Here is a 108,058-nt window from a genome sequence, read left to right as displayed (position 1 = left end):
GCTTTGAGTCTAGGAGGCCGGTGATTTATACATATCGGTAACTTTTCAAGAAGCCTCATGGTATTTTCAGGGATCGACATGCGTTCGGACCGCTGGTAGTGGGTAAAATGCATTCCAACAACTTAAAACACATTCCATATGTCCCAAGCTGGCGTTTTTTTTTTTTTTTTGTTTTTTAAAAATAATCTTTTCTTTTCCCTGAAAATAGAGGTTACATTACCTCCTGTGAATACACAAAACTTTGCTCATTCTTTTGCTTCCCATAGGCCCGGATTGGCTGCAATTTCAAGTGAGGTTTACCTGCACCTCAGGATACCCCCACCTCAGTTTGCTGTAATGTTGTGCACACATTGATACAATTACGACAACCACATCTGTATCTGCTGTTCTGACCATGATCTTTTGATGCGCATGATGTGCCGCATCTATCTGATGCAGTGGTGAGTGTGTGTCACGTTCCTCGGTTCAATGTAACCACTTTGGGCGGTTCAATGACATGGTGTTCTCTGTTTCATGAACATACCATGGTTTCTCGTGGTTAATTTCATGAAAAAAAAAAAAAAGTGCATTCAGAAAGTATTCAGACCCTTTCACTTTTTCACATTTTGTTATGTTGCAGCCTTATGCTGAAATCGTTTAAATTCATTTTTTCCCTCATCAATCTACACTCAATGCCCCATAATGACAAAGAGAAAACAGGATTTTAGAAAGTTTTGCAAATTTATTAAAAAGAAAAAACTGAAATATCACATTGACATAAGTATTCATACCCTTTGCTATGACACTTGAAATTTAGCTCAGGTGCCTCCCATTTCTCTTGATCATCTTTGAGATGTTTCTACACCTTGATTGGAGTCCACCTGTGGTAAATTCAATTGATTGGACATGATTTGGGAAGGCACGTAGGATGTGGCAAGGGTGCCTGGAGGGTGTGAATGGTGTTGGTGTCCTGTTTTCTGAGGAGTTTGTAGACAGTGTGGTGAGTGTGACTAGAGTGAGTGATAGGTTGATGATGGTGAAAATGATGATTGGAAAGCTCTTGGTGAACGTCATCTCGGGATATGCTCCGCAGGTTGGTCGAAGCGATGAAGAGAAGGACAAGTTCTGGTGTGCGATAGAGAAGCTGATGGAAAACGTGAAAGATGAGGAAGTTGTTGTGGTAGGAGGAGACCTAAATGGACATGTGGGAAGGAGTATGGATGGTTTTGACGGAGTTCATGGGGGTTATGGATATGGTGTGAGAAATGGAGAAGGTGAAAGGATTTTGGAGTTTGCTGATGGAGCTGATTTGTTGATTTGTAATACTCAGTTCCAGAAAGAGGATAATAAGCTTGTTACATACACGTCAGGTGGGTCGACGACAACCGTTGACTACCTGATGGTGCGTAGGCGAGATAGGGGGCACCTCCGGGACACAAAGGTGATCCCGGGGGAGGAGGCTGTTTCACAGCACCACTTGGTTGTCTGCGACGTAAGGGTGAAAGGTGCGAGGAGAGCTCGGCGGGTGAAGGACCAACCGAGAATGAAGGTGTGGAGGTTGAAAGAGGTGACAGTAAGGGAGGCATTAAAAGAGAGGCTGAGTAGGGTCGAGGATGATGTGGTTGAGCTTGAAAGTGGTTGGATGTCAATGAAAGCTAGTCTGTTGGGAGCCGTTAGTGAGGTATGTGGATGGACAAAAGGACCACCGAGGCACTCGGAAACATGGTGGTGGGATGATGAAGTTTGAAAGAGGATTGAAGAGAAGAGGAAGAAGTTCAAGGAGTGGCAGAAGGCGAAGGGTACGGGAGCAGAAACAGCAGAGCATGAAAGTTATAAGGCAGCCAGGAAGGCTGCAAAGAAAGAGGTAGCAAAGGCGCAGGAGGCATGGAGGAAAATGTTCGGAGAACGCTTGGATTCGGAAGAGGGTCAGAAAGCAGTATTCAGGATTGCAAAGCAGATAGCGAAAGAGAGGTGTGATGTGATGGGGGTGAGTTGCTTGAAGGATGAAGTGGGATAAATCGTTGTCGACCCAGATGGAATTAAAGGAAGATGGAAAAGATATATGGAAATGCTGTTGAATACAGAGAATGAATGGGATGGCAACATAGAGAGTAACCCAGTTTTAGGACTGGCAGAGAAGATAACTGAGAAGGAAGTTGAGGAAGCGATAAAAGCAATGAAGGGTAAAAAAGCGGGAGGGCCGACGGGAGTTGTGGGAGATATGTTGAAGGCAGCAGGAAGTTAGGGTGTGAAGAGAATGACAGAGATCTGTAATCTGGTGGTGAAAGAAGGCCGCATTCTAGTGGATTGGGAACTGAGTACCCTCATCCCTCTATACAAGGGGAAAGGTGACCCTCTGGAGTGTGGCTCGTACCGAGCAATAAAGTTATTGGAGCATGGAATGAAGGTATTGGAAAGGGTGTTGGAGAGGAGGATAAGGAAGAAAGTGAAGATCGACGAAATGCAGTTTGGATTCATGCCAGGAAGAAGAACGACAGACGCGCTTTTCATTGTGAGGCAGTTGCAGGAGAAGTACATGGAGAAGAGGAAGAAGTTGTTTCTTGGGTTTGTTGATCTGGAGAAAGCATTCGATCGGGTTCCACGCAAAGTATTGACATGGGCATTGAGGAAGTTAGGAGTGGAGGAATGGTTGATCAGAGTCGTGATGGCAATGTACAAAAGAGCGCGCACAGCTTGAAGGACGGGAACAGTGGTGAGTTTGAGGTGAAGGTGGGAGTGCATCAGGGGTCGGTACTAAGTCCACTACGATTTGTAGCTGTGATGGAGGTGCTGGCTCAGAACGTAAAGGAGGGTTTACCGTGGGAGTTGTATGCAGATGATCTGGTGTTGATTGCAGAAAGTATGGATGGACTGAAGGAAAAGATGAACACGTGGAAGGAATGTATGGAGACAAAAGGTCTGAAGGTGAATATCGGAAAGACAAAGGTGATGGCAAGTGGTAAAGCATGTGGTGAGGTGGAAAGAACTGGGAAGTGGCCCTGTGCTGTGTGTAGGAAGGGTGTCGGAGTGAACTCCATTCAGTGTACAATGTGCGCCGAGTGGGTTCATCAAAAATGTAGTGGTCTGAGAGGGTCATTAACCAGTGTGGCAGCTACATTCAAATGTAAGGTGTGCACAGAGGGAGCTGCAGATGGAGGAAATGTTGAGTTGAATCTTGGAGACGGCGTGAAGCTGGAAGGTGTGAAAACATTTTGCTACCTCGGAGACATGCTGAATGGAGAAGGTGGATCAGACTCGGCAACGGTTGCTCGAGTGAGATGTGCATGGAAGAAGTTTCGGGAATTGAGTGGCGTGCTGATGAGAGGAGTGTCGTTGAAGCTGAAGGGAAAGGTGTATGCCGCATGTGTGATAAGTGTTATGATTTATGGGAGCGAGACGTGGGTAATGAACGTAGAGCAGCAACGAAGGTTGGAAAGGGTGGGAATGCGAATGGTTCGACGGATGTGCGGAGTATCGTTGAGAGAGAGGAAGACAAATGATGAATTGCGAAAGATGATGGGAATAGAGCCTGTGATTGATGCTGTGAAGAGGAATAGGTTGAGATGGTTTGGTCAAGTGTTGAGGAAGGATGAAAGTGACTGGTTGAGAAGAGTGATGGAAATGAATGTAGAAGGAAGTAGAAGACAGGGAAGACCGAGAAAGACTTGGCTAAAGATGGTGGAAGAAGAAAGGCGGGCAAGGGGGTTAACAAGGAGAGATGCAGAAAATAGGGCAAAATGGAGAAGATTGTCATGGGGACTGCAAGGCTAACCCCCGCTCTAGCAGAGAAAATGGCCTTTAAAATGCATGTTGTTGTGTTGTTGTATTATCGGGTATGGAGTGTAGATTGATGAGGGAAAAAATGAATTTAAACGATTTCAGCATAAGGCTGCAACATCATAAAATGTGAAAAAGTGGAGGGGTCTGAATACTTTCTGAATCCACTGTAATACTTGGTTCCCCATTGGCGTTGTACACTTGTTTGTCTTTTAATTTCATTGAAGTAACTTGTTCTGCCAAAATATGAAAGAACTCGGTTTTGATTTAATTGACGTGAAAAAAATCCCTGCCAGTTACTGGGCATTTTGACAGTTACTTTGCCAGCTGATGTCTTGCTGTAGCTGTAGCTGTCGCTTGGCTGGTCTTAAATTTCACACCATTGAAGGCAAGAAGCTGACATGGCTGAAGATGCAGGAGATTGAGACTGTTCTGCAGCAGATTGCTTTTTGATATCTGCTGCACCTGGGATCTTGTTTGTCAATCAATGTGTGGCTCTCGATGGAATTCTCTCGTCACTTCCGGTCTAAGCTGGACTTCCACAAGGCAGTGTTCTTGGCCCTGTGCCTTTTCTAATCTTCATCGACGATCTCCCTGAATCTCTGGAAAATCCTCTATCTTTTTGCTGATGACTGCAGCCTCTGCCGTATCCTCTCTCATCCCCCTCCGATCGGTACGCAGCAGCCTCTTCACTCTCGACAGATCTGGAAAACATCACAAGCTGGTCCAACACTTGGAACATGTCTTTCAATCCCAAAACGTCTCTGAAAAGACCGTCTGGAAAACCCTCCCATCTACTTTCTCAACAATCCTCTCGAAGAAGTGCTGTCGCTCGAGCTTTTGTGCCTCACTATCTGCAATGATCTTTCTTGGGAAAACCACATTTCCAAGCTGGCCTCCAAAGCCAGTCGCTGACTGGGCATCCTACATCATGCAAAGCCCTTCACTGGCACGACTGAGCTCACCACAAAGCTTTCGTCCACACCTTGATGGAGTACTGCTCTCCCGTCTGGGCTGGTGCTCCTGCCTCACACTGAGCTCGGCTTCATGCTGTGGAAAAGCCTTGGTTTCTAGTCATTGGTATCTCCTGCAATGAAGCTGATTCTGAAGGCCTTTCATTCGCCCACTGCAGATAGGTTGGGGGTCTTTCTGTCTTCTACGGCCTCCTCTCTGGCTTTGCTCCTCCTGCTCTGTGCTCTGTCCCCCAAATATTCCTGCAGGATGCACAAGATCTGCCAGAAGCTCTCTTCTGGTGAATGAATGAATGAATGATCGTTTTAAGGCCATTTTCCCCGCTGGAGCGGGGGTTAGCCTTGCGGGCCCCATGACAATCATGGTTCCCTGTTTGAGGCAATGTTTTTATGGCCGGATGCCCTTCCTGACGCCAACCCTTGGTCACGCTCCGATGCGCAGGGATACGGTGTACCTATTCTAAATCGGGGTACACACCGTGATCATTCATCCCAGCAAGCTGGTACTCAATTTGCCGACCTCGGAAGGATGACAGGCTGAGTCAACCCCCCTGGCGTTAATTCAGCGATCGACCGGGATTCAAACCCAGGATCCTAGGATCCCAAGCCAGCACCCTATCCGCTAAGCCAACACCAGGGAAACTACCAAAATCAAATCTCTGCTCACCTTCACTGTTTCATTCCTCTTTTTTTCCCCACACTCTTCAATCCCACTACTCCCTCCAGCTGTTCACTACCATCTCATTTCTTCCCCCACCCAAAACCTTTATCTTTTCTACCCCCATAAATCCACCTCCTTCAAATTCCGTTTTCTTTCCTGAAAGTCCTTGTAGGGTCCATCTTGTTTATCCCATGTATCCTGCCCCAGCCCTCTCTTCCTCAGATCTCCCAATGTCCCTGTTCTCTACTGTTGTGCTTCCCTCTTGTCTCCTGCTGCCTTTATTGTATGTTATATGTGTTCGCTCTTCCATGAGCCTCGACTTGGTATCCAAAAAAAAAAAAAAAAACCTCACTTGTAGATATAATGCAGACAGGCACAGACTGCTCTTGCCAGTCTGCAGGAAATGTGCGTTGTAAGTCTGTGATTCTGAAGACATCTCTGTGGATGATTTTGATTTGCGTTAAGGCCTCAGAATCAAATTCCTGATAACATACTTGTTTAGGTTTTGCTCCATTGTGTTTGTCAAACGCCAGAAGGATCTCACTGTCTTCATTGTGAGTTCTCACGTGGAATGGCTGAAATATTCCATTATTTAATCTTGGAGTAGTGTGCACCTGTGCTGTACTCGTACCAAGGCAAGTTGAGGGTCTGTAGATCTGTCATACTGACCACTGGTTTGACTTCATCTGTATCCCGAAATCTTTGTTTTTGAGACCAACTCAGTAAAGGCTATATGACCATGTAAAGAGCCTTGCCAAGTGATGTGTACAGATTCCCCCTCTAATGGCTGTCCACATTTACAAAACTTTTCTCATCGTTTATACAACTTTGTGTGGTACGACGATTGAACATCTCTCGCCACAATATCTCTTCCTGTGGGTTTTGGCAACAATTTTGTGTCATGGATTGCTGTTGTATACTTTCACACGTTGGACTCGAGGTCAAATATACTTGTGAAGTCAAGCAGGCCCAGCATCATCACAGATACAGCCTTGTTTCCAGAAAATGATGCTACCAGCAGCCCCAGGCTGCACATGCGAAACAACAACATGGAACTGGGGAAGATTATCAGCAGAATATTTGTACCCAGCTCCAACATTCTTTCTCTTGGAATTAGCAGGAAATTGTGGAGGTTCTTTTGTCTTTCAGTCTGGACCCAAATCCTGATTAAGTTTTTTTTTTTTTTTTAATGTTGGAGGCAAATTGAGGTCATGCCCCATCAAGCCCATCATGCAAGTGTTTTAGCCTAATTTTAGAATGCTGACTCTGAATAAATTGTATGCTGGGGTCTATTTTCACACTTTCAGCCTCGAAACTGAAAAACAAAATGGTTGTCATTTGAAAATGATATTTGGCACAATTTTGATCCTTGGTTTATGGATTCCAACAACAGTTTGCCAACAGCATTCCATCGAAGATGATACCAGGAAGAAATGAACCATGGGGCTTCCGACCAATATGTGTCGTGACAGATTCCTCCATTCTGTTACCCAGTATCTGCTGAAGGTTTATCTCGTTAGGTGAGAAGAAACATGACCTATCAGAGCTACTAACCAAACAGCTAATGCTACAATCTCCTGAGAACAAGATTGTTGTTGTGTTGTTGTTGTATGACCCGGTTCTCTCGAATAAGCCCATGGAACAGAGAAAGCCAGTCGGTCTCAGTCTATTGGGACCGATCGGCACTCTGACCTTGACTGCGCTGCTCTGACTAATCCTGTCAGCGGGGAAGCATGGGGACTATTTGGCCCCCGACTTGTGTTGGTGGGTACAACCACCGCGAAGAGGCGTCCCCGGTAGTTGTAGAACTACATAGTTGTAGTTGCTGGAGGTCTCCAAGATATTATTGCTGTCAAGTCATCTTATCCAGAATTAGATGTGCCTGCACTAAGCAGATACGTGTTTGGTGCTTCAATATATAAACATTGATGCAGAAGCTACTGTCGTGTCGTCTCACGATACGGATGTTCTGGTGTTGCTAATAGCACACGGCAGCAAAATGACTTGTACTTCAAAATCGCGTCGGCCCAACGTTGTATTAGCTGGGCAGAGTCATTCATGTGTTCTTCGATTGAGGACATTCATTCACTGCTTCCAAAACTAGAACGACACTCGGTAGAGCGCATACCTCCGCCAGGTTGAACAGTTTACCTTTTGTATCCCACAGATAGGCCGGATTTGGATTCGGACCTGACCCAAAATCTAATCAACTTGTTCTTGTCACTTCACCAAGTTGTCCACCAAGTTTTGTCATAATCCATCCACCATATTTTTGAGATATTGTGCTATACTGTATATCGTTTCCGCCGCCATCTCTCAATGGTGAAGAATCGCTAAAAATATTATAGAATCCGAATCGGCACCTTCGTCAGGTTCACTATGTCAATAAATTATATGTCGTTCAAAATCATGGTAGATTAGCAAACCTATACATTTTTGGAAAGGTTATAGCATAAGGAAACTAAAAATCAATGTTTACATTTGGAGAGATACCTGTATGGCGGCCATTTTGGATTTTCAAAATGGCCACTGTAAAATACATATTTTGTTCTATTTCTGCCTCTAATTACCCTAAAAACTTTTTAAAATATACTAAACCTATATTTTCAGGGACAAGGAATCCAATGAAAGTATCAAATTAGTGCTATGGGGAATGGTAAGACACGAATCAAAGGTTTTGAATTGCAAAATACTGTCTTTATATTCGCGATAAGTTGCATAATCAAATACATGTTATCATTTTGTACAGGCAGTTAATAACATCAAAATGTGTCACAATAATTCATATCACCAAACATACACAGGCAGTCAGCAAAATCATATATACACATGCAGTCAGTATAACTTCACATCTACACAGGCAGTCAATGACAAAATATACACAGGCAGTCAATGGCATCAAACATACACGATTACAGAATATGCCATTTAGAGTTCGTCATCACTGTCCTGTGTGTCGTATCCGACAATATAGTCCGCATCGTTTTCACAGTCCGTTCCACACAAGCAAAGGTCGGTCAAATTGATTGGCAAATCGAATTGGTCGAATGGTCGATCGAATCGAATTGGTCGAATGGTCGATCGAAGCGATTGGTCGAATTGGTCGAATCGAATTGGTCGAATCGAATTGGTCGGAATTGGCAAATGTAAACATTGATTTTCATATTTTCCATGTAATAATGTTTCCAAAAATGTGTAGGTTTGCTAATCTACCATGATTTTGAACGAAAAAACATCGTGAACCTGACTACCTGAACAAAAGTTAAAACAATCGGCTTCTAGCATTTAATAAGTGAGCAAATTCAGTGTCCCAATGTGCAAATTCTTTAAATTTCAGGTAAGTTGGGTGAAACGGCGATTTCATGTAACTTTGACCTTTTGATCTAAAAAGAAACGGCTTCTAGCTTTTAATTAGTGAACAAATTCAGTGTCTCAATGAGCAGATTCTATAAATTTCAGGTCAATCGGGTGAAAATTGGCGATTTCATGGAACTTTGACCTTTTGATCTAAAAAGAAACGGCTTCTAGCTTTTAATTAGTGAACAAATTCAGTGTCTCAATGTGCAAATTCTATAAATTTAAGGTCAATCGGGTGAAAATTGTCGATTTTATGCAACCTTGACCTTTAGATCTATTTTTTTTTAAATTATCTATTATAAAAAACGATCGGCTTCCAGCTTTTAATGAGTGAACAAATTCAGTCTCAATGTGAAAATTCTATAAATTTCAGGTCAATCGGGTGAAAATTGGCGATTTTATGCAACCTTGACCTTTAGATCTATTTTTTTTTAAATTATCTATTATAAAAAACGATCGGCTTCCAGCTTTTAATGAGTGAACAAATTCAGTCTCAATGTGAAAATTCTATAAATTTCAGGTCAATCGGGTGAAAATTGGCGATTTTATGCAACCTTGACCTTTGGATCTATTTTTAAAAACTATCGGCTTCTAGCTTTTAATTAGTGAACAAATTCAGTCTCAATGTGCAAATTCTATAAATTGCAAGTCAATCAGGTGAAAATTGGCGGTTTTATGCAACCTTGACCTTCAGATCTATTTTTTTTTAATTATCTATTTTTTTAAACTATCGGCTTCCAGCTTTTAATTAGTGAACAAATTCAGTGTGTCAATGTGCAAATTCTATAAATTTCAGGTCAATTGGGTGAAAATTGTCTTTTATGCAACCTTGACCTTTCGATCTAGTTTTTTAATTATCTATTTTTTTAAACTATCGGCTTCCAGCTTTTAATTAGTGAACAAATTCAGTGTGTCAATGTGCAAATTCTATAAATTTCAGGTCAATTGGGTGAAAATTGTCTTTTATGCAACCTTGACCTTTCGATCTAGTTTTTTAAAATAGATAATTTAAAAAAAATATCGGCTTCTAGCTTTTAATTAGTGAACAAATTCAGTCTCAATGTGCAAATTCTATAAATTTCAGGTCAATCGGGTGAAAATTTTCTTTTATGCAACCTTGACCTTTCGATCTATTTTTTTTAAATTATCTATTTTTAAAAACTATCGGCTTCCAGCTTTTAATTAGTGAACAAATTCAGTCTCGATGTGCAAATTCTATAAATTGCAGGTCAATCAGGTGAAAATTGGCGATTTTATGCAACCTTGACCTTTCGATCTATTTTTTTTAAATTATCTATTTTAAAAAACTATCAGCTTCCAGCTTTTAATTAGTGAACAAATTCAGTGTCAATGTGCAAATTCTATAAATTTCAGGTCAATCGGGTGCAAATTGTCTTTTATGCAACCTTGACCTTCAGATCTATTTTTTTAAATTATCTATTTTTAAAAACTATCGGCTTCTAGCTTTTAATTAGTGAACAAATTCAGTGTCTCAATGTGCAAATTCTATAAATTTCAGGTCATTTGGGTGAAAATTGGCGATTTTATGCAACCTTGACCTTTAGATCTATTTTTTTTTAATTATCTATTTTTAAAAACTATCGGCTTCTAGCTTTTAATTAGTAAACAAATTCAGTCTCAATGTGCAAATTCTATAAATTGCAGGTCAATCGGGTGAAAATTGGCGATTTTATGCAACCTTAACCTTTTAGATCTATTTTTTTTAAATTATCTATCTTAAAAAACTATCTGCTTCCAGCTTTTAATTGGTGAACAAATTCAGTGTCTCAATGTGCAAATTCTATAAATTTCAGGTCAATCGGGTGAAAATTGTCTTTTATGCAACCTTGACCTTTCGGTCTTTTTAAAAATTATCTATTTTAAAAAACTAGGCTTCTAGCTTTTAATTAGTGAACAAATTCAATGTCTCAATGTGCAACTTCTATAAATTGCAGGTCAATCGGGTGAAAATTGGCGATTTTATGCAACCTTAACCTTTTAGATCTATTTTTTTTTAATTATCTATCTTAAAAAACTATCGGCTTCCAGCTTTTAATTGGTGAACAAATTCAGTGTCTCAATGTGCAAATTCTATAAATTTCAGGTCAATCGGGTGAAAATTGTCTTTTATGCAACCTTGACCTTTCGGTCTTTTTAAAAATTATCTATTTTAAAAAACTAGGCTTCTAGCTTTTAATTAGTGAACAAATTCAATGTCTCAATGTGCAACTTCTATAAATTTCAGGTCATTTGGGTGAAAATTGTCTTATGCAACCTTGACCTTTCGATCTATTTTTTTAAAATTATCTATTTTTAAAAACTATCGGCTTCTAGCTTTTAATTAGTGAACAAATTCAGTCTCAATGTGCAAATTCTATAAAGTTCAGGTCAATCGGGTGAAAATTGTCTTTTATGCAACCTTGACCTTTAGATCTATTTTTTTAAATTATCTATTTTTAAAAACTATCGGCTTCTAGCTTTTAATTAGTGAACAAATTCAATGTCTCAATGTGCAAATTCTATAAATTCAGGTCAATTGGGTGAAAATTGGCGATTTTATGCAACCTTGACCTTTGGATCTTTTTTTAAAAATTATCTATTTTTAAAAGCTATCGGCTTCTAGCTTTTAATTAGTGAACAAATTCAATGTCTCAATGTGCAAATTTTATAAATTCAGGTCAATTGGGTGAAAATTGGCGATTTTATGCAACCTTGACCTTTGGATCTTTTTTTAAAAATTATCTATTTTTAAAAGCTATCGGCTTTTAGCTTTTAATTAGTGAACAAATTCAGTCTCAATGTGCAAATTCTATAAATTTCAGGTCAATTGGGTGAAAATTGGCGATTTTATGCGACCTTGACCTTTGACCTTTAGATCTATTTTTTAATCTCTTTTTTTAAAACTATCGGCTTCTAGCTTTTAATTAGTGAACAAATTCAGTGTCCCAATATACAAATGCTTTACATTTCAGGTCAATCAGATGAAAAATGGCAATTTTATGTGGCTTTGACCTTTGGACCAAATTATTAATTTGCCTTCATGTTTTTGCCTTCACCTCAGTGACTTTTCCAAAGCCATCTTCAGAAACAACATCAGAGTGCCATAATAAATGGGGAACTCGGGGGGAGATTTGTGCCAAGGGGACATTTTGTTTTTGGGTTTACCCATTTGCTGATCCCTTATCAAATTCACGAAACATTCCCGCAGAGATCAGATGATTCTTCCCAGATTGAGACTCGGATCCTCCTTTCGCCCATTAATGTATATCGTAGGTACCAAAAGCGGAGCTCTCTAACTTTTCAGAGGAATCCCGATTGCCTGCAAAAATCTGCAGCGTACCCATTGGCGATTTTATTCCTCGACTCCAACAGGTAACCTCGACTGCAAAATAAAAATTGGGGGGGGGGGGGGGGTGGGGGGTGAGGCCAGTTTGGCTTCCTTGATGCTGCGGTATATTATTTGTGGAGCGTAGCATATGTAGAGCCTGTTGACGGCTCTGAAGATGCCATTGGCTTCAAATATGTCGCGGTCACAGCAGATGGTGAGTACAAGGACCACAGGTGGCCACAAAATTATTTAATCAGACTTGTATTTTGGGCCCTGTATATCATGTCTGTTTGAAGGTTTTTGGAGTATACAGTACTTCCTCAGCTTTCATTTCTTCTTCCTCTTTTTCCTTGGATAATCTTCAACGGGCTCTTCTGGCCTTTCACGAAGATACTCTTGGGTTTTATTCTGGTGACATTTCTTGCGTTTTATATTTCGTTTGGAATGTCTTAATAGTCCTGACAATGTAATCTACACAAATTGAATGTATTGCACAAAATATATTTTGTTATTCTTTATAGATGGCTCTCGGAGTGCGTAGATCATACGAACAAATGCTATTGTGACGTAATTAGTGAAAACGTAGCAAGGTTCCGGTAACGGTTCGTTCAGCTGAGGTCACGTGACCATACGTCACACCCACATGGCATATTCCAGCGGGAAGTACCGGCTTCGTTACTGTTTTACTTCGTGGATAGGTATCGGCAGGAGGTAGATCACACGGTGTTGTTTCAAATCTTCCACCAGCTGCTGCCTCATCGGCATTTGAAGCGAGAAGCGGACGTCTGAGAAGATGCCCGGGGAGTGTGTGGTGCCGGCGTAGGAGACGAGGACCTCAGGCTGTCCTTCGATCCAAGACTTCCTTTGCCCACGAGAACCTACAAGACCCTCACTTGGAGAACCTTGAGTTCAGCTCGAGGCATGTCCGAACCGGTAACGTTAAACGTCGGTGGACAATTGTACACAACGTCAATGTCGACATTGACCCGCGATCCGGACTCGATGCTCGGCGCCATGTTCCGCGGAGACCTGCCCACGACCAAGGATTCTCAGGGAAACTACTTCATCGACCGGGACGGGTCCTTGTTCCGCTTCGTGCTTAACTTCCTGCGCACGTCCGTGCTGACTCTGCCTCACGACTTCAAGGAGATCGACTTGCTGCGCGAGGAGGCGGATTTCTACCAGATCGAAGCGCTCATCCGGTGTCTGAACGAGCCACGGCCCCCGTTTCCGGTGGACACGTTCGAGGAGACCGTGGAGCTCTCAAGCGTCCGCAAACTGTCCAAGTACTCGAACCCGGTCACGGTCATCATCACTCAGCTCGTGATCACCACCAAAATTTTCTCGCTGCTCGAGAGTATTCCCAGCAGCTTCAGCAAGTGGGACAAACACATGATGAATACGCGGGATTGCCAGCTGTCGTTCACGTTCGGTCCGTGCGACTATCAGCAGGAGGTCACCCTGCGGGCGCACCTCATGGAGCACATCGCACGCCAAGGGTTCACGTTACGGTGCGCGCGGGTGCACCACATGAGCGAGAGGGCGAACGAGAACACCGTGGAACACAACTGGACGTTCTGTCGGACGGCGAGGAAATTCGCAGAGTGACGTCCTCTTTTTTTTTTTCCCCTAAATCCCACTCCTGAATCCAGGTTGTTCAGGTTGCTCCTGTGAGTTTTGGCAGAGGAACTCCCAAAGAGAATCAGACATGGTCTAAAAATATGTTTTGTATCCCTTAAATTATGTACCTCGGGCCGAGGGTCCACCTATATAGTATATGCCACTCTCCCTGATGTGTGGACAAAGCCTGGGGTTGGCTTAGCGGTTAGGGTGCCGGCTTGGGATCCGAGGATCCTGGGTTCGTTGGCTTAGCGGTTAGGGTGCCGGCTTGGGATCCGAGGATCCTGGGTTCGTTGGCTTGGCGGTTAGGGTGCCGGCTTGGGATCCGAGGATCCTGGGTTCGTTGGCTTAGTGGTTAGGGTGTCGGCTTGGGATCCTGGGTTCGTTGACTTAGCGTTAGGGTGCCGGCTTGGGATCCTAGGATCCTGGGTTCGTTGGCTTAGCGGTTAGGGTGCCGGCTTGGGATCCTAGGATCCTGGGTTCGTTGGTTTAGCGGTTAGGGTGCCGGCTTGGGATCCTCAGATCCTGGGTTTGAATCCCGGTCGATCGCTGATTTAACACCAGGGGGGTTGACTCAGCCTGTCATCATTCTGAGGTCGGCAAATTGAGTACCAGTTCACTGGTAATTCCCTGTGTGTCGCAAGAGGTGACCAACAGGGTTGGCGGCAGGAAGAGCATCCAGCCATAAAACATTGCTTCAAAAAGGGGACCACGGTACCCGAAAAAGGTCAACCCTGCTCTGCAGGGAAAAATGGCCTCTGAACGTGGTTCCTGATGTGTTGACAATTCGGTCTCTTTGTGTAATACTTTTGATTCGTATTATTCACCAATGGACGTAAGTGAATGAGTTTGTGAGATGTTTTATTGACTTTTTATTTGCATCATTTGAAGTTCCATGAACTATAACAACTGGCTTGTGACGTCAATTAAAAGAAGACGAGGACACCATTTGAAGCTCTACTAACTACACCAAGTAGTTTGAGACTTGTGGAATTAGAGGGAGGACAGCAAGGAAACCACAATTCATGGAGCTTCCAGCAGGTAAAATATCATTTGAAAGTGGTGGCAAAATGGTACTGGTAGAACTTCCTTACCCCCATGAGCTAAGGATTAAATTGGTAGTTGGCTGTCTGTGCCATCCTACTTGGTGCAACATGTGCTCCTTTGTTACCTTTTATTCACATCCTAATGTTTTTGATTTTTATTTCTCTCTGTCGAAAGCTGTTTCTGTAAAATGTGCTCACATGCCGAGTAAGGTCGAACTGGACAGCAGCCGGATTGGGTGCATACCTGGCCGGATTGGATGCACACCTGTGATAATGTAAATTGCTTATTTGGTGCATACATGGGCTGGCAGGATGGCCCAGAGGTACGCACACTCACCTCCAAGCTGTCTAGCCTGAGTGTGTCATCCCGGTGTTTCAGAAGAAGGGTTATTCATCAATGTGTACCACTCATGAGTGTGTACCGCTGTTCCCAGTCCCTTGGATGGACGTTAAGCTGGGTGACCCATCTGCTATCATTCGTTGGTGGATGTTAAAGATCCCATGGTGCCCTTTGTGCAAAGTAGGTAAGCTATTGCCGGCACCAAGAACAAATTAGAAATTCCAGCCCTAACTTTGTCTCGGAGTGGTGACCACCACTCCATCCAGGATTACAACCCGAGGCAAGAAACTGCTGTGGGAGTGGTGACTCCCATTCCATCCAGGAGTGCAACCCTAGCCAATAACCTGCTTTAGGAGTGGTGACCCCCACTCCATCTAGGATTGTGACCCTAGCCAAGAAACTGCTTTGGGAGTGGTGACCCCTAGTCTGTCAAGAATTGTAACTCTAGCCATGAAACTGCTTTGGGAGTGGTGACCGCCCCGCCCCCCCTCCATCCAGGATTGCAACCCGAGCCAATAACCTGCTTTAGAAGTGGTGACCCCCACTCCATCTAGGATTGCAACCCGAGCTAAGTAACTGCTTTGGGAGTCGTGACCCCCACTCCTTCCAGGATTGCAACCCCAGCCAAGAAACTGCTTTGGGAGTGGTGACCCCCCCCCCCCCCCCCCCCCACTCCATCCAGGATTGCAACCCGAGTCAATAACCTGCTTTGGGAGTGGTGACCCCCACTCCGTCCAGGGGTGCAACCCTAGCCAAGAAACTGCTTTGGCAGCACCGACGATCCTTACACTACATTGTTCATGATCTGGTGCATACATATAGTGGAAAGATCATTGTTTGTCTTCTGATAGATATCTGGATGTTAATCTATTCAAACTATCAGTTTTGTTTTCAAAAAAAAAAACATGCCAACATGCAGATCACACATGAGATCACATCACAAAATCTTTGGTCATTGGCATCATGTGCATGAGATTAAGTGTTTTTTTTTCTTTTCTTTGGGGTGTGTGTTTGCGTCAAGCAGTCTGCCTGATGGACTTTAGCACTATTAACACACGACTGGGTACTTTCCATGGCGCCATGTCCTTGAGAAACTGGATAGGTGTGACATATTGGTGGGGTATGTTTACATCTTGTAAGCAATATAGTCCTTGAGCCAACCGGCCATTTTTTGAAGTGAATGCTCCGGGGGGGGGGGGGGGGGGGGGGGGGGGAGTAATTCTCATTATGATTTTCCATTAGACCAATGTCTCAAGTGTCAGAAAAGGTGTGATGGACATCTGAGAACGGTAGCTTAGTGCCCGGATGGACGCCATCTTTGAAACCACCCAGCTCGAAAATGCCCATTTGGTGGGGTACATTGTTGCACGTGTATCTGGACTTCTATACTAGCTATCGATGTGCGGTTGACGACTAAATATACGTCCGATGTGTACCGTCTAAATAAAAAATAATATGAAGCATTTTGTTTTTGATTAATTATTATAAAAATCAATTATCGAAAAAAAATCATATCTTTTTCAATATTTTATTATTAGACTTGTACTTTTTTTAGTGAAACAACACTGGTATGATTTTCCAAATTATGCATTGTGCTACACCGTTTATCTGTCTATAAAAATAACTCAAAAACTAAAACATATCATCCACCACGAGTGTACACAAAAAATATATGAAAAGGCATGCACTTTCCACAAACCGAAACTATGTCAGTTGGAATTTCCCGCCGATAATCAACCCACAGAACCCAGTGCCGAAAGTGACGTCAGTCTATTCTATATCTATATTCTATATTCTATATCTCAGTCTGAGATTTGTTGCGGTGACCTGATTAATTTCTGAGGGGGGGGTGGTGGGGGGTGGGTGGCTTAAGAACTAAAAGTGAACATGTTAGATGGCGCCACATACAACTCTATTATAGAGTTGTATTGTGGCGCCATCTAACATGTTCACTGACTTGGATGAGTATGTCTATGTAAGCTGGCGAGCTTTTCGGATATCGGAGTAATCTAACGTCAGTCTTTTTGTTCTTTCAGCTGAGATGGCCGGTGTCGAGGCGAAACGGGCGAAGATTGAACCTGAGTCCGGAACGTGCATCCTGTGCAGCAAGAAGTCGCCACTCTCTGAACTAAGCAAGGTAGCGGGCAACAGTTCTTGGAAGACATTGTGTGACGCAGCCGCAGTTAGAAACTTTTATCCAATTCTAAAGCTAGTCCAAGAAGGCGCAGTTGAACTTCCTAATATTCCAATATTATACCATAGGGCTTGTAGATCAGACTTCACTCACAAAAACCACCTAGCTACTTTGACCAATGCAGCTAGAAGTTCTTCAGTTGATACTGGCGATGCGGCGCGACGGCGATCATCACGGGAAGAGACAGGATCAACTTCAACGGTCTACGATGATAAATGCATTTTTTGCCAGCGTGCTTCAAAATTCATAAAAGGCAGTCGTACCCGTGAAACAGTTGTCTTGGCTGTTGAACTTCGAGCAGATAAGACAATAAGAGATGCTGCGACAGCTCGCAATGATGAGAGAGTTTTGGCATTGACTACATGAGATATGGTTGCAGCTGAGGCTCACTACCACTTCTCCTGCTATAGAAACTACACACGGCCCCAAAAACCTCAAGTAGAAACTGACATTGAAGATAATATCGAGAAAAAAGAAATGATACGATGTATATTCAATTTCATTCGCACTGACTTGTTCTTGAACCCGAGGATTGTTCCAATAGTTGATGTTGCAACAGATATCCTGTCTTCAGATACATTTTCAGTTGATGTTCGTGACTCCATCAAGAAGAATCTGCAGCGCACATTACAAAGAGAGTTTGGAGAATCGCTCATCTTCTTCAATGTGAAACACCGTGTATACTTGATGCCCGATAATCTGACAAAGCGAGAGATTGCTGCAGAGTGCGTAAACCTGAAAGCAGAAGTGAAAGCATTTGAACAAACGGACGGTGAAAGTAACATTGTGCGTGCAGCTACTTCACTGCGACACCAGATCAAAGATGCTCATTACAATGAACGTTGGCCGCCTCAGCCAGCAGAACTCACTTCAGATTACGTGAAGATACCAGATTCTCTTCGTGTATTTCTGCATACTTTGATTTGCGGGAGTGGGGGTAGCTCTGCGCGTGCCGACACACTGGTATGGTCGATGGCTCAAGATATCATCAATGCTGTACACCGGGGTACCATCAGAACATCGAAGCATGTCCTACTTCCGTGGGTCATGAAAACGCTCACCGGTAATACAGAGGTCATCAGAATATTGAATCGACTCGGGCACGGATGTTCGTACACAGTTCTGGAAGAAATCGAGACAGCGCTATGCATAGACAAATTAGCAAGTGTGGAGAAAGATACAGTACCACTTCCGTCACGTGCACCCTTCGGTCCCGACTGTATTAGCATTCGATAACATCGACAGGCTAGAGGAATCGCTGAGTGGTGGCGGAACATCGCATCGCGTCAACGGTATCATCGTCCAACCGAAGTCGCAGTCGTGTTTGCCGCCCCAACCTCCATCGGCAGTATCCAAAGCAGATAAGAAGCGATCTATCCCGTCATCCAGCGATTTAGTTCCAATATACAGCGGTGGGAAACGAGAGGGCCCACCTGCAATCAAGCCTGCAGATCTTTCTGACACTCTTGCAGGCGCAACATCCCTTGCGCAGCGCCAAAATCACGTATGGATTATGACTCGCATGCTGGAACCATGCGACCAGACAATCAGTTCGTGGACTGGTTTCAACATCATGACTAGAGATCGTGTTCAGGTGACGGAAGATGTAGTTGGCTACCTGCCGACTATAAACGCGCCTGCCACAGATATGGCAACAGTGCAAGAAATCCTCAGAGAAGCTCTGAACATCATGTCATCACTTCAGCTTGAGCGTATACCGGTGGTGCTAGACCAGGCACTATTTGCTAAGGCGACCGAAATAGCATGGAAAGATGTCGATCGATATGGAAGAATCGTGCTCATGATGGGGAACTTCCATACCATCTGTAACTTCATGTCGAGCATTGGGAAAATGTTTGGAGATGCAGGCCTTCGGGATGTAGCTGTTGAGTCAGGAGTAATCGCTGAAGGTTCCATCAACAGGGTTCTGGAAGGCAAGCAATACAACCGTGCTGTGCGACTCCACAAGTTGATGTACGAGGCACTAATGCGCATCATTTGGAAGGGCTTCCAGGTGTGGATAGAAAGCAATCATCCTGACAAGGAACCCCAGATTCGAAGCACTGACCTCAAAATTCGCAGCATCAAGGAGGATGTTTGCCACGAGACTCTCGCTGCTGCTCTCGATGATGATTCATGTGTACAGAGCTTTGACATGTTCGCGAAATACCTACATTTTCTGCGAACCAAACATGGAGACCTGGCTCGCTTCTGGATGATGTATATTGATATGGTAGAGACCCTGCTGGGGTTGATTCGTGCGGATAGAGAAGGCGACTGGATGCTTCACTTGGCTTGTGTCAGAAGAGTGATCCCTTGGTGTTTCGCAATGAACAAGGTGAACTATGCTAGATATCTACCAGTGTACTATGCACAGATGACGCAACTCCACGAAACATGCCCCGAGTTGTACAGGCATTTCAATCAAGGCTACTTCTCCGTACAGCTTAGACCAGGGAATCCATTTGCCAGAATCGCTGTTGATCAGACAACAGAAGAAACAGTAAACAAAGATACGCAAACAGCTGGAGGAACACGAGGTTTTAGTCTTCGACAAGGGGCTGTGTCACGATACTATCTAACTGCAGAAAATCGGGCTACTGCACTGAGGCAACTACAAGAAACTATCCTTGTGAATGGCAGCGACACATCTCACGCCAAGCACCCTGACTTGTCTACTTCTCGCATCAAACGTGATGAGTCTGGCGTCACAGCTATCTGTGATCTACTGGAAAATGACTGGACCAATCCATTCGCCGATGATCCGTCATGTCTTCTCAGTATATCTACCGGAGCGGCTGCGAGGGAGGACGTTTCTAATGACCTACTCAACACCCTGCAAAAGGGGGAAGCGGCGTATCAAAGCTTCCAGAAACGTCTTGAAGAGGGAACAGGCTTTCATGACACATTGAACAAGCTAAACTTGAAGACCTTTGGTAAGATCAAGCAGAAAGTTGTGAAGGGCACAAACAAGGAGATCGTCCTGAGAGCTGACAGACAACTGTTTGCCACCATGATACTCATCGCCAAGACAAGGAACCTCGACATGCAACTTGTCCTTTGTCACCCACTAGGGCCGTTACCATGGTCTTTGGCAAACGTTGATGGGTCAATGAAAAAAACGAACAAAGCTGCACTTGCGAAACACATGGAAGGTCTTGTAGGAACCAGCCGAGAACGTTGACAAGCGAAGTGCAACAATAATTGATGCGATGGCTCTCATACAAAAGATGCATGGCGAGAACGACACGTTCGAAGAACTATCTGACCGCATCCTTGCTGCAGCGCTTCACGCTGGTCAAGGCAGTGAGCGCATCGATGTTGTCTTTGACACATACACAGAAGAAACCATCAAAGCAGCTGAGCGTGTGAACCGCGGTTCAAATGAAGGCATCAGTTTCAGCGAGATCAGACCCGCACACAAAATCATGAACTGGCGGCGTCTCCTTGCTTGCAGCCAGACAAAGGAGAAACTGGTTGTGTTTCTGGCGGAGTCGTGGAAACATGAAACAAATCGCGAAAAGCTAGGCAACAGAACACTGTATGTCACCTGTGAAAAATGTCTGGTACTGACCCGCGAAAGGTGGAAGTTGGTGCAAGCACTCGAATGTAGCCACGAGGAAGCAGACACGCGTATGTTTCTCCACGCAAAGCACGCCGCTACCCACTACAAGACGATCATCTTAGTGGCAGATGACACCGACGTTCTGATCATCAGTCTTCATCTCAGCAGAACCATCGATAGTCAGCTCTTCATCAGACGAGGAACAAAGGTTCGAGTCAGAATGATCGACGTTGGAAAGTTGGCTGCGGTATTGGGGTCTGGAGTTTGCAGTGCATTGCCAGGGCTTCATGCATGGAGCGGGTGTGACACTGTGAGTGCTCTGGCTAGCCAAGGAAAGATAAAGGCTTTGAAGCTTGTGCAAGCGAATGAGCTGTATCTTCAAGCATTCACAGATCTGGGATATTCGTGGAATGTACCAACAGACGTCTTCAATAGCATTCAGGCCTTCACGTGTCAGCTGTACGCCAAGAACACGAAGATCGTCGGTGTTAATTCGCTCCATTATCACATGTTCTGTGCAAAGAAGGGCCAGATCGAATCTGGACAATTGCCGCCTTGTGAAGACTCCTTGATGCAGCATACGCTTAGGGCCAACTATCAGGCGGCTATCTGGCGACGCAGCCTTGAAAACCTACCAGACGTCCCAACACCATCAGCAGGACATGGTTGGGAACTCGATGATGGCGGTTCGCTCACAATCCGATGGATGGCGGGTCTACCAGCTCCAGATGTCGTCTTGAATCTCATCTCATGCACATGCAAAAGGACGTGTCGACCATCCGATTGCTCCTGCATACTGAATGGGTTGAAGTGCACTGTTGTGTGTAAGCTGCAGGGATGCTCCAACATGGTGCAGGATGATGCTATCGTGGCTCAGGATGCCAATGACTCTGATGGCGACTCTGATGATTAACTTTGTGTGCACTGTATATTGTATAGCATATGTTGTTCTCTATTATAATGCAGGCCAAATTGCCTGAAAATCTTTATAGACAGATAAACGGTTTAGCAAAATGTATAATTTGGAAGATCATACCGGTGTTATTTGACTAAAACATGACATGTTCAATGATACCTCCGCTTGCTTATTAGGAATATACATCGTATGGTGTTAAAATCAGCTCCATACGTCTTTCCAAACTCTAGTAATGAATAATTAATATAATTGGCGGCCATTTTGAAATCCAAGATGGCCACCAAAGTGCAGATTTCCTATGTAACAATTTCCGCCTGCTTATTAGATATCGTATGGTGTTAAAATCCTCTCCGTACGACATTCCTAACTTGCGTTATCGTCAGAATAGATAATGCCAGCGGCGGCCTAAGTCATTTTATGCCTCTTTACATTTATTTGTTGTAAACTCGTGGTGGATGATATGTTTTAGTTTTTGAGTTATTTTTATAGACAGATAAACGGTGTAGCACAATGCATAATTTGGAAAATCATACCAGTGTTGTTTCACTAAAAAAAGTACAAGTCTAATAATAAAATATTGAAAAATATATGATTTTTTTTCGATAATTGATTTTTATAATAATTAATCTAAAACAAAATGCTTCATATTATTTTTTTATTTAGACGGTACACATCGGACGTATATTTAGTCGTCAACCGCACATCGATAGCTAGTATAGAAGTCCAGATACACGTGCAACAATGTACCCCACCAAATGGGCATTTTCGAGCTGGGTGGTTTCAAAGATGGCGTCCATCCGGGCACTAAGCTACCGTTCTCAGATGTCCATCACACCTTTTCTGACACTTGAGACATTGGTCTAATGGAAAATCATAATGAGAATTACTCCCCCCGCCGGAGCATTACTTTTGGTCTGGCTCAAGGACTAATACGTGCATAGGTACATAATAAATACAATAGAACCCTAACCCTAACCCGAACCCGGCAATGCCGGAGAGGAGTCGGTAGAAGACAGAAAGACCACCTACCTGCCTGCAGTGAGTGAGTGAAAGGCCCTCGGAGTTAACTTCATCGCAGGCGATTCCAATGATTCTGAAAGCTTTGGTTTCAACAGCGTGAAGCCGAGCTGGGTGTGAGGCAGGAGCACCAGCCCAGAGGGGGGAACAGTATTCCATTGAGCTGCGGATTAAATTCTTGTATGTGGTGAGGAGCTCAGGTGTGCCAAGGAAGGACTTCGCACGACGGACGATGCCCAGTCGGCGACTGGCTTTGGAGGCCAGCTTGGAAATGTGGTTTTCCCAGGAAAGATCATGGCAGATAGTGAGACCCAAAAGCTTGAGTGACAGAACTTCTTGGAGAGGATTATTCAGAAAGTAGATGGGAGCGTTGTCCAGTCGGTCTTTTCGGAGAGACATCGTAAGAGTGTGAGATTTGTCAGGATTGAAAGACGTGTTCCACTTGTTTGCCCAGTCTGTGATTTTGTCCAGGTCTGTGGAGAGTGAGGAGGCTGCAGACTGCCGATCTGAGGGATGAGGAATGGAGCGGCAGAGAGTGGAGTCATCAGCAAAGAGATAGAGAGGATTTTCAAGAGAGTCAGAGAGATCATTGATGAAGACCAGAAAAAGCACAGGGCCCAGAACACTGCCTTGGGGAACTCCAGCCTGAACAGGAAGAGGAGATGAGAGAACCCCATTCAGGGCCACACGCTGACTACAACTAGAGAGGAAGTCCGCCAGCCATGCGTGGAGATTTCCATGGATACCAAAGGAGGAGAGTTTGGTGAGCAGAGCGGGGTGCCAGACCGTATCGAAGGCACGTGATATGTCGAGGGAGACAGCTCTAATTTCCTGTTTGGCATTGAGGACCTCCATCCATTGTTGAGACAGCAGAAGCAGCATGTCCAGAGTAGAGTGACCTGGTCTGAAACCAAATTGATGATCAGAGATCAAGCCATTGGAGAAGAGGAAAGATTTCATATCCGAAGCAATGATGGATTCCATGACTTTGCTGATAATTGGGAGAAGGCTGATTGGTCTGTAGTTTCTAGGATCTGTTTTTGCACCTTTTTTGTGCAAAGTGGTGATGTTGTCTGATTTCCAAGCAGATGGCAGTTGATCTTGAGCAAAAGAGAGGGTGAAGAGAACAGAGAGAGGGAGTGAAAGAGCGGAAGAACAGCATTTTAGGACCCGTGGGCTGATGCCGTCAGGTCCAGTTGCAGAATCAGAGTCGAGGGTTGACAGAAACTTTTCCACCTTGTCAGGAGGAAAGGACACAGAGTCCAGGAGCAGCTGGGTACGACTGGGTACGGTGGGTACAGAGAGGGATGGGTTTGGGACACAAGATTTAGAGGCAAACACGGTTGAGGCATTCAGATTTTTCACGTGCGGAGTCAGCTGTGTAGCCGTTTGAGGTAAGGGAGGGGATGGAGGGGGACCAAACACCAGAAACAGATTTTACCAGACGCCACCAGGATTTGGAAGAGGGAGACAGATAAGAGAGTTCGGTCTTGAGAACGGAGAGATATTGTTTCCTGGCTCTCCTGAGGGTGGACACACACTTGTTTCGGGCTTTGTGAAAGGAAATGAGATTTCCTTCCGTTGGATTTGCTTTCCAGGAGACGAAGGCAAGTTGTTTCTGGGCAACAGCCTCACCACAAGATTCCGTGTACCATGGACGGGAGGAAGGGTATGACAACTGAAGACGAGATGGGATAAATCTGTGCATGAGAGAGAGCAATTTACTTTGGAAGAATTCCCAGGATGAGTTGATGTCAGAGGTGGTAGAGATGGGAGACCAGTCCAGATGATTGATGGCTGCTTGAAGACCGTGCCAGTTGGCCTGAGTGAAATGCCAGACTCGTCGACGCTGAGCAGGCTCCCTGAGAATGGTCAGAGAGATGGCGACTTTAACAAGCACATGATCAGTTGAGCCGATTGGAGCAGAAAGCTTCTTCCTCTTCTTGCTGTCATTCGGCTTGTTAAGTGCTCCTCCCCAGACCCCGGTCACGGTGTACCTCCGAGCCCCGAGAGGAGTCAAGGCAGAAAGATGTGTTATTCTGTGTCAAAGATCAATGGTGAAACCACACCAATTGTTACCAACAAACAAATATTGTATTAAGGTCACACCAGAATAACAACACAAAAACAATAATAATCAATTGTACAGCCAATGATGATATTTCCTGTGATGGTACCATCAGGTTCGTACAATATAACTCACTGTGCTCCAAGTGAGCGAAAAGAAGAACATTCCCCAATGTCTCTTTCCCGGCTTCAAGCCAAAGTTGATTCCGGCTTCCAGCCAAAGCCGATCCACTCCAGTAATCGTCAGAACGATGTCGAATCGAGACCAGAATCCTGTTCGGATGACAGTCGCAGTCACGCGGCCAAAGCTGCGCAAAGGTGCCCTCCAGGCGACAGGGAAATCCAAAGGCGCCCTCCAGGCGACTGGGAAATCACACCCTCAGGTATGGACGTATCACGGCTCCAAACCGGCGAACCGCAGATTTACCTTCGAAAATCCACGTTACACACACGCACACACCAGATAAACGTCTGGAGGTGGTGAAAATGGTTGAAGCAAAGCGAAAAACCTTGCGCGATGCGCAAAGCGCGTGTGTCAAAATGGCTGACGGCCCGTTCTCGAGGCGTAACGGCATGACGATGATTCTCCTCGGAATCAACCGCCAAAACCTGACACACAGGTTGATCTGTCACGGCGATAACAACTCTGTCGCAAGAATCCCTTTCCTGGGAAACCCGAAGTTCGCTGGTGACCTCCGTTCGTCAACGTTTGCTCCAGACCTTGAAGCAGCTCGGCTTCTTCTCCGACTCACTCGCTCCGCCTTCTCCTCCTCCTCTTCCTCTTCGTCGTCGTCCGGTTCCGGTTTCATTTAAAACATTGACTTTTTTACCTTTTGAAAATAGTAACCTCTTATCTCCCTTAAACGACAACAATAATAGTACATGGAATCAAAAATGTTTACAGTGGATGAAAACCACAACAACGGAAGTGACGAATCCGTAACACTTGTGTGCGGCTTCTTGGATCGCACCAAGTTGACTGTGCAGGGTTAGTATTCTATGAATACCATATAGTTTTAACAATTGGTTTGTTTGTGTTTCACACTGATTTAAAAACGTTAAGGAGAGAGAGCATGGCGATTGTGATGTATGACAGGTTTTGACCTGAACGGCATATAAATCAAAATGGCGGTGTGTGGTCAGCCGTCGTACGCTGTAATGACATCACAGACATAATCACCCCACATCACCACAGTCATGTGACCAGATCCTCAGCTCTGATTGGTGTATGTTTGTGAGGGACATACATACATACAGACATACAAATATACATACACACGGACAGACAAACACTGTTCTAAACCGTAAAACAAATTCATCAAGTTATCAATAACAGTTATATGTTTTTATTATTGTAAATTAAGAGCCTTTATAAATGTGGGTGAAAAACTGCTCCAGTAAATAAGTAGAACGGCATTCAGTAGAGAGCATACCTCCGCCAGATGAACAGTTTAGGTTTTGTATCCCAGAGTAGACCAGAAAATTGCAATACAGAATCACATTTAATCAAAATCATCCGTTCACAACTTTTAGAGATGTCCTGCTGTGTATCGTTTTTGGCCCCATGTCCCAATGGTGAAGAATCACTTAGAAATTAAATAATTCCCATATTGAATCCATATTCAGATCTTCACCAAAATCGAATATAATCGTCCTTGTCAGACACCCAACCTGTCCACCAAGTTTCGTCCTAATCTGTCCACAACTTTTTGAGATGTCCTACTATGTATCGTTTTGGCCCGATCTCCCAATGGTGAACAATCACTTCAAAAAATTATAGTAGCCGGATTCTTCACCAAAATCTAATTTCTTCCTTGTCAGACACCCAACCTGTCCACCAAGTTTCGTCCTAATCTGTCCACAACTTTTTGAGATATCTTGTAAACAAACGGACAGACAAACAGGGGTGAAAACATAACCTCCATCCACCTTTGATGGCGGAGGGAACAAAAACGGTGTAATTTTATTGTATCAATTACTATACTTTCTGTGTCTGCCCTTTGCCTTCTCAAATGTCATCATTCCTTTACCCATGGTTCCTGTGTATGACTGAAGCACTCTTACAGAATTGTTGTGCCAAGTATTCTGTGGTACATTCAACAGTTCTGTTAGGTTAGTTGGGTTCCTCGTGTTCTTCTGTTTCCAGGAAAACCTATAAACCTCGATGGGACTAGTGTTCGGAATTTCGGGTGGCCATTCCAACACGTGGAGCACATCAGCTGTAACCTTGTTCTCCAAATACTGTTTTACTAAATTGGAAGTGTGTTCTGGATCATTATCTTGTTGGAGAATGAATCCTATTCCGATGAAACGATTTCCACTAGTTAGCATGGTGCTGCAGTATCTGCTTGTACTCCTCTTTGGTTTGTGTTACATTGATTCTAACAGGTTTTCCTATACCAAATGCAGAGACACAACCCCAAAGAGTCACACATGTTTAACAGTAAGCTGCAAATATTGTGTGTCGTAACGTTCTCCAGGTATTCGGCGTACGAACTGGCCTCTTGGATCCAAAAAGTTCAAACTTCGATTCATCAGACTAGAGTAGCTGATTCCGTTGTTCGGTCGCCCAATATTGATGTTGCCATATAAATTTCATCCTTTCGACCTTATCCTGTGGGCTCCCCAGTGGTTTCTTTGCTGCAACACCTGCTGTCACCATTAGCGTTCTGTTCACAGTGATGGACGATATGTTCATACTCAGTTCTACTCTCATTTTGTTTGCCATATGCTGACCTTATGTTCTTCAATCATGTAAGCTGAACAACTTCAAGTGCTTGTCTTGCCTTGCAGAGGTTGTTTGTTCTGGGTCTTCCTGCCCTTTTCTTGTCTCGTACCGAGGTGTTGCAGGTGTTGCAAGGTATACCTCATGCCATTGCAGGAGATCTTCAGCTTATCTGCTTCATCGTGTGCCCTTCTCGTAGAACTTGGATCTTCACACGCTGTTCTGTTGAAAGTTGCTTCCTTGGTGCCATTTTGAACCCACTCAGACTTTCCTGCAAGAGAACAAGCTGATTAAAACTAATTTCACATATTCACTAATTACCTCCGTCACCAAAGGTGGGTTCAGGTTACCTTTTCACCCTGTATGTTTGTCTGCCTGAGTAGGAGATCTCAAAAACCTCTGGATGGATTTTGACAAAACTAGGTGGACACGTTGGGTAAATGACAAGAACAAGCCGATTCGATTTTGGTTCAGGTCCGAATCCAGATCCGGCCTATCATTGGGATACAAAACATAAACTGTTCAGCCTGGTGAAGGTATGTGCTCTACCGAGTACCATTCTAGTTTCTGTTTGGAATTCTTTTCAATTTTGTTTGACTACAACGACAACAGCCATTTTAAGGCCATTTTCCCTGCTAGAGCGGGAGTGAGCCTTGCGGTCCCCGTGACAATCTTCTCCATTTTGCCCTATTTTCTGCATCTCCCCTTGTTAACCCCCTTGCCCGCATTTCTTCTTCGACCATCTTTAGCCAAGTCTTTCTCAGTCTTTGACTGACAGAGTAAAATAATTATCTCACTCCTCTCTACGTGCATGGACATGACATTTTGTAGTCAAACAAATTTCTTTAAATTTCGAGTATAAATTTCTCCTCTCTACGTGCATGGAATTCTGAGACAAAGTACTGCTAAACTACAGGTTTGTTTTCTGATTCATGTTCAAAATATAACATACAATTTAAGTGAAGTTGTTCTTCCATCACAAACTGATGTTTGGAGAAAGATAGAGCTTTTGCTTCATGTGCACTAGGTGAAAACTACGTTACAACCATAACCATGCCTGTCATTCTCTGCCTCATTCAGTCACCCCACCCCTGACAGAGGGAGAAAAGGTAAAGCCTAAGTCACACATAGGCGGATTTGTCGGCGACTACTGGCGACTGAAAAAATCGCCGCCACCCGCCGACAATCATAATGAAACCGTAATGGACGGTCGTCTGTAGTCGTGGTTATCCTCCCCAGGTCGGCTGCAGTCGGCAAGAGCCGCAAAGAGGCCAAATATTTTTTTAAATGTTTAAAAACGGCGCGCTCAGTCGCAATCGAAAAAAATACGCCATGCTGTCGTCGGTATCCGTAATAAGAGCGTAAGGCGGCCGCAACCCAGTCGCTCATAGTCTTCCGCAATCGCCCCACCAGCTAGCACGGCAGAGATGCGAATGCCATACGGCCTTCCTGCGGCATCTTCCTGACTACGGGCCGACACTGTTGCGGCTGCATATCGACTACAGAAGAACTGCCACGTTTCCCCTGTGGCTATGGGAGACTGACGACGACAGCAGTAGGACTAGTGGCGGCCGAGTTACGGCCATTGGCGACAGAGATACGACTGCCTGGCGACTGCATTACGACATACCACGATTCCATGGCAAGACAGGATGGTGTGAAGGTCTCCGTGGAGTGAGGTCCTGTGGTGCCGACAAGGATATGGCTTTATTGTTTGGACTTGGGACTTTTGGGAACTTTATTTTTGGGACTTTGGTCCTTTGGAAACTTTATTTATGGGACTTGGGACCAGTGGAAATAATTTGTTGGACTTTATTTCCATTCTCTCTCCCTGCAGAAAAGTTTGATTATTACATTACAATGATACATCTTTATTAACTTTCTTATTGTACATCAAACATCTTTATGCTTCATGTCATACATCATTGAAATGAATAAAGTTAAATGTAAAATAGAGAAATAAAGATTTAAAAAGTTGTGTGAATCGTCTCCAATCGCCGGCGGTCTTATTGCAGTCTTGCGGACGTCGGAGTAAACCGCCATCCGGCCCCAATGCAGTCGCCGCGATCCGCCATCGGTCGTAATCTAGCCGCCAGACTGTCGCCACGCTGCCGCCGTGCATCCGCAATGCAGTCGTCGTCGATCTTCAACAGTCGCCATCCCACTCGGGCGGCGTCGCAATGCAGTCGCGATGTGGCCGCCTGCAGTCGCCATACTGCCGCCTGACCATATTTGACCACCCGAAATCGCCAGTAGTCGCCGAAAAATCTTGATCGCCGGCAGTCGCCAGTAGTCACCAAAATATCTGCCTATGTGGGACCTAGGCTTAAAGAGTTCAATAGGTGATCCCCTTGGAGTATTATGCTCTACAGAGTTCCCTTGGCTCTTGTCTTGCTTTGCTCTCTGTGGAGTCTTCTTCTTCCCCTGGGAGTGCTGCAAGTTCTCCAAAGGGAACATTCAGATGACATTAGCTGGGACCCTGTGTCTGGTTCATCATAACCCTTGAGTATGTATGATGTCATAGCCGTGTTAACCAGCAGGTAGTGATACATCACCGTTCGCATGATTACTATGCTGAGGAGGGGTTGGACTTGTAACCAGGACACACCACACCACAAAATAAATCATAACGAAAAAAACAAGTGACTGGACCAGAGGCATGGTAGCTTATACAGGTAGAGATACAATGGTAGCATCATGATCTGAGCAGCAGACTTCCAGAACATCAACAAGGTGTTGGTGCTTGAGCTGTTGTCGGGCATCATGTGATCCAGCAGAGAACACGAGTCTGTGTCGGGGACTTTCACAAGCTGTGAGAATCATTTTGAGGACATTAACCTGAGAAATTTTGATTTGGTTGTGCCTGAAATTGGGTCATTCCTTGTGGAACGTTTTGCCATTTTTCAACTTTGCTTTCGGTGGGAAGCACGGGGATTGGCGATGGTGCGCCATCGACTTCGCTCTAGTTATTTTAACACCCTGGTGATATCCCTGAGCCTGGCACACTTTTTCATTGGATTATTTGCCTTTAACCACTGCAAGGCAGGAAGGATTTTAGCAGGTCATACATACTGGTACATTAATGGTGACCTTTTTAACTCTGCTTTCTCTTGAGCTTCGTTGGGACCATCCGAGCTTGTGATGGCAACCTAGGCCCTAGGGTGCACGCAGGTTTGAGATGTGTGGGTATGCTTACTGCAGACCCGTGAATTGTGTGTTGCTTGCCACAAGAGAGTGCCAACATCTTCATGAACGACACCCTCAGTGAGATCAACCAAATTTCCAAAGGATTTAGGTCCGACAACTCTGTTGGGACATCCACAAAATCCAAGTTGTTGGCTTTCACCTGAGCAGGTGTGGGGTCTGTCCACCTTGATCAAAATATGACAGACAACACTTGATAGACAAAAAGGATTATTTATTCGTATGTACGGAGAGAAGTGTTTGTCCGCAGGCAAGCAGATCTCTAAATTATATTCAAACTGCATCAATATATATGCTCATGTTATTTCGACAAAGAAAGGCAAAAGTGGAGACTGGAGCATGAGATCAGAACACAGACTTGAGATATTTTCCCTTGTTTTAGAGCACGATCATAAGTTTTGCAGATCCAGATTTTCCCCTTCATGCTGGAATGCATAAACAAGTAGAAAGACTTCCTTCGGTGCTTTGCAGTACCATTTTTCGGTACATTAGACGATGACAGCAAGTACATATACGTAGTCAGGACCTTGTTTGGTAGCAGCAATAAAAACCTGAGACCCACACGTTACATTATCTCTACTGGAGCGTCTCTTCTCCATTTATTGGTGGGAATCCGAGAGCCGCTAGGCTGCATGGGCCTGCGACTCTTGGCTAGTTTCTTGACATCTCGCCGTCACCTCTCCTCCTTTTCAAGTGTTGTCTTGTTTTTCCAAGTACGATCCATGTGCGTTTCATTCGGGAAGCTTGCATAACAGGGATAATGGTAGCCATACAAAGCCGATGGGTCAAACAGAAGTCCAGAGCTGACGATGCTCAGCTAAGATGCGGTTTTCGTCACCATTGGGGTTTATCCATGCATTTGTACAATTACAAAACATGCCAACTCCACTAGGGGGAAAAAAATGACTTTTGGAACAATCAGAAAAATATGCACGAATCAAACAGGGCTAGGTGCCGCCATATTGGTCAGAATCATGATGGCGTAAAACTTAAAATGCCGGAATATTTTGTCCAAGTACTGCTGAATGGAAGGGTTTTGAAAGTGGTAAAAAGGTGATTTGTGTTCTACAGTGTTCAAGCATATCATCCTCTTGAAATACAATAAAGAGTTTAAAGGTCATATAAAAATTGTGGAAGATTAGCACCGTTAATGCAGTCTTATACACCACCTTATTTTACGTGTCGAAGTACAGTACTGAAAAACGAGGTTGTTGGAAGCGGTAGGGAGGCGATTTGTGTTCCGCAATTTTCGAGTATAAAATTCAATTTTAAATAAGGTAAAGATTGTAAAGGTCGAATATAAAAAATTAATTGATGGTTTCTTTTTCACCACCTTGTCCAACACTTTACATTTGTTCTTCATCTCACTCTCTGCTCTTTCGCGATCGGGACGAATTCAGAGCCAAACTACTGCTAAACTGCAAGTTCGTTTTCTGATCGATGTTCCAATTTGTGTTGAAAATAAAACATGCAATTGAAATCAAGTTCTCCTTCAGTCATAAACTGACGTTTGTGGGGTAGCTAGAACATGTGTGGGGCAGCTAGAACATGTGCGGGGTAGCTAGAACATGTGCGGGGTAGCTAGAACATGTGCGGGGTAGCTAGAACATGTGCGGGGTAGCTAGAACATGTGCGGGGTAGCTAGAACATGTGCGGGGTAGCGAACATGTGCGGGGTAGCTAGAACATGTGCGGGGTAGCTAGAACATGTGCGGGGTAGCTAGAACGGAGCTCGGTAGGGTAGGTACAGGTTAAGTTTTGTGTCCCACTGATAAGTCGGATCTGATTGGCTGCCCGCTGCTCGTATCCAGGTGTCACCTAAAATCTAATTGGCTGCTCGTATCCAGGTGTGACCTAAAATCGAATTGGCTTGTTGTTTTCATCTACCCAACTCGTCCACCAAGTTTTGTCATAACCCGTCCACAACTTTTTGAAATGTCGTGCTATGTATCATTTGTGGCCCTGTCTCTCGATTGTGAAGAATCACTGATTGTTCGTATCCTGATCTTCACCAAAATCGAATGAATTCATCCTTGTCACACACCCAACGCGACCACCAAGTTTTGTCCGAATCCATCAACAGCTTTCTGAGATGTCCTGCTCACAATCAAACAGAGAAGCAGACAAACAGGGGTGAATACATAACTGAAGGTAAAAATATAATTATATATTTTCAGCTCAAAGGAAAAACTTTTTTTTTTTGTTTTTTGTATACAAGATCGAGGCTCGTGAAAGAGCGAACATTAATCACACAGAAAGACAAACCGACACATAAAACATATAACATCGGGAGCGGTAGACAAGATGGGGAGAGAGGGGGAAGGACACAAACACAACATTTGAGAGCAGGGACCGAGAGACATGGAGACATCGAGAGATCTGAGAGAGGGCGAGGGCTTTGGGGGGGGGGGGGCATAGGAAGGGGGCGGTGGGAGAGGTATAAAACATATGGACACTGCCAGGACTTCCAGGAAAGAAGTTGGAATTTCAAACAAGGTGGATCTGGGGTGAATTAGCGGGGGTAGAAAAGATCAAGGTTTTGGATGGGGGAAGATAAGAGATGGTGGTGAACAGCTGTTTTAAAGACCTGGAGGGAGGAGTGGGATTGAAGGGAGTGAGGGAGTTTGTTCCAGAGGTGGGAGAAAAGAGGAATGAAAGAGTGAAGGTGAGCAGAGAGCCGAGATTTCGGCAGTTTAACCATCAATGGGTTGCTGGCAGATCTTGTGCGACCTGTAGGAATATTTGGGGGACAGCACAGAGAGAGCTGGGGGTGCAAGGCCGGAGAGGAGTCGGTAGAAGACAGAAAGACCACCTACCTACCTGCCTGCGGTGAGTGAGTGAAAGGCCCTCAGAGATAGCTTCATCGCGGGAGATTCCAATAATTCTGAAAGCTTTGGTTTCAACAGCGTGAAGCCGAGCTAGGTGTGAGGCAGGAGCACCGGCCCATAGGGGAGAACAGTATTCCATTGAGCTGCGGATGAAAGCCTTGTATGTGGTGAGGAGCTCAGGTGTGCCGAGGAAGGACTTCGCACGACGGAGGATGCCCAGTCGGCGACTGGCTTTGGAGGCCAGCTTGGAAATGTGGTTTTCCCAAGAAAGATCATGGCAGATAGTGAGACCCAAAATCTTGAGCGACAGAACTTCTTGGAGAGGATTGTTGAGAAAGTAGATGGGAGGGTTGTCCAGTCGATCTTTTCGGAGAGACATAGTAAGAGTGTGAGATTTGTCAGGATTGAAAGACATGTTCCACTTGTTTGACCAGTCTGTGATTTTGTCCAGGTCTTCAGAGAGTGAGGAGGCAGCAGACTGCCGATCTGAGGGAAGAGGAATGGAGCGGCAGAGAGTGGAGTCATCAGCAAAGAGATAGAGAGGATTTTCGAGAGAGTCAGAGAGATCATTGATGAAGACCAGAAAAAGCACGGGGCCCAGAACACTGCCTTGGGGAACTCCAGCCTGAACAGGAAGAGGAGATGAGAGAAACCCATTCAGGGCCACACGTTGACGACGACTAGAGAGGAAGTCCGCCAGCCATGCGTGGAGATTTCCATGGATACCAAAGGAGGAGAGTTTGGTGAGCAGAGCGGGGTGCCAGACCGTGTCGAAGGCACGTGATATGTCGAGGGAGACAGCTCTAATTTCCTGTTTGGCATTGAGGACCTCTATCCATTGTTGAGACAGCAGAAGCAGCATGTCCAGAGTAGAGTGACCTGGTCTGAAACCAAATTGATGATCAGAGATCAAGCCATTGGAGAAGAGGAAAGATTTCATATCCGAAGCAATGATGGATTCCATGACTTTGCTGATAATTGGGAGAAGGCTGATTGGTCTGTAGTTGCTAGGATCTGTTTTTGCACCTTTTTTGTGCAAAGCGGTGATGTTGGCTGATTTCCAAGCAGATGGCAGTTGACCTTGAGCAAAAGAGAGGGTGAAGAGAACAGAGAGAGGGTGAGATAGAGCAGCAGAGCAGGATTTTAGGACCCGTGGGCTGATGCCGTCGGGTCCAGTTGCAGAATCAGAGTCGAGGGTTGACAGAAACTTTTCCACCTTGTCAGGAGGAAAGGACACGGAGTCCAGGAGCAGCAGGGTACGACTGGGTATGGTGGGTACAGAGAGGGATGGGTTTGGGACACAAGATTTAGAGGCAAACAGAGTTGAGGCATTCAGCTTTTTCACGTGCGGAGTCAGCTGTGTAGCCGTTTGAGGTAAGGGAGGGGATGGAGGGGGAACAAACACCAGAAACGGATTTGACCAGACGCCACCAGGATTTGGAAAAAAAAGACAGATAAGAGAGTTCGGTCTTGAGAATGGAGAGATATTGTTTCCTGGCTCTCCTGAGGGTGGACACACACTTGTTTCGGGCTTTGTGAAAGGAAATGAGATTTCCTTCCGTTGGATTTGCTTTCCAGGAGACGAAGGCAAGTTGTTTCTGGGCAACAGCCTCACCACAAGATTCCGTGTACCATGGACGGGAGGAAGGGTATGACAACTGAAGACGAGATGGGATAAATCTGTGCATGAGAGAGAGCAATTTACTTTGGAAGAATTCCCAGGATGAGTTGATGTCAGAGGTGGTAGAGATGGGAGACCAGTCCAGATGATTGATGGCTGCTTGAAGACCGTGCCAGTTGGCCTGAGTGAAATGCCAGACTCGTCGACGCTGAGCAGGCTCCCTGAGGATGGTCAGAGAGATGTCCACTTTAACAAGGACATGATCAGATGATCCGATCGGAGCAGAAGAAGAGCAGCAGACATTTTCAGGGAAGTTAGTCATAACCAAGTCCAGAAGAGAAGATGTTCCGTTGACTGAGATCCGGGTCGGGAAATTGACAGATTGTGTCAGTCCCAGTGAGTCGCAGAAGTCCTTTGCTGAAGAGCCATGGCTGGTGAGAGAGGTACCCACACCCAGCCAACTGGCATGGTGACAATTGAAATCACCACATATGAGGAAGAGAGAGTTGGGATGAGTAGATAGAAGTTGGTCCATATCATCAGACAGCGAGATGTAGATGGAGTCATCACTGTTTGGTGGACGGTACAACACACATATGAACAAGAGGTGGGAGCGAAGGGGAAGCCGTAGCCAGAGGTATTCCTGGGGGTGAGGTGGAGAGAGTGCAGGGCGAGTGAGGAGAGTTTTTGATAAAGATAGCAACCCCGCCTCCAGGACGAGGCTCAGGTCTATCATACCGGAGGAGGGAGTAGCCCGGGAGAGATACTATGGAATCAGAGACATCATAAAGGAGGAAAGTTTCTGTTAAGCACATCACGTCTGGTTTGACAGAAGCAACCTGTATGGAGAGATCAGTTAAGTTTGAACGAAGGCCCCGGATGTTTGAGGTCCATACCGTTAATGAAGAGGAAGGGGGAGCATCAGATACAGAACAGGGGGGAGGAGGGGTAGGGTAAGATGTGGAAGAGGTGGAAGAGATAGGGAGAGCTGTTGAAGGTGTGTCAGAGATTTCAGAATAGCTCGGAGAAAGGGAAGGATGGGGCGGACAAAAGGTTTGATGGTGATTGGGTGAGCCACAATGAGGTGTTATTTGAGGAGGGGGAAGAGCGAGGCAGAAGGTTGGGGGAGATGGAGGTGAGAGTTTGAAGGGGGAAGAAGCGGGGAGGACGCTTTGAGGAGGGGGAGTGAGAGGGGGGAAATTGAGAAGCAATGAGGGTGGGGAGATTTGAAGGGGAGGGGTGAGGGGGGAGTTTGGGAGGGAAGGGACAAGGGGAGGGATTTGAAAGGGATGGGATATGGGGGAGATTTGGAGGGGAGGGGTGAGGCAGGAGTCTAGGAGGGGAGGGGCGAGGGGGCGTCTTGGCGGGGAGGGGTGAGGGGGTAGTTTAGGAGGGAGGGGGCAAGGGGGGAGATTTGAAAGGGATGGGTGATGGGGAAGATTTGGAGGGGAGGGGTGATGGGGAAGATTTGGAGGGGAGGGGTTATGGGGAAGATTTGGAGGGGAGGGGTGAGATTGGATTTTTGAAAGTGTACGATTTATGGGAAACGAACATTTATTGCAAAATGAGTTTCTTGTGACCTTCGAGTTAAAAATACGTTTAAGGACGCTGGATGGAGGATGGAGTGCAGGAGAGTTTAGGGAATGTAGAAAAAAGGCACTATAGGAGATGGATATTTTTTTTGGGATGAATTGATTTGGTGAGCAAGTCGAAAGCAGCCTTTTAAAGAAGAAGAAGAAAAAGGTGTTATAAAATATGACGGAATACATAACTTGAGGGGAAAGTGTAAACATTGAAGGTTAATGAGTGAAAACTATCTGGGGAAATGGGGGAGAAACACGTGGTCGAAGAACGAACGAACGAATAAGAATGAATAAACGAATGAGAACAGAGAAGGAAATGTTTTTTTTTTTTTTTTTTTTTTGAGTTGAGATTTACACAAGGAAGTAGGCTATGGGTGAAAAGCCTGGGAATACAGAGAACGAAAGTTATTGGATCACAAACGACGGACCGCTGAGAGAAAAACAAAGCCTCAAGGTTGTACAGTGCACACTGTACAAGGCCTCAAGACACGACACGGCAAACAGACGATCAATTTATGAAAGATAAACACCGAGAAACAACCAAAGTTGCACACAATAACTTCACACACCGAAAGATAAATACAGTTTCGACAAAATACAATTGTGAACAGACTTAACTTCGAAAAACGTGGAGACCGTGTGGAGCTTCGAAAATCCCTCCCACCGTCTCCCATTTTGTAGATCATTGTAGTTTGGTTAAGTGTATTTTAATACCATGCCGATTCTGCAAGTATGGTAGCTACGGAGAGATGCCCCACTTACCGCTGGGGACTGCGATGAAGACCGAGCTGTAATACATAAGCACGCCATCCTCTTCATCGTCTTGCGTACGGCATGCTTCAGATGCGAGTCTCTGCAAGCTGGTCCATCCACTTCGGGAGCTGTTCACCTGCGGTTAGATCAAGGACACAGTCCGCTGTCCCAGAAGCCCAACAGGTGCATACAGGGTCAACCTCTGTCATCATCTGCAAAAAAATACCCTCTGGCAGTCAAACAAACTTTAAACCTCACCAAAAGGAAGTCACATAAAAGAGTGACCATGACTGAGAAAATTCTACACGCCAGGACTTCTCTGCAGGAAACCATTCATTGTGACTCCTCATATTTAGACAACTTGATGGCTCAACTATCGGGGACGCCTCTTCATGGTGGTTGTACCCCCCTAAGCAAGTTGGGGGCCAAATCTTCCTCATTCTTCCCTGCTGCCAGGATTCGTCAGGGCAGCGCGGTCATGGCCAGACAGCTGATCAGTCCCCATGGACCGGCCATTTCCCTCTCCGTCTCCCTCTCCTCACCCTCGCCTCTCCTTTCCTCTCCTCTTCTCTTCTCTTCTCTGTCTCTGTGTCTGTGTCTGTGTCTCTCTCTCTCTCTCCTCCAACTCTGTCGTGGCCCTGACTTCCTGAAGGTGGGGGTACACCATCCTGGATGTGTGGAATATCTGGGTCACTCTTGCAAGATTGGCTGTCTCCATGCCGTGGGCGTGTTCGAGAGAACTGTCCGGGGCTATTAAAGTACAACAACAACAACAACTTGACATCTGGCTTGTTGGTGTGTCATATCAGTGCGGACACGGAGCTTCCATGCGGGTCATCCTGTACTTTCTGACATGCACTTCATGCTGATGAGTGGTCTGGGGCTGTTTTTCATGGTTTGGGCTCGGCCCCTTAGTTCCAGTGAAGGGAAATCTCAACGCTACAGAATACAATGACATTCTAGACGATTGTGTGCTTCCAACTTTGTGGCAACAGTTTGGGGAAGGCCCTTTCCTGTTTCAGCATGACAATGCCCCCGTGCACAAAGCGAGGTCCGTACAGAAATGGTTTGTCGAGATCGGTGTGGAAGAACTTGACTGGACTGCACAGAGCCCCGACCTCAACCCCATTGAACACCTTTGGGATGAATTCGAACGCCGACTGTGAGCCAGGCCTAATCGCCCAACATCAGTGCCCGACCTCAATAATGCTCTTGTGACTGAATGGAAGTAAATCCCCGCAGCAATGTTCCAACATCTAATGGAAAGCCTTCCAAGAAGAGTGGAGGCTGTTATAGCAAAGAGGGGGAGGGGGGGGGGGGGGGAACTAACACCATATTAATGGCCATGATTTTGGAATGAGATGTTTGACGAGCACATAGGGTGCGATGTTCGGGTGTCCACATGCTTTTGGCCATGTAGTGTACATCGTGTAAGCGCCGGCTCGAAATTACCGCACCGACCTCTATGAAGTACGCATTGGAACTTTGTCTCCACAATGTCATATCACACTGCCATTAATCATCATCCATGCAATATGAAAGCTTAAACAAAATAATTATTTCCAATAAAAAGTAGATGGGGGTTTTGGGATTGTTTTTTGAACTTTTTCATGAAGTCAAAATTTAATGGAACAAATTGTTTAATGTATCATTTGACAATCTGTCACATATATTTTCTTTGAATGTTATAACTACTAAATAGGGCAACTATCAGGGATGCCTCTTCGCGGTGGTTGTACCCCCCAAAGTCAAGGTCACAAATCTTTCCCATCTTTCCCTGCTCTCTGGAATTTGTCACGGCGCGGTCATGGTCAGAATGCTAATCGGTCCCTCTGGACCAGCTTTTTCCATCTTGTCTGTGTCTGTCTCTCCCTCTAACTCAGTCGTGGCCTTGACTTCGTGAAGGTGGTGGTGCACCATCCTGGATGTGGGGCATCTCTGGGCCGCTCCTGGGAGATTGATCGGCTGTCTACGTGCTGTGGGCTTGTTCGAGAGAACTGCGCCGGACTATACAACAACAACAAAAACATCACCTACGACTAAATAGCCATAAACTTGTTAAGCACGTTGAGTATCTCACGTCCTTTGGAAGTCCTTCAAAGGAAATCCCTCTTGGAAGTCCTTCGAAGAAGAAGATTATGATGATCCCCATCACAAATGAAAGCTTAATGGATGTCACTGCCTGGGACGATGAGATCTTAGGTGACTGAAGACCAATCCTGACTTTCACCTTCTTCCACAGATGTTGCATGCGAGGAGGTTGTGGTGTGCAGGTTGTAGTGGAATTATACCGAAGGTGAGCCCAGGGAGTGCTCGCGAATCCCACCAAGAGGGGCGTCTATAAGACCCGGGACAACCGCGGCACAAGGCCACTCCAGCGACACTCACTGTGACATAGTCCTGTAGTTTGAATGGTATGTACGCCCCTAGATGCTGCGCTTGTGTTGTTTTACCTACTGATATCAACACTGCCCATATAATGCTCTGATTCTAATGTCTATTGCTTGTATGTATTTTACAGGATGTTACTACAGATCTAAATGATATTAAACCTACCCAAGGGTCAAGTCGTGTCTGTCCTTGATTTTCACGACATTTAATATCATTTAGATCGACGAAATGACTGAACACAAGATGACCCTGGTACCGATTCTCGATGCTGACGCACAAGCCGAGGAATCTGGGTCGGTGTTCACTCACTGGCTCAAAACGCTGGAGAATTACTTTGCCGCTTTTGAAACGGAGCCCACCGCCGTGGCGAAGCTGTGCGTGTTACAGTCGAAGGTTGACCACCGCGTTTACCGGAGCATTGCTCGATTTGAGACGTACGCCACGGCTCTGGCTAAACAAAAGCGACTACATAAAGAAACGGAGCGCCGTGCACGGCCGGCATCAACTCTCCCAGCGGCGACAACAACCTTTGGAATCGATCGATCGCTACGCGCAGGAGCTGCATTACCTTTTGGCGGACTGCGTCCAAGAGGTACGGACGCATGAGCAGGTCCAAGATGACCTTTTGCGAGATTCCTTCGTCGCTGGGATTAGTTCTAGTCTTGAGACTTCGACTCCTGGAGACTGCGGAGCTGACATTTACGGAGGCTCTGCGACTGGCCCGCATCTTCACGGATGCCCGTGAACAATCCACCGCTTATGACCACCCACGAGTCATGGCGGGGACTTCTCAACTCGCGCGACCGGAGAGCGTTACTGCCGAGGAAATGGGAGAAGACCCGACCACGGCCGAGTCTCTGGGTGCTCCTGAAGCGGAACCGCTTCCAGCCTCACTGCTGCGGCCGCTGCCCGGCCATGGCCTGACCGGTATGCGGTGTTATTTTTGTGGGAATCGGCAGCACCCTAGAACAGAATGCCCGGCTCGGGAAGCAATATGCCATTTGTGCTCCACCAAGGGCCATTTTGCAAAAGTCTGCAGGAAGGCCGCTCAGGGCACCCGCACCCACGCGACCTTGAATGTGCTTATCGCTGAGCCAATGGATCGAGCACCAGACGGGGCGCCTCACTCGGCTTTGATGAGCAAACCTCCTTCTCGCGGGCCCCTGGCTGCACGCACGACCTTAGTGAGATACACCGGGGCGCCGAAACAAATGGCGCAAACGCGACCGGCCGCAAAGCGACCGACCTTGACTGGCGTTCAAACGCCACCTTCAAGCTTTGCTTTGGAAACTCCTTTCACTGTGCAGCCAACGCAGCACGTGGCTCGAGCGCCATCTAATGGCGGCTCTTATGAATTACACGCCCTCACTCCGGCATATGATACTGCTGAGGAGCCGCCTATGCGCTTGTCACGGGGCCCTTCCACGAGTTGCCCGAACGACCGGCAAACTGCAGCCGGCGTGGGAATGTCTTCTGACAGTGGGTTTTCTGATGTACTTGAAACTGCAGAGGAGCCACCTATGCGCTTGTCACGAGGATCCTCCATGGGCTATCCGAGCGACCGGAAGACTGCTGCCGGGGTGGGATCCACTTGCGAGGCGCGATCTTCTCGCCCGGACGGCGCAATCCCTGCCGGGTCTGCCGGCCTTGCGCAAGCCATCATTCCGCTCACGGTTGCGGGTGTCTTTGCGCAAGCTTTGATCGACACGGGTCTACGGATAGTTTTATCGATCAGCGACTGGTGCAGCAACATGGGTGGCTGGTTCTCGGGACAACACGACGGATCTTCATGGCCTCCCAAGGACTTCGGCTGAGCACGAAAGGGGCTTGTCGATGGACACTTGTGATAAAGGGGCGCGCGTTCCCAGACGTGTATCTCATGGTTTTACCTGCATTATGCGCCGACATTCTGTTAGGACTTGATTTCCTTAAGCAACATGGGCGTTTGGAAATAGACCGGTGGGCCGGACACGCTTGCTGTGTGCGCCCTCGCTCAGATGGACGTGGAGCCTCTCTCGCTGTTCCCCAATCTGACCACTGATTGTACCCCTGTAGCCGTAAAATTGCGGCGCTACTCTCGCGCGGACGCGCAATTCATTGCAGAGGAAACGGCCCAGCTCTTAAGGGACGGTATCATTGAACCCAGTAGGTCTCCGTGGAGGGCCCAAGTCTTAGTGGTGCGAAGTGAGGCCCACCGCCGGCGTATGGTAATCAACTATTCCCAGACGATAAATCGGTTTACCCAGCTGGATGCCTACCCCTTACCGGGGATGGATGCCCTGGTCCGCCAGGTGGCCCGGTATTCCGTTTACAGCACTCTCGATCTGCGTAGTGCGTATCATCAGGTCCCCATCTCTAAGGCTGATCGCGTCTATACAGCCTTTGAATCGGGTCAGCGGTTGTACCAGTTCACTCGACTCCCTTTTGGGGTAACTAACGGTGTCGCGTGTTTTCAGAGGGCTATGGATGACCTCATTGCGAAGGAGAACTTGACCGATGTCTTTGTCTATCTAGACAATCTTACGGTTTGTGGGTACGACCAGGGGCATCACGACGCTAATCTGAAGCACTTTCTCGAGATCGCGCAGAAATATCACCTAACCATGAATGACACTAAGTGTCGCTACTCTCTCCGCACGGTAGATCTTTTGGGGTACACCGTGACCTATGGCTCTGTCTCTCCGGATAAGGAGCGTCTGCGACCTTTGCTCGATATGGCTCTGCCTAGCGATCGGGCTTCGTTGAAACGCGCTCTTGGGCTGCTCGCCCACTATTCAAAGTGGGTGCAAAGTTTATCCGCGAAGCTCCGCCCCCTCGTGGCCTGCGACACGTTCCCCATGGGCCCGGCCGCTATGGCGGCCTTCGAGGGCCTTAAGGCCGACATCGCTGGCGCCGCTGTAGCGACGATTGACGAGAGTGCTTCTTTCGTCTTGGAAAGTGATGCCTTGGATCATGCGATAGCGGCGACTCTCTCCCAAGGGGGACGCCCTGTGGCCTTCTTTTCGAGGACTCTCACCTCCGCTGAGCGGAGGCATTCGTCTGTCGAAAAGTAAGCGTACGCGATCGTCGAATCGATCCGGCGATGGCGGCCGTACCTGCTAGGGCGGTGTTTCCAAATCATCACGGACCAACAAAGCGTTGCATTCATGTACGATACCCTACATGCTCAACGCATTAAGAATGAGAAAATCACCCGCTGGCGTATCGAACTCGCCGACTTCTGCTACACCATCAAATACCGCCCGGGGAAGGATAACCTGGTCGCCGACGCCTTATCAAGGCCGGCCACTTGCGCGGGGGTTGTAACTTTGGAGGGACTGCGCGTTTTGCACGGCAATATTGGGCATCCCGGGGTAGCGCGTTTCGCGCATTTTGTGCGCAGTGGTAATCTGCCGTACTCGATTGAGGACATCCGCCGGATCTGCCGGGATTGCACTATTTGTGCGGAGCTCAAACCGCGTTTTTACAACCGTCCCATTCACGATTCCCCTTTGCTTATACGTGCGGGGATATGTCGGCCGCCACAGTTATACGGTGCCTGCAGAATTTGTTTTCTATGTTCGGGTATCCGGCCTACATACATACCGATCGGGGAGCGGTGTTCCTGTCTCAGGAGGTGAGGGGCTACTTGCTCCAAAATAATGTCGCTTCAAGCTACACCACCCTGTACCGGCCTCAGGCGAATGGGCAGATCGAACGCTTTAATGGGATTATATGGAGGGCCGTCATGCTAAGCCTCAGGACCCTCGGCCGGGGCCTCGATAAATGGGCGTGGTCGCTACCTGCGGCTCTAAACTCGATCCGGGCTCTCCTATGTACCGCCACCAACCAAACTCCTCACGAAAGACTGTTCCACCACCCTAGAAGCTCGGGTAGTATCCAATCTTTACCCAGCTGGCTCGCTGAGCCAGGGCCCGCCTATCTCAAACGAGCGGTTCGCGCTAGCAAGTACGACCCCCTCGTTGATAAGGTGCAGGTCCTCCAGGCTAATCCCGAGCATGCTCGTGTGTTAACGGCAGACGGCCGCAAGTCTACCGTCTCCGTCCACCATCTCGCCCCTTGTGGGGACGTCGACAGGGATATCGACGAACCCATCTACGAGTCTATGGACGCTACCAAAGCTTCCACTATGGAACTACGACCGCTGCTTCCGTCGTCACCCACTCCCTTGCCCGATGGCTCTGGGGCACCCCCTCCGACACCCGCCTCCGGCCGCTCCTCCGACACGGAGGACTCAGGGCTAGGGGACGCCGTACCCGGTAGTTTCCGAACACGCACTGGCCGGGTAGTTCGCCGCCCCGACCGCTACGGGTGGCCCGATTGACGTGTCCATTCGATTATCGCTGACGCTTGCTTGCAACCTGCCTAGCGGCAGTATAGTTCTAACGGCGGGGAGAATGTAGTGGAATTGTACCGAAGGTGAGCCCAGGGAGTGCTCGCGAATCTCACCAAGAGGGGCGTCTATAAGACCCGGGACAACCGCGGCACAAGGCCACTCCAGCGACACTCACTGTGACATAGTCCTGTAGTTTGAATGGTATGTACGCCCCTAGATGCTGCACTTGTGTTGTTTTACCTACTGATATCAACACTGCCCATATAATGCTCTGATTCTAATGTCTATTGCTTGTATGTATTTTACAGGATGTTACTACAGATCTAAATGATATTAAACCTACCCAAGGGTCAAGTCGTGGCTGTCCTCGATTTTCACGACACAGGTTGCAGGTCTCTTTCAGGGCATCTTTTTCATCGCTCGTCCCAGAGTTCATGGCGATTCCCTTCAAGCTGTTGGATTCCATGATGACAGACGGTGTGCCGGCAGGGCCGGTCGGCAGCGTACTCCTGCAGTCGTCCATGATCCATATTGCATTTTATCAATGTGGCTGCTCCTTGTTGCGTTTACGTTGGCTTCCATCAATGATTCCCCTCATTAAGCTTCCTCGTGCAGGATCTTCCTGGGTATGTGATTCCCAGGAATCATTATTACCAGGGTGTGCCAAAAAAAGCCAAACCCATAAAAAATCCATCATACTTTCATAAAATTTCAGGAATATGTGCCACATATTGTGTGACAGAGGTGAAGCAAATATCAGAACCGGAACTTGGAAGCAAGATTTTAGATTGGCAGGTGGTCACCGCTCGATCACATGCTTGATGTTTTTGATTACGCGCTGACATTTGGCAAGTTTGATGGGCCTAACGGTCTCTACGATTGCTTCCTTCAACTCAAATATACTTATAGGGTTATCCTTGTACAATTGTCTTTCAGATATCCCCAAAGATTAAAAAAAAAAAAAAAAAATCTAGTGGTCGCAGAATCCGGGGAATGTGGAGACCACTCGACGATCAAGCATCGGCCAATCACTGCCTCACCGAAGTGGCTCGTCACCCACTCACCGGACTCATTTGTGGTGTGAGGGGTTACCCCATCCCGCTGAAACCATTGCTCCTCTCCCCCAAAAGCTTCACCTGTGGGCAAGAGCAACCCAGAACTCATTCCCCTCGAGATGACAGGAGTTGCAGGGGACTTCTGGAAATCCTGTTCTTCGGATACCGACCGCCTTCGTCTCTTGCTCCCAACACGATTCCTCCTTCCGCCTGCTCAGAGATGGTGACGCTTCCTGATCTGCAATCGAGGACCATCTGATTACCCACGGGATGGGAAGTTGGAGGTTTACATGGAGTATTATAAATAATACATGGGCACAAACGAAAAAGAGAAAGTTCAATGTAGACACCAATTGTAGCATCTCAATGGAAGCAACATCACCTGTGAAGACCTCAAATTCCCCCGACAAGGGTGACTTCCACCCAAAGATGGAGATCAGGTGACCTTTTTCTTCCATATGCAGCACAAGGCTGCGGGGTATGGTCATTGGCTGTGGGCGTGGCTGTGCCGTCGATGCCACGCCCTCTGCTGCTTCGGCCTGGAATTTCGGATTTGTTCAGGGTTAGGGATACCATGGGATCTTTAACGTTCCCCAAGTAATGCTGGCAGACGGAATTCCAATTTAACGTCCATCCGAGGGGACGGCCTTGAATGCGAAACACCAGGACGGCAGTTTATGGCGAGGTTGACGATTGGAATTCGAACCCAGAATGGCCAAATGTCCTCCACCAATGTCTGAAACGTTAACATTAATAAATTTCCTTCTAACGTTTCGAAAGTTTCTCGAGTTGAAATGTACAAATGAAAGTGCCGAGGTCTCGATTTGTGGATTGGACCGACAATGGCGTTCACTCCACGGGATTATAAACATCCACAAATCCTCGATTCGCGTTCACCTTCCCTGGAATTTTCCTCTTCGGCGGCTTTGAGGATCTGAAGTCGCACCCGCAGTTTTCCTATTCCAGGCTCAACGTCCACAAATCCAACGGCGATGCACGTGTCGTTATAATCTGGGGAGTGTGACGTCACAGCAGATCGCCCTTTAACCCAAAACAAGCCTCCAACGAACCAATGATCGCACGCGCTCAGCGCCGCCAGCAGGGATCCTCATTTCTATTGGACGCTGAGCGAAAGGCGGGGCCACAAGATTCAGTCGCTCCGCCCTTTAAAGAGGAGGCGGAGCCAACAGGGTACCTCTCGGAGATCTGGATCTGGTGAATGCGAAGGCAGAGCGCGGTGGGGGATCCTCACCTCCGCGTTGCATCGGCGCTCACCGGCTCACCTGGCGCTAAATCGGTCCGTTCGCTCAGGTATGGCCGGGGACGGACCACCTGCGGAGTTGGGGTGCTTCTCGGCCGCTAATGGATTGGCCGGCGCCCAACAAGGATTCTGGGAGCTTGAGGGATCCGGTGATTCTGTGGTGAAGAGAAGAGCCGCCACGTTCGATAGTGGCTCTGGTGCGCACCGTTACAGGTGCCGCACGATATCTGACACGCACAGGTACTTAACGGGTGTCACCCTACCTGCACTAGATTACCTTTTGAGCAAAAAAAAAAAAAAAGAGGTCAATCGCCGCCCATACCTGGATCGATGTAGGCTGGAACCGCAATTATTCACACACCTGGAAGTTTTACCGACTTGTACAGGTGTGACTTTTAAAACGCGCGTCTAAATGTTATTCATAATTCAATCGAGCTCGCTGTGCAGGTGCCGCGTCCTTACCTTCAGATGGTATTCCTCTAATTTTTCTGCTTCGAGCTCGAGATTCAATACTTTATTTTTCCCACATTATTTGTAATAAATTTCCTGCTTTATTATTTGGAGTTGTCCCGACAATTCGGACCGCATGGCCGCTACCTCGACGTGTGCATGACCGGTGATTGTAGTCCGGGTCTCGTGGACCGCCACCTCACAATACCAAGACGTTCCGGAAGTGTGGTCTCGCACGCGACCCGTACGGCCCGGACACGTGGTGCGCATGCGCGCGCGAGCGACGCGGAAGCACGTGTTCGTGAGTGAGGGAGAGGGTGTCGGTCTCCTGAGGTATTCCTCCCTTCGGCTGCAGCCGCCAAGTGCTGCACATCGTGTGATTTTGGGATAGCTAACGTTTTCTTATTGAAAGATTTGTGTGTACCCGTTTGTGGAGTTTATTTAAACGGGCGTCCGAGTACATCCTCGGCCTTGCTTTGCGAGATCCCCGGAAGTGGGGATGAATGATCCACGACGTTGTGCGTTGTGTAATGAACTATAAATGTAATTGGTAATCATTGGTTGTGCGATTCAGGCGAGCTGCTGATCCCGCGTGACATTGCACCTTGGCCCCACGTGATTGTATGAGCCTCGACCGGATAGCTGGTTATAACGGGAATTGGTGATTGTCCAGCAGCGTATACTGTATCGTTACTGATGTACAGTCAATGTCGGTATGAATCGGGTACTTTTGTGTTCTCCTCAGGATGGCCGATTACCTGATCAGCGGCAGCGCGGGCTACGTCCCGGAAGATGGACTCACAGCGCAGCAGATGCTCGCCGGGGCCGATGGACTCACGTACAAGTCGGTTTGCTTTTCAAGATGTCCCTGCACTGTCTGCCCTGAAAGTCTCTTTCCCCCTCCCCAGGAAAACATTCGTTCTTGAACTCTTTTAATAATGCGGGTTTTGTTGTGCAGTACGTGCAATAATCAATCGGTTGTTGTGTCTGAATGATGGAGCGCGTACACATACAATATACATTGATTGACCATCGTAAGTACGTGTACTGCACAATCTTCGGTCGGGGGTGTGGGGTGGCGTCATTGGCCGAGGGAGCGGCTCTGCCGCTGATGCAATGCCATCTGCTAGTTCGGGCAGGAATTTGGTCCTGGTGCTGATGCAATGCCCTCTGCTAGTTCGGGCAGGAATTTTACCGTGCCGCTGATGCAATGCCCTGTGATAGTTTTGGGCAGCAATTTGGTCCTGGTGCTGATGCAATGCCCTCTGCTAGTTCGGGCAGGAATTTTACCGTGCCGCTGATGCAATGCCCTGTGATAGTTTTGGGCAGCAATTTGGTCCTGGTGCTGATGCAATGCCCTCTGCTAGTTCGGGCAGGAATTTTGCCGTGCCGCTGATGCAATGCCCTGTGATACTTTTGGGCAGCAATTTGGTGCTGATGCAATGCCCTCTGATAGTTCGGGCAGGAATTTTACCGTGCCGCTGATGCAATGCCCTCTGACAGTTTTGGGCAGCAATTTGGTCCTGGTGCTGATGCAATGCCCTCTGATCGTTCGGGCAGCAATTTTGCCGTGCCGCTGATGCAATGCCCTCTGATAGTTCAGGCAGCAATTTTGCCGTGCCGCTGATGCAATGCCCTCTGATAGTTCGGGCAGCAATTTTGCCGTGCCGCTGATGCAATGCCCTGTGATAGTTTTGGGCAGCAATTTTGTCCTGGTGCTGATGCAATGCCCTCTGATCGTTCGGGCAGCAATTTTGCCGTGCCACTGATGCAATGCCCTCTGATAGTTCGGGCAGCAATTTTGCCGTGCCGCTGATGCAATGCCCTGTGATAGTTTTGGGCAGCAATTTGGTCCTGGTGCTGATGCAATGCCCTCTGATCGTTCGGGCAGCAATTTTGCCGTGCCGCTGATGCAATGCCCTCTGATAGTTCGGGCAGCAATTTTGCCGTGCCGCTGATGCAATGCCCTCTGATAGTTCGGGCAGCAATTTTGCCGTGCCGCTGATGCAATGCCCTGTGATAGTTTTGGGCAGCAATTTGGTCCTGGTGCTGATGCAATGCCCTCTGATCGTTCGGGCAGCAATTTTGCCATGCCGCTGATGCAATGCCCTCTGATAGTTCGGGCAGCAATTTTGCCGTGCCGCTGATGCAATGCCCTGTGATAGTTTTGGGCAGCAATTTGGTCCTGGTGCTGATGCAATGCCATCTGATAGTTCGGGCAGCAATTTGGCCGTGCCGCTGATGCAATGCCCTGTGATGGTTTTGGGCAGCAATTTGGTCCTGGTGCTGATGCAATGCCCTCTGATAGTTTGGGCAGGAATTTTGCCGTGGTGCTGGCGATGGCTCACCTACTACTCGTGAAGTCCATTATGGGATCATTAACGTCCACCGAAGAATGCTAACAGACGGGACCGGCCATTTGACGTCCGTCCGAGGGACGACGCACACGTTGATGAACCAAGCCACCTGTGAAACACCAGGATGACGGTTTGTAGCTCGGTCGGGATTCAAACCCAAGCTAGACGGCTTCGAGGTGAGCGTGCGCACCGCAGGTATTGCACCACAAAAGCTGCATATTGAGAGTTTGATAACAAATGTTGTACTGCGGAGTGATAAGGAGACTTTCAGGCCACCATGAGGTACAATGGTTGATTTATTGTTTGAATTCCGACTGAAGTTTCAGCAAAACTGGTTAAATGCTGTGCTGGTGGATTCTACAATCTGTGTCTGCCAGAGATTAGCTAACCACGTGATTCTGTAAGTCACCACTAATCGAGCTTTTGTTGTTTTGTGTCGTTTTGTATGAATTTGTGTATTCCACTTCTTTCAGTGACTTCTTGATTCTGCCCGGATTCATCGATTTTAGCGCGGATGAAGTGGTACGTCGTCATTGTCGCGCAATTTTGGTGCTGTCCTTAAATTGACGTTGGCGATATTTGATGGGATTGGCGGAAGGGCAGCAAGATTAGAATGGTACCCCTAACGCCGGTTTGTAAAATCCTTAGGATCTCTCGTCTGCCCTCACGAGGAAGATCACGTTGAAGACCCCATTGATCTCGTCGCCGATGGACACCGTGACCGAGTGCAATATGGCGATATCGATGGCTGTGAGTTGCGACTGTCGACTATTCTCGTTGCATTCTGCCATTTGAAGCACAGTATTGTAGTTGATTGCTTTCTTTCTTTTTTTTATCGTGTATTTTCTCCAAACAGTGCTAACGTTTCCTTTATAGTTGAATGTTTTTGTTTTATCTACAGCTCGTTGGTGGAATTGGATTCATTCATCATAACTGTACTCCTGAGTTCCAAGCAAATGAAGTCAGGAAAGTTAAGGTGAGGAATCTTCCAAAGCAAGTGGCGCACCAAAAAAATTTTTTTATGTCCCTGCCAACGACAATGACAGAGGCATTACGTTTTCAGGTTATCCGTCCGTCTGTCTGTGATAAGTGTTCGTTGCTGCGACAACTTAAGAACGGCTGAAGGGATCCAAGTCCAATTTGGTACAAGTATGTATAATGATGTAAGGTGACCCCATAATCGAATCGGTTCATGAGGTCAAAGGTCAATAGTCTGTAATAGGTTTTTACTGCCATGGTAACTTAAGAAGGCTGAAGGGATCCAAGTCCCAGTTGGTACAAGTATGTATAATGATGCAAAGATGAACTGATTCGGTTATGGGGTCACGAGGTCAAAGGCCAGAGTTCCCGTTAGGTGAAAATTCTGTTACCGAGCTAACTTGTGAACCGGTGATTGTATTTTGATCAAGCGTGGTATATATATTATGGGGGAAAGATGAACCTTTTGGAGAGATTTAGGTGTCAGAGGTCACGTCAGGTAAAATGTGATACGTAAGAACAGCTGAAGGGATTTCAATCAAACTTGGTGCAAGTATATGTAATAATGTGGGTGGAGCCATACTTTAAAGGGTACTTGCATGTTTTGGATGAGTTGTAGCTCTACGTTAATGTGACACATTTGCTGAGGCGGTGTGGGTTGAAGGGGACAACAACGGTTGTCAATGATGCACTCGCTCATTTCTGTACGGTCTCCAGAATTACGTGATCGGCGCCCATATGCTGCATGAGTTTGTCTCTCCCCCCCCAAACGGTGGTTTCAGAAAAGGGCTTTGGGAAATGCTTGGAGCATTGCCCATTTTTCATGCACACTGCATCGACGTTGGCGATTCCACACTCGTTGTGGACCATGCAGCGACGTACCATTTCTCGAAGTTGGTCGTTTTCAGGCAGCTCAGTGCAAATGGCTGCATTAATGCCCTCACTTGTCCGCACCTTAAACTCGAGGGTGAGAGTAACCAATGTATGAGAATGGGCCGGGCTCTGCTTTTGGAACTCGGAAGACCTGCAAATATGCAACGACTTTGCCAAAGATTCCCATGTTTTTGAAGTCTTTTTTTTTTTTTTTTTTTTTTTTTTTTTCAGGCACTCTAAATAATATTGGTACATCCTCACCACAATGTCTGGGTGGGCCTTTGGTTGCTCTCCAGGGTCCACGTTTGTATGAATTACTGGCCAATCTGGGTTGCAGGTCATCCTAACAAACAGGTACTTGCCATTACAGGTACTGCCAGTTGATGCATGTCGAGAGTACTGCCAGAAAAGGAGGATGGAAGAACTACTCGCTGCCCGATCTTGTCAGTATGATCTTCAGCTGAAGCAGCATCACCGAGACTGTGGTAGAGCTCTGTGCATATCTCATTTTGTTTTCCTTCCGAATAAGACCGATCTAGGTTTTCTGCCTTGCCATAGGCCATGCAAGCAGTATTTGTGAAAAAGGCGGGCCTCCGACAAAAGGGAATTTTGCTGGCCATCTTGCTTGTGGAGCCGGAATGCATAGAAGTCAACGTGGGAAGATGACGGGGATTGTTGACATGATTTTGTGAAGACGGGTTCCAGCCATCTTCACCCTGTGGAAAAGGCTGCACAACGTGTAAAGCATCGAATACAACGTCACATGATCCAGATTCGTTTTCAATCGGGACGGCAACTTCACGCCAGCCTTTGAGTCCACTGCAATGCCTCGCATGTTCCCCAGCTGGTTGTGCATCCACGTTTATCACCAATATTTGGTGCATGACCTCTTCCGGGATCTTGCATGCTGCTAGAAAGTCTTGCGTAGGCGAATAGCAGCTTCTTCGACGTCATGCTAAGTATCGTTAATATAAATTTGCGTGAAGCTTTGGGTTACATTCTGCTTGAAGCGGCCCAATCCGATGATAAAGCCGACCCTGTATAACAACGTTTGGAGTCCAGCCTCTGCCAGGTGTACGCACTTCTGTAACTTTCTGTGATGCTAGTGCGAGTACATTGTTTATCTGCCAGGAAGTTTACCGTCAGGCCCTCGGTCAGCCCATAATTCATGCAATTCCCGTTTCGGAGCGCCTTCTGGAGGCATTTGCCATCTAGTTGGATTAACTTTTCCCTTTGCAAGTTGCAACAGCAGATTTGTTTGCTCATTTTTCTTCTTATGTGGGAAAAGATATGTGCCACAATGTCTGCAAGCAGCATGCTCCCCAAGAACAACTACTGGAACTTCATATTCTCTTCAAAGACGACAACAACAACAACAACAACAACATGCATTTTAAGGCCATTTTCCATGCTAGAGCGGGGGTTAGCCTTGCGGTCCCCATGACGACCTTCTCCATCTTGCCCTATTTTCTGCATCTCCCCTTGTTACCCCCCTTGCCCACATTTCTTCTTCCACCATCTTCAGCCAAGTCTTTCTCGGTCTTCCCCGTCCTCTACTTCCTTCTACATTCATTTCCATCACTCTTCTCAACCAGTCACTTTCATCCTTCCTCAACACATGACCAAACCATCTCAACCTGTTCCTCTTGTGTTTCTTGAAAGAATGGCATTAAAATGATCGACCGATGATCCGTCCATGTACTTTTGTGTACGCGATATTTTAATAACCATTAAACATTTAGCTTTCAGATTGCAGATATATATTCCTCATGACGTTATCTCAACCCAATTACGGCTAAGATTGGTTGAATTTTGTTGCCACGGCAACCATCTTGGTAACTTGTCTTGCGTACGTGATATCTCAAAAACCGTTCAGGATTTAGCAGATCTATTTTTCATACCACCCAAAAGGTGAGGGACCTTGTTATCATTTCGACTAATTTTTATTATTATTAAAAGATGGAAACCAAGAGCCGGCTACATGCAAGCAATTCTACTATTGATCATGGGTTGTAAATATGGTTCTTATCTTGCGCTTTCATGCCATTTGCAGAAGTACAAACAGGGGTTCATCACAGATCCTGTCGTTTTAAGCCCCAAACACACAGTTGGTGATGTTTTGGAAGCAAAAGCACGGCATGGATTCTCCGGCATCCCCATCACGGACACGGGTCGCATGGGGGGTCGCCTTGTTGGTATCGTCACTTCACGAGACATCGATTTCCTTTCGGAGAAGGACCATGACATTCTGCTTGCAGAGGTGTGCGGTCATATATAGTTTCTCTGCAACTTGCAAGGCCATGCTGAGATGTTGATGGATTTTGGGCTGGTCCTTAAAGGGCCACAGACACAGAAAATCATGTTTGGTTTAATTAATAGATATTGCTTCACTCAACACTTAATCGTCCATTTTTTTGAATAAATATCACTCGATTGGCCCCCGCCACCCAAAAAACGGCGATTTGATTGCTCATGTGATGGCTACGTCATCGAGGGAATTTTTGTTGCTTCTGGTAGTTTTTAGCTGGTAGTGGAGTCCCGCCCATAAAATCGTGATGTTCATTCATGATGTCACCTGTGTGATGTAATCGAGGGAAAGGTTTCTCAGCACGCAATGATAACTGCCTGACCAAGAATCTTCTGATAGTCAAAATCATTATTAAAAACTACCAGCAGCAACAAAAATTCCCTCGATGACGTAGCCATCACATGAGCAATCAAATCGCCGTTTTTTGGGTGGCGGGGGCCAATCGAGTGATATTTATTCAAAAAAATGGACGATTAAGTGTTGAGTGAAGCAATATCTATTAATTAAACCAAACATGATTTTCTGTGTCTGTGGCCCTTTAAGTTACCATATGTTAATGCTCGGCTTAATATTCTCAAGGTATTTCCGTACTTTATGCTTTACCTTTTTCACTTTGATCTCGTCATCTTGGCATTTGCCTGCTTCAATACCTGTAACATTGTTTGTTTAGTATTTCTTGTTTTACTCTTTTAATACGAACGCAAACCTGTGGCTTGGCCCGAGTTCCCTTACCTACTGAGTGTTGTAAAGGTTGAAGAGAGTTGTGAACTTCTGCAGATGATGACAAAGCGGGAAGACTTGGTGGTTGCTCCGGCTGGTGTAACTCTAACAGAAGCCAATGAGCTGTTGCAGCGAAGCAAGAAAGGTGAGGGAGGATTGTAAAAAATAAATAATAAAGATTGGTTTGTGTGCATGGGTACATTGGCACACGTGTCAAAATTGCAAATGTGACTTGCGATGCTGGTTATCCCCGCATGGAGGGCAAGATCTCTCAGGAATCCTTTTTTTTGTGCTCCCGCATCGATTAGCCATCGCAGTACAGATTTGTATTTCCATCAGCGAAGCGACAGATCTTATCTTCTAGTAAATAAATAAAAGGAATGGTGTGGTATGTTGACCTTTAGATTTATTTTTATGTGTGGCACATTTTGTTCTACATATTGTTACGTTGTCCTCCCGGTGACTACCTGGTCTCGGTGACCCCCGGACCGTGAGAGGAACTCCGCCAGAACGATCTATTAGTTATGCGCATTCGTAACGCAATCAATATGAATTCCAATCAATAAGAAACCCCACACCAAGGATCCGGAATAATCAAGGATATATTCCCCGAGCAATCAACAACCATCAGCAATCAATCTTACAAAGATGTAAACTCATCTACAGTAACTCTAAGATGGCCATCTTATACATTCCTCACGTGAGCCCCACTCCCGACTCCCTCCATGGTCAATGTATCTCTCAATGTCTCCGTACTCCTGTAGTTCGATCTCCGCAGGTGGGCGGTTGAACGGACCCTTCCTGACGTGCTTCCACCGGGCACGTCCTGTACCGGGAACAATGGCTGCAGTGCACACCTCCTGGCCAAGCAAAGCGGGTAAAGCAAAGCCGGCAAAGCAACACGCGGCTTGCCCAGCACGCGATCCGTACGCGGCCTTGTAGACGGTGAGGCGAACTGTGCCGGACGCTTGGTTCCGTGCACGAACCCACAGTGACTTGACGTGTCAAAGGGTAGTTACACGTCCCGGTAACTCCTCTCGCCAGACGGGCTTTTACACGCCGATTCTGTTACGTTGCTCAATAGCGATACCGCTCGCGTCCGAGCTCGGCGAGGAAGAAAAAGAATCGTCGCTTCTCCAGGACCTCGTGTCTTTTTTTCCTTCCGTTTCCGGTCTCCTTTTTCCCAGAAGGGCTCCTGACCCTTTAATCACAACAACCTTTAATCGACTACACATTGATAAGCAAAGACCTGAATCGTAATTCACATACATTCACATAAATATGTAACACTCCCCCCCTTCAAGAAAGAAAGTTTGAACCCAGCGAAAACCTTCTTTGCCGGCCAACTTGGATAAACAAACCAGATAACTCACCCCCCCCCCCCCCAACTCATCAGTTCCCCCCGGGCACAGTCATCTATCTATCTATAATTCCAGTAATCTCTGTGTGTATGTTTGTATGTTTGTATGTTTGTATGTCTGTATGTCTGTGACCGCTGTTTCTCGACAACCACGGGTCCGATATACTTGAAACTTGCCAGGTATATTGCTGGGGACCCGAGGATGTGCCTTTTCAAGGTTTCATATTAATCGGAGAAGTAGTTACCGAGCTATGTCCAAAAAACGATTCAACCAATCGGAGAGCAGCGAGCTATCACGTGTGCCGAACGTGGCGAACAGACTCTGCCTCGGACGGCACATTTGAGAGCGTATTCATTTATTTCACGTTGGAAAACTATGTTGCCGTTAAACTATGTTTTAAAACTAATTAAAACTAATTTGCGATTCATCGTAACTGCGATTTGCGACCTTCCGGACAGTGAAGACTACACTTCCGGCAGCCAATCACAGAACGCGTTGTTGCGTAGGCGTGGCCGATGTGAGAGCGAGCCGAGCCGAGCGCGTGCGCCATTACGGTTCGTAATTCGATTTCTTCCGGAGAAAATAATAATTTCTCGATTTCTTATGCGCATTATTTCTCCCAATTCAGTCAGAGCGAAGGGCGGAAGCGAAAAGCGTTGTTTTTTTTGTTTACGGGCGGGGTAGAGCGTACGGGTAGCGTTTTTTTTTTTTTTTGGCAAGGAACGGGCACCCACGTACGGGCATGCCCTAGTCACTTAAAAATAAAGCAACAAAATTTCACACAATCCCCTAGATTAATTCCCTCTGGACCAAGCGTCAACCACTTCTAGTTTCTCTTGAATGGCGGTTAAGAGGTGGTGACCAAAGCCCCCAAATTTAACCCTCTCTATAGCACTTTTTCGGGAGGCCCAGCGGAGTATTCCCTACATGGACGCCTTAAGGAATGTGGAGTTCACGGTTAGTCCGGGGAGGAAAGTTCATTACATGGACGCCTTTAAGAACGTGGCGTTCACGGTTAGTCCGTGTAGGAGCCCCGGCTCGGCGGCTCCCCCGTATATAGTGCTTCAACTTCTCCAGACTCCTAACCGTTACGGTGGGACCCCTTGTCCCAGCCGTTACCTGACTGGCAGTCTCCTTCTCGGCCAGTGCTCTGACATTCATTCTTTCGGGAGGTGCCGTAACTCTGGGAGCCTCCATAGTAATATCGGCGGCTGCCAACCCCAAAACTACTGCCAAGTTGTCCTCTTCTGTAGACCTCTCGACGCCTACGAAATGCCTTCCCTACTGTTATGGTCCGACCCTCCAAATCCTTACCATTCCAATTCTTCTCTGCCTCCCTGGCGTCTCTTGTGCTTGCAAACGTGACAAAGCCGAACCCTCTTGACCGTTGCGTTTCCCTGTCTTTTACCACCCGCACTTCCACCAGCGGCCCATATCTGTTGAAGACAGAGGTCAGAACTTCTTCCTCTGTGTTGAAGTTCAGTCCCCCTACAAATAACTTGGAACTTTTGTCGCCATCCCGAGCTGGTGTGGTGTTATTTTCCCTGCTGTGCTCTTTACCAACCCTCGGGTTACCATAAATTTGCCCCCCGGCCAAAGCATTCCCGATAATCACAGATACTCCCTCTACAGGAAGCGTGGCTTGCAAACCGACGGTGACCGGTCCTGACACCAAATCGGATTTCAAATGGATGACATGAAGTGGGGCACTAACACAGCCACCGATCCCTTGTAACCGAACACTATCACCAGTTGCGGTACTCTTTGACAATGGCAAAATGCCTTCAAGCATTAAGGATTGATGGGCTCCTGTGTCCCTCAAAACCCTAACCGGTCTTGGGTTAGTCAAGTCTCCCTTGAGTGAGACCAACCCCTCATAAATAAATGGTTGGTAACTCTTCTGTGGGCGATTTCTTACGCTTGCCATCGCATTCGGAGTGGTAATAGTCGGACTCCGCTCTGGGTTTTCCCTTTTCATGAGGTAACAACTGGACATCAAGTGTCCATGTTTCTTGCAAAAAGCGCAAGTAGGCCCGGAGGAAAAACTCGTGGTCTGCCTCGGGCCCCCCGGGAAATAAGTTTGTCTTGGGCCCGTAGCCCTCTGATTTCGAACAGTTCGGGTATCCGCGTTGTCCCCATAATCCTCTCGAGGCCGCCGCCATGTATTGTCGTTCTCCGCACCGGGTGTTCCATAACTCCCCTGCTGAAGTCTAGGCGAGGAGCTAGGTGTGTGGACCCCTATCCGGTGTGTTAAGGCATAATCATCTGCCATGGTGGCTGCGTCCCACAACTTTGGTACTTTCTTTTCCTGCAGGTACACTTTGATGTCCTCGTGGACACACTTGAAATTCCTCCACCAGCATCAGGTCACGCAATGCTTCGAAGTCGTTCCCGACTCCTTTTGACTCACACCACCGATCAAACATGTTTTCTTTCACTCTAGCAAACTCCACATGGGTCTCACTCTCCCTCTTCCTGGCATTCCTGAATTTTTGCCGGTAAGCTTCCGGAACCAACTCATAGGCTTTGAGGATGTGCTTCTTCAATACCTCATAATCTGCACATTGGTCCATTGGTAGCGCCGAATAAATCTCTTGAGCTTTTCCCACCAGCACACTTTGCACTAGTATGGTCCAGGCCTCCTCCGGCCAGTTTAACTGTCGAGCCACTTTCTCAAAGTGTGGAAAAAATTTAGCGACTTCCTTTTCACTGAAGGGTGGAACCAGCCTCACATGTCTGCCCACATCCCAGGTGTTCTGGCTAGGTGTCGACCCCATCAGCAAAGGTGGTACCTCTCCCCGTTCTCTCATTAACTCCAGCTCCTTGAATTTAATTTCTTGCTGAAGCTCCATGTCACGTTCCTTTAATTCCCTTTCCGCTTTTCTCTCCTCTGCTTCGAGGTCCCTTGCAGCTCTCCTCTCCTCTGCTTTTCTCCCTTCTAACCTTTCCTGGAGTTCTCGTTCCACTCTCCTTTCCTCTGCTTGTTTCTCTTCTCTCCTCTCTTCTGCTTTCCTTTCTTCTTCTGCTCTTTCCTTTTCTGCTTTCCTTTCTTCTTCTGCTCTTTCCTTTTCTGCTTTCCTTTCTTCTTCTGCTCTTTCCTTTTCTGCTTTCCTTTCCTCTTCTTTGATCCGTTCCTGGCTCCGTAATTGCAACTCCAGTTTCCGGAGCTCAACGTCTTCTGCATTTTCGGGTAGCCACTCCCAGGCTAACTCGTCCCATGTTCCTAATCCCACCGTAGATTGTATCACCGTGGTCTGCAACTCTGCCTTCCTCAAATTAGTTCGGACCTCCAAGTTAAAATGTTTGGCCAATTTCAAGAGGTCCGCTTTTAGTAACGCCCGGAACTGTGCCTCACTAGGTGTTACCGCAAAGTTCTGTGCAACAAACGTCATGGTGACTATCGTTAACACCTGTTAACCTTCACCCAAGACTTTACCACAATTTCTCAAAAATTTACCAATTAATAAATAATTAATAAATTTTAATTAATAAAAACTATTATTTTATTATGTTATACAATTTTAAATCCCGGACGTAGACCCAATTGCGAATCTGCAAATCGTAATTTGGACGAGCCCCCAATTCTGTTACGTGGTCCTCCCGGTGACTACCTGGTCTCGGTGACCCCCGGACCGTGAGAGGAACTCCGCCAGAAAGATCTATTAGTTATGCGCGTTCGTAACGCAATCAATATGAATTCCAATCAATAAGAAACCCCACACCAAGGATCCGGAATAATCAAGGATATATTCCCCGAGCAATAAACAACCATCAACCATCAGCAATCAATCTTACAAAGATGTAAACTCATCTACAGTAACTCTAAGATGGCCATCTTATACATTCCTCACGTGAGCCCCACTCCCGACTCCCTCCATGGTCAATGTCTCTCTCAATGTCTCTGTACTCCTGTAGTTCGATCTCCGCAGGTGGGCGGTTGAACGGACCCTTCCTGACGTGCTTCCACCGGGCACGTCCTGTACCGGGAACAACGGCTGCAGCGCACACCTCCTGGCCAAGCAAAGCGGGTAAAGCAAAGCCGGCAAAGCAACACGTGGCTTGCCCAGCGCGCGAGGCCCAACGTGCGATCCGTACGCGGCCTTGTTGACGGTGAGGCGAACTGTGCCGGACGCTTGGTTCCGTGCACGAACCCACAGTGACTTGACGTGTCAAAGGGTAGTTACACGTCCCGGTAACTCCTCTCGCCAGGCGGGCTTTTACACGCCGATTCTGTTACGTTGCTCAATAGCGATACCGCTCGCGTCCGAGCTCGGCGAGGAAGAAAAAGAATCGTCGCTTCTCCAGGACCTCGTGTCTTTTTTCCTTCCGTTTCCGGTCTCCTTTTTCCCAGAAGGGCTCCTGACCCTTTAATCACAACAACCTTTAATCGACTACACATTGATAAGCAAAGACCTGAATCGTAATTCACATACATTCACATAAATATGTAACAATATGTAAATGCCTCGGCAAACTGCACATTGTGTTCTACCTGTTGAAACTCTCAGGCAAAAACTGCACATTGTGTTCTTTCTACCTGTTGAAACTCCCAGGCAAACTGCATGTTGTATTCTACCTGTTGAAACTCCCAGGCAAACTGCACATTGTGTTATTTCTACCTGTTGAAACTCCTAGGCAAACTCCACATTGTGTTCTACCTGTTGAAACTCCCAGACAAACTGCACATTGTGTTCTACGTGTTGAAACTCCCAGGCAAACTGCACATTGTGTTCTTTCTACCTGTTGAAATTCCCAGGCAAACTGCATGTTGTATTCTACCTGTTGAAACTCCCAGGCAAACTGCATGTTGTGTTCTACCTGTTAACTCCCAGGCAAACTCCACATTGTGTTCTACGTGTTGAAACTCCCAGGCAAACTGCACATTGTGTTCTTTCTACCTGTTGAAATTCCCAGGCAAACTGCATGTTGTATTCTACCTGTTGAAATTCCCAGGCAAACTGCATGTTGTATTCTACCTGTTGAAACTCCCAGGCAAACTGCACATTGTGTTATTTCTACCTGTTGAAACTCCTAGGCAAACTCCACATTGTGTTCTACCTGTTGAAACTCCCAGGCAAACTGCACATTGTGTTCTACCTGTTGAAACTCCCAGGCAAACTGCACATTGTGTTCTTTCTACCTGTTGAAATTCCCAGGCAAACTGCATGTTGTATTCTACCTGTTGAAACTCCCAGACAAACTGCACATTGTGTTCTTTCTACCTGTTGAAACTCCCAGGCAAACTCCACATTGTGTTCTACCTGTTGAAACTCCCAGGCAAACTGCACATTGTGTTCTTTCTACCTGTTGAAACTCCTAGGCAAACTCCACATTGTGTTCTACCTGTTGAAACTCCCAGGCAAACTGCACATTGTGTTCTTTCTACCTGTTGAAACTCCCAGGCAAACTCCACATTGTGTTCTACCTGTTGAAACTCTCAGGTAAATTGCCCATTGTGAATGAGGCAGACGAGCTTGTTGCCATAATTGCACGCACCGACCTGAAGAAGAGCCGTGACCATCCACTGGCATCCAAAGACGAGCGGAAACAACTTCTGTGTGGTGCTGCACTCGGAACCCGTCCCGAGGATCGGTGCCGCACTGATCTGCTGGTTCAGGCTGGGGCTGACGTCGTCGTCCTGGTAATGACCATACATCTCCTTATTCTTTAAACCAATTCATGTTGTTGGTCTAGTTGTTTTGTTTGTTGACTGATGTGATTAGTTCCATGGTGATATTGATGTAAACTGCTGCCATTTAACAAGGACGAGGGTGTTTGGCCCATCATGCCTGCACTACACCACCAGCATCATGTGGAATAAAAAATTAATCAAGCTGATGACTTAATTTAATTGTGGGTGATGGGGGAGACGAATGGGGATGAGAAAAGCGTGGTAGGCTCGGGGTCATCACCAGGTGTAAAATGTTGGTGTTTTTAGCCCGTACAGCGGGAGACGGGGTTTTGCCGTCGTTTCTGTGCGTGTGTGTGTCTGATCCGCAACGTTTTTACCATTTGATCTTTTGTCATGAAATTTTCAACAAAGCTTTATCATAAGAATATGGAGAATGAATGAATGAATGATCGTTTTAAGGCCATTTTCCCCGCTAGGCTAATTGGAGAAGACAATATGGAGAAGACAAATTAATTTGGTCAAAAGGTCAAAGGTCAGCATCACAAATTGTCAATTTTCATCCAATTCACCTGAAATATAAAATTTCATATTGGATCACTGAATCGGTTCACCAATGAAAGGTAGAAGCCAAAAAATTATTTTCTCACATCAGAAGGTCAAGGTTGCATAAAATCGTAAATTTTCATCCAATTCACGAGATTTGAGCCGGGTTTGCATGTTGGGTCGATGAAGCCTATCGCTTTTGAGGTCAAAAGGTCATGGTCCTGAATCGTCGTCACCTAGAATCGTCAATTGTTTTGTATTTTTGTTTTTGCTGTTTTCTTCATGTTTAGCATAGAGAAGAAGAAGAAGTCTTAATACAACGTTGATGCGGACGGGCTCTGCAGTTTGATTCTTCACAAACAACAACAACAACAACATGCATTTTAAGGCCATTTTGCCTTAAAATGCATGTTGTTGTGTTGTTTGTGAAGAATCAAACTGCAAAGCCCGTCCGCGTCAACGTTGTATTAAGACCTTCTACTTCTCCTTCTTCTTCTCCTCATTCTTCTTCTTCTTCTTCTCTATGCTAAACCTGAAGAAAACAGCAAAAAAAAAGTTTTTGATTTTGAAGTTTTTGAAGTTTGATTTTTTTGAAGTTTGATTCTTCACAAAGAATTACATTAAAACTACACCACAAAGAAACTCCAGTGACATCCTTCGTAACATCCCCACCAAACGACGGAAACGACAAATGAACATATGTCACCCACAGGGTGAACCGTATCTTGCCATTTGACCTTGACCTTAATAATTTCGTATGGTGAATAGTATGTCTTCATGACCAACGCACATGAAATATTGAAAGATTTTGATGAGAACTGAGGAAATAATTTTTTCATGAAAATTCCGTTTTTTCGTCATGACGTCATCAAATGACGTCATAGCGTCAAACTGTTTACAGATCTGGGAAGCACTCATCAAGGGCATTCATATGAGGTATTACTCGATATGGTACCTACGATTTCAAAATTTGACCTTGGGGTCAATAATTTTCGACCTCCAGCGCTAACCATGAAGGTCAAGGCCGATCGCCACCAAAAACTAATCAGCTGAGCGCCGGACCATATACTAGATTCCCATGAAGTTTGGAGACGATCCGATCAAAGTTACTCAAAAAATTAGTGTTTCGTCGACCTCCATGATTGACCGCAAAGTGACCTTGACCTTTGACCTTGACCTTCATAATTTTGTGTGCTAAAGGGTATCTCTAAAAGACTCTGATATGCGAACTTACAAGAGTTTCCAAAGGGAACTGTGCTCTACAGAGTGACCTAAACAATGCGAACTAAAGCAATACAATATACATGAAAAGTGCAGTTTTTTCGTCATAACGCCGTCAAATGACGTCACATTGTCAAACTAGTTATATGTTTGGAAAGCACTCAACAAGGGCTTCAATTTGAGGTACTACTCGATATGGTAACTGAAACTTGAAAATTTTACCTTTTGGTCAAAATTGAATGACCTTCAAAATGACCTTGAAGGTCAAGGCCGATCGACACCAAAAACTAATCAACTGAGCGCCATACCACACCCTATATACCCACCAAGTTTGGAGATCATAAGATCAAAGTTACTCAAAAAATAAGGGTTTCGTAATTTGACCTTGGGGTCAATAATTTTCGACCTCCAGCGCTAACCATGAAGGTCAAGGCCGATCGCCACCAAAAACTAATCAGCTGAGCGCCGGACCATATACTAGATTCCCATGAAGTTTGGAGACGATCCGATCAAAGTTACTCAAAAAATAAGGGTTTCGTTGACCTCCATGATTGACCGCAAAGTGACCTTGACCTTTGACCTTGACCTTCAAAATTTTGTGTGCTGAAGGGTATCTCTATAGGACTCTGATATGCGAAGTTACAGGAGTTTCCAATAATAACTGTGGTCTACAGAGTGATCTAAACGTGAAAAAAAAATGATTAACCACAAACAAAAAAACAAAAAAACAAAAAAACAAACAAACATACAAGCTGACTGATACATCTTGCAAAAACTTCGTTTTGGCAAGATAAAAAACAAATGAACATATGTCACCCACAGGGTGAACCGTATCTTGCCATTTGACCTTGACCTTAATAATTTCGTATGGTGAATAGTATGTCTTCATGACCAACGCACATGAAATATTGAAAGATTTTGATGAGAACTGAGGAAATAATTTTTTCATGAAAATTCCGTTTTTTCGTCATGACGTCATCACATGACGTCATAGCGTCAAACTGTTTACAGATCTGGGAAGCACTCATCAAGGGCATTCATATGAGGTATTACTCGATATGGTACCTACGATTTCAAAATTTGACCTTGGGGTCAATAATTTTCGACCTCCAGCGCTAACCATGAAGGTCAAGGCCGATCGCCACCAAAAACTAATCAGCTGAGCGCCGGACCATATACTAGATTCCCATGAAGTTTGGAGACGATCCGATCAAAGTTACTCAAAAAATTAGTGTTTCGTCGACCTCCATGATTGGCCGCAAAGTGACCTTGACCTTTGACCTTGACCTTCATAATTTTGTGTGCTAAAGGGTATCTCTAAAAGACTCTGATATGCGAACTTACAAGAGTTTCCAAAGGGAACTGTGCTCTACAGAGTGACCTAAACAATGCGAACTAAAGCAATACAATATACATGAAAAGTGCAGTTTTTTCGTCATAACGCCGTCAAATGACGTCACATTGTCAAACTAGTTATATGTTTGGAAAGCACTCAACAAGGGCTTCAATTTGAGGTACTACTCGATATGGTAACTGAAACTTGAAAATTTTACCTTTTGGTTAAAATTGAATGACCTTCAAAATGACCTTGAAGGTCAAGGCCGATCGACACCAAAAACTAATCAACTGAGCGCCATACCACACCCTATATACCCACCAAGTTTGGAGATCATAAGATCAAAGTTACTCAAAAAATAAGGGTTTCGTAATTTGACCTTGGGGTCAATAATTTTCGACCTCCAGCGCTAACCATGAAGGTCAAGGCCGATCGCCACCAAAAACTAATCAGCTGAGCGCCGGACCATATACTAGATTCCCATGAAGTTTGGAGACGATCCGATCAAAGTTACTCAAAAAATAAGGGTTTCGTTGACCTCCATGATTGACCGCAAAGTGACCTTGACCTTTGACCTTGACCTTCAAAATTTTGTGTGCTGAAGGGTATCTCTATAGGACTCTGATATGCGAAGTTACAGGAGTTTCCAATAATAACTGTGGTCTACAGAGTGATCTAAACGTGAAAAAAAAATGATTAACCACAAACAAAAAAACAAAAAAACAAACAAACAAACAAACATACAAGCTGACTGATACATCTTGCAAAAACTTCGTTTTGGCAAGATAAAAACACATTCACACCCACATCACCATAAACGCACTAAACAACCTGTGCCCAAACAGTATCTTGGGCACAAAACCCCGACCCATGGATGACGCAGAGAAACTACTACCCAGGTCTGATAGTGGTCACCGTTCATGTGTTTGCTGTGCACATCACCTACAACTTTTACACGACAAACATAGACTCAACGACACCACTGACGACACCTGCAACCATGGCCAGGCCGCTCCACACACCATAAAACCTAGCATGGAAGACGGTGCAGTCCTGGCTTCACGTAGGCAAGAGCACAACATATTGGATATTGCAAGAGCACAACACATATTGCTCCTGGTTAAATTTGATTACAATTATTTTAATTTATGGATTGGCGGACTTGGCTGCACGTGGCGCCAACCTTGAGGGGGTCATGCCAACGTCTCGATGAAGCAGACAGGCTGCGTGGGACGGGCTCTGTACACCAGAGGCCATTTGTCTGTTTGTAAAGGGAAAGTTGTGGGTTTTAAAGGTAAATATTGTAATAATCGATATAATCTTATTAAGACGTATAAGTATTAAAGCACATATATTGAGTATCTTCTATATTCTCGAAGTAAACTCGAATGAATAAACCTACTTTCGTCAGCATTTCCATAAGTAAAATTTACAGCGCCATTTGGATGAAAAACATTTGATGAGGCGAGGACCTCAGCCGACATAGTTTGTACTGTCCACCGACTTCAAAGCCTTGCTGTGTAAATCTATCGTCTCTTCTCACAACACTGCCTGGCTGTGATGAGCTCACACGAGGCCTCTTGGCTTCTTCCCCCCCACCCCCCATCCTCCAACCCTACGCCCCTGGTTTGCTGCTTCTCGGTGGTGAAAGGGTATATACATACGGTCTTCTTAACAAAGGAACAGGGAGAAAACATATGCTGGCAACTTGTTGTCCTGTGATTGTTGATTGATTTGGAGTATCCGTGTATCCCTGCTGAAATTAGTCCCCCCCACCCCCCATACCCGAAGGAAATAAGTGCTTCATAATAAACCACAGCGAAGTGGAGGACATTAAATTATTAAAACCACCACAAGAGCATCTATGGTAGTTGCTTTATCCAGAAGTTAGGAATTCCATCTGGGCCTCGGCTTTTAAAGTTTGGGGTTTTTTTGCAAGTTGTTTTTTTTATTCTTCCTTCATCAATTAATTGCTTGGGACATTCCCTTTAGGTGTTGCCTTTTTTCCAGGTTTTGAATCAAATCCGCCTCCTTGTTGTGTTATTTTGGGACCTCATGAATTGCTTCCTAGAAATCTTCTTGATTATCTTTCTCCAGTTGGGGATTTGATACATTTGTTTTTGTTTCCTTTGTTTGCGGTAGACTATTTTCCCGTTGTTTTCAAGCATGTGGTTTTGGTTTCTCCCGTTGTTTGTCGTAATTTTATTTTTGTCTTCTTTACTATCATTTCTATTTTGTTTGTGTTCAGCACTCGTTATCTCTCGGTCTTTATCTTCGATTTTGTATTCTTTTTTTTGTTGATTCTCTGCTTTAGCTTTATGCTTCGGTTTCCTCTTATGAATTGTTGTATTTGTCTGTTTCCTTTCTCAGTTGCTCTCTCTGTTTCTCTAATCTTTGTTTCCATGGCGGTGTTTGGTTTCTGTTTGTTGGGCCTGGTCTATTCTTGTGTGCCTGTTATTTTATTGAATGAGCAGTGCTGCTGCAAAGAACATATTGTTGTGGTTTTGTAAATAAAGGCAACCCCCCTTTTAGTTCGTTGCACCACAACATGTAGCCTCGCTTAGCCAGTTATTTCTTATTAAATGTGAAGTATAGTCTCCTTCCCAGTGTTAGTATGCGTTGAGGCAGGTAAGTAAGGGTAGGCCTCATTGGGCCTGGAATGCCATGTGGTGGGCCTAGGACAAGTCGAGGAGGCCTGAGGGAGGAGTCGGAGGGCGTGGCTGGTAAGCAGCAAACAGCCAATGCGAGCTAAAGGGGAGTGGCCAACAACAGCGGCCAATGAGAACAAAGGGGATTAACTGATGAGGGGCTATCATGACACGTGACCCCCGGCGGCCAGTGGAGGCCCGTGGAACATTCTAGTGGGGGCTCCGGGGGGGATATAAGACCGGGCCCGGACGCCCAAACACTCCCCCCCCCCCCCCCCCCCCTGTTCTTTCTGGCTCTGGTCTCTCTTTTGCCCTCGCTCTCTTGGGATTCAGGCTCTCGCAGGACAATCTCTCTCGTTGGCCCTGTACTCCGACGATCTCCCTGCCTGGACTCCCTGCACGTGCGCTTTTGCCTCGCTGACTTCGGGACACGCTGCGTGGATTCCCGTTCGTGCACGACTGAAATCGACGTCCCTGCCGCGAACATCCTCAGGGGCAACGCCCAACGAGCCGTCCAGGGCGAACTGCACTAAGCGGCCGCGCTTTGTGCGCGTCCTCTTCTTCCGCCCCTTCCCCGAACGAGTCAGAGGGCCCTTGTCTGGGAAAACGTAAGTAAGGACTGTTTAGTTTCTCTTCTGTGTCCCTTTTCTCTCACCAGTGTACATTGTGAATAAACCTGTGCTTGTTTCCAACTTGGCCGTTTACGTCCCTTCACCATTGGCCTCGCGTTGCACGAGATAAAACCGCTCGATCGGGTTCATAGTGATTAACGGCACGAGTTACGCGACACGCAAACCGCTCGGGTGTATCAGACCAGCGTGACTCGTGTGAGGTCCAGCCCCCGTCCTCGCGGCGGCGTGTGTTTCGAAGGTACTCGGGTTGTGACCGGAAACCCTTCCACGCGCTCGCTGCGGGCTTGGCAGTTGGAATTGCTCAGCAATCCGCCCCCACGAGTTTAGAGTGGGTAGCGGCCTCGTGGACTCGAAGCTCGAGGGGGAGCGGGGCTTAATCCCCCCTCAGTACGTCGACGAGCTCGAGATCCGCAACAATATTATTGATTTCCCTCGAGGATGATTTTGGTATTCTACCAATTGATCAGTTGGTTCTCCTGATTAGTATTTTCTCTGTTTGATGTTTTATATTTGATAGAATTGTGATTTTTCTCTGAGTGGTGTCAGTCTTATCTTTTCTACTTTGTTGGCCAGCTCTTCTCAAATCTGTTTCTCTTCATCAACCTTGTCTTCCTCCTTGCCTCCATTTTAATTCCTCTTCCTGCTGCTGATCGTTCGCCATTCCCGGTTTCATCCCCTCTAAGTGTCGCACGGTTCATGTCGGTGGGTCGGTTCTGCTCCCTGTCCTAGGATGGGTCTGTATCCCCTCCACTTGCCACACCTCCTCTCCTCCGCTGGGTCCCTGGTGTCACACCACGCTCCAAGCCCATAGCCCCTCCCTGCGCCACTGCAGTCACGTACCCACCATCCCTTTGTCCACTCCCGGAGAGTCCTCAGCTCCCATCCTCCTCATTCATTAGAACCAGTCGAGGACATGTATTATGCAAAGTAATTGTCCCTCTTGTTTCTGTAATTCTACTTTTAACCCGGAATTTATGGGTTGTTGATGCAGATTTTTCAAATTTGTTATATGGCAATGTGTATTCTGGTGGCCAATTCTGTCCTTAACTGTTCTGTGAATCTTGCCCTCCTGCCATGCATTCCCCACTGATCATGGATTGAATACACTTTGCAGAAGATTATCTCTTTCCCCTCTATGTCCTCCATGTTCCAACTTTTATTGTTTAGTTGTTTGTTTGTTTTTCTTGTGAAACTTTGTTTTTGGTTGAAGGAGACTGGTATCACCTCCTCACCCTCTCAACGTGGTGCAGATCCCTGTCTCTGTCGGATGGTTTCCTTTCTCACAAGAGGAGGTGCGGGCTTTATTCGTTAGAGCTTGCATTCCGGCTGCTTGGTGCGGCTGCACAGACCTAGGATTCCAGCTGTTTGGGGCCTGTGTCCCATTACTTGGTGTTTCATTTTCTTTTATCCTCAACACACGATTCAATTTTCTCTTTCCCCACCATCCCCTGGCGCCTCAGTATTTCTCTTTCCCCTCGAGTGGGATTTGGTGTTGCAGTTGCGGAGTGGCTGGGTGCATGATTGTTATCAAAAAGTAAAATGGGTTCTGTTTTGGTGCATTTACACATTATAGAGCAACTTTGTTCTACTTCTTTTCCAAAATGTATAATGCTGAATGTTTTTGATTCAACTCCTGGCTTTTGATTTAATTTCCTCTCTGGATTTTTCCAAGTATATTGTATACCGCTCCAATAGGGCTAAACTTTTTTTCTTCTTTTTTTTTTAAGCATCTGTGCTTTGCTTACATTGAGCCCTGCAGCTCCAACCAGATCGGATCAGAAAAACCTCCAACCAGATCGGATCAGAGACAAACAAAAATTTTTTTAAATAGGAAGAAATTACTCCTAAAAGAAAAAATGACTCCTCCTCTACTCCATCCCTCTTGCTCTACATTACAGCTGTACTGAGGGGAAAGAATCGCCTTTCAAGTAATTTTTTCTTCCTGAATCTCGTTGCTATCGTAAAGCATATCATCCGTGAAAGGCAAAGGTGAAGCAGGCTTTGCACATGAGTACCGTATTTTCCGGTGTATCAACCACGGTTTTTTACCGACGGGAAAACACTAAAAAAAGGGGGTGCGGTTGATACAGAGTAACAGAAAAATTTGTGCATTGAAAAACTGTCATATCAACGGGACGTAATCTTTATATTACTTTGGGGTTGCGGGGATACAATGATGAATGATCGTCAATTACATTACTAAGGTAGGTTCAACGCCGATTACTGCTGCCAGTCAAAATACAAGAAAGTTTGAAGTTTGTAATATTTGATTTTTCTATGCGTGTTTGTGAAAATGTGTCCTTTCACTAGTCCTCTTTGAATGACAGGTCACATCGTGAATAGAGTGTGCTAAATAAAGACAGGATTAAGTCACAAAACAAAAGCGTCGACATGGTAAACAGGATGTTTTGCATGGGACATTATGACGTACCTATTGTCTAACCAACGCCGCGGTAAGGCCACATAAAAATAAAAAGTTGTCGAGCGTCCTTTTTTCTCAAAAGTTCAGGTAGGGAGGGAGGTTTTTATTTTTATTATTTTTATTTTTTTCCTACTTTCCATCGAGTTTTGTTGACATGGAAAAATATGAAATAAAGACTCCTTTCTCCTCAAAATGATTTTATTTCTTCATTCATCGGGTTCCATCCTGTGATCCGTGGCCGTGTCTGCAGCCAACACAAATTTGAGAAATGAGCCAAGAGTCTTTGTCACATCAGAAACTTTGCAAGCTGGTGAAACTTTCGTCATGTCAGTTTTACTGGGGCCGGCGAATACTTTGACAAAAGTACCGCGTGTATCGTCAGGCAATGGCTCCCTATCCCCATCATACTTGCCATCTGAGAACTCTGCATAGAAGTCCGAGATTGTAGCATCCAACTCGATATTGCACGCAAACCAGTCCTTCACCGTCTTGGAAGAGCCCTCACGGGCTATTGATGCGATCACAATAGGCATTTCAAGCCGATTCTAGCACGAATCAATACAGATTTCAGCCGGAAAAATCTCACACAATAGCCGCCATGAATGGCCAACGTAAAATGGGTGAAGTTGCCCGAGGCACTTGCGACGCTCTGCGCAGCGCATTTTCACAAATCTGATTTTTTTTTTTTTTTGAAGTCGAAAATCGGGGGTGCGGTTGATACACGGGTGCGGTTGATACACCGGAAAATACGGTAATCACGCATTTAAACAAAATTGACAATCTTTCGAAACAGGAAACACTGTTTTAAGGACATTATATAGGACAAACAGGCATGAAGAACTAATGTAACGTGTTAGAAAGGGTTGTGTAAAAGACACTGCGTCAACGGTGGTAAAACCAAGAATTTATTTATTTATACGACCTGAAACCGCTTTAAACCTTTATTTGAATTCAATCATATACTTGAACACTATTAAATTTAATAATATAATACAAATCGCTTCTAAAACGATGATTTATGTCAACGTATAGCATGAGGGCATGGCATGTGAGGGGGTCGGGGTGAAGAAGATGCCGCCAATGTGTGTATGTGCGCTACCGATTGAAGCTGTGTTCGATGGTCAATAAAGCCTCGATCTCCTAATCTGCAACTCCTCAATGTTGTCTTGTTAGTGTCGAAGGATGAGAAATACAAGACTGCTTCAATCGGGCTAAATTTTCAGAATTTTTCTTAGCGATCTTTAAAATCATTTTTTTATTAAAATTTATACATTATACTTGAACATTGTGTGGTGTAGTTCTGGGGTGTGTTCATTTACCAAGCAGCTAGCTCGTGCTTGCCAAGCCAGCTATTCCTTATCAATAGTTTTGAATGGAGTGCTTGCTTGAGTGCTCAAGCCACTTGGCTTGCGCTCTACAAGAAATGTGGTAATTAGACACAACAACTTGCTGTTGGTGTAATGGTTAAGATAGCTGGCTTTAGATATTGCGTCTTGAGTTTGAGTCCTTGTCATTAAATAACAACAGATGAGTTGACACAGCCTGACATCATTCCGCAGTCAGCAAAATGAGTACCAGCTTATTGTAAATGGGGGCACTACATCATCAGCATAGCCGCACTCAGCAATAATGCAACCAGCCAGCCATAGCCTGCATACAAAATAATAATACCGTGTGGGGGTATTGTGTATGACGAAATGTATAGTTAATATATTTGTTCTGATTTATACGAACCCTACAACCGATGCTTTAACACCCAAGCACTACCAGGTTGTATTATTTATGCACATGTGGGAGAAGGATGGCTTTGCTCAATAACATTTAGGTAAAATATCGACAAGTGCCATCAGACAATTTGCAGAAATTGTACCTTGAAGCTTGCAATGAAGAGATGTATGGTGAGAACCTGATTAAGAATATAATGCATTTACATTGAGTGGCAAATGTAACAGTGCACTCACGTCTGTTTCTGATGTGCAGGATTCATCTCAAGGAAACTCAATTTACCAGATAGAAATGATTCGTTATATCAAGCAGAAGTACCCAGAGCTGCAAGTGGTTGGTGGAAATGGTAATGCTCAGCTCCGTCTCTCAGATCTTTGTCATATATATATATATATATATATGCACAACAGGCATTTTAAGGCCATTTTCCCTGCAAGAGCGGGGGTTAGCCTTGCGGTCCCCATGACAATCTTCTCCATTTTGCCCTATTTTCTGCATCTCCCCTTGTTAACCCCCTTGCCCGCATTTCTTCTTCGACCATCTTTAGCCAAGTCTTTCTCGGTCTTCCCCGTCCTCGACTTCCTTCTACATTCATTTCCATCACTCTTCTCAACCAGTCACTTTCATCCTTCCTCAACACATGACCAAACCATCTCAAACTGTTTCTCTTCACAGCATCCATCACAGGCTCTATTCCCATCATCTTTCGCAATTCATCATTTGTCTTCCTCTCTCTCAACGATACTCCACACATCCACCGAACCATTCGCATTTCCACCCTTTCCAGCCTTCGTTGCTGCTCTACATTCATTACACATGTCTCGCTCCCATAAATCATAACACTTCTCACACATGCAGCATGCACCTTTCGTCAGCACGCCACTCAGTTCCCGAAACTTCTTCCATGCACATCTCACTCTCGCAACCGTTGCAGAGTCTGATCCACCTTCTCCATTCAGCATGTCTCCAAGGTAGCAAAATGTTTTCACACCTTCCAGCTTCACGCCATCTCCAAGATCCAACTCAACATTTCCTCCATCTGCAGCTCCCTCTGTGCACACCTTACACGTGAATGTCGCTGCCACACTGGTTAGTGGTTAATGACCCTCTCAAACCACTACATTTTTGATGAACCCACTCAGCGCACATTGTACATTGGATGGAATTCACTCCGACACCCTTCCTGCACACAGCACACGGCCACTTCCCAGTTCTTTCCACCTCACCACATGCTTTACCTCTTGCCATCACCTTCTTTTTTCCGATATTCACCTTCAGACCTTTTGTCTCAATACATTCCTTCCACTTGTTCATCTTCTCCTTCAGTCCATCCATACTTTCTGCAATCAACACCAGATCATCTGCATACAACAACTCCCACGGTAAACCCTCCTTTACGTTCCGAGCCAGCACCTCCATCACAGCTACAAATCGTAGTGGACTTAGTACCAACCCCTGATGCACTCCCACCTTCACCTCAAACTCACCACTGTTCCCGTCCTTCGTCCTTACAGCTGTGCGCGCTCTTTTGTACATCGCCATCACTACTCTGATCAACCATTCCTCCACTCCTAACTTCCTCAACGCCCATGTCACTACTTCACGTGGAACCCTATCGAATGCTTTCTCCAGATCAACAAGCCCAAGAAACAACTTCTTCCTCTTCTCCATGTACTTCTCCTGCAACTGCCTCACAATAAAAAGCGCGTCTGTCGTTCCTCTTCCTGGCATAAATCCAAACTGCATTTCGTCGATCTTCACTTTCTTCCTTATCCTCCTCTCCAACACCCTTTCCAATACCTTCATTCCATGCTCCAATAACTTTATCGCTCGGTACGAGCCACACTCCAGAGGGTCACCTTTCGCCTTGTATAGAGGGACGAGGGTACGCGGTTCCCAATCCACAGGAATGTGGCCTTCTTTCACCACCAGATTACAGATCTCTGTCATTCTCTTCACACCCCAACTTCCTGCTGCCTTCAACATATCTCCCACAACTCCCGTCGGCCCTCCCGCTTTTCTACTCTTCATTGCTTTTATCGCTTCCTCAACTTCCTTCTCAGTTATCTTCTCTGCCGGTCCTAAAACTGGGTTACTCTCTATGTTGCCATCCCATTCATTCTCTGCATTCAACAGTATTTCCATATATCTCTTCCATCTGCCTTTAATACCATCTGAGTCCACAACGCTTTGTCCGACTTCATCCTTCAAGCGTCACGTCACGTCACGTTATATTATGTATATGTAATAATGAATTTATTGTCATATATAAGTGATACACATACGTTCCATGAGAAGTACCTTGACAGTGCGTGCTGAAACAATTACATTTAAAAATAAATAGATTAATTGTGAATAGAGAACCTTAAAACAACATTTGGTGATGAAATTCAATGTGGCATGGTTGAAAATATCCACAACCATATTTTAGATGTTCACAGATTAATTGAGGGTGCAGATTGCAGTTGGGTAAAAGCTGCCGTACAAGCGATTACAGTTTGTTTTGATGGATCGATGACATTTACTCGAACGAAGAAGTTCAAAAATGTCATGCTCTGCGTGGAACTCATCTCGGATGATGGCTTTTGCTCTTTTCACTACTCGACTGGAGTTTAGGTTCTCCATGGAAGGCAGATTACACCCGGTGATTTCACAAGGAGTGTTTACTATCCTGCCTAGTTGAGATCGGTTGTCCCTCGTCGAGGTGCCTGCCATACCAAACAGTGAAAGACAGTGTAAGAACACTCTATATATCACAGCGCGATAGAACCTGATCAACGCAGGATGGCCGACACCAAAACTTTTCAACCTTCCAAGACAGAACAACAGTGCTGAGACTTTTATTTATTTATTTATTTTTGTATACCAAGTGGAGGCTCGTATAAGAGCTAATATATCGATATATAAATAAAATAGCTCTTTAATGCATTACATACACACACATACACTCGCATATCTAGATCTTGTATTATGCTTAGCAGACACGTAAGGCATTGGGCATAATGAGCTCGCAGTGTTGGGGTGGGAAATTTCTGAGGATATCAAGACAGCTCAATAGTTCAGTGGGCTGTCACCGCGTAAGTGATGAGGTCTGTGGGTTTGAGTCCCGGGTTGTCAGACTTTTTTCACAGTAGCCCCTTGCAGGAATTTGCTTCCCGTATATTAATTATTTATATATATATACACATACACACACACTGAACCCCCTAACTTGACGGAGCAAGGCACAGATCGAGTCTCACCCCTGCAATTGCTGCACAACCTGCCAGCAACAAGTGTCACCTGCCACGCTGACGCATTGTCTCTGCCTTGCTCATCACCACTTATGAGGTTTGCAGTCAGGAATATTAAATTTAACCAAAGAAGCACACTAACCTTATGACATGACACTGATGCCATGTGCATAAATTATCCCATAATAAAGGCAAATGGTATAATTTATGCACATGACGTCAGTGTAATGTCATCCTCATTGTGCTTCTTTGGTTAAATTAAATATGTGTATGTATATATATATATATATATATATATATATATATACAGCAGCAGCTGTATGGGACACCTTGCTGGCGGTTCTCCACTGATGATATGAAGGTCGCATAGTGACTGATATATATATATATATGCTCCATTATATATCACTATTACTGTTTCACTTTGGTTGCAAAAAGAAGTCTGTGAAGTTTTTGGTTCTTGTAATCGTACAAATATATTCAGTATTGTGCTTATTTAGTTGCGCTTTCAGTTGTGACAGCAGCTCAGGCGAAAAACCTGATTGATGCCGGAGTGGATGCCTTAAGAGTTGGCATGGGCAGTGGATCTATCTGTATCACGCAGGAAGGTAAGTATCTTCAATCCCATTAACATGCTATGTCTTATGTTTGCAACCCTAAAAACCTTCGAATGACCTTTTTAATGTTATTGAATATAGAATATAATGTTGCAACGTTTATGTCCAAGTTATTATCAAATCTTTCCCGAATGATGTTTTCCATTTCGGTGGTAACTTGTTTTGCAGGTTTGTTGTTCATCAGGTGAAAGATTATATCTATCCTTGAGACACGTTACTGCTTTCTTTGGATGCTATATCTTGCCTAGGTAGTTCCTTTCCTTGCTCAACCAAATTCATTTTTAGTGCTTTTATTTTTGGAGTAAAAGCTCAGTGTATACAAAATAAAATGAGGTAAGAAAAGTAGAATTAAGAAAAAGCAATTGTAAAATGACGAGGTTTTAAGAGATTTAAAACGGTAATCGATTTTGCCATTCAACTTTGAAAAAGCGGTGAATTCCACAATTTAGGAATGTGTCGGAAATGCTCAATTGCCAAAAGTTTTCATCCTAATGTGAGAGCACGAGTTCCATGAGATTTCTCTTGTTTGAGGATAGCATTCTTGCACTGGGGTGAAGTGCGATTCGATAAGAAATGTTGGCAGGAACCAATTTATTTATTGCTTTTGTGTATATACAGTGGTGAGTAAAAGTTTATGAACCCTTTAGAATTTTCTGTATTTCTGCATAAATTTGACCGAAAATGATCATCTGAGAGTCCTAATAATAGATCAAGAGAACCTGATTAACAAATAGCACAAAAAAAAAATCTACTTTTTCATTTATTTATTGATCAAAATGATCTGACAATTTATTTGTTGGAAAAAGTGTGAACCTTTACATTCATTAACTGGTGGCTCCCCCTTGAGCAGGTTATTACCTCAACCAAACGTTTCCTGCACATCGGCTTGGAGGAATTTTGGCCCATTCCTCCTTCCAGAACTGATTCGATTCGGAGATATTTGTGTGATTTCTTGCAAGAATTGCTCACTTCAAGTTCTGCGACATTTCAATTGGATTAAGATCTGGACTTTGACTTGGCCATTCCAAAACGCAAAATCTCTTCTGCTTCAGCCATTCTTTTGTAGATTTGTGTGTTTAATATTGTTGTCTTGCTGCATGACCCACTTTCTGTTCAGCTTCAGCTCATGGATGGATGCCCTGACATTCTACTGTAGAATTTACTGGTACAATCCAGAATTCATGGTTCCGTCAATGACGGCAAGCCATCTAGGTTTTGCTATCTCCCATGCACACCATCCTTAAGTGTTTTCCTGATGGTGTACTCGTGAGCACTGACATTAGCCAATGCAAGAGAGGCCTGCAGATCCTGACGTTATCCTGTGGTTTTGTGACCTGGATTATTGTACGTCTTGCTCTTGGAGATATTTTCGTTGGACGACCTCTCCTGAAAAGAGTAACAATGGTGTTGAATATTCTCCATTTGTTCACCACTTTTGAGAGTGGATTGGTGGAACCCAACATCTTTACCTCTGACAACGAAGTTGGATGGAGGTTGTTTTCACCCCTGTGTGTCTGTCTTTCTGTGAACAAGATATCTCAAAAGGTTGTGGACGGATTCGGACAAAATTTGGCGGAGAGGTTGGGTTTGACAAGAACGAATCGATTCGATTTTGGTGAAGATCTGAATATGGATTTGGATATGAGAATTATTTAATTTTCGTAAGTGATTCTTCACCATTGAGAGATTGGGCAAAAAGTGATATATAACATTTTTTTTAAAGTTGTGGACGAGTTATGACTGAACTTGGTGAAAGAGTTGGTTAGGTGACAAGAACAAGTGATTAGATTGTGGTTCAGGTCTGAATCTCGATCCGGTCTTTCGGTGTGATACAAAACATAAACTGTTCAGCCTGGCGGAGGTATGCGCTCTTCCCAGTGCTGTTCTCGTTAGAAATGGTTTTGTAACCCTTACCAGATCGATGAGCATCACCAACTCTTTTTCTGAGGTCTTCAGAAATCTGTTTTGACTTTTTTTTTTCTTTTTTTTTTGATCAGATCATTTTAGTTTACCCATTCGGTAACTTCTGATTCTTCTATTTGTAAGTACCCAAACTATTTATTCAATATTTCGTCGTATGGAACTTTGAGACTAACTTTAATGCTTATCTGATGAGGCTGAGTGATGCGATACCTGACATGACACGCTTCCACAAACCTGTGGTGAAGACCCGACACTGATGGTGACGAACAAAGTCTATGTTTTTCATATAGGGCAGGGCCACGCAAACTCACTCCTGATTGTCATCCCATTGATTGAAACACCTGACTGTAATTACCCCCTTGATTGAACTGAATAACCTGGAGTTTCACATACTTTTTCTGACAAGGAAATTGAATGTTGGATCATTTTGCTCATCTATCTATCATTCCAGTAATCTCTGTGTGTGTGTTTGTTTGTATGTTTGTATGTTTGTATGCGACCGCTGTTTCTCGACAACTACCGGTCCGATATACTTGAAACTTGCCAGGTATATTGCTGGGGACCCGAGGATGTGCCTTTTCAAGGTTTGAAATTAATCGGACAAGTAGTTACCGAGCTATGGCGATTTAGCCGTTCGCCGTTCGCTTTGGCGTTGCGAATGGACCAAACCATTTCATGTAAATAGAGGGGGGGGGGGGGGGTTCTGTGGTCGTTGCGAATGGACCAAACCATTTCATGTAAATAGAGGGGGGGGATTGTCACCGTACTCGCAAGCCGTTCGCCGTTCGCTTTGGCGTTGCGAATGGACCAAACCATTTCATGGACCAAACCATTTCATGTAAATAGAGGGGGGGGGATTGTCACCGTACTCGTACCCACGTACGGGCATTGCACCCACGTACGGGCATGCCCTAGTATATGAAATGATCATAAATGAAAAAGCAGATTTTTTTTTTTTGTGCTATTTGTTTAATCAGGTTCTTAATCTATTATTATGACTCTGATGAAGATCTGATCACATTTTAGGTCAATTTAATGCAGAAATACTGAAAACTCGAAAGGTTCACAAACCTTTTCTCACCAATGTACATGCAGTTCTCCTCCTTTTTTGTATGCAGCACAAGGCTGCGAGTAGCATTGTTGGCTGAGGGAGTGGCTGCGCTGCTGAGGGAGTGGCTGCGCTGCTGATGCAGTGCCTCCTGGAGGTTAGAGCAGGAATTTTGAATTTGTTCAGGGTGCCGACGATAGCTCGCCTACTCTTCATGAAGTACACCATGGGATCTTTAATGTTTACCAATCAGTGCACTGCGAGACACCAGGATGGCAGTTTGTAGCTGAGACGAGCATCAAACCCATGCTTAACAGCTCAGGTGAGTGTCCTACCTCTAGGCCTTCCTGCCAGCCTACCGTTCTATTAAATCATGTGCTCTCTGGAGCCTGGTGTGATTTCAGCAAGACTCGGTGGTGTAATGGTTAGAGTCGTCCGCTCTGAGTGTGGGAGGTTGGCCGTTCGAACCCCGGCAGAGTCCTGCTAAAGACTTTTTTTTTTAATGGTGCGTGCTGCTTCCTTGCTTGAAGCTCAGCATTTGCAAAGTATAGTGCAGGGACAAACAGCTATATGTTGGCAACCATTGCATAGGTTTGATGTCTCTAATGGCTGGCTCCTCTTGTGTTGAAGTTCTTTGGATGGGAAGTCATTATCATTATTATTATTTTAACTTTGTGTGAGGTTGGTTCAATTTGATCAGATAATTTTACCCATTTAGTAACTTCTGATTCTTCTCTTTGTAAGGACCCAAACTATTTATTTAATACATCGTCGTATATAACTTTGAGATCAAGTTTAATGTTGATCTGAAGAGGCCGAGTGATGCGATACCTGGTTTTGTTGATGAAATTGAACAAACCCTGCATTTTTACTAAAAATATTTTGCACTGGTTGTGATTGTTGCTCAAACTGAGTCACAAAGTAATTAAAAGTCTTTAGGATTGTTCTGATGGGTGTTTTTTTGGTATACAAGATTGAGGCTCATGTAAGACCTAACATCAATCACAAACAAAAAACCGATACACAAAACATGCAATAAAGGGAGCGGGAAACAAGATGGGGAGAGAGAGGGAAGCACACAAGTACATAAGCTTGATCCTCTCGGGTGGGCCGAGCTGTTAGTGCTGCTTTCTCTTTGTGGTTGCAGTGATGGCTGTGGGTCGACCACAAGGCACGGCCGTGTACAAAGTGGCTGAGTATGCAAGGCGCTTTGGTGTTCCTGTGATTGCCGATGGTGGAATTCAGACTGTTGGCCACATCATCAAGGCACTGGCCCTCGGAGCCTCTACCGGTAAGCGCACCCAATATTTCCGTCTGTTTCAGCCTCCGCTCTGGCATTGGTAACTTCAATCATATATTTTTAGGTCTGTTATCTGTTTCACTAGTCTGTTTGAACTTTGCTCAGTTTATGTTCGGCAAATTGATGCAAAGTCCGAACCCGAGTTCGCATTTCCAACACTGACTTTCATATGTGATAAATACGGCATTGCACATGCACTACCGGAGAATCTCCTAAGAATCTTCTTTACCCAACCATTTCCATTTGTGGCAAAAGACAAAAGGTAACAAAAACAGAGCCTTTGTACATTTGAGATACAAAATGTACATGTTCGGTGATCTGCGGCCTATGTTTGTGTCCTCTGCAGAGATTCCTACTCATAGTATGATCCGTTGTTGTTCAATCCTTGCCCGTTTCTTTTTCCGTCATCCATGTTTTCACCATTGTTTGTGCGTTTCACCAAAACCATGATCTTTTCTACCCTCGTTACCCACCTCAAAGCCCCCTTACCCACCCAAGCCCTCCTCCTTTCAAATGTCCAGTTTTTCCCTCCTGAGAGTTCCCCTCTGTATCCATTTTGTTACCCCCCCCACCCACCCCCCTCGCCTTCCCATGCCTCCTCCCCCAAAGCCCTCTCCCTCCCACAGATCTTCCATTGTTCCTGTTCTCTGCTGTTGTACTTGTGTGCTCTCTCTCCCCATCATGTCTCCCGCTCCCTTTTTTGTATGTTTTGTGTCCGTTTTTTTGTTGTTGTTGTTGTGATTGGTGTTAGCTTTTACAGGAGCCTCAATCTTGTATACAAAAAAACAAAAAACAAAAAAAGTCCCTTCGTCAAAATTCTGCCTTGCGAGAGCTGCCCCGGTCAAATGTAAGTGCTGTTATTGTGAAGTGGAAACGTCTTGGAGCAACAACAGCTCAGCCGCGAAGTGGTCGGCCATACAAGCTCACAGAACGGGACCGCCGAGTAGCTCGTAAAAATCATCTGTCCTCGGTTGCAACCAAGTTCGAAACTGCCTCTGGGAGCAACATCAGCACAACAACTGTTCGTCAGGAGCTTCATGAAATGGGTTTCCATGGCTGAGCATCCGCACACAAGCCTAAGATCACCATGCGCAAGGCCAAGCGTCGGCTGGAGTGGTGTAAAGCTCGCCGCCTTTGGACTCTGGAGCAGTGGAAACGCGTTCTTTGGAATGATGAATCGTGCTTCACTATCTGGCAGTCCGATGGACGAATCTGGGTTTGGCGGATGCCAGGAGAACGCTACCTGCCTGAATGCATAGTGCCAACATGTACCCACCGTACCCAGTCGTACCCAGCTGCTCCTGGACTCTGTGTCCTTTCCTCCTGACAAGGTGGAAAAGTTTCTGTCAACCCTCGACTCTGATTCTGCAACTGGTCCTGACGGCATCAGCCCACGGGTCCTAAAATCATGTTCTTCTGCTCTTTCACTCCCTCTTTCTGTTCTCTTCACCCTCTCTTTTGCTCAAGGTCATCTGCCATCTGCTTGGAAATCAGCCAACATCACCGCTTTGCACAAAAAAGGTGCAAAAACAGATCCCAGCAACTACAGACCAATCAGCCTTCTCCCAATTATCAGCAAAGTCATGGAATCCATCATTGCTTCAGATATTAAATCTTTCCTCTTCTCCAATGGCTTGATCTCTGATCATCAATTTGGTTTCAGACCTGGTCACTCTACTCTGGACATGCTGCTTCTGCTTTCTCAACAATGGATGGAGGTCCTCAACGCCAAACAGGAAATTAGAGCTGTCTCCCTTGACATTTCACGTGCCTTCGATACGGTCTGGCACCCTGCTCTGCTCTCCAAACTCTCCTCCTTTGGTATCCATGGAAATCTCCATGCATGGCTGGCAGACTTCCTCTCTGGTCTTAGTCAACGTGTGGCCCTGAATGGGTTTCTCTCATCTCCTCTTCCTGTTCAGGCTGGAGTTCCCCAAGGTAGTGTTCTGGGCCCTGTGCTTTTTCTGGTCTTCATCAATGATCTCTCTGACTCTCTTGAAAATCCTCTCTATCTCTTTGCTGACGACTCTACTCTCTGTCGCTCCATTCCTCATCCCTCAGATCGGCAGTCTGCAGCCTCCTCACTCTCTGCAGACCTGGACAAAATCACAGACTGGTCAAACAAGTGGAACATGTCTTTCAATCCTGACAAATCTCACACTCTTACAATGTCTCTCCGAAAGGACCGACTGGACAACCCTCCCATCTACTTTCTCAACAATCCTCTCCAAGAAGTTCTGTCGCTCAAGCTTTTGTGTCTCACTATCTGCCATGATCTTTCTTGGGAAAACCACATTTCCAAGCTGGCCTCCAAAGCCAGTCGCCGACTGGGCATCCTCCGTCGTGCGAAGTCCTTCCTTGGCACACCTGAGCTCCTCACCACATACAAGGCTTTCATCCGCAGCTCAATGGAATACTGTTCCCCCCTCTGGGCTGGTGCTCCTGCCTCACACCTTGCTCGGCTTCACGCTGTTGAGGCCAAAGCTTTCAGAATCATTGGAATCTCCTGCGATGTAGTCAATGCCGAGGGCCTTTCACTCACTCACCGCAGGCAGGTTGGTGGTCTTTCTGTCTTCTACCGACTCCTCTCCAGCCTTGCTCCCCCAGCTCTCTCTGTGCTCTGTCCCCCCAATATTCCTTCAGGTCGCACAAGATCTGCCTGCAACCCTCTTATGGTTAAACTGCCAAAGTCTAGGCTCTCTGCTCACCTTCACTCTTTCATTCCCCTTTTCTCCCGCCTCTGGAACAAACTCCCCCACTCCCTTCAATCCCACTCCTCCCTCCAGGTCTTTAAAACAGCTGTTCACCACCATCTCTTATCGTCCCCCATCGAAAACCTTGATCTTTTCTACCCCCGGTAATTCACCCCAGAGTCCTTGCAGTGTTCATATGTTTTAATCCTCTCCCACCTCCCCCCAAGTCCTCCCGATGTCCCTGCTCTCAAATGTTGTGTTTGTGTCCTTCCCCCTCTTCCCCCTCTCTTTTGTGTCCTTCCCCCTCTCTCCCCATCTTGTCTGCCGCTCCCCTTGTTTTTTGTGTTTTGTGTGTCGGTTTGTCTTTTTGTGTGATTAATGTTAGCTCTTTCACGAGCCTCGATCTTGTATACAACAACAACAAAAAAAAAAAAAAAAAAAAAAAAACTGTAAAGTTTGGTGGAGGAGGAATAATGGTCTGGGGCTGTTTTTCATTGTTCGGGCTAGGCCCTTTAGTTCCAGTGAAGGGAAATCTTAATGCTACAGCATACAATGATATTCTAGATGATTGCCACGAAGGTGGATGGAGGTTATATTTTCACCCCTGTCTGTTTGTCTGGCTGTGAACAATATCTCAAAGTTGTGGACGGATCTGGATGAAATTTGGTGGAGAGGTCGAGTATGTGACAGATTAAATTATATAATTTTGGTGAAGATCTGGATCTGGTTCTGAGAATTTTTTTAGTGATTCTTTCCCATTGAGAGATAGGGCAAAAATGATATGTACACTACCGGTCAAATGTTTTAGAACACCTCAATTTTTCCAGTTTTTATTGAAATTTACACCGTTTCATGTCTCAATGTACTTTGAAATTAAGCATAGAACAAATAAACAATTGGAGATCAAAAAGAAATCATAATCATTTTGTTTAACAAAATTTAATTTAAATTTTTGACTCGGCAAAGCAGCCACCTTTTGCAGATGTAACCACCGAACACTCTCGTGGCATTCTTTCTACAATGGAAATCAAATATTGTTCGGGAAGTTCTTCCCAACACTGTTGCAGAAGTTCCCACAAATGTGTTGCACTTGTAGGTTGATTTGCTTTCACCCTTCTGTCCAGTTCATCCCAAACCAGCTCGATGGGGTTTAAGTCTGGAGACTGTGCTGGCCATTCCATGATTTGAAGCCTACCGTCATGTTCTTATCCTCGAAGGTAGTTTTGACATAGCCTGGAGGTGTGTTCAGGGTCATTATCTTGCTGTACGATGAACCCCTGACCAACTAGGCGTATACCAGAGGGTATTGCATGGTGCTGCAAAATGCTGTGGTAGGCCTTTTGGTTCAGGGTGCCAGTCACTCTGTGCAACTCGCTGACTGGATCCAGCAAAAGAGCCCCAGACCATCACGCTTCCTCCTCCATGTTTGACAGTTGGTGTCACACTGAGGAACCATCCTTTCGCCTATTTGACGGTGTACAAAAACCCTGCGTGATGAACCAAAGATTTCAAATTTTGATTCATTGGTCCATAAGACCTTCTTCCAGTCTTCAATAGTCCACTGGTAGTGCTTCATGGCCCAGGCAAGCCTCTTTTTCTTATTTTACGATCTTAGCAATGGCTTTCTGACTGCCACTCGACCTGTCAAACCTGCAGCTCAGTCTTCTCTTCACAGTTGAAACTGAGACTTGCTTGCTTCGACCAGTGTTAAGCTGTGCTTGAAGCTGTTGTCCTGTGAGTCGCCTATCACGCAAGCTGTTGACTCTCAGAAACTTGTCTTCTGATTCGGTTGTGGCTTTGAGTCTGCCAGACCTCTTCCTGTCAGATTCCTCCAGTTTCCAAGTGCCTTTTGATGGTGTAGGAAACTGTATTCACTGACACCCTGGCTTTCTTTGCAATTTCTCTAAAGAAAAGACCTACACTTTTAAGGGTTATAATGGTCTGTCTGTCTTCCTTTCTTAATTGCCTTTTTCTCGCCATTATGATAGCAATATACGACATCCTGCAGTGCAATATTGTTCATATAATGCTTCAGAGGGTGTAATAACAGTCTGTTCCAATACTGCTTTTATACAGACAGGGGGTTTGTAATCAAGTAATCAGCAGAGGTTGGGACACCTGTAGGAATTGTTTGCATCAACCTTCAAGGTTTAATTTACTTACATTCCTGCAGAACAGCTGTAAGTTGTTCACCCATTACTTGTTCCCTGAAGAAGGCCTTTTTTACAATATAACTGTGCAATTTACATTATTTGCCCGTTTTTGCTACCCTAAACTTTTTTTTTTTAACCTCGAGCAGTTTACTGCTTACCTTTGTACCATTTCTGGTTATTCACTGGACTTGAATTGCTTAAATTTCAATAAAAACTGGAAAAATTGAGGTGTTCTACAATTTTTGACCGGTAGTGTAGTACGATATCTCAAAAGGTTGTTGACTGATTCAGACGAAACTTGGTGGAGAGGTTGGGTGTGTGACGAGCAAGAACTGATTCAGTTTTGTTGAAGATTTGACTCCGCCCGGATGTGGATCAGGTAAGTTTAAAGCGATTCATTTTCTTCATCATTTTCTTGCTTTGGGGTGGTGGTGGTGGAGGATGGGTTGGGGAGGGTGCATCTGTAATTATGAGCTATATAACCACCATGTATTATATATGCACATAATCTGTATGCATGTTTTGCTTCATATGTAACCCGGGTTTGTTTTTTTGTTTTTTTTCGGGAGCGATCGAGGCAGCGGTCTATTGCGCATACACCACCCAAATATAGGGACATGTTAGAAGAACATGTTGCACTCTTGGAACAAGATGGCCTGTAGGGTGGGCAGGTAGTATTATTAATCATAAGATCTAATTTTCTTGTTTTTCAATGTCCTCAAAATTAGTGTTTCATTGAGCCTCCAAAGTGTCTCTCAAAAAAAGTCAATGGTATAAGCGTGACTGTGATAAGCGTGTCAATAAATTTTCGATATATTTGTCGTATTTATATATTCCTTTCTAAACCTCGATGCCCTGCAGTGATGATGGGCTCTCTCCTTGCTGCTACATCCGAGGCTCCTGGTGAATACTTCTTTTCGGATGGTGTCCGTCTGAAGAAGTATCGTGGAATGGGGTCTCTGGATGCTATGGAGAAGAACAAAAGTAGTCAGAATCGTTATTTCAGGTTTGAATTGTAGTCTCACAAAGCATGTCACCTGGAGTCATCGACATATTACATCTACATATTATGATTTATTTATTTTTATTTAAGGCTAAAATTTTGATCCCGCTCTCCCCTCCCATCTCCACATCCCATTTCCTTCTCTCCTCGGAGAAGGCCCCAACATTTAATTTCCTTCTCTTCTTTTCTCCTCATTCCTCCTGCATTTCTCAATTTCCACCTCACCCATCCTCTACCCTCACTCCCTATGTGTGGACAACACTTTGCACAAGATGCTAATTCACACTTCCACAACAACACCTGGGTAATATACCAAGCATGTGAATGTGGTTGATGTGACTGAAATGAAAGCACGTTAAGGTGGTTTGATTTGCAAAGGTGCGAAGTGTTGATTGTGCCCTTTTGTGTGGCAGTGAGAATGACCAGACGAAGGTGGCCCAGGGAGTTTCAGGCTTGGTGCAAGATAAGGGTTCCATTCACAAGTTTGTCCCTTATCTGTTGGCTGGTGTACGGCACGGTTGCCAGGATATCGGTGCGAAGAGCCTCTCTGTGTTGCGGTGAGGGAACAGGTAGATTTAATGGGGTGGGTGACGGGTGCTAATGAGACGAGTCAGTCATGGTTATTTGTATTGGTGAAAAGTTCTGAAGTGCTTCGTGTTGCTAACCACCAACCTTTTTACCTCTTTTCTAACCTCTCCCATGCAGTGCCATGATGTATTCTGGGGAGCTGCGATTTGAGAAGCGTACCATGTCTTCACAGGTGGAAGGTGGTGTACATGGACTCTACTCGTAAGCAAAATCTGTTTTCATCGGCTTATTTTTTTTTATATGCACGAGGATTCACTGGTGTTCAACAGGTTTTAGTAAACCAACATCCAGAAGGCACGTTCCATACGTCCTCCCCACACCTCTTTCTTCGTCGTCTCTGCCAAGCCAGCCCTTACACTCCACTGTTTTCCCCTAGCATCTACTGTATTCAAAATACCACAAGTAGTACATCCATCTACCTTCATCGCAAGTGGTCTCTTCAAAATGTTTTTCAAGCATGTGTATGAGAAGGGCTCTCGTGGCAAATTGTTTGCTCTTTCCATTAGCGACTCAGACCTATTGGTGAGTGAACACTGGCATTAGACCCAGATGCATCTATATTCTGCATAGACATTGTACAAGAAAATCACTCGTATAGCTCAACCGAGTTCCATATTCTATGGGGTCATTGGTAATAGCAGACAGTTAAAGTCGTAGGTTGGGTATTGGAATCTTATTTTTGGAGTTTTCTCATCCATGGACCTCTGGCATTCTGGACGTTTCAACTCTGAATGTGTAACCTGAATCGGTTATTATGGAATTTCACGGACGGTTTTGGATTTTTGTGAAAACGTTCTCGCAAAACTATGTGCAAAATGCCTTTCCATTCGATGCTTGATTCCATGATTTTCATGGTCCTTGCATGTCCGCCAGTAATAAGTGGACCTGTTTTGCTGCGGTTGAAGCAATTCTCTGCTGTCTCTGTATTCATCTTGAAGATTTGCTCATTCTAATCCTGCAGGAAAAGGAAGTAAATGTTAGTAGGTGCTGTAAGTAATAGTTTACAAATTATATACCAAGAAGCCATCTATGCACACTTTCCTCCTATATTTTACTGCTTTCATGGCCATTTCAAAAGAACTAAAGCTTGAAAGATGAACTCGGGTAATATAAACTTAGGTGCCAATATCATTGAAAGCACATATATTACCCTCTCAGAGAGTTATCGGGGTTAGTGAGGAAAGGAAGAGTTTCTGGCTAGCACAACTCTCTGGTAAAATGGCAAGAGTCGGTACTAGCTCAGTAGGTCGCCCTTAGGATGTCAAGGGCAGCACCCTGGAAGAGCCCAGAAAGTGCTAATCTCTCTCACGTCGTGGGCTCTTACTCCAACGGCAACGAGGCTACCATCAACACTCAACAGCCGTGCGGATAACTGAAACAATCCAATGTGAGACAGCGGCACAATAACCCTCACTGATATAGTTGCGTCAAAACTCGCAGGTGCTCTGTGCGGTCCAAACAACACCGCAGTGCCCTGACCGGGCATACCCCTTTTTGTTTATTTATTTTTCTCAGCAGAGATGGATTGTGGGTTGCATCAGCAGCACAGCCATGTCCTCGGCCAATGATGCTACGTGCAGGAAATGGAAGAAAAAGCGCCCTCACCTAATGACTGTCTCATATGGGTTCGGTTCCTTTTAACTGTTTTTACAACTAGTTAATGGAATGTTTTTAGAAGAAGTCACCGTTTCTTTTTGTCTGCTTGACACCTTCACTCGTGGTTATCAAAGGCTGGCGTGTGTTGTTTTTATTGGTTGAAAGAATTGTAATTGTCACGATCCCTGGCTGACCCCACAATAAAGGGGGAGTAATTGGAGCCATTGAAGTAGACGTAGTAGTGGACAGCCATAATGCTCCAAAAGACCTACCCCTCATCCCCCAATGTATTGATAAATACTTCGTGTACGCAAAGCGAAACATAGGGTTGAGCAATTGGTTCATGTCTGTCCGTCTGTCTATGATCGAGGAACGACCTAATTTAATTTGAATGTTGTACTTTGAACGCAAATCGGAGCATGAACGTGTGGTTTAGCGGTACTTTTGCTCTGAATTTGTCCCGATCCCACATGTGCGGAAAAGTGAGATATTATTTTCTTCTGTCTGCCCGACTGGCAGTCAAACAAATTGGAAAATCGTCCTGAACAGGAAACTTCGTTTTTATGGACGACAGATGACAAACAAGAGTCACGAATAACTAATGTAATGTGTTAGATGAGGTGGTGTAAAAGACGCTGCATCAACGGTGGTAAACTTCCGGAATTTATTTATTTTGTATGATTTTTACAATCTTTATTTTATTTGAATTGGAATTATATACTTGAACACTATAGAACACAAATCGCCTTTTATCACTTTGAAAACCCTTCCGTTTAACAGTTCTTAGACATGTTGAATAAGGTGTGTATAAGACTACATCGTGGCTAAACGTCCTGACTTTTATTTTTATTTTTAATGAACTGTATAATTAATTATTTCAATTGAAGTATATACTGTACAATTAGAACTTCCTCTGCCTCCCCTCGTCCTTGATGTTTGCAGGTATGAGAAGCGGCTGTACTGATCATCACCAAGACCACGTTCCTGAGCTTTGATCCTCACCGCATTATTCTCTTGCACATTTGCAGGAAGGAATGGAATTGTCACATTCAGCAATTGTTCCCCTCCTTATAACCCCTACTGATATTACTAATAATGTTTAGTTTTGAAAAAATGATTTGTTCCTCTCACTGAACAGACGCAATCCACCAATTTCCTCGCTTTTTAGGTGACTTTGCTCTCTCGGGGATGTCGTAAACAAAATGTCAATTGTGTTCTCGGCCTTGTTATTGACTTTTCCACAGGTGTTATCCGACTCTGTAAATGTATAAGGGGGATAAATGGATTTGGCCTTTTCCTCTTTGATATGGTAAGCAAGTATTCACATTGGAATGGAACAGGTAACAATGATGCAAACGTGTTTGTCGGCAGGGTGAGATGGATGACTTGGCAGTTTGGCATGCCCTTTTGTCATTGCTGGCGTTATTGAAAAAGGTTATCCAGGCTTTTTTTTTCCTTTCCCCCCCCCCCAAGTTTAGGTCGCAACTTCAAGATGTGCTGACAAAAATATTGCTCACATGTGTGGAATGTCCTGTGTCGGAGTGGCGGCCCATCCAGGATTGCAACTCCAGCTATCGAAACTGCTTCGGCAACACCGACTCTGTCGACCAAGGTTCATGATCTGTGAATGTCACCGAGAAAATCTTTGACTATTTGTAATCGCAAGACCAATGCAGCAAAACCAATGCAGTAAAAACATCCAGGGGGTGGGATTGTTTCCATATACTTATCAATCGCAGCCCCATTGCTTGTTTTGAAACTGGTTTGTTATTCCCACTCCCAGTACATCAGTGTTTTTCTATCTGGTTTATAGAAGTAAAAGTGTGTTCCATTTAATAAAGGGGGCAATGTGAAGGAGACATTTTGGAATAGGTTTCTTTTTTTCCTTTAGTGGATCATGCAAACATTATTTATCGGTCATTGCTGATGTTGACAATGGTTTATAAAGACAAGGATACGTAGTGTGTTCAAAAAGTATCCGACCTTTATTTTTCGTGCGTAAAAAAAAAGAAGCTAGGGAGGCGTTGATTGGTGCACGTATGTAGGCGATCCTAATGCACACGCGTGAATTTTTTCCCACCTGCAGAAGCTGTCATTCGACGGCAGACCGCCGATGAGTGAGGACATGTAAGTGAGCGCCGTCGGATTTTCGTTTTTGACAAAATGACGGAAAAACTTGAACAACGCTACTGCATCAAATTTTGTGTAAAGCTTGGCGATTCCCAAGTGGAAACGATCCGCAAGATTCAACACCGTTCATTCCATTATGAAGGAGGATTTGGGCTTCAGGAGAATCTCAGCGAAGTTCGTACCAAAGCTGCTAACGATTGAGCAGAAGCAACTCCGTTTGGAGATCGCACAGGACATGCTGGAGACTGTGAACAGCGATCCCAGCTTCCTCAACACAGTGATCACTGGCGATGGATGAGTCCTGGGTTTATGGGTACGACCCAGAAACCAAGTTGCAGTTTTGATGCAAGTTTGATGAAACACAAAATTTGATGCAGTAGCGTTGTTCAAGTTTTTCCGTCATTTTGTCAAAAACGAAAATCCGACGGTGCTCACTTACATGTCCTCACTCATCGGCGGTCTGCCGTCGAATGACAGCTTCTGCAGGTGGGAAAAAATTCACGCGTGCGCAATAGGATCGCCTACATATGTGCACCAATCAACGCCTCCCTAGCTTCTTTTTTTTTACGCACGAAAAATAAAGGTCGGATACTTTTTGAACACAGTAGTACATCAACGTCAGAATTTGTGTGTGTGTGTGTGTGTGTGTGTGTGTGTGTGTGTGTGTGTGTGTGTGTGTGTGTGTGTGTGTGTGTGTGTGTGTGTGTGTGTGTGTGTGTGTGTGTGTGTGTGTGTGTGTGTGTCTGTGTGTGTGTGTGTGTGTGTATGTGTGTATGTATGTATGTATGTATGTATATATATATATATATATATACACAGTGGGACCTCTAAATCCGAATTTAATTCGTTCCAGCGGCAGTTCGGATTGGGAAAAGTTCGGAATTAGAAACTATTTTCCTCATAAGAAATAATGGAAAGTGAATTAATCCGTTCCTGGACCCCAAAAATCCATTATCAAGACACTGTTAACTGCAAATACACATGATTCAAGGTAAAATAAGATGAGTAAATGCCCTAAATATCAAATAATAACAATAATAAAAACAAGAAATAAATGTACTAACATGAAAATAACTGCATTTACCTTAGTGGAGAGTTCTGATGGTGCATGTGGAAGCTGGAGAGGAGGAAGGAGGGAGAGGGTTTTATTGCTTGGAAGGTGAGGCACCTTCCAAGCTAACATCAGATGACTGTGCTTCTGGTGTTTGCTCTCTTTGTCTCTTAACACCACTTGTAGAGGGTTGGGGCTCACTAGGCTTGCTTTCTTTAGAGAACCACTCCCTACTAGCCTTAAACTCATCACCATCAGCACTACTTCCAGGCAAGTCTTTTATAAGGTCACGGTGCAGGAGCTTCGCTTTCTCACAGATAATGCCCTCAGAGATGGCAGCACCAACCAACTGTTTCTCATTTATCCAAACTAAGAGGAGTTTTTCCATCTCCTCCATAAACTTCGATCTCCTAGGGGTCAGAGTCGTAACACCTTTTGCCACATCAGCTGCTTTAATCACTTCCTTATTTTTCAAAATCGTACACAGTCCATTTCGGCATCTCGAACATAGCAGCAAGATCCATCACACGCATACCGCCCTCATGCTTAGCGATAAGTTGTTTCTTCACCTCAATTGTCGCTCTCACCGCCTTCCTCTTATTCTTATTGCCTTCACTGCTCTTCTTAGGTGCCATGGTGAATGTGTAAGGGTTATCTTCAAAGAAAAAAAAGCACAAATCAAGGTGAAAACACGAGGTAAACTAGCGACGAACACACGAGAGATGCTGCCAGAACTAGTACAACCGACGAACTGAAGGAACAAAGCGACTTCCGGGTTGTGCATGCGGGAGCAGGCGTGGGTGATGCTGCGCGAAGATGCGCGGGAAATATGAACGACGCTCGCGGCAGGAAATATGAACGACGCTAACGCTATGTTGGCGGTTCGGTTATAGAAATACATTCGGAATTAGGGACAAAATTTTCTCGAATTTACGGTTCGGAATTAGAGTAGTTCGAGATGAGGGGCGTTCGGAATTAGGGGTCACTACTGTATACATATACAGTGGAACCTTGACTTACGAGTGCACCAACTTACGAGTTTTCCGAGATACGAGCCGTCGCTCGGGCGGTTTATTGTTTTGAGATGCGAGCCGAGATTTGAGTTACGAGCTTTCGCCACCCGCCACCAGGTGGGTTCCGGTCACGTGGTTATCTTGCCGTGCAAGCATATCTGCCGTATATTGCTGCTGTTTTGTTTTTGCATGTTGGTTATTTTGGAGCTTACGCCAGCCGCCACCAGGTGGGTTCCGGTCACGTGGTTATCTTGCCGTGCAAGCATATCTGCCGTATATCGCTGCTGTTTTGTTTTTGCATGTTGGTTATTTTGGAGCTTACGCCAGCCGCCACCAGGTGGGTTCCGGTCACGTGGTTATCTTGCCGTGCAAGCATATCTGCCGTATATCGCTGCTGTTTTGTTTTCGCATGTTGGTTATTTTGGAGCTTACGCCAGCCGCCACCAGGTGGGTTCCGGTCACGTGGTTATCTTGCCGTGCAAGCATATCTGCCGTATATCGCTGCTGTTTTGTTTTTGCATGTTGGTTATTTTGGAGCTTACGCCAGCCGCCACCAGGTGGGTTCCGGTCACGTGGTTATCTTGCCGTGCAAGCATATCTGCCGTATATCGCTGCTGTTTTGTTTTCGCATGTTGGTTATTTTGGAAAATTTCTTAGTTTTAACCATGGGTCCTAAGTAATTGAGTGCCAAGGGCAGTACTGAGAAGAAGAAGTAGAGGATGATGTGCTTGGATATAAAACACGCAATCGTCGAAAAACATGAGCGAGGTGTGCGTGTTGTCGACTTGGTGAGGCAGATGTGAAGGCAGCTGAAGATTTTATTATAACTTTTGCCGAACTGATAGAAGCCGAACGATACATCCCCCAGCAAATCTTCAACTGTGACGAGACAGGGCTCTTCTGGAAAAAGATGCCGAGGAGGACGTATATAACGGCAGAGGAGAAGAGCATGCCAGGCCACAACTTGTTCAGAGTGCCGGCGATAGCTCGCCTTCTTTTTGTGGAAGACACGGTGAGATTCTTAACATCCAACAACTAATGGGACGCAAACGGGGCGCCCAGTTTAGCGGTACACACATTGATGAATCACCCTGCCTGTGAAACACCGACATGACAGGTTATAGCTGGGTCGGGATTCAAACCCAGGCTGGACAGTTTAGAGTCAAGTGTGCGTACCTCCAGTCCAGGCCATCCTGCCAACTTGTATGCTGCATACAGGTGAAATATAAAGCGCGAGATATTTTTATATATACTGCATATTTAAAAAAAAATTGGTGTGGTTTTTGGCGGGCTGGAACGGATTAATAGCATTTCAATGCATTTTAATGGGGAAATTTGATTTGAGAAACGAGCAAATTGAGTTACGAGTTCGGTCACAGAACGAATTAAACTCGTAAGTCAAGGTTCCACTGTATATATATTGTTACAGACGCGGTTGTGGATGTTGGTTTACCGAGCGGTTTGGTATGACCGCGCCTGCACGTTTACCCGATTATACTCGAACCTTGGCCGAGTCGCGCTACGCTAGATCAATGAAGGAAAAGGACACAACGGCTGGGATTAAAATGACACGACACCAGGGATACGGTTCTCAAGACCTCCGGAGGAGGTTATAATATTGCGGAAGGTTAGATTACAGGAATGAGAGGGACAGCATAGTAAGGTAGGCACTTAATTACGGTCTTATATAGTAGCCCCGACAGACGACAGATAAACAGGACAAAACTGACTCACACGGGGATTGATGGCAAGGAAAGCGGGTAGTCGATGGCTCAAGGTGCACCTTGGCTCAGGGACAGGGTACAGTACGGTCCAGTAGATGCAGGGAGGTCACAGCGCTCGGAGGTCGCGACTGGTTCTTTCCTCTTCAAGCTCGGGGCGCATCTCACGTCACGTCCGGTAAGTCGCTGCGCATATCCGGCGGGGAGTGACACGCCCTCGGCTCGTTAGCTCCGCCCCAGATGGAATCGGCCCGTTGCTTCTCATTGGGTGCGGGGGTTACCGGCTCCGCCCTTGACGAGGGGCTGACAGCCAGCCCCTTCGTGGTAACCCCGTCGGAGCGCATGGTCAATGGCGGCTAACCGAGCCGGTGTGAGGACGCACACTCCCCCGCGCCGCGCCGCCCCCATTCTCCTCTGTTGTTGTAGTTGTAGTTGTTGTTGTTGTTGTTGTTGTTGTTGTAGTTGTTGTTGCATGGGGAAGATGGGAGGAGGTAAGGGGAGGTCCTAAACTCACTACTGGTGCCATACAATCACATTCTGGTGCAACGAAGAGTCAGAATTAATGGAAACGAGTCCTTAACTGACATAGACTAAGAATAACTAGCAAGATGTCCGAAAGTTGTCTACGTGAGATGCGGTGGACCTGGGCACGACATTTAATGGGGGAAAAAGGGGAAGGTCGGTTCTACAGAGTGTTATTTACAGGCAATGGGACTAGGGAATGGGGGATTGGGGATAGTTGGGGAGTATTGGGGAAATAGGGGAGTATTTACAAGCGGATATTGAGGCCAAGTCCCATATCCGCAACAATATATATATATATATATATATATATATATATATATATATATATATATATATATATATACACACATACACACACACAGGGTGGTCCAAAAACCCTGGGCACATTTTGAAGAACGATACCTGCAACAAACAACTAACTTTATAATTGTTCTTTGGTGCAAAACAAAACGCGATTACTCGTAAATGGATGTGACCGCTTCAACACGCACAGGTATCACGTGATACGCAACAGGGTGAGGTGCATCACGTGATATAGATCGAGGTGAGCTTCGCTCACTGTGCTGCACTCGTTTGTCTTTGCATTAGTTCAATTCATTGTGAATTACACGCCCTAATATGACGGAGGATATCGTGAGACAGAAAATTGTTTTCTGTAAACAGAGATGATGTGCTTTACCAAAATGCTCTAATTTGGTCTCATCTGTCCACAGGACACTATCCCAGAAGGATTTTGGCTTGTTCAGGTGTGTTTTGGCAAACTCCAGTCGGGCTTTCTTGTGTCTCTCTCAGCAGTCGGGTCCCCCTGGGTCTCCCACCATCGAACCCCCATTCATGAGTTGCCGATGGATGGTGCGAGTTGAAACTGTCGTACCTTGTGGCTGAAGGTCAGCTTGAATCTGTTTGGCAGTTGATCAAGGTGCTTTCTCCACCATTCGAACAATCCTTCGCTGCAATCTTCGATCAAGTTTTCTCTTGTGGCCACGTCTAGGGAGGTTGGCTAGTGCCATGGGCCTGAAACTTCCTGATAACATTGCGTACGGTGGACACAGGAACATCAAGGTCTCTGGAGATGGACTTGTATCCTTGAGATTGTCCATGCTTGGCTACAATCTTGTGTCTGACCTCCTCAGACAATTCTCTGGTTTTCTTTCTTTCTTCCATGCTCATTGTGGTTCACACAGTGACACAAAATAGCAGAATGACTCCTTTTCTCTGTTCAAACTGGTTGAATGAGTGATTTTTATATTGCAGGCATCTGCAACTCACCACAGGTGAGTTCAATTCCAAAGTGAAGGAGGAAATCTGTTTCTTACAACTTCTAAAAGGTGCCAATAATATTGACTGGGCCATTTTTAGGATTTCTGTGTGGTTTAGCTAAGATTTTGTAATTTTTTTTCAGCTTTTTTTTTTTGTTCCACTGCAACCTAAAGAAATATATTTGTGTATACCAAAATATTTTTTAATTTCAACAATTTTCTGGAAGAAATGGTGCATTATTTGAAAAAAGTGCAAGGGTGCCAATATTTTTGGCCACGACTGTGTGTGTGTGTGTGTTAATTACTACAAGGAGCATGATGAACCACACTCGCCTCAAAACCATCCGGCTTGGGTTTGAATGCCAACCCAGCTATAATGTCATGCCTTTGTTTTATAGGCAGGATAAGCATGGTGTTGGCCTAAGGGGTAAGGTGGCTGGCTTAAGATCTTAGGGTCTTGGGTTTCAGCCCCTGTTTTGCCGTTGAAATAACACCAGGTGGGTTGACTCTGCCTGTCATCCTTCTGAGGTCAGCAAATTGAGTGCCAGCTCACTGGAAACAGGGGCACTGCATCAGCTTCCAGTAAATGATGCAACCAGCAGCAACAGGCTGCATGCAAAACAACTACAACAGGCAGGATGATTCATCAATGTTTGTTCCATCTCCTGACAGTTGGTGGAAGTTAAAGACCTCACTGTGGCTTTCATGAGAGTAGGTGAGCTATCGTCAGCACTCTGCCCAAATTCTTGCCAAAACTAATGCTGGGAGAGGGATGGCAAGCTGCCCAACATGACCTTTGCCAAGAAACTGCTTCGGCAGCACCAACACGACAACAGCGTAGGCTTCCGGGAAACTTCGCTTTTCATGTGGAACAATCCTGAACTGGATCGGAAAAAACATTTACACTGAAGAATCTTGTGCATCCCCAATAAGTGCTAAATCCAAATTTGTATATAAAGTATAAGAGGGAGAAGATGAGACAGAAGACGCCTGCCCTCTCACGACTGTTAGGGATGGGGGTCAAGGCCTAAACTATATCGGTGGTTTGACAATCCTGTCTTGCCTCTCAGTGTTTCTGGGTTATCAGTCCTTCACTGTACGTGAATATATCCTTTATCCAAAAAGATGTTTAAAATGCCAAATGTTTGGGCATACTGTTCCAGTGTGTAGGGGCAAACAGCACTGAAACAAATGTAATGGAGAACACGAATAAGGAAGCTGCGCTCTTGCTTTGATGTGTTGTGCCAACTGGTGGGGATCAGAGTGCAGTTGCTAGACTTTTCGAGGATGCTGTGAATGCCAAAGAGCTGTGCAGATCCACCATATTGAAAATGAAAAGAAGCTGTCCTATACTGAGGCTGTTCTCAAGGTTCCCAAAATTAAGATCCCAATAAACAAAGACCAAAACCTACAGGTCAAAATATTGACAAAATTGGTGGGAAATCAGCCCAAGACTAAAGATGAAGAATGTCAAACTGAGAGTGCAATCAGATGCAGACATGAAGCCATCAAATACCTGGGTTGGAGGGCATTTCTTCCATGGAGATTAGTAAAAGATTCAAGAAGTCATGTGATTAAAGCGGTGGCATGGATCTTCCTTCAGTCTCAGGACTCCTCCGTGGAATGATTTTATCCAATGGAATGTAAAAAGTTTGGGTCTGAATTTATGAGGTTTATCAGTGATCTTTCCACCAAACGAGATATTTGTGTACAACAAACCTGGCTAAAATGTCATAACCGATTGAATATCCTCGGTTATACCCTCACACGTAGGGACTGAGCAAGTTGGAATGGGGATGGATGTGGGGTGTTTGTCAAGCTTGATGTTCCCTTCATGGGAATTGAATGTAATGCTGAACTGGAATGGAATATTATCAAAATCTTAATTTTTGTTTTCATCGTCGAGGCTCAAGGAAGAGCTACAACAATGAATGGATCAGGACGTAACAGACAAAAAGGGGACGCAAAATACTGTCGTGTCCCCGGGGTTAAGACCCCTGGGTGTTGGATGACCGAAACGAGCTTTAACACTTGAGGTGTATGCCCGAACTTTGCAGGATTCTTTTTGGCGCACGCGGGGCAAGGACCGAAGCCTTGTCTGGGCCGGACGGCCGACAATGGGTTAATCTGAACCCACAAACAAAGAAACGAAACATGACAAGAAAAGTGTAATTCATAAAACGGCCATAAATGGCCCAGTCAATATTATTGGCACCTTTTAGAAGTTGTAAGAAACAGATTTCCTCCTTCACTTTGGAATTGAACTCACCTGTGGTGAGTTGCAGATGCCTGCAATATAAAAATCACTCATTCAACCAGTTTGAACAGAGAAAAGGAGTCATTCTGCTATTTTGTGTCACTGTGTGAACCACAATGAGCATGGAAGAAAGAAAGAAAACCAGAGAATTGGCTGAGGAGGTCAGACACAAGATTGTAGCCAAGCATGGACAATCTCAAGGCTACAAGTCCATCTCCAGAGACCTTGATGTTCCTGTGTCCACCGTACGCAATGTTATCAGGAAGTTTCAGGCCCATGGCACTAGCCAACCTCCCTAGACGTGGCCACAAGAGAAAACTTGATCGAAGATTGCAGCGAAGGATTGTTCGAATGGTGGAGAAAGCACCTTGATCAACTGCCAAACAGATTCAAGCTGACCTTCAGCCACAAGGTACGACAGTTTCAACTCGCACCATCCATCGGCAACTCATGAATGGGGGTTCGATGGTGGGAGACCCAGGGGGACCCGACTGCTGAGAGAGACACAAGAAAGCCCGACTGGAGTTTGCCAAAACACACCTGAACAAGCCAAAATCCTTCTGGGAGAATGTCCTGTGGACAGATGAGACCAAATTAGAGCATTTTGGTAAAGCACATCATCTCTGTTTACAGAAAACAATTTTCTGTCTCACGATATCCTCCGTCATATTAGGGCGTGTAATTCACAATGAATTGAACTAATGCAAAGACAAACGCGTGCAGCACAGTGAGCGAAGCTCACCTCGATCTATATCACGTGATGGACCTCACCCTGTTGCGTATCACGTGATACCTGTGCGTGTTGAAGCGGTCACATCCATTTACGAGTAATCACGTTTTGTTTTGCACCAAAGAACAATTATAAAGTTAGTTGTTTGTTGCAGGTATCGTTCTTCAAAATGTGCCCAGGGTTTTTGGACCACCCTGTGTGTGTGTATGTGTATATATATATACATACATACATACATACATACACACACACACACACACACACACACACACACACACACACACACACACTGGTACTCAATTTGCACAAACTAACTGGTACATACACAAACATAAATACACAGATCTACACACACTCAGACAGACAGGCACACATACACAAACATAAATACACAGATCTACACACACACAGACAGGCACACATACACAAACATAAATACACAGATCTACACACACACAGACAGACACACACAAACATAAATACACAGATCTACACACACACACACACAGACAGGCACACATACACAAACATAAATACACAGATCTACATACACACAGACACACATAAACATAAATACACAGATCTACACACACAAACATAAATACACAGATCTACACACACACACACAGACAGGCACACATGCACAAACATAAATACACAGATCTACATACACACACAAACATAAATACACAGATCTACACACACACACACACACACACACACACACACACACACACACACACACACTCACACACACACACACACACACACATAAACATAAATACACAGATACACACACACACACACACACACACACGATTGGTCTCCTGCGCAGGGGACGGGCTACCTGCGATGTCAACTTAGCACTTCGATGTGGGAAAACGTTTGGATCGTCCATTGGAACGTTGAGCCTCCTCTGTGTCCATCTTTTTCACCCCATGCATCCGTATTGTTATGTTTGTGGGGGTAGGTGAAGAAATATTTTAGTAAAGTCAGGAATGTGTAGGTTTTCGGATGGGCCGTGCGACGCGAAGAAGAATAAACCAATAAGCCATCTCAATGCATCTCAATCCCTGGTGTTGGGCTAGCGGCTAGGGTGCCGACTTAGGATCCAAGGATCCTGGGTTCGAATCCCGGTCGATCGCTGAATTAACGCCAGGGGGGTTGACTCAGCCTGTCATCCTTCCGAGGTCGGCAAATTGAGTACCAGTTTGATGGGATGAATGATCCCGGTGTGTACCCCGGTTTAGAATAGGTACACCGTATCCCTGCGCATCGTAAGAGGCGACCAAGGGTTGGCGTCAGGAAGGGCATCCGGCCATAAAACAATTTTTTTTTTAATGAAAGTGTAATTTTTAATGAAAATAAATGCAAGTAATTAAAATGAATGTGAGGTAAAAAAAAAACAAAAAAACAATTTCCTAATTTGAGACGTCTCCATGCAGACTCGTATACAAATAAGGGGGAAAGGAAAGTAAAAATAAATGATGTTTCGTTTCAAGCCGGCTGGCACTTAGCTTTGCATCCCCAAATGGCCGGTTAAGGCTTGTTGGTCGTTACCTCAAAGCACCGCGTGGGAAACGCACAAGATGGTGCGTAATCGTGCCCATTGCCAGCTGCCGGCGTGAGGCAAGCAGGCAGAATCCTTTGCTAACACGGCTCCGATGATGTCTTTGGCGCACAGACGTGCGCCCGTCGCCCTCCCACGCAAAACGACCAAGCGACCGCCACGATCAAGACCAGGACAAGAGCAAAAGGCAAACAGCCGTTCTCTTGTAAAGCCACGCCAGCACAAAAGAGAGAGAATGCGACCACCTCCAACGAATGCCAGGACAAAGAGACCAAGATGGCGAGGTGGCTACTTCTTGCTCTCCTAACTCTCGAATGTTCGACACTGACGTCACACTCTGTCCAATCAACGACCTCTGTTCAGTGTTCGTCACTCCATGGCTTCTTAACTAGTCATGAAGCTTGGGTCGAGGCCTCCCCGTCAAGAGTTGTCGGGTGCGTAGTCTAATCTCTGTTCGGGCATGTTCGGATGACGTCAGGGTTTACTTGCCAATTGGCAAATGCTGTTTCTGTCGGCCCCGGCGGCGTTGTGAGCGAATGAGACCATCGCCTGGCAAGCTGAGTAATATAAGAACATTAGGGAAAAAAATCACAGGGTGGCAATACATACTGGGGATTATTAACCATAAGCCCTATAATTAATTAGCACAAACCACCCTCCTTATGGTGACATGCACACTCTTCACCTGAACATTTACCCTGCTTATGTCCATTATAACCACCTTTAGAGGCCATTTTTCCCCGCAAAGCGGGGGTTGGCCTTTTTCGGGAACCGTGGTTGTTGTTGTTTTTCGGTCCCCTATTTGAAGCAATGTGTTACGGCCGGATGCCCTTCCTGACGCCAACCCTTTTTGCCGCCTTTAACGACAAACAGGGAATTACCAGTGAACTGGTACTCAATTAGCCGACCTCGGAAGGATGACAGGCTGAGTCAACCCCCCTGGCGTTAATTCAGCGATCGACCGGGATTCGAACCCAGGATCCTTGGATCCTAAGTCGGCACCCTAGCCACTAGCCCAACACCAGGGATTGAGATGCATTGAGATGGCTTATTGGTTTATTCTTCTTCGCGTCGCACGGCCCATCCGAAAACCTACACATTCCTGACTTTACTAAAATATTTCTTCACCTACCCCCACAAACATAACAATACGGATGCATGGGGTGAAAAAGATGGACACAGAGGAGGCTCAACGTTCCAATGGACGATCCAAACGTTTTCCCACATCGAAGTGCTAAGTTGACATCGCAGGTAGCCCGTCCCCTGCGCAGGAGACCAATCGTGTGTGTGTGTGTGTGTGTGTATCTGTGTATTTATGTTTATGTGTGTGTGTGTGTGTGTGTGTGTGTGTGTGTGTGTGTGTGTGTAGATCTGTGTATTTATGTTTGTGTGTGTATGTAGATCTGTGTATTTATGTTTGTGCATGTGTGCCTGTCTGTGTGTGTGTGTGTAGATCTGTGTATTTATGTTTGTGTGTGTAGATCTGTGTATTTATGTTTATGTGTGTCTGTGTGTATGTAGATCTGTGTATTTATGTTTGTGTATGTGTGCCTGTCTGTGTGTGTGTGTGTGTAGATCTGTGTATTTATGTTTGTGTGTGTAGATCTGTGTATTTATGTTTATGTGTGTCTGTGTGTGTGTAGATCTGTGTATTTATGTTTGTGTATGTGTGCCTGTCTGTGTGTGTGTAGATCTGTGTATTTATGTTTGTGTATGTGTGCCTGTCTGTCTGAGTGTGTGTAGATCTGTGTATTTATGTTTGTGTATGTGTGCCTGTCTGTGTGTGTGTAGATCTGTGTATTTATGTTTGTGTATGTGTGCCTGTCTGTGTGTTTAGATCTGTGTATTTATGTTTGTGTATGTGTGCCTGTCTGTGTGTGTGTAGATCTGTGTATTTATGTTTGTGTATGTGTGCCTGTCTGTCTGTGTGTGTGTAGATCTGTGTATTTATGTTTGTGTATGTGTGCCTGTCTGTGTGTGTGTAGATCTGTGTATTTATGTTTGTGTATGTGTGCCTGTCTGTGTGTGTTTAGATCTGTGTATTTGAAGGAGCTGGGGCTCCCACGTCGATCGGAAGAATGGACGCGACCAAAAGCTGGAATTCATCCGAGTTGCTTTAATCAAACCAAACACTCAGGCACTCTGAAAAGACCGTTTATCGGGCAGCAATATATATACATATTATCCCGGAGCGCTTGCCCAGGAAAGGCGAGAGGGGGCGTGGCCCAGCGTCCTGGCTGCGGCCTGGCAAGTTGAGGGCGAGCCTGCCCGGGCGTCCCGACCGAGGCCTGGCAAGTTGAGCGCGGGCCTGCCCGGGCGTCCTGGACGAGCGCGGCATGGTGATCGCTCCGCGTCCTTGATAGGTGCAAGGCGATTGTGAAAACCCAGCGGTAGCCGCTACACACGTCCCCCCAGAATCGACTTGCACCGGCAGGGTCAATTTGAGGAGGGCCCTGATGACCCGGCCGAAGCGACCCCTGGCGGGTCGTGGGAGGGGGTCCGGTGTGGTGGTGGGCGGTCGAGTGGGGGGCACCGTGGATGGGGGGCGGCCTCGCCGCGGCGGAAGGGCCACCCGTGGTGGGTGGTCGACGTCCACGTGCGCCGGCTTGAGGCGGTCCACCGCAATCCGGTCCGACCTGCCACCGATGTCGATGACGAACGACTTGTCGTCCCGTCGCAGCACCCGGAAGGGCCCGTCGTACGGCGGCCGGAGTGGCCCCCGATGTGCGTCGTGACGCACAAAAACATACTCCGCTGTGCGAAGTGCTGGGGGGACGTAGGACTGGGGGTCACCGTGGTGGGATGTTGGCACGGGGGCAAACCGTCGGGCGGCCTCCTGGAGGTCCGAGCGCTGGTGAGCTGCGGACCAGGGACTGGTAGCGTCGGGCACGAATTCGCCCGGGACGCGTAGCGCCTGGCCATAGACAAGCTCGGCGGTGGATGCCTGGAGGTCCTCCTTGGGGGCCGTGCGGAGGCCCAAAAGGACCCACGGCAGCCGGTCGGCCCAACCGCCGTCTTGAAGGCCGGCCATGAGCGCGGCCTTCATGGAGCGGTGGAATCGCTCGCACAACCCGTTTGCTTGGGGGTGGTAGGCCGTAGTACGGTGGAGCTTGACCACCAGGTTGCGGGCGACCGCGCCCCACAGCTCGGAGGTGAACTGTGGTCCGCGGTCTGACGAGATGTCCGCCGGTGCGCCGAAGCGGGCGACCCAGGTGGCGATGAAAGCCTGCGCCACATCGGCGGTGGTGGTGGAGACGAGGGGAACGGCCTCCGGCCACCTGGTGGTCCTGTCCACCATGGTGAGCAGGTGTGTGAACCCCCGTGACGGGGGGAGGGGGCCCACCAGATCCACGTTGACGTGGTCGAAACGTCGTTCGGGCACGGTGAAAGGTGCCAGCGGGTCCTGGGTGTGTCGGTGGACCTTAGCCCGTTGGCAGGCCGTGCAGGTGCTGGTCCAATCGCGGACGTCCCGACGAAGGCCGTGCCAGACGAATCGCGCCGACACCAGCTTCTGGGAAGCTTTCCGGCCCGGGTGGGAAAGGCCGTGGAGGGAGGCGAAAATGCGGCGTTGCCAGGTGACGGGCACGATGGGGCGAGGCTGGCCTTGGGAGACGTCGCAGAGCAGGACAGTGTCCGCGAAGGGGATGTCGGCCAGGCGGAGGCCCGTGTCCGCCGTCCGGAGGGCTTGCACCGTGGTGTCGGTGGTTTGGTCCGCCGCCATAAGCGCAAAGTCCACGCCCAGGTGGACCGCGTTCGCGCTGGCCCGGGAAAGACAGTCGGCCACAGCGTTGTTTTTGCCGGGGACGTGCCGGATGTCCGTGGTAAACTCCGACACGGCGGAGAGGTGGCGCTGTTGGCGGGCCGACCACGGCTCCGTGACCTTGCCCATGGCGTAAACCAACGGCTTGTGGTCGACGAACGCCGTGAAAGGTCGGCCCTCCAGGAGGTGGCGGAAATGGCGGACGGCCAGGTGTAGACCGAGGAGCTCACGGTCAAACGTGCTGTATTTGAGCTCGTTCGGCCGGAGCTGCCGGCTGAAAAAAGCGAGTGGCTGCCAAACCCCGTTCACCCATTGCTCATGTACGGCGCCCACCGCGTAGTCGGAGGCATCCGTGGTGAGGGCAATGGGAGCGTTGAGCACCGGGTGAGCGAGCAGTGTTGCGTCAGCGGGGCCCGCTTTGAGCTTTGGAAGGCCGCATCCATTGCTGCGGACCAGGCGATGTCGTGCTTGGCCGGCTTGCCCCGGAGGGCTTCATAGAGGGGCCGCATGAGTTGAGCAGCGCGGGGCACGAAGCGGTGATAAAAATTCACCATTCCCAGGAATTCCTGCAGGGCCTTTATGGTGCGGGGACGCGGGAACGTGGTGATGGCCTCGACCTTGGTTGGCAGCGGCACGGCCCCGTTCTTGGTGATGTGGTGGCCCAAAAAATCAACGGCCGTCGTGCCGAAGTGGCATTTGGCCGGGTTGACGATGAGGCCATGCTCGCTGAGGCGCCCGAACAGTGTTCGGAGGTGGAGGAGGTGCTCGGCCCGGGACGTGCTGGCGACGAGGATGTCGTCCAAGTAAACGAAAAGGAACGGCAGGTCACGCAGCACGCCGTCCATCAAGCGCTGGAACGCCTGAGCCGCGTTCTTGAGACCAAACGGCATCCGCAAGAATTCGAATAAGCCGAACGGCGTGATGACTGCCGTTTTAGGGACGTCGGCCGCCCTGACAGGTACCTGGTGATATCCCCGTATGAGATCAATTTTCGAAAAAATGACCCGTCCCGCCAGACGGGCAGAGAAGTCTTGGATATGCGGGATCGGGTACCTGTCGGGGGTGGTAGCGTCATTGAGACGGCGGTAGTCGCCACACGGGCGCCATCCACCCCCCGGCTTTGGCACGATGTGCAGTGGCGAGGCCCACGCGCTATCGGAGCGCCGCACGATGCCGAGGTGCTCCAACGCGTCGAATTCAGCCTTCGCCACGGCGAGCTTGGCTGGGTCGAGGCGGCGGGCCCTGGCGTAGACCGGCGGGCCCGTGGTTGGTATGTGGTGCTCGATCCCATGCCGTACTGCGACGGCCGAAAACGTCGACCGCGTGAGGGCCGGGAACTCCGTGAGCAGGCGAGCAAACTCGTTCGCCGCCGGGACGGCGCATGCCAGCTCGGTCGGCGCGGAGCTGCTCAATGTGCATATCAGGGAGCTGAAGGTTTCGGCGTTGATTAAACGACGACGTTGGACGTCCACCAGCAGTCCGTGTGCGCAGAGGAAGTCGGCACCTAGCAGAGCCATGGGCACGTTTGCGGTTACAAACGTCCAAGCAAAGCATTGGCCGCCGAAGCAGAGGGTGACGTTGCGCGGGCCGAAGGTGCGGATGGTCGATCCGTTGGCCGCAACCAAGGAGGGGCCGCAAACCGCGGATTGCCTGTCCTGGTCAGAGGCGGGTATGACGCTCAGTTGGGCGCCGGTGTCGCACAGGAAGCGCCGTCCGGACGCTTTATCCGTGATGAACAGTAAGTTGCCCGTGTGGCCGGCGCTCATGGCTGGTAATGAACGCCGGCCCGGCCGTTTCCCGGCCTGCCGAAGGTGCACGGGGGTCGGCATGTCCGGGCCTTCTGTCCGAACCTGGCATGATAGTAACACCACGCTTGGTCAGGTGGAGGCCCCGGTCGTCGTGCTGGAGGTGGTCGGCTCGGTGTAGCGGCCGCCAATTGCATCGGCAGTTCGGTCGTCGACCGTGCCGGGTGCTCGGGCGCCATGGGTGTTGCGTCGGACGGCGGTGGGTCCCATGTCGCCGCTGCGATGCGCTGTCCTGCGGCGGAGATCTTGTCGGCTTCTCTGGCAAGGGCCCGGGGATCTGTGATCGTCGTGCTTGCCAGGGCGAGGCGTACCGGGTTAGGCAGCTGACGGAGGAACAGCTCCCGGAACAGGAATGCCGGAGAGTGCTCGCCGAGCAGTGAAAGCATGTAGTCCATTCGCTCGGAAGGGCGCGTGTCGCCGAGCTCGGGCAGGTCGAGCAGGCGCCGTGCGCGTTCCGCCGATGGGAGGGCGAAAGCGTCGAGGAGAAGCTTCTTAATCGCGCCGTATTTGTCAGCGGCTGGCGGGCTCTCGAGGAGGCTCAGGGCGCGGGCCGCGGTGGCCGAACCGAGCGCTGCTACCACATGGTGGAAGCGGGTGTCGTCGGCCGTGATGCCTCGCAGGGCGAACAGGGAATCCGCCTGTGCGAACCAAACCGCCGCGTGAGCCTCCCAGAAGGTAGGCAGTTTAAGGGCGACTGCCGTGTCCATGTCGGTAGGTCACCAATGAAGGAGCTGGGGCTCCCACGTCGATCGGAAGAATGGACGCGACAAAAAGCTGGAATTCATCCAAGTTGCTTTAATCAAACCAAACACTCAGGCACTCTGAAAAGACCGTTTATCGGGCAGCAATATATATACATATTATCCCGGAGCGCTTGCCCATGAAAGGCGAGAGGGGGCGTGGCCCAGCGTCCTGGCTGCGGCCTGGCAAGTTGAGGCCGAGCCTGCCCGGGCATGCCCGGGCGTCCCGACCGAGGCCTGGCAAGTTGAGCGCGGGCCTGCCCGGGCGTCCTGGACGAGCCCGGCATGGTGATCGCTCCGCGTCCTTGATAGGTGCAAGGCGATTGTGAAAACCCAGCGGTAGCCGCTACATATTTATGTTTGTGTATGTGTGTTTGTCTGAGTGTGTGTAGATCTGTGTATTTATGTTTGTGTATGTGTGCCTGTCTGTGTGTGTGTGTGTGTGTAGATCTGTGTATTTATGTTTGTGTATGTGTGCCTGTCTGTGTGTGTGTGTGTAGATCTGTGTATTTATGTTTGTGTATGTGTCTGTCTGTGTGTGTCTGTCTGAGTGGATTTGTAGATCTGTGTATTTGTTTGTGTGTGTCTATGTGTGTGTAGATCTGTGTATATATGTACGTGTGTGTAGATCTGTGTATATATGTTTGTGTGTGTGTCTGTCTGAGTAGATGTGTAGATCGGTGTATTTATGTTTGTGTATGTGTGCCTGTCTGTGTGTGTCTGGGCCGCGACCTTTTACAATTTGAGGTTTGTCATCAACATTTCAACAAAGGTTTATCATGAGAATATTGAGAAGGCAAATTATTGAATTGGTCAAAAGGTCAGAGGTCAGCGTCACATCAAATTGTCAAATTGGTTTACTAATCAAAAGCTCCCAATCGATTTTTTTTTTCGATCTTAACCTCGAAGGTCAAGGCTGCATAAAATCATCATTTTCATTTTGTTTTGTTTTTTTAACTTCATGATTTTGGAAGTGGAAGAAGAAGAAGCCATATGCATGGATCCAAAGGGACGTGGACGGGTTTGTATTTTCAGATGTTTTCTGGTTATTTCTTGTTACAAAGAATGAAACCGCACGCGCTCTGAGGGTCGAGTACAATTTCCTCTTTTATTTCCTCAATTTAATCAAAAATGCAACAATTATGACACGTGGGACGTGGCCCTGAATATCGAGGGGCGCCGAGGGGATTCCCGTACAGTAATTGTTAATATTTACCTCGTCGTGGTTGTCGGATTTCAGATTAAAATACATACCGGTACATATAAACTATATATCTTTAAATTTAAAATTTACATCACTCGACCGTAGATCGCGTTTTTATGATCCGGTTAAAATGACTTGTGGGAATGTTATCACACCCACGTGACCACTACCCCATGATACCGTGTGGGTGTGGTGGTGGTGGTATGGTGGGTGGTGGTGTTTTGGTGGGTGGTGGTTGGTGGTGGGAGGTGTGGGTTGGTGGATGGTGTTGTGTGGTGGATGATGATGTTGTGTGGTGGGTGGTGGTGGGAGGTGTGATGTGGTGGTGTGATGATGATG

At 46.2% G+C, this 108,058-nt stretch overlaps 3 protein-coding genes across 13 annotated transcripts; 2 read left to right on the top strand and 1 right to left on the bottom strand.

The window, feature by feature from the left end:
* The first annotated feature begins 12,714 nt into the window (after window positions 1–12,714).
* KCTD6 (potassium channel tetramerization domain containing 6) lies at window positions 12,715–14,838 on the top strand. Its single transcript, XM_068111879.2, has one exon. It carries the CDS (start codon window positions 12,995–12,997, stop codon window positions 13,679–13,681), a length of 687 nt encoding a protein of 228 aa, XP_067967980.2. The 5' UTR covers window positions 12,715–12,994; the 3' UTR covers window positions 13,682–14,838.
* A 16,122-nt stretch (window positions 14,839–30,960) lies between these two features.
* On the bottom strand, window positions 30,961–46,355 carry LOC144891679 (uncharacterized). 3 transcript variants are annotated; one of them, XR_013623020.1, is made up of 4 exons: window positions 45,716–46,355; window positions 45,415–45,571; window positions 37,561–37,687; window positions 30,961–32,863 (listed from the first exon to the last, which is right to left on the bottom strand). XR_013623020.1 is itself a non-coding variant. In XM_078775462.1 (4 exons), exons 2-4 carry the CDS (start codon window positions 44,799–44,801, stop codon window positions 32,775–32,777), a joined length of 396 nt encoding a protein of 131 aa, XP_078631588.1. In that variant the 5' UTR covers window positions 44,802–45,571; window positions 45,716–46,355; the 3' UTR covers window positions 30,961–32,774. The 3 variants fall into 3 exon arrangements, 1 of the variants encoding a protein (XP_078631588.1); XR_013623021.1 differs by having other exon boundaries at window positions 46,231–46,351; XM_078775462.1 differs by having other exon boundaries at window positions 44,622–45,571.
* Window positions 46,356–46,531: 176 nt separating this feature from the next.
* On the top strand, window positions 46,532–89,813 carry LOC137424429 (inosine-5'-monophosphate dehydrogenase 1). Of its 9 annotated transcripts, none has more exons than XR_013623018.1 (15): window positions 46,532–46,834; window positions 47,790–47,888; window positions 49,875–49,923; window positions 50,050–50,151; window positions 50,303–50,377; window positions 53,306–53,512; window positions 54,338–54,425; window positions 61,083–61,282; window positions 72,056–72,146; window positions 75,546–75,641; window positions 79,769–79,912; window positions 85,629–85,773; window positions 86,184–86,339; window positions 86,476–86,559; window positions 88,897–89,813. XR_013623018.1 is itself a non-coding variant. In XM_068111873.2 (15 exons), the coding sequence occupies exons 1-15, from the start codon at window positions 46,647–46,649 to the stop codon at window positions 88,916–88,918; spliced, it is 1,773 nt and encodes a 590-aa protein (XP_067967974.2). In that variant the 5' UTR covers window positions 46,538–46,646; the 3' UTR covers window positions 88,919–89,813. The 9 variants fall into 9 exon arrangements, 6 of the variants coding, with proteins under 6 accessions (XP_067967974.2, XP_067967971.1, XP_078631585.1 ...); XM_068111873.2 differs by having other exon boundaries at window positions 46,538–46,834; window positions 61,044–61,282; window positions 86,184–86,327; XR_010983926.2 differs by having other exon boundaries at window positions 46,586–46,834; window positions 61,044–61,282.
* Window positions 89,814–108,058: the final 18,245 nt, after the last annotated feature.

This window comes from Myxine glutinosa, chromosome 4 (assembly GCF_964187855.1).
Source record: "Myxine glutinosa chromosome 4, kmMyxGlut1.1, whole genome shotgun sequence".
Taxonomy (NCBI): domain Eukaryota; kingdom Metazoa; phylum Chordata; class Myxini; order Myxiniformes; family Myxinidae; genus Myxine; species Myxine glutinosa.
The sequence above is the reverse complement of the archived record's forward strand: the minus strand, read 5'-3'. Positions and strand labels throughout refer to the sequence as shown.

Bases quoted from the DNA above. Each gene is read 5' to 3' on its own strand.
- KCTD6 (XM_068111879.2), top strand. From the start codon at position 12,995: ATGTCCGAACCGGTAACGTTAAACGTCGGTGGACAATTGTACACAACG.
- LOC144891679 (XM_078775462.1), bottom strand. From the start codon at position 44,801: ATGGACGACTGCAGGAGTACGCTGCCGACCGGCCCTGCCGGCACACCG. The intron at 37,688-44,621 runs GTAGGTTTAATA...ATCTAACCGCAG, and splicing joins AGCCACGACTTGACCCTTGG to GTGAACAGCTCCCGAAGTGG. The intron at 32,864-37,560 runs GTAAGTGGGGCA...GATTGTGAGCAG, and splicing joins CTTCATCGCAGTCCCCAGCG to GACATCTCAGAAAGCTGTTG.
- LOC137424429 (XM_068111873.2), top strand. From the start codon at position 46,647: ATGGCCGGGGACGGACCACCTGCGGAGTTGGGGTGCTTCTCGGCCGCT. The intron at 46,835-47,789 runs GTACTTAACGGG...TGTTCTCCTCAG, and splicing joins ACGATATCTGACACGCACAG to GATGGCCGATTACCTGATCA. The intron at 79,913-85,628 runs GTAAGCGCACCC...GATGCCCTGCAG, and splicing joins GGCCCTCGGAGCCTCTACCG to TGATGATGGGCTCTCTCCTT.